Source organism: Anguilla anguilla, chromosome 6, assembly GCF_013347855.1.
Source record: "Anguilla anguilla isolate fAngAng1 chromosome 6, fAngAng1.pri, whole genome shotgun sequence".
NCBI lineage: Eukaryota > Metazoa > Chordata > Actinopteri > Anguilliformes > Anguillidae > Anguilla > Anguilla anguilla.
The window spans coordinates 59,863,215-60,004,184 of NC_049206.1; the positions used below are offsets into that span (position 1 = coordinate 59,863,215).

General features: G+C 47.6%; 8 protein-coding genes, 1 non-coding gene and 1 pseudogene across 15 annotated transcripts in view; 5 read left to right on the plus strand and 5 right to left on the minus strand.

The window, feature by feature from the left end:
- The window catches only part of LOC118230214, a 58,213-nt pseudogene extending 41,603 nt beyond the window's left edge, over positions 1–16,610 (minus strand).
- The window catches only part of LOC118229978 (zinc finger protein 771-like), a 74,683-nt gene extending 48,929 nt beyond the window's left edge, over positions 1–25,754 (plus strand). Inside the window, exons 3-7 of one of the 5 annotated variants that reach the window (XM_035422609.1) lie at positions 10,856–10,994; positions 16,076–16,151; positions 23,176–23,316; positions 23,424–23,558; positions 24,026–25,754. In XM_035422609.1, the coding sequence (XP_035278500.1) occupies positions 23,277–23,316; positions 23,424–23,558; positions 24,026–24,759 (909 nt within the window). In that variant the 5' untranslated portion in view covers positions 10,856–10,994; positions 16,076–16,151; positions 23,176–23,276 and the 3' untranslated portion in view covers positions 24,760–25,754. Of the gene's footprint in view, positions 1–10,855; positions 10,995–16,075; positions 16,152–22,411; positions 22,874–23,175; positions 23,317–23,423; positions 23,559–24,025 lie in introns of those variants that run through there. The other 4 variants (XM_035422608.1, XM_035422610.1, XM_035422607.1 and 1 more) reach the window with 4 other exon arrangements.
- A 4,882-nt stretch (positions 25,755–30,636) lies between these two features.
- opn8b (opsin 8, group member b) lies at positions 30,637–50,274 on the plus strand. Of its 2 annotated transcripts, none has more exons than XM_035422604.1 (4): positions 30,637–31,423; positions 43,674–43,967; positions 47,449–47,774; positions 49,604–50,274. In XM_035422604.1, exons 2-4 carry the CDS (start codon positions 43,676–43,678, stop codon positions 50,051–50,053), a joined length of 1,068 nt encoding a protein of 355 aa, XP_035278495.1. In that variant the 5' UTR covers positions 30,637–31,423; positions 43,674–43,675; the 3' UTR covers positions 50,054–50,274. The 2 variants fall into 2 exon arrangements, with proteins under 2 accessions (XP_035278495.1, XP_035278493.1); XM_035422602.1 differs by lacking the exon at positions 30,637–31,423 and adding an exon at positions 37,815–39,145.
- A 1,964-nt stretch (positions 50,275–52,238) lies between these two features.
- Positions 52,239–66,398, minus strand: mut (methylmalonyl CoA mutase). Its single transcript, XM_035422575.1, has 13 exons — positions 66,309–66,398; positions 65,208–65,651; positions 64,369–64,736; positions 63,649–63,806; positions 62,964–63,135; positions 62,476–62,724; positions 61,937–62,048; positions 60,055–60,170; positions 58,878–58,993; positions 57,959–58,090; positions 55,351–55,498; positions 54,976–55,143; positions 52,239–52,963 (listed from the first exon to the last, which is right to left on the minus strand). Exons 2-13 carry the CDS (start codon positions 65,605–65,607, stop codon positions 52,835–52,837), a joined length of 2,268 nt encoding a protein of 755 aa, XP_035278466.1. The 5' UTR covers positions 65,608–65,651; positions 66,309–66,398; the 3' UTR covers positions 52,239–52,834.
- Positions 66,399–68,048: 1,650 nt separating this feature from the next.
- trnal-uaa lies at positions 68,049–68,131 on the plus strand. Its single transcript has one exon. It is a non-coding gene; the product is annotated as a tRNA-Leu (tRNA).
- Positions 68,132–68,494: 363 nt separating this feature from the next.
- On the minus strand, positions 68,495–83,087 carry fkbp1b (FKBP prolyl isomerase 1B). The gene is made up of 4 exons (XM_035422616.1): positions 82,842–83,087; positions 77,749–77,796; positions 71,521–71,633; positions 68,495–70,921 (listed from the first exon to the last, which is right to left on the minus strand). Exons 1-4 carry the CDS (start codon positions 82,876–82,878, stop codon positions 70,793–70,795), a joined length of 327 nt encoding a protein of 108 aa, XP_035278507.1. The 5' UTR covers positions 82,879–83,087; the 3' UTR covers positions 68,495–70,792.
- Positions 83,088–85,262: 2,175 nt separating this feature from the next.
- On the plus strand, positions 85,263–90,175 carry wdcp (WD repeat and coiled coil containing). The gene is made up of 4 exons (XM_035422576.1): positions 85,263–85,615; positions 86,045–87,948; positions 88,815–88,935; positions 89,205–90,175. Exons 2-4 carry the CDS (start codon positions 86,101–86,103, stop codon positions 89,339–89,341), a joined length of 2,106 nt encoding a protein of 701 aa, XP_035278467.1. The 5' UTR covers positions 85,263–85,615; positions 86,045–86,100; the 3' UTR covers positions 89,342–90,175.
- A 582-nt stretch (positions 90,176–90,757) lies between these two features.
- Positions 90,758–109,382, minus strand: mfsd2b (major facilitator superfamily domain containing 2B). 2 transcript variants are annotated; one of them, XM_035422589.1, is made up of 16 exons: positions 108,789–109,382; positions 107,513–107,694; positions 106,801–106,959; positions 101,567–101,686; positions 100,686–100,810; positions 98,902–99,025; positions 96,553–96,631; positions 96,188–96,357; positions 95,246–95,336; positions 94,664–94,785; positions 93,496–93,579; positions 92,891–92,974; positions 92,359–92,468; positions 92,004–92,147; positions 91,565–91,741; positions 90,758–91,152 (listed from the first exon to the last, which is right to left on the minus strand). In XM_035422589.1, exons 3-16 carry the CDS (start codon positions 106,885–106,887, stop codon positions 91,098–91,100), a joined length of 1,572 nt encoding a protein of 523 aa, XP_035278480.1. In that variant the 5' UTR covers positions 106,888–106,959; positions 107,513–107,694; positions 108,789–109,382; the 3' UTR covers positions 90,758–91,097. The 2 variants fall into 2 exon arrangements, with proteins under 2 accessions (XP_035278480.1, XP_035278481.1); XM_035422590.1 differs by lacking the exon at positions 108,789–109,382 and adding an exon at positions 107,855–107,943.
- A 1,201-nt stretch (positions 109,383–110,583) lies between these two features.
- On the minus strand, positions 110,584–117,846 carry ubxn2a (UBX domain protein 2A). Its single transcript, XM_035422612.1, has 7 exons — positions 117,764–117,846; positions 115,738–115,800; positions 115,070–115,184; positions 114,448–114,557; positions 113,388–113,525; positions 112,581–112,739; positions 110,584–111,629 (listed from the first exon to the last, which is right to left on the minus strand). Exons 2-7 carry the CDS (start codon positions 115,779–115,781, stop codon positions 111,446–111,448), a joined length of 750 nt encoding a protein of 249 aa, XP_035278503.1. The 5' UTR covers positions 115,782–115,800; positions 117,764–117,846; the 3' UTR covers positions 110,584–111,445.
- Positions 117,847–121,065: 3,219 nt separating this feature from the next.
- atad2b (ATPase family AAA domain containing 2B) overlaps positions 121,066–140,970 on the plus strand; it is a 60,740-nt gene continuing 40,835 nt past the window's right edge. Inside the window, 20 exon segments of the mRNA XM_035422568.1 lie at positions 121,066–121,538; positions 124,242–124,399; positions 124,609–124,649; positions 125,382–125,529; positions 127,228–127,324; positions 127,827–127,953; positions 128,043–128,204; positions 128,570–128,645; positions 128,918–129,019; positions 129,384–129,495; positions 129,690–129,805; positions 131,227–131,245; positions 131,247–131,402; positions 131,760–131,848; positions 132,490–132,649; positions 133,013–133,103; positions 133,502–133,813; positions 134,371–134,515; positions 134,822–135,008; positions 135,740–135,925. Coding sequence (XP_035278459.1) covers positions 121,431–121,538; positions 124,242–124,399; positions 124,609–124,649; positions 125,382–125,529; positions 127,228–127,324; positions 127,827–127,953; positions 128,043–128,204; positions 128,570–128,645; positions 128,918–129,019; positions 129,384–129,495; positions 129,690–129,805; positions 131,227–131,245; positions 131,247–131,402; positions 131,760–131,848; positions 132,490–132,649; positions 133,013–133,103; positions 133,502–133,813; positions 134,371–134,515; positions 134,822–135,008; positions 135,740–135,925 — 2,592 coding nt within the window. The 5' untranslated portion in view covers positions 121,066–121,430.

A 140,970-nucleotide genomic window follows, 5' to 3' on the forward strand; every position in this document is an offset into this window, starting at 1 on the left:
CAGGAGAGCCAGTGACTATTTTACACCCTACAGGCCACACACAGTATTACAGGAGAGCCAGTGACTATTTTACACCCTTCAGGCCACACACAGTACTACAGGAGAGCCAGTGACTATTTTACACCCTACAGGCCACACACAGTATTACAGGAGATCCAGTGATTATTTTACACCCTACAGACCATTGAATTCTATGACTGAGTGTGTGAGGTTCTCTAATCAAATCAGAGATTCTCTAATCAAGTGTCAGATTCTCTCATTTAACATGTGAGATTCTCCAAAGTGAGTGAATATAAATGCACAATTAAATGTGTAAGACTGTCATGGTCTGCGGAAAAAATCTCATTTAAAAACCATCTAAAACTGAATGTGGAAGAAAGCGTATTGTGGTTGGATTAAAACAGGGCTTGGATCTTTGAAAGTTCTCCAGTGTAGATCTGAGAGGAACGGCAGTTAGGAACACACCACTGTCACATTTGGATGCACTTGTCCTGTCCCAGAGAAACTGTGTCTTAATCAACTTTAGCTGTAGTGTTGAAGGAAACAAACAGAAATAAAAAGGAAATTGTAAACCAGCTAATACAAAACGCGTGTGATAATCCTTTGAGCTGAAGAGGCCTAATTAAAGTGTGGTGTGTTCAGAGGGATGGGAGACAGCGTGTGTGTGTGTGTGTGTAACAGAGACTGTGTGTGTGTGTGTCTGTGTGTTTTAGAGGGACACTGTTCTCTTTAAACCTTCTGCATGTAGACAGAGATGCTGTAGCAGTGTTTGGATAGAAAGACTCACAAACAGGATTAAACTGTCAGTGTGTCATTCTATCCAAACGCTGCTCGACAAACATTTCCCCTTTTCTTTAATTTTATACACATTTTTAACCTTGGCCTGTTTCATCATGTGGATAACTAACCAGCGCGTGTGTGTGGACAGAACCCCTCGATACAGCCGAGTGAGTTCACGAGCCGCGATGAAGCTAAAAAAAGTAAACGCATTCGCGAGAGAACTGGGAGCGCTGTCGCGGCGTCCGGACGTTTCTCCTCAGCAGCTCAGCGGAGCGTCTTCAGCGCGAGGATTACAGCCTATAAAAACAGCGAGGGTCGGCTACGGTGAAAATGTTTTCACAGTTAGGCCTCTATCGTGTTTTTTATTTTATTTTTTTTTGGGGGGGGGGAAACCGCGCCACCTCTTCCGTCTGGTCCTGTCAGCGGGGCAGTAACTCAAAGCCCTCGCGGCGACGCGCTTGGCCTGTCGGCTAAACCCGCCCCCACACAACCGCCGCAAATTTACAGGTTATTCTTGGATTTCACCAGCAGTAGCTGTCCTGCAGAGAGGGGGGTGGGCGTGAGCCGGACGCCTCCCACTGCCAAGGTCAGGGAATGGGGAGACAGAGTGTGCGATTTGAAACCTTAAAACATGTCACTATTACTTGCGCTTATGGTTAAAAATAAAGACCCTGACCGCCGATGCCTTTACTGTAAAAATGCCCCGGGGATAATGCCCGTAAATGTTCCCGTGGGCGCTACAATGAGGCAAGGTTCAAGCCGCTATAATTCATATAACTCATTACCGCGCCATGAGACAGTCGGGAGCGGAGTCCTGCCGGTCCTGTGCGGTTACGCGCCACATGGCGCGCACATCTGTAAATACGCTAAAGCTACACGTTGGAGCCAGTGGCGCGCGGATTTTTATTAGTATGTTCCCATTTAATTTCCCTTCATAATTTATACATTCGTTTCACGGCGCGCGGTTGATTACATAGGATTGTTTCTCCAAGAATGAAAATGGCTGCATAGGCTAATTCATCGTTTTCAACGGCGTGGAGACATCTTGTCAGTTCTTTGATACAACTGGCGCGCAGAGCGGAGCCGCACGGCTCGAGCCTCCCTTGATCTTGTGGCGCGGGGAGGGAGGGTGCTCGCGCTCGTTCATGCTCCACTGTAATCAACCACTTTAAAGCGTTTTCTTTATTAGCAGATGTGTGATATTCCCAAAGGAGGGGGGGGGGGGACTGCATTTGAGGAATGACAGCGGACCACATATGAGAGCAATTTGTTTTTCTGTTCCTCTCGCGAAATATAAATAGTTAACGCCAGGGAGGAAGGGGGAGACATGAAAGACTGACAGAACTTAGTTCGCAGTCTAAATTAAAACATCCTCCAGAAGAATGCTTTACATATTTCCCCATTGCTCCCTTTGTAACATCCGCGTATTATAAACTTGTCGAGGCGAAATCTGGATCGGGGCCCCCCGCCGCTCGCAATTAAACGCCGGGAGCTCGTATTTATGTTACAGGCTAGTTTGGACCCTTCTCTCCGCCAGACTGCGAGGCGTTCGCGTTGTGTACTCAAGAATATACGCTCAACACGGGTCCAGGAGAATAAAATAAAATTTGTCGGCGAAACTCGCTATAATTAAAGTTGGTTATTTGAGTTGACGCGGGAGCTTGACACACAATTTTCCCCTTCAGAGTGTGTTTGCTCCGTCGCTGAATATTCCCATGGTAACATTTTTCAGTATATAAATCACACACCGTCCTTGTAAGTGCCTGCTCTTGGCGGAGTAGGAGAGTTTTCGCAAGATTACCATAACCTCTGCATTTTAACGCAGCTGTCAGCTTCTGACTAATTGATGTAACGACTGAATAATTAAAATCATAATAAACAAACCGCCTCTGTGTTTGCGCCTTACTGCGCTTGTTTATCTTGGTTCGGTCTTTTCCCGGTCTTTGGGGTACATTTAGTTATTTATAGCGTATGAGTCTATTAAAATGCACGAGGGGAAAAATAATAATAAATAAAGTGCGGACATGTTCGGACTTCCCCGGATGTTAGTTCTTCGGATTTTGGTTTTGTTATTTTTTGAAAGTGTTACTAATTAATTTATCAATTTAACTTTTCGTTATCGTTAAGGAGACATTCGATTTAATTATAGAAGTTTTTTTTTATTTTTTATATGCATTGCACAGTTTTGTGCAATTAATGGTGCCTACTGATACCCAGACTTCAAAGCTGAGCATGTGCATTCATAGGCTGCATATACAAACATATAAAAGTTGGTCTTTTACCGGACCTGTTTTTTTCAGTATTTTCGGACGATTTTTGCGTTGAAACTGTAAATAATGTCATATTTTCTGTAGTCTCTCATTTTAAATTAATTTACATAATTGGAATATTTCAGTATACTTCACTGTATTTTCCCAAAATCAGATAAAGTACAAAGCAGTGAAAACAGGAAAATGATTCGCTTGGTGGAGGAGGAAGTTATTTTTTTACCGGGCGTTATAGGGACAGGCATGGATTACTCAGATTAAACTGAAAATGTACTGTTGGTTGTGGAATTGCATTCATTTTAGGGGTGCATCGCTACCCCAGAACCCCAGTGTTTAAAAATGACCTGAGATGACCTCTTCTCCAGTGTTCTGGCTGTGTAATCTACGGGTCCCTCATCCAGCACACTGGCCCGTTTCTAAATAGAGACTCCAAACTCTGTGACATCAATGCAACCACTGTGTTCATCAAACAGGCCTATAAACGGGGTTCTGCTAACCTCACTGGAGAGGAATCTCACATCTCCCTCTCTCTTTCTCTCTCTCTCTCTCTCACTTCGTCTCTGTGTCTCTCTCCCACTTCCTCTCTCTCTCTCTCTCTCTCGCTCTCTCTCTCTTCCTCATGCTGTATATCAAATGGAGTTTGTAATTACCCCCATGTCACGTTCCTGCCCCCCCATCCTCCCAAAGCTCATATTAGAAAGGCACTAAAAAGCTGGCCCTCTTGCAAGCATGGTCTGCAGGAACTGAGAACAGGACTGAACCCCCCCCCCCCCCCCCCCACCCTCCATTTGCCCATCTGAGGAGTTTGAGTGATAATTCACAGCAGATTTTCCTCCCCCACCTCCCCTCCTTCCTGCCACCCCCACCCCCCTCCCCCTCCCTGACCAGGAAAACAGCAGCGATTCAGGATCATGACTCTATGAACACCCCCCCCCCCCCATCCTGAGCCCCAGAGAAATATAACATTTTCTTAGGCCCAAATGAGCCACCACTAGCATGCATGTGTTATTCTACTTGATAACCATACCTAAATATAGGTATACATTAGATATGTTTGTGTCCCATCAGCGATTCCCCGTGGTCTGCACTGTTGCCTCGCAAGAAGGAGGTTCTGGGTTCGAGTCCCGGCCGGCCCGGATCCTCTCTGCGTGGCACTTGTATGTTCTCCCCTGTGTTTTCGTGGGTTCCCTCCGGGCGCTGTGGTTTCCTCCTGCCAATGAAAATGAGCCTGGCTAACTCTGACACCTTTACAGAAATGTTATTAATGTGCATTGTCCCGGTCAAATAAACAAATACATTTAATTTAGGAAATTTCAGTTTTTCGTTCAAATCTATTATGTTTCTCAGGTTATCTACAGAGCAGTTGTGACATCATAACTATATTCGAGTAACAGCTCCATATCACTGTCTAATATACATCCACGTGCCATACAGGCCGTCAAAGCGTAGATCACACAGGATAGCTGCTGTTTTTGAAATGGCGGATATTAAAAACCGTCGGGATGACGCTGAGAAAAATCTCCCTTCAGCGCTGTCACGGAGTAATTCCGAAGTACGTTTAGACACGCAGCTGTGTCACATTTACCGGCGATTGGAAACTTCACAGCGCTTTAACAACCGAACCGCACGAACGAATCAGAATCTGTGCGTAATAAAACAATACCAGGTCAAAACCTAGTATATGGCTGGACCGGCCGACCAATGATGTAACTTCATAACTCTGCCGACCAATGGTGTAACTTCATCACTCAGTCACAAACATTCGCGTTTATAGGGCTGGCTCCGCTGCTGCGGTCCAGCCAAAAAAGTAACAAGTGAAGCGGTTGCGGCAGGCATATCAAACGAACCGTGGATGTCGCGTTAAAGGGACTGGCCCGTTAAAAGCAGCGGCCTTGCGTTTGATGATGGCGAAGTTGGCGCGCTGGGGGAGAGCACGTGGTTCCGTACAGCCCTCTCATTCATTCAGGAATTAATCCTAAAAGTGTAAAGTCTAATTAATTCAGGGATTACCCCCAAAATCTTACGTCTGATTTATTCAGATATTAATCCTGAATGGTCGTTTCAGGAACTCCCCTTTAAGAAGCGAATTCATTCAAGAGTTACCAGTTAAGGTTTAATGTCTAGATTCATGTAGGGATTTCGCCTAAGAGTCTTAATGTCTTATTCATACAGAGATTACCCCCGTACTCCCTGATTAATTTTTCAGTTACTGGACTGTGTGGATGTTGAAAGTAATTATATCTTCCTCTCCAGTCACGCGTGATCTGGAATGGCTCTGTCTTAATGGGTTTTGCTCGAGTGTAGAAAATCAGTCCCAAAGTTCTGCAGAGAGCAGATTATTTACGGATTTTTTTTGGATAGCCATCAAGCCAACATGCTTTTTCCATTGTGATATGTTTTCTTAGAGAATCCCCTGAGTTTGTGCAAAACTGCATTACAGTTTGAAATGAAGTACAATAAATCTTTAACAACTTTCAAATGGCAAGTATACATTTCTATTATTACTTCCTGAGAAAACCAGCATTTTGTTATATACCTGTACCTGTCTGTACCTGTACAATAAACAATTATTTCATTCTTTTTGTTAAAAAAACAGTCACAGGTTAATTTTATGCTGAATTCCATGAGTTGCAGCCTTTTGCTTTCATGTTTGGATCGTCTCCTTATTGCAATTACCTGTAATCCCACACCGTGCCGTGTGAAAAACTGCGCCTGGAATGCACCGGGAAACACACCTGGAATGCACCTGGGCTCCACGTGTGGAATTCACCTGGGCTCTACGTGTGGAATGCACCTGGGCTCCACGTGTGGAATGCACCTGGGCTCCACGTGTGGAATTCACCTGGGCTCTACGTGTGGAATGCACCTGGGCTCTACGTGTGGAATTCACCTGGGCTCTACGTGTGGAATTCACCTGGGCTCTACGTGTGGAATGCACCTGGGCTCTACGTGTGGAATTCACCTGGAATCTGTGTGAAATTCACCTACAGGAGAGGTTTGATGTTTTAAGCCCTTTATTGTGAGTGGAACTCTGTGAGATTCCGCCCGTTACCTCAATCACCTGCCTCACCTACCTTCACGTTCTGGCTCTGGAGTCACTCTTAAAAATCTGACCGGCTTCCTCACTGTTTCTCTCTCTCTCTCTCTGTCTCCAAGGAGACAGACAGATTTATGGATGCGACATTGAGCTGACAGTTCAGATCTTTTATCTGCTTTTTTTATTTTTTCATCTTGCCAAAGAGCTGGCTCCCGCACCTGCGTCTGGTTACTCATTTAGCTTCGGTTCGCCGAGCTGCGCCGAAAAGAGGTGCGTTATGGGAGGGGGGAAACAGGATGTGACATCATTTATGGGGGGGGAAACGCCTGTGACATTGCAGTTGAGTGTGTCCTTGAAGAGGAAACAGGGGCCAGTAAACCAGACTCTTATTTCGCAAAATGTAGTTGCTTAGCAGCTGCTTGTCTCCACGGTGATAGGAGCTTAGGATGAGTATGACAGCTGTGCCAGACCTGAGAACTGAACCCAAAACTCTATTTCCCCCTGAACCCCAAACGCCAGCTCCCCTGAACCCCAAACTCCCGTTCCCCTGAACCCCAAACTCCAGTTCCCCCCAAACCCCAAAATTCCAGTTCCCCCAAACCCCAAAATTCCAGTTCTATTGAACCCAAAACTCGAGTTATAATGCTGGCACAAGGGAGTCATAATGTGTTCACAGGGGAGTTATAACACATGCACAAGGGAGTTATAATGCAGGCACAGCGCTTCACAGCTCATGTGATATCATGGCCACACTGCTGCTCTGTGGGACTGTCACGGGCCTGAGTTACAGCTCGTAAAGGCCGTGGGGGGGGGGGGGGGGGGTCGATGGCCTTACGGGATCACCACTGATACCCATTCCAGATTTAGGGGGGGGGGGGGCTCCCACCCCCACACACTAACATTGCCCCCCTAGCTGTTATACTGCGTACGTATTTATTGCTGGGATAATCTGAATATGGAGCACGCCAGGACCACTGTTTCACCACTCATATTTACTGAAGGGTTGATCTGCTCACTGAACAAGCCAGGTGTTCAATTTCACATTATTTAACCACAAGCTTCCAACACGAGATGTGTATCCTTAGCAGTATCACTTGGTAATCGGAAAATAATTGTTTTCCCTCTAGGACTAGTACGTGTGTTAAGTACTGTGTGTGTGTGTGTGTGTGTGTGTGTGTGGTGTGTGGAGCAGTGCATATTCCATATAAGACTGAAGCTACATATTAATAGCTTATAAATTACATATTGTCATAGCGTCATTCAGTCCTACTTACTTTTTTAAAAATAAGGAAGTGCGTTTTACATTAAATTAAAACTACAGAAAATATGCAGTCAAAAAGTGGCCTCTCCTGTACTTGTTCACCCACATGTCTTTGTATTAGTGTATTAATTATTATTATTGCTGTTAAATTTCAGGTTGCCAACGGCCTTAATTTTGAAGGCTACAGTGTTTTATTAATAAAAATGCACTTTATTTATGAGGGTTTGGCATTCAGCTTGTCAGCTGATTTTTTTTTCTAAATGCTGGGCACCTCTGACCCTCAGAAACCCTTAAACCCTAAAGGAAATGCAACAGGACACGATGGCACGCGACATGCCTCTTCGACTTCTCATTTCCAAGTTAGTTTTTTTTTTTGGTTTGTTTTTTCCAACAGGGTTTCTCTTTCCTTGAATCTTCACAAGAAGAGAAAAAAAAAACGTTTTTGCCCAGGAAATTAGTAAAGCAAGCTTCCTGCAGCATTTTGAGTGCCTTTAAAATGCTGAGATGACATCTCTGATCTGTCCGAGGGCACTTTAAATTGTACATGACAGCCAATGAGATAAGAGCTTGATGTCAGCACTTTGCCGGTGGATTGGCCTGAGGGAAAACCGCATTTCGGCTTGAATGACTGCGAGACAGAAACCTCGGCCGTTCTGAAGTGCGTGCTGACCGGAGCCGAACCCTCCGACTGAGCTGGAGAGGATCCCACGTCACAGAACACCAACGGAATCGTAGCCCCGATACAAAGCTTTTAAGATACTTTAAAAAAAAAAAAAGAGAGATTCTGCCGATTATAGTGAGGAGGAGGAGGAGGTTGATGAAGGTAATTGAATCAAGCAGGCTCTCACGGACAGCAGATGGCAATCAGGCCGATTAGAGACCACAGAAGTCACGGGCTGTGTAAATATGTACTTTGTGAATCGCGTCTCCTGAATATCTGTGGCGTCCATCTTCTTTTATTCTCAGAAAGGGTCCGAAAAGGAGGAGAAGGGCGTGCCTCTTAAATTGTAGGAGAAGACTGCTTTTGTGCCAGAAATGTTTGTGTCCTATAACTTCTTTTTTTATGTGAAATGGGTGAAATGAGTTGTCAGAATGTACTCTCTCTGTGGTGGTGCAGTGGGGTGGGTAGCACTGTCACCCCACAGCAAGTAGGGTTTGAATCCCAGCCTGGGCCTTTCTGTGTGGAGTTCACATGTTTTCCCCGTGTCTGCGTGGGTGAATTGGAGATTCTAAATCGCCCATAGATGTGAGTGAATGGTGTGTGTGCCCTGCGATAGATTGGCGGCCTGTCCAGGGTGTATTCCTGTCTCTTGCCCAGTGCATGCTGGGATAGACCCCAGCACCCCCCGTGACCATGCCCAGGATAAGTGGGTATTGATAATGGATGGATGGATGAACACTCTCCATTTCTGTTCTAAAAATAGAATGCCATCGCTACATTGTAACTGGGTTTCTCGTGAGTATTGTAAATTCCGGAATGTAAGGAAGTTCAGCTCCCAGAAACTCAGATGCATGCAGACACCGTGCCTGTTTGCACTGCTGCTGTCTCAGTTTTTCTTTTAGGCAGGTTTTTTGTTGTTGTTGTTGGTGTGCTTAGCTTGTCACTGTGGACAGGTTTGCGATATTTGACACCTCTTGTAGGTGAAGTCTGGTGACAGAACTTGAATTTGGGTAAAAATTAAAAATAAAACAAGTACAGAGAGCACCTGAGTGTCCATCAGTGGGAAATGGGAAATGCACAGACAGGAAACAGGTCTAACATTTACATGAACTGACAGGAAACAGGTCTAAACTTTCACACATACAGACTGGAAACAGGTGTAACCTTTAACTTAGACTGACAGGAAACAGGTCTGGGAGGAAACAGGTCTAACAGGAAACGGGTCTAGTTACACACATACTGACAGGAAACAGGTTTAAGCTTTCACACATACTGACAGGAAACGAGTCTAACCTTTAACTCGGACTGACAGGAAACAGGTCTAACAGGAAACAGATCTGGCATTTACACACATACTGACTGGAAACAGGTTTAACCTTTCACACATACTGACTGGAAACAGGTTTAACCTCTCACACATACTGACTGGAAACGGCTATGACATTTACACACGTACTGACAGGAAACCGGTCTAACTTCAGCACCTGGGCGAAGAGAGGTGCGTTGTGGGAGCGCTGTCCGGGGGATGCCCCAGGTTTGGGGACCTCTGTCTGTGCGTGAGAGCACTTATCCCCAAATCGCCTCTTGCCCACCCCCCACCACCCCCGCCCCCACCTTACATTACCGGTGATCATTCCTGTGTTTACGTTATACCCCCCCCCCCCCCACGTCCCTCCAAACCTCGTATTTTTTAGGAAATCTCGGGTAGCTCACTTTTTACTCCCTGACATAGATACACAAACAGTTCTTAAGAGGCAGACAGGCGGGATCGGTCATATGATAAGAGTCCAGATTTCCTCTGGCCTTTGCACTCAGGAGTGGGGGGAGGGGCGGGGGCCCTAATTCTACACAGAGTACCCCTTTATCCCTCCCCCCCCCCCCCCAAACACACACACACCTCACCCCTGCTGGTCCCCATCCCATGCAGGGAGGGTGAATGTGTAAAAGCTGTGCATTTGGGGCAGGGGGCTGGGGGGAGGGTTCTAATGGAAATGCCCTGCATGAATGTACACCCTTTATGAATATATTTTTCATGCTGTAGTGATGGAAAATAGCCCCTAAAAGAAGATGTGAATGTTAGAGCTGCTCTATGCCCCTCTAAGGTAAATAAGATGGCTTAGGGAAGATGCTTTTTTTATTTTACAGGGAAAAGGTCTGTGGTCTGTGCTTCACTCTGTGTTGTGGTCTGTGCTGCAGTCTGAGCTGCGGTCTGTACTGTGGTTGTGATGTGTTCTGTTGTTGTGGTTGTGCTGTGGTCTGTGTCGTGGTCTGTGATGTGGTCTGTTATGTGGTCTGTGCTGTGGTCATGTTGTGGTCTGTGTTGTGGTCTGTTATGTGGTCTGTGCTGTGGTCTGTGTTGTGGTCGTGCTGTAGTCTGTGGTCGTGTTGTGGTCTGTGTTGTGGTCTGTGCTGTGGTCTGTGTTGTGGTCTGTGTTGTGGTCGTGCTGTGGTCTGTGGTTGTGTTGTGGTCGTGCTGTGGTCTGTAGTCTGTGTTGTGGTCTGTGTTGTGGTCGTGCTGTGGTCTGTGTTGTGGTCGTGTTGTGGTCTGTGTTGTGGTCGTGCTGTGGTCTGTGTTGTGGTCGTGCTGTGGTCTGTGTTGTGGTCGTGCTGTAGTCTGTGTTGTGGTCGTGCTGTGGTCTGTGGTCTGTGTTGTGGTTGTGTTGTGGTCTGTGTTGTGGTCGTGTTGTGGTCTGTGCTGAGCCCACGCATACTCACCCCCTCAGTACTCCCCTGGTGCACAGCCCGTGTAACAGAGCAGGAAAAAAAAGATCAAATTTTAGGAGCAAGCGGCTGGCGTAGGGCCAGCACAAACAGAACCCTAATGTACGTCTCCTTTTTACATTCATTAGGTCTAATAACTGCACAGTAAGGCTGAAGGGCCCATCACCTTAATGAAGAAAACTGCCTCATATGCAGAGGAGAAGGCCTGAAGCCTTAGTCACCGTTCCTCTTTTTATTCGGAAGGATCCAGGAAGCTAGAGCTTCACGGTAAGACCCTGACTATGTTTCTGTGCTCTGCGAATACATATATCCATTCCAATTAAACGTGGTGAAAACCCTGCCACTTCCTGTGAAACCCTGCCACTTCCTGTTTAGCGGAGCGAGCACTTCCCCGTTCTTCTGTCTCAGTGGAACGCGTTGGTGATGATTTGCACAGACGGGAAGGTGACCGTGTGTGAGGTTTGACATAAACGGCTCCACCTGGAACACACTTACATACGAACACCCGGTCCTGATCCTCCAATCACAGCTGCTGTTTTTAAACACCCAGGGGATCTGAGCAGTCTCATTGGTCCAAGTCTCAGTCACATGACATATGACAGCAATACAGAGGAGGTAAATAAATAAGTAGCCGCTGTGTGGGTGCTTGGAAAAAAATATTTTGATATACAGTAAATTTTTTAGTTAGTCTGTTTTGGAGCAGCCAGACTTTTCACAAGACACAGGGATTCTGTATGAACACCACACAAAAAAACACAACCAAAGCCCTCTATGAATGTGAAAGTATTTCACCTAAACACCAGCACCAAAGTCCAAACGTGTCACCTAAACACTGCACCTAAAACGGCACACACTTCCCCAAAAAACCCAAACACTGCACCTAATGCACCAAACACAACAGCTAATCTCCAAACAAACACTGCAGCAGAACAGCCTCTCTCTGTAGGGCCCGTGTGTCTGTGAAAGTCTGGGTCGGGGCGGTGCTCGCTGTGGGCCCCCCCCCCCCCCCCCCCCCCCGTGTTTTTTTGGGTTTCTCAGTGTGAGGGAATCCGAAGCTGAATTTCGGGTGTTCCCCATTAGGAAAGTTCCCCCGATGCCGAAGCGGTAAGGCCTAAGTGAGGCTTAGCTGGGAGTGACACTGAGACGTCTCTCCCCGTCCCTGCTGTAGAATTCACTCGCCATGGAAACAAGACCTTTCCAGGCAGACTGCAGGGGGATCTCTGCTTGAGGGGAGCTGGGAGCTATATAGCACCTCCCCCAATCCCCCAAACCCCCCCCCCCCCCCAGGCTCTAAGGGGAAGCAGTCCCCCAAACTACCACTCCAAATATTTCTGCACAAGTGGTCAAATCACAGCAGGATGGCAAGATGCTAGTTTCCCTAAACGCCACACCAAATGCAGTACCCTTAACGCCCTACGAATCACAGTACCCTTAACATTGTACCAAGCGCAGTGCCCCTAGAAGTGTTCAGAATGGAGTATCCTTAACATCATAGAAAACATGGTAGCCTTAACACTGTACCAAACGCAGTACGCATAACACAGTAGCCCTGTACACTGCACCAATAGCTGTGCCCATAACACTGTACAAAATGCAGTATCCTTAACATACTGTAGTGCCCTTAACACTGTATGAAACGCAGTACCCTTAACACCATAGCAAACACAGAACCTTTAACACAGTACCAGCTGGACAGCACTGCTCACTGCAGACCACACCAGGAGGGTCTTCAGCTCCTCAGCTAGTTTTCCTGCGGCTCCTTCTGAAGAAACGCAGCATAGGTGGAGCAGGCTGGGTCAACATCCCCCCCTGCTGGACATGAGATGTCATTACCTCTCGACCTCCCTGCATAAGACTCACTCACATGGGGAGTGGGGGGGGGGGGGGGTGGGGTTACAATTGCAGGTTGGATTTTTTTTAGTTGTAAAACAGTGACAAATAGGGGGCGGGGGTGGGGAGTCCTAGAATCCTGAGATGAAAACTGTCATATAAATCCTTTATTATTTCATTTAGTTTTCCTTCAGTCTTTAAAATCCCTTGAAATAAAAGAGTGTTGCTGTTGGACGGGGTAGCTGCTAGCTCAGTGCCACCCAGCTCAACCACAGGAGTCATCTCTCACTTCGGTCTCCGATTCTTTTAATCGCCCCCCCTCCCCCCCCCCCCCCAAAAAAAAACCCAGCCCGTGACTGACGGGTGCGCGGTGGGTTCCGGAACGTTCCGGGGGAATCCTCGGCATTCCCGCCGCCGGCGCGGTTGTGAACGCCGCTCCTAATTTCGCGGCGAAGCCGTAAAACGGCTCGTTTTTCCCCGCGTTTGGAAATAACGACCCGGGGCTCGGAGTAGAGTTTCCACACGAGCCGTCGCTGCCAGGCTGGGGGGCAGAAGCCCTCCCTCCTCACTCAGCTGCTGCAATATTTGGGTTCCAGGGAGCCGAGCAGCGCGGCAAACTCCATCTGTAAGAGGCCCCCAGGCCCGTCCTGGATAATCGGGTCAGGTTCTGAAGCGGGTCCTACGGCACGGTAGCGGTGCGTTCCGTCACCCTTCACGGTTCTGTTACCCTTCACGGTTCTGTTACCCTTCACGGTTCTGTTACCCTTCACAGCGATGTGTGATCGTCCTCTGACGTGAGAACCCAACGCATCGGACCCAAACTCTGCAGTCGCGGCGTCTTCTTTTATTGTTTCCCTGGATTTCAGTACAGGCAGTAATTGCTGACTTTGGGCCACAAGCCAGTTTGTGAACAGAACGGCTGCTCTCGGTTTGTTGCCAAGGAAGAGTTGTTTACGTTCCGAGTGCTTCTGATGGCGAGTGTGGAGCTGTGTCCGTAAAACACGCCGTGGTATCCGGTTCCCAGGGTGTTGATTGGCTCCCACCTGGTCTGGCATGGAATCCCGTCTGCACCAGCGCCAACTCTGGTTGGCCGCACAGGTCTGGTAGAACTAGTGGTCCTATCAGAACCTGTTCGCTCCGACGGTGCAGATACGTCCACACAGTTCTATGCAGCATTCGACCCCTCAAGAACATGAATATACATTTACTGAGTAATCACAGGGTAACGTGTGGTGGATGAATTAAAACTACGCTTGGGTGTTGCTGGGTGGCCCATCCTGTTAATGCACCGCTCTAGCGCGTGGATCAGCTCCACCATTTAATTATGGAAAAAAATCATTTAATGTGAAAAACATTGTTTTTCTCCACGTTTTTTTTTGACTGCTTGAGGAAAGTTGCTAGCACAACACACCCAGTTTCTAAAAAGGAGACTTTTATAATCCTGCAATGCGTGCCCCTAAAAGCAGCCTGGGTTTCTTTCTGTGGTTTTCACTTGCACAACTTGATTAGCTCTGCAGAAAAATGTTAAATAAACAGATTCGTCGCTTGGTCCTAACGAAATGAAACGGATGCATTCTGAGAATTCAGATAAAATAAAGCCAACTATTCTGATTTTTTTTTAAATGTTGGAAGGACAAAGAGAGCATTGTGAGGGTTGTAGTGGGTTTTCTTATGATTCATAAACAGATTCATAATCGTCATGAACCGTTACTGCAGACCTGTTATTGGCATGTTGCTTTCGCGTTTCTCTCTCCTCTTTGGACCCCTCGTCTGACCTCTGGCGGGGTGTCGGCCGGCTCGTGGAGCCCTGGCGTCGTTTGCGTTCCTGCTCTTTTCGTGTTATTGCTTCTCAAACATAAAAGGAAATCGGGTCCAATTCTGTGTCAACTGTCATAAAAAAATTTTTTTTTTTTTTTTTTTTTTTAAAAGCCGCAGTTCCATTGCTTTGGCAACACGGCAAATTCGCTATTCTCTTTCTCTGTTCTCCTCTCTTTGTACTCTCTCCTTTAAGTCTACCCTTTGATGTTTAAAAAAAAAAAAAAAAGTATAATTATTTATATTTTGTGCATAAAAGTTCATCCCCTGCTCTCTCTCTGTGTAGTCTCTTTTGAAACTTCTGAAGACTGGATCTTACACATTCTACCACAGTCAGTCAGGGTGTCATTTTTTGCATTTCATAACATGACACTTTTTCTTTCCCTAATACGTTTTAATTAATCTGCATATTTACATTTAAACACATAATTTACTTTACACAGAAAGCAGACCTGGCCCTTCCGTGTGATCCGGTGCGGGAACGAAGAATGAATGCAGTTGACTTTTTGATTTTAAAAATTCTTTATATGGTACAACCTGTAACTGCAGTCCACGTCACATTTCGTTTAGCTATGCTAACGTTCTTCAGCATGGGCCTCAGTGGCAGTGGCTGAGGAAACTGGACGGTGAGCTTTCAGATTAATTGCCCGAGTTCTGTCAAACGGGCGTGCGAAAAATATCACATTCCCAGCCATAGCAGAACTGTGACAGGAAAGTAATGTATAAATAGTCAAAAAACAAATATAGTTAAAGGAAAGAAATGCCCCTGCAGGCTGGCTCTGGGCTGATGTTACTGTCGCTAGCATGTCGCTTCACGCTTTAGCTTCGTTAAATCGCTGCTTCCTGCGTTTCGTATGAAAAGCTGTTGGGCCCAGTGTTCCTCGTGTCGACTCTGTGACCGGGTTCAGCTTTCACAGTAATGACCAAGCCTGGTCATTGGTGAACGTATTATGATTGTCAAGTGAACGTATTATGATTCCAGATCCTGATTGGCTGGGCTGAGTGAAAAAAACGTTCTCACTAAATGCATCAAAACCTGAAATTACACCACTGTGGATAAAAACCTCAGCAACTGTAGGGGGGTGCGGGATTGGGGAGGGGGGGGGGGCAAACTTTCTCTTAAACCACACTGTTACCCTCAGTGGTTTTCTATGAAGTGTTGCTGGAGATTTAAGTTACCACCCTCACCCAAAAAAACAAAATAATAAAGTCAACAAAAGCAAAATAAAATGAAACACTAAATGACTTTGTTTCTATAAAGGGTCTTTGTGGTTCCAGTTTTTTTTTTTTTAAACCAACCTCCATTAATATGTTAATTTGAGTCTTTTTCATGGCGTGCTTCTCATGTAGATTCTGTTTTGGGCAGTCTCAATGACACTTATGAGAACGCTGGAAACAGTGCCATTGTTGTGGCTTCCCTCTTGTATTCCACTGCAGACAGAGACATGGGGCCATAACTCTAATGGAATGACACCCATGCACAATGATCATATTCCAGAATAAACATCAAGATTTTTTTAAACACAAAATCATAAAACAGTATTCACTGTCGCCTGAACTGCTTTCTGTGTCACTGTCAATAACGGCGGCAAGTTTTGTATTCTTGTTGTGGATTTTTCTCCTCTGTCTGACCTCTGAGTTTCCTTCTGTTTCTAATGAAAGGGGTCTTCCCTATTGTTTCCTGTCACAACATCTTCAAACAGGGACAGCTCCCGCTGGATTGGGAGGGGCAGGCGGGGTTTCACATGCAGAGCCAAAGTCGGGTTACGAGTCGCTCGTGTGAGTTTTACTGAACTTCCCAGCATGCACTTCTCTCCCCCGTGTGACTGCTGGAAGTGTTCCCGGGCTGCCCGCCGCTGGGCGAGACGTAATTACATGACAGGACCGATTTTATAGCGGATTGGAATCAGTGGATGTGAGGTTTAATGGGAGCTTTTGCACCATTAAAAAAAAACAATTTTTATATTTATATATTACGGGTTTTCTCAGTTGTGAAAGACAGGAAAAAGACACCATGCCGACTCAGCGGCAAAATAACAGCTGTCTGGGCTCGACGTCGACCTTGTTTAAGTTTGATATAGACACACTACTGGGCTGGGGCTCGAGGTCGGGGGGGCAAGGGGGGCGGGGGGGGGGGGGGGGCACCTGGTTCCGCTTCGCAGTTGGCCCTCTGTAGATGGCGCTCTGTCCCGCGGTAATGACCCTGACCTTGACTGGATTGACCTTGACTGGATCCATGACTCCATTCCTCTCATACCTGCACCAGAGAGACTCATTTCACCCCATTTCTTAGGAATGACATTAAGCACAATCACAGCTTTAGTAGTAGTAGTAGTAGTAGTAGTAGTAGTAGTAGTAGTAGTAGTAGTAGTAGTAGTAGTAGTAGTAGTAGTAGTAGTAGTAGTAGTAGTAGTAGTAGTAGTAGTAGTAGTAGTAGTAGTAGTAGTAGTAGTAGTAGTAGTAGTAGTAGTAGTAGTAGTAGTAGTAGTAGTAGTAGTAGTAGTAGTAGTAGTAGTAGTAGTAGTAGTAGTAGTAGTACTTCTTGTTGGGAGTTGTAGAAAGGGCAATGCTGCTTCGTTTTTGCCGGGGGTTCGACGCTGGAACCGTTTTTCTCTTATTCTGAAATCTAAGCTCCCTGTGGTTCATCCCGTGCCATTTCCCCAGCAGCCAGTGGCTTTATTTATACGCGCCGCTGCGTACTGTTAGCAGTATGCTAACCGGGGAACATGGGGGGCTTTTACTGGCAAAGCTGCCACTTTATCCGCTCTCTTACCTCTGAACGGGGGTAAGATTATACCCCAAACGGGGCTGGTAAACTTCACAGCCAATTCCCTGGAAAAACCGTAAATAAATATTTGAAAATTGCAGCGTTTAGCCGTCAGTCACTCAACGGAGGACCAGCCACGAGCCGCATGGAACTCTGATAATATCTTTGCGTTCCCACTTTACTTTGACACGGGCGTCTATAATGTCAGGTCAGATTTAGATTTTTACGCCCGAATAATGGCAAACTGCTCATTTTCCTTTTGAACAGGAAGGCCTTTCACGCACTCTACATCTCCAGACTATATTGTGGTGGAGTGATATTGGTGTCATTACACAGTTATTCATAAGCTATAACATTTAGGATATTTCCAACCAATAAAATGGATGGAGCGATCTCCCCCACAGATCTTCACCAATCACTGTTTCACTGTGGACGAAGTAAAGCCTTCTGATTGGTTCATGAGTGCAATGAACCCATTTGTTTGGGATTTGTGAAGCCTAGCCGTTCAACCTCAATACACATTTGGTGAGGTGTATGTACCTGTACTACAGGTGTAATACAGGTAAGACTGTTGCAGGTATTGCTGAGACAGCTATGCTGCAGGTATTGTAGAGGCTGGTATGCTGTAGTTGTCTGAGTCATTTTATAGAGGGTTCCATAAAGAACTAGAAAGGGTTCCCCTACGGACACAAGCCAAAGAACCCTTTTTTTCCCTGAGAGGGTTCTCAGAAATACAGCATGACGGGAGGCGGTATTCCAGAGGTCACATGGCCCGGTGGGATTGTGGGTAATGGCGCAGTGGCGGTAAATGTAGCGGGGGGGGCACCATGGCGACTCCCGCTCGCAGCCCGCTCCAATCATAAACAGTCTCCCGTTTCGACGGTCCAGACAGGTGCACAGGTGTTAATTCAGCTCTTACAGAGCACACATGGTTCCAACTGGACGCACGTGTACTCCGTTAAGAGTCGAATTAACACCTGAACATTTCACTACGTGACATCTCACAAACAGGTTACGTTCGGCTGTGGTGAAAATGGAAACCTGTAATGACCTCTGGTTGGATGCTGGGAGGAGAACTTTTTTTAATGTTCTCCCCCCACTTCCACCTTCACCTCTGTGCTGGCCCTGCCCCCCCCCCCCCCCCCTCTTTTTCAATACCCCCCAAGCCTGAGGCCCTGCTTGGTTCCCCAGCTTCCTGGAACATTTATATAACGTGACTGGAACTTTAAGGCAAAGTGACAGTTTTTAACGGCTGATTTTGGAAAAAACCTCAGCAGTTTCCGCGTCCCGCCAAAGCGCCTTGCCGCGGGCCGCTTTCCAGAGCCTTCTCCCCTTTTATTGTGCGCGATGTGAGAGGAAACGTTTTTTTAGGCGAAATCACTGCCATCCAGAGTGCACATGCAGCGGTTTTTCTGTTCCCCACCCGAGCGGCTTTCATTATCATGATCCGAGACGCACGAGCGTTTATTCCGCGCTGCGTTTATTTACAACATGTGTGGATCTTTTGCCCTTTTTTTCTCATTCATTTCACTCTCTGAGGTAAAAAAAAAAAAAAAAAAACCATCGGGGTTCACGGAGTGTGGACCCTCGGTGTCTGAGAGTTCATGTCTTTTTTTAACCCATTGAAGGGTAGGTTTCTTGGAATTGTTGTGTTCTAGAACTCCACTGTTTTCAGTTGCCAGCAGCGATTGTGACATCAGCATTAGAATGTTCAGTTAAGAACACTGTAATCCCACATTTGTGATCTCACACCTAAGAGTTAAAGTTTGATTTGGTTGCATTAAAAAGAGAAAATCTGAGTGACCTCTGTGTGTTAGAGGTTCTTCCCACCCACCCCACTTGAGAGCTACAGTACAGTAATGCTAGGGCTACTGGCAGAGCCAGGCTGGGTTTGTCCAGTACAAATTCTCTGCTTTTTTACTGTAATTCCCCTGTCAAATTCTATGTTGTTTTGCTTGTTGATTTTGTGTGCACATGCAAATTGTTAGATTGCGGTTGATTTTAAATGTGATGTAAATGTAGTGAATTTTATTTTATTTGTTTTAATGTGCAGTAGTCAGTGTACTCACAGTCAAACTGAATTACCCGTAGTCAGACAAGTACAGAAATGCGTGCAGGAACTGAACAAACCATTTCTTTATCTATATACCCCCACCTCCTCCAAAGTAAATAATACTTTTTAAATACGTCCTGTTTTACCTTCCTTTCAGCCTTCTCCATAAAGCAATATTTTTTCTCTAACTTATTCTCTACCCTTATTTTGTACGTGCGTCAGCGCAAAAAAGAAAAGCAGGAAGTGCAATTAACTTGCGTCTAGCGCCGGCGCACAGTACCTCGACAAGCGGGGCCAATTTCATGGCAATTTGAGAAAATCAGCGGCGAGTAAGTAGCGGTAATGAGACCCTTAATGTTTTCGCGCGCGGAGGAGAGCCTCGCCGCGGTATTTTCCCCTCGGCATTCGATCCGCATAATATCGCGCAGGCTGTTTATACTGTTGGTCCCAAAACGGCGGCGCTTCGCGAGCCCCAGGAGACGGCAGGCACCAGGGCTTTTTTGGAATACTGCAGTTAAACGTTGTGTACGTAGCGCTCCAGTTACTTTTTTGGCATCCCTGGAGCGCAGAGGTTGGACATATTTAAAAGCTAATGGTAACAAGGGCCTGGTTACGGCTGACTGCATCGGAACGAGTCTGCCCGAGGAAGAGGCGAAGTGGTTGCATTATTTCCCTCGTCTCTGGCTGTTATTGTTTCCTTCTGTGCCGTTTGTCATATGGTGTCCCTTGGTGTTGCTCGTTACATTGTTTCTGTCGGGGTTGTTTGTTAAAGTGTTTTTTTTTCTCTCACTTTTTTGTTACATTGTTTCAGACAAGTTTGACAACGGCAGGAAATCATAGTTGGCATTGTTCAAGACTTCAAATTATACGCAGATCTCATTCTCCAGAAATTCACCGCAATCCTACATGACATCGCTCAAAAGCAGTCACCGCCAGACCAGGAACAGACTCCTCCAATTAAAAATTAAACAGATGATAATTAATTTGCTCCCTCTGCAATTTGTTTAACATATGGCTTTTGCTCACACATACAGTACGAACTGCTAAAATTATGCAGCTTGTTTATACAGCTGCTTTTCCGTGACCCTGCGTTTTTTTTATTTTAAACTAGCTATTATGAATTTTATGGAGATATGGAAGACGCCCCTCATCTTATGGCCGTGCTTGAGTTGTATTTGAGGGTAAATTATTGGACTGTTAAGACTAATTAATTGAATTAATTAATGTTATGTCTGATGTTTTCAGTGTTTTTGTGCAAGTTTAAATAATTAACTAACATGCTAACTAATATTCAGTAGGGCTGGAATTGGGGAACTGTAGTTACCCTGACAATAAAACAGCTCAGTTGGAGAGTACGTTTTGTTGGCTGGGCAGTGTGCACTGAGAAATGGCACGTGGCTGCCACCTAGTGGTTATTTCAGGATTGCAAGAGCAGGTTTCATAACTGGAGGTTAGATCCACATGGAAATCAAACACCCCAGACTTTAGCATGTGGGGGGGAACCCAGACTTATGTCCGTGCTTGCGCGTGCGGGCAAATGTTGCATTTTTACTCCGCGCTGAATACGTTCCCTGGTCCAAATCAAATATTGTTACCACTGACATACACTGAAACGGGAGGCTGAAACATCTATGCTGGAGCCAACCGCGCTGGCGCTAGTGAGCAACATCTCTCAACAAGACCAGGAAGCGAGCTTCAGAATCGCAGCCCGGTTCTGGCCGCTCAGTCCGTCTGAGGAAGTGGATCAGAGGGCGGCGTTGCCGACCGTAAACGTGGTTCTCTGCGGTCCCATAAGAACGGGCTGAAAGCAGCAGCCTGTCGGCCTGGACTGCCGCTGCTCTCTTGCCGCTCGGTGGCGTTGGTATCCGTGGTTACAGTGATGCGTTTGGCGGCCTCTGTTCAGGTGAGCAGCCCTGTGTTCTGCGGCTGTAATGAGGTCGTGGGGGTCATCCTAGAAATGTGCCACATTGTTGCAAACATTCTAAATCCTGCCCCCCCCCCCCAAAAAAAACCTTGTCACACAGAACCCGCAACCCCCCCCCTCCCCATGGCCACCCATTCTTGCTGTGTGTGAATAACATCCAAGTCGCCCACCCAGTCTTCTGAGCCAAGAATCATTAAACAAACACCTCCTTTCTTAGTCTTTTCCTTGATTAACTCAAACTTTGGCCATATGTGCCCCCCCCCCCGCCCCCATTCCCCCCCCCTCACACACACACACACACACACACAAAAGAAAACCTGGCAGTGAACCTGGGGCCGGTATTTTCAACAGCGCTAATACTTCAGAGCTGTTTTTACCCTCTTTAGTGGAAACTACATTTGCACATATATCTCTCTCTCCCGAGATTCTATATTTTCAGAGGAGGATGTTTCACACATAAAATAAATACTGAATCTGTACTTGGGAACAGTTGAGGCGTAAAATTAGTCAGAGGTCCGGAGTTTGGAGAAGGCACATTTCAGCACTGAAAAGCAGAGATTAAACATTGCAGGAACTTTTTTTTTTTTTTTTAAATGTTAAAACAGACTGCTTCAGCAGGTTTTTTTCCCCCACACCACCCACATTCACAAGGATTTCTCCAACACAGGAACTCACAGCAAACTCACCTGCACACTGGCAGAAACAGTATGAGGACTAACAGACCTCCACCCTGTCCATTCAATCCATCTGTTCAAATAACATCCTGCCGTTTACTGCACAGAGAAACATTATATTTCATAGATAATACCACACACACTACTATTTACTTATTTTCATAGTTTTTTCCTCTCACTTTGTATTTTCTTTCTCTTGAGTGCTGCACAGAGAGAAAAACTATTCACCAAGCCAAATTACTTGTATGCATAAAAACACACCTGGCCAATAATGTCTGCTTCTGATTCTGATGTCCACCATCATCAGAGAATACCTCCAACTGCAATGGAAATTCTGGTTTAAATTGTTTGTTTAGTTTAGCAAGGTATCAGATTATATACAGGATTGTAACTTTAGTAAGCATTCAGTAGAGACTGTCATTCAGAGACTTACGAGTAAGTGACAATAGCAACGATAGGAGTTAAGATTTCTAAGCAAACATAAAATGATAATGGGGGAATTTATCGGGCAGATATATAAAAGCTTTTTTTAAAGCTTCGGCCCCCCGCCCGTTCAAATGCCCAACCAAACGGCCTTTATCATTAACCGCGGCCATTACTTTTATTTTGACAAAGTAAAGTTCTGGTTAACCAAAAGAACTTCCGGTTTCCGTCGTGGCTGTTCACCTGGCAGGGTTGAAAACACAGTTAGTTCGGTTTATTAATATGTGCTTACAGACCACATGTAGACCTAGCTTATGCAGTGGCATGTGGGATGTTATGTTAGATGGGGTGTCCTTGTTTCAGCAACTCAGTTTCTTGCACATTTCGTTTAAAACCATTGTAACCAGCGTCGGCTAACTGGCTAATTATTTTGGCGTGACCAAGATATGCAACTAAGTTGGTTGACCTAATTGTTTATTAGAGAGCGTATTTGCAAGCGAAGGAGTTGGCAAATCAAGACAAATCAAAAAACCTCGCCCGACTTTTACCTAAGATACGGTCTGCGTGCGTTCAGAACGGTTCAGCTGTTTTGATGTCTTTGAAAGTCTTTGGCTACTAATAGCTGTTAGAGCACTCACGACCGCAACAGCCCAGCAAAAGGTACCCGTTTTTCATAAGAAAATAACTGCTGCCATAAAACGGACGGACGTAAGCGTGTATATGGACAGTTAAACTCGTTAAAAAATACAAAATCCAAGAGTATTATATTTTATTTCGGTGTTTATTTATAACTTATATTAATGATTAAACCGTGAAATGATTATTATTTTAGTTGCTTGGGGTCTTTATAGGGTGGATATACAGCAATTGTATGTTCAATATTTGGAGTTGTAATGTAGGTGTAAAAATCAATTTATGTTTATGTTACTGTGATACCCATGCTATTTTTCTGTTACCCTTAGGCCCTTAAAACACCTTGAACACCTTTCGAAAGGTTAAAAACAAAGCTGACCTAACACTGTCTGGGGCTCTGCCTGAAATAATATCACACCACTCTGAAGAAATGAGTGCTGAGCCTGAAGAAGCTGATTGGTTGATTGGTGGTGAGTTGTTTATTTACCCACAATGCCAATTTAATATCTCAGACGTTTCTTTTATAGCTGACCTGGTTTGTGTGTAGTTCAGCGATGTTCTTTTATCTGTCTTCCAGGGGATCGTTTTGTTATTCCAGTCACTATTATATTCGCTAGTGATGATGATGATGGTGAAGAGGCTGATGGCAATGAAGACAAAAACTTTCCCTCTATCAAAAAGGAAGGAAGAGGCCGACATACAAATACAAAAGGTATGGAGCGACTGCGCAGCTCGGCTGGGGGACTGCAGACTGCGCAGCTCAGCTGGGGGACTGCAGAGTGACTTCACAGCTCAGCCAGGGGGACTGCAGCGTGACTGCGCAGCTCAGCTGAGGGACTGCGGAGTGACTGCGCAGCTCAGCTGGGGGACTGCAGAGTGACTTCGCAGCTCAGCCAGGGGGACTGCAGAGTGACTGCGCAGCTCAGCTGAGGGACTGCGGAGTGACTGCGCAGCTCAGCTGGGGGACTGCAGCGTGACTGCGCAGCTCGGCTGGGGGACTGCAGCGTGACTGCGCAGCTCGGCTGGCGGTCTTTGCAGTAAATTTAGTGGTGGTTGGTAGCGCGCGCTTTGCTGCAGCTGTGAAGCGGGCCTGTGAATTTCAAACCGAGAGACAAAGAAACAGAAGAAGGGGGGGTTAAAAATAAATGGCAGCCATGTTCCCTCCCCCTCTGCACACAGAGACGCGTGGAAAGTCCAGCGAGGACACGCAGGACCCTGGTGATGGAGGCACCGGCGTTGCCAGGGCGACGCGTGAAGACGTCAAAGACCCTCGGCTGAGCGGCGGCGGCGACAAGTCGCGTGGGAAGACCTCGTCTCAGCCACCTCCCGGGTGTGGCCGGAGGCTGTATCCTAGCAACCGGTCAGGGTGCGCAGACGAGGGCGGCGGCCGCACCAAGCTCCACCCCTTCGCCAAAACCTCGCACGTGAAACCCGACAGCCGCTCCGTCAAATCGGACCCGGGCGTGACCAACAGGCGGGGGCGGGGGTGGGGGCGGGGCAGCCCCGCCCGAGGGGGGCAGGAGTTCACCTGCGAGGAGTGCGGCTACTCCACCAACAGCTCATACAACCTGGCCTGCCACGCCCGCACGCACACCGGGGAGCGGCCCTACGCCTGCGCCGGGTGCGGCCTCCACTTCCGAACCCGCAGCAGCCTCAACCGCCACGCCCAGGCGCAGGTCTGCCTGAGGCCAGCGGGGGGCGCCAGACGCCCCGCCCCCGGGCCCAAAGCCGAGCTGCGGGCGTTGGAGTGCGCGGACTGCGGCTACTCCACCCCGAACGCCTACAACCTGAAGGTGCACCGGCGTCTGCACTCGGACGAGCGGCCCTACAGGTGCGGCAGCTGCGACTCCACCTTCCGCACGCAGAGCCACCTGTACCGCCATGAGCGCTGCCACCGGCAGCAGGTGGGCTGACCCGCCCGGGCGTGGCGTCCTCGTACCTGCGCCGGCACGCCCTGCTGACCTGTGAGCAGGAGCAGAGCAGAGACGGCACCGCTGGCTGCTCCTGTTTTTACAGCTGCTCTGTGTGTTCCACAGCCACTCTTTGAGTTCTACAGCCACTCTGTGTTCTACAGCTGCTCTGTGTGTTCTACAGCCACTCTATGTGTTCCACAGCCACCCTGAGTGGTTGTAGAACACACAGAGTGGCAGTGGAACAATGTGGCAGTGGAACGCATAGAGCTGCTGTGGATCATATAGAGCAGCTGTGGATCATATAGAGCGGCTGTGGATCATATAGAGCAGCTGTGGATCATATAGAGCAGCTGTGGATCATATAGAGCGGCTGTGGATCATATAGAGCGGCTGTGGATCATATAGAGAGGCAGTGGATCATATAGAGAGGCAGTGGATCATATAGAGCAGCTGTGGATCATGTAGAGTGGCAGTGGAACACAAGCTGCAGTCCTGGAGGGCCACAGACTCTGCTTTTTGTTTTGTAAGGCTGCCAGTTTGAACCGTGGAAACAAGGCGTGCAGATTCATCAGCCAATCAACGACTTAAATTTAGAACTTAAGTCCCGGAACACTTCAAAAACCAGCGGACCCAGCTGGGCCTCCTGGATACGAGTTAAAATTATTTTATCAGTGCAATTTTTCGATTTTTTGAGTTTTCTCTAATGCTGTTACGAAAATGCTCCAGTAGCCTGAAATGAAAGTTTGCGTGAAGAGTGCAGTTCAGTCCCCTTCCCTTAATCTAGGATGTTGGCTCTTATAATTTTTTTGAAATGATCAAATCCTTCCACAAAGTCTGACAAGTGTTTCTGTTGTGTATGTGTGTGTTAAAATTGGAGCCCCTCTCCCAGTTCAGTATAGCACCTCCTTGGACCCAAAGGTCAATCTTAACACTCCTCTGTGAATTGAGTTAATGTGTGCAGGTATGACAGCCAATTAAAATGAAGAGAATGACCACCTGATGGCAGTGTGAACGTTTTACCAGCAATTGCTTTGCCAAGCGTACTTTAATGGATTTAATGTTGTGGCCAGCTGTTAAAATTTTCTGACTCATCCATTCACAGTGCTTCCATCATAATGGTAATGTAAATAATGTTATCATGAAAATTCATTGTCACATTAAGGATTATTTTCTTTAATATTGAAAGTTAATATTGTAAGTGTGCAGGGGTGAAGAAACATTGCTTTCTAATGGTTTCATCCACCAGGAATGTAAAAAAAATTCCCAGTTCGAAATTCCCGATATTCCTTATTTATTCCACACGCAGTATGCCTTGTTTACGGACGATGTCAGCAAGATCTCAGCATCCCCCGAGATCTCCGGCTTGTTAAATTATGGGTGTGAGCAGCGCAATCAGGTTGTCTCATGAATTCCTGTTTTCTGCGGAATTGTGCTGTTGTTAATTAGAGTTTCTTTCGGAAGTCGTGAAGACGTGCCAGATGCGACTTAATTTCCGCTACGCTTCACATAGGTCAGGTTGACAGCTGTCTTACACTTTTTTTCCGTGAGCGGTGGGGCCGATGTTTATGAATTAATTATTCGCACGGAAGCTAAATATAAAACTGTATCCGCGGTAATCGCCGTTATGCAATATGCATGATGTATGGTCGGTCTTGGGTATGTTTTACACACCTTTTCACAAAACGGCATGGATTCTGTCATCGATTTTATCCGGCACGCTTTTATTAGCCGCCTGTTACTCGGACGACCTAAATTAAACGCTTAAGGTTAGCCACAATTTGCGATAGATTTACTGTAAAAACTTCAATTTGTGTATAGTCCTGGACTGTAATTTATTTAATTGCGTTCAAGCCCTGTGTAACAGCTGCTATGTCCGATAAAGAAAATGAGTATCTCACACGTCTTCTCCATGCAATTAAGAAGTTTCATTTTATTTTTGGTTTGAAAGTCGCTAACGTGTTCCAGGCAGCACTCTGAAGGCGTGCCCCCAAAGCACGTTGGTCGATTTCAGATAAAAAGCTCTGTAATTACACGGAGAGAAGTGTGCGATTCAATTTTTTTTATCTGATGTAACAGACTGTTAATCAGCACTCTTTTTTCGGGGGTGTCCATGGGATCAATTGGAAAGCCAATTGTGAGCCAGGCACAGTCGCTCCAATCAGTGGCTGATCTCACTAACGCTCTTGGCTGTACAGGAGCAAATCCCTGCAGCGATGCTCCAAACATTTAGTATAAAGCCTTCCGAGGTGAGTGGAGGTTGTTATAGCAGCAAAGGGTAGACCCAATTCCATATTAATGGCCATGATTTTGGATGAGATGTCCGGTGTCTACATACTTCTGGCCATGTAGTGTAGTTTTAAAAGACAGAGGACAAGAAGTGGCTTCAAGGACTGTTTAAAAGCTGCTCTTAGTTTTCCAGACGTGGAGTTTAACCATCATGGAGGGACTCTGATATGGCGATAAGTAAAGTTTGGCAGTTTGGCGACAGGATTCGGTTGCTGCTGCCCCCTGCTGTTTGTGGTAATGAAGTGTAATACAGCAGTTGGGATACGAATTTGCCGACAGCGTCTGTCTGCCCTTCTGTCTTTACAGGTCAGATGGAATGTCTGCGTTCCCCGCCTTTTTTTCTTTCTTTAAAAAAAAAAAAAGAATAACTGACAAGCACTGATGTGCTTTGGACAAATGAATAATTTAATCTGTGTGGACCGTGGCCAGGGTTCGTGAGAGTTACATAAACGCCTGTCTGTTGACGGTGGGGGTGCAGGTCGTGGCATTCAGTTGCTTTCGTGAGCATCGAGCGTTACGACATCATTTTCGCGCAACGTCAGGCTACGTCCGAGAGCCAGTAGCTGGTTTCTGCACTTCTGGCGCTCAAAGTCTGCGACCTCTACCTTTGTTAAGAACGACTGGCCAATAGGCTATTCATCGCCATCGGCTGCTCGGTTTAATTACACGTAAAAATACTTAAAGTTCACAGGAAGCGGTGAAAGAGCTGAAGCGTATTCTTTTACTTGCAAAAACGGTTCCGCACTTTGGATGACCGCAACTCCCAGCATCCCTTTATTTTCTCGCTCAAAGGGCTTTAAGCGGAGTAGCACTGTGGTATTACCCCCCGTTGTCACGGCAGCCCGCTACCAGGCCTTTTGCTTTGCAGCCGGTCGGCGAGCTTCGCTAGCGAACTGGCGGCGCCAGGCCCGCTACGCTAGCCTCATGAAAGTGAAAAACGAAAATGACGAAAATGACCTAAGGGCTTTCAAATTAATTCCTATTCGCAATCTTCCCTCCGTTCTCATTCATGTACTGATGGACCCAACTTGAAGGCTCTGTTTATTTCACACTTTTTCTTGGTTTTATAATCCTTCTAATGGCTCGTACCTTTTCAATCAACCAATCAATCAATCAATCACTTTTAATGACCACGCGACCGAGGTCATTATTTATTTGCTTTCAGTACAGCATGGTGGGAAGCTCAATACAGCGGCGTCAGTAACATCAAACATAGACAGATAATACCTCACGGCCGCCATCTTCCATCTTCCAGAAAGAGAAAAATAAAAATAATAAAAAATCTCTTTTTAGCTCTTTCCTTGACACATTATTCATTGCCCCCTAGCAACCAGTGTTCCTTTGCATCTATTAAACATAAAAAAATTGACCAGAACCGCAGGCGTATTAAACAACTCATTTATTTTTACTCTTTTACTCTTCCCCCCCCCTCCTTTCAAAATGAATTCCTATTTAAAATGTGTTTGTTATCACAGTTCATTTAATGAACTGCAGGATAAGGTTGGCTGTTAATAGCAATAGCATGCAAATTAGCATGTGAGCAAGTAACTACATCGCATGGCGTCAACAAAAATAGACGGATGTAATAATACCTGCTTGACATTAGCGCTAGGATGCTATTATGCTAATGTTTCCCCCTTTGGTTGTGAAAACTGTTTACCAAGACATTGTGTGTTGTTTCACAAAAGGCTATCGGGTGCTTGTGATGTCACGGGGATGGCTCTGAAAGATGGGGGTGAGGGGGGGGCTGTTGCATGCTGAGAGGCTGGTGTGTAGTGTGTGGGGATGGGGAGGTGGGGGGGGGGGGATTTTAATTGTCACTTTTCAGCAGCCTGAGTGCCTCATTCATTGTTGCGTTACAGGGTCACATGACCCCCCCACCCCCCCATGGCTGAGCGTGTCACAAACATGCGTTTTACACGTTTCTCCGATTCCGTGGCTTAATAGGGTAAATACTCCCTCTGAACATGAAAAGCAGCCAATTAAGAAAAAATAAGAGCGTGCTAAAATTCTGGGATTGCAATTGTGGTTGGAGTTAAAACAAACATACACAGGAGGTCCCCCCAGGACTGAAAACCTGCATACACAGGGGGTCCCCCAGGGGTCATTCTGACATTATACATCCATCGATTTTGTCCTCTTCTGGTGTCCTGACATTTCAGACATTATTTTTTCCCTTCACTTCAGATCAGAGGTCTACCCACCCGCACACACACACCCCCCCAACCCCCCCCCCCCCCGCCACACACACACTACAGTTCTGCTGCACAGTTTCAACAGCGGCACCCAGCATCTCACAGTAGGTCTATGGGGGGGGGGGGGGTATTTTATGAAACAGGAGTACTGAGTCACATCACACTCTTTGGATGTGGAATCTGCCTTGTATTCCAGCTGTTAGGATGAAAGAAAGCCATTCCCAGTATGTTCGGACTTCAGAGTGATCCGAATCACACAGGTTGTCCAGGGAGAAGCAGCCACCGTAATCCCCAAGTGATACGTGACCTGTTCCTTCCTCTCAACAAACAAACGTCCTGCTGGCTCCTCCTTTGTGCCTGTAGGTTACCCGTCTCATTGCCATTTAAAGGATGGTTTTAACCCTTTCAGGTGTAATATATAAGAAATGGGATTAGAATGAACTTAACTGAACATTCTAATGCTGATGTAACAATCACTACTACTGCTAACTGAACATTCTAAGGCTGATGTCACAAGGCAATGCTGAAGGCAATGGAGTTCTAGAACACTGATTTAGAATTTGGAACAACATTTTAAAAAAACAACTCTTTAAAGGGTTAAACATCTTTAAAAGCTTTTAAATGCTATCTGTGTTTGCCCTTCACTGACAGTGTCTCACAATACTTCTGTTGTAGTAGAAAAAAACAAAGGTGGCAAATATTAGTTTAAAACAGGCAGTGTTTCTCTGGGTTATGATTTGTTTGATTTAGTACAAAGCATATAGAGTGTAGCACTGCAGTAAAATAATTTCCTTTTGACTCATTGTTACTTCTGTAATGGACCTGCTGTTTCAGTATTGTGCGCAACAAATGTTCCACAAATTACACGTATTATCGTATTACAGTACAAACAGCCTGCGCCGCAGTGTGCGCCTTATGATGTAAATATTTTGCGTTCGATGTTTTTCGAAACTCGTGCGCAACGCTTTTTCACTGATGAAGGCTGGGGATTGCTTACATTTTCCACTGACGTCTAACGTAAGCACTGCGACGCATCGCGGGTGGAAAAAAGGCCACTTCGCCAGTGACCGGCGTTCACGGAGTTATTGTAATTTCATCATTTTGCAAAGAGAGCGGGGAGGTTTCCTCAGTTCAGAGTGGACTCAGCGAACCGCCGCAGAGTAAATGTATCTCGCGAATGCGAATGCGATTGCTTTTGCCTGCGCAGGTTGAGCCTGGTGCACTACAGCACTCCTGCCTAATTACAGCTGTTCTCCAGATGCATCGGAGGGCGATAATTTGAGCGATCAGCAATCAGAGGAGTTGGCCTTCCACCACACAGGCAGAGTGCTACAAGTGGGTTACAGAGCAAAGGGGGGGGGGGGGGGGGAGTGGGGGTTGGGAGGTGAGAATCCAGTTGTTTGTAGTCGGAATCCAGTTTGTTAGTCTGAGCTTTCAGCTTGTGTGCTTTCCCATTGTTCGGGTTGTGACATGATGTCACCGTGTTGCGATATGACCTCACTGATTGTGACATGGTGTCATCAGGTTGTGACATCACCTTGCTGATTGTGACATGGTCTCATCAGGTTGTGATATGACCTCACTTGATTGTGACATGGTCTCATCATGTCGTGATATGACCTCTCTGATTGTGACATGGTGTTACCATGTTGGTACATCGGTCACGTCTCCCTGTCAACGTGTAAATTGCGCCAGGTTTGGAAGTAGGAAGTAATGAAAATGAACCGGGCGTAGGAAATGAATTAAATGATTGTAAATAATCCATGAGATGGTTGCTCGGCAACACACAAGGGCTTACACTGGGGAAACTGTGATGAGCTGTGCTGATATGTGTTGAGTTCTTTTTTTTTTAAAAAGCATATTGCTGAGGCCTCCTGACACTCTCTTCTTGGTTCATTGTTTGCGTCAGTCGCTCGCTTGCGTGGATTTAATGGGTTCTGGGTTAATGTGAATTTGGAAAGGACCAATCATGTTAATTCTCCAAAGGCAGGACAGTTGGGGAATTAAGATCTAATCTTTTTAATACACTTTTTCTTTTTTTTCCCCCTCTGCCGTTGAATCCTTCCCCGGCCTGAGCGTGGACTGAAAGCCCAGGCGGAAACGCGGCTCTTTCTCGCCGGTTCGTTCAGCCCACAGAATTCCCAGGGGGCCGCAGTGCCTGCGGGCTTATCGTGCAGGACAAGGTGTGTGGAGTGTGTTTAGCCAATCAACGACTTAAATCAGGGGTGCCCAGTCTTATAAATCTGAGCATTCAGACGCTTCTCCCGTTCAGGGGAAAGCCTGTTTTCTGCAGTAGCTAAAGGAGGTAAAAAGAGGCGCTAGTAAAATATGGGACACACCCAATAAACGTTGGAGGGAGGGGTGGAGACGGGGGCTGGAGATAGGGGGCGGGGCTAGGGTTGAGACTGGGAGTGGGGCTAGGACAGCAGTGTAGTATTATGGGTAAGGAACTGGTCTAGTAACCTAAAGGTTCGCAGGTTCGATTCCCAGGTAAGACACCTAGGGTTGAGACTGGGAGTGGGGCTAGGACAGCAGTGTAGTATTATGGGTAAGGAACTGGTCTAGTAACCTAAAGGTTCACAGGTTCGATTCCCAGGTAAGACACCGCCATTGTGCCCTTGAGCAAGGCACTTAACCTGCACTGCTTCAGTATATATATCCAGCAGTATAAATGGATACAATGTAAATGCTGTGTAAAATGTTGTGTAAGTTGCTCTGGATAAGAGCATCTGCTAAATGCATGTAATGTAATGTACTGGCTAGGGGGGGTGGTATTTGAATAAAAAAGGCAGCAGTGGGAGTGGCCTGTTGCTAGTGGCAACCTGCTAGGCGACGGGAATAGCTTCTGCTGCTTTATTGAAGGCGATGGCACAGGTGGCTGCACACCTGGGGAAGGCTTTTTAGGACCCCCCCGTGTGTATGCTGGCTTACCTCCAAACCCCCCCCCCCCGAGTTTAACAAGCACTTAATTGAACACTAATTGATGAAACACCTATTGAGGAATTATTCGCCCTCTTAAAAGGAATTGTGCCATAAGTAATTGTGCACGCTAAGAAGAATATGTGTGGCTATACTCATTCTGAGTGAGTGGCTCGACTTAAAATCTCAGATAAATTTGGCTCCTGCTTTGTGATTTCTTGCTGCAAGAAAAAGTTTTTTTCTTGTATATATATATACCTACACAGTTCACCTTTTCACAGACATGTGCTGCACATATAACATAATAAAAATTGAACTAAATTGATAAATCTAGATTAATCTAAGTGTATTATTGTTATAATTAGGTTGGTAATTGGTTTGGTGGTTAATGCTGCTTCTCCACGAGCTGGAGAGAAATGAAAAGGCTTGTGTGTGCCCTCGGAGAGGATCTATATCTATCTATATCTATATATATATACACATATGTATATATAATCATAAGGGCAGCATGAAGAGCAGAGGTAAAGAGGTGTTCATTGAAGGAAATGTGCTGGAGTATGATGGTTGTTGATGAGAGAAAGAAGATTAATTGCAAAGCCGACAGGCTGACAGGCCGTGGGAGGGAGTCCCATTTGCACGGGGAGGTGGGGGGGGGGGGGTGAGGGGAGGGGAGGGCGGGTGAGATCGGGAATGGGGGGGAGGAGAGAGAGAGAGCCAGCGCACGGAGATGTTGTCTCATGTACATGAATATTATGAATATTATAATTATACCTGAAGCAGCGCGGGGTCGGAGCTCTCAGGGAAAATTACCCGCGGCTCCCGGCTTCAGATCCCGCACGCCGCGGCCTCTGATTGGACGGGGAATTAAGGAGGCGCCGGTGCTCCGGGGAACGCCGGGAGCGTCGGGATCAGACAGAGCCGCGTCGGGATCAGACAGAGCCGCGTCGGGACAAGGTCGCTCTGTAATTGGAGAACCCGGCTGCGCGCAGACGGGCGATGTCGTGGGCCGCCGGGTCGTTTTGGGAGAGGGGCCGTCATTCGGCGGTCACATGACCCTTGTGGGGGTAATTTGTCGTCTGCATTTGACCCATCAGAGTTACTTAGGTCGAGGGCGAGGGCGAGGGCATGACATGCATGTCTTTCACACTGGGAGGGAGCCAGAGTACCCAGAGGAATCTCACGCAGGCCACAGAGGGGTACATGCCAACTCCACGCAGGCAGGGCTCGAACCCCGGTCGAGATTCAAACCCGGAACCTCCACCCTTCTGGGCGGCTGAAGAACCATTCCTAAAGAGGGAAATTATTTTTCTGCTACCTGGAATACTTTCCTGATACATAGGTACATCCATCCATCCATTCTCTAACCACTTAGTCCAGATCAAGGTCGTGGTGGCGAAGGTACATACCTGCCTTTTTTCTCACTACTGTTTGAGGTCTTTTGTCCCCATTCGGGGGGGGGTTTTTTTTTTACCTGGTGTTTGTTATTTCGGGGTTCAGGCCTGGTACAGCGTTTGCCCCTTCTGTTACTCTGCAAAGCGTCTCTCCGACAGTTTTCTATAAAAAATTTTTTTAAAAGTTATACAGATCAAATGGATTTGATTTGATCTGATATCTACGCAAGAACTTCCTGCTTGCCCAAGCAAGAACAGTTTCTATCATGGGATGCCGTTTAAAAAACACGTACGGCTCCGATTAGCGCCATAATTAAACTGGACTGCGTGTGCAACGGACACAGGAAGTGGAGCTGTCTGGAAATGAGCTGGGGATGTTGTTCATTCTCTATTTGAATGGTAAATTGTGGGTAATTAATATGGAATTAATGTAATGGGTGATGACTGTTTTTTGTTTTTTTCTACACTTCCCAAGAACTTTTTTTTCTGGACCAATCACAAAATTGTTTTCAGTTAATGCAACGAAACGTTGTTCAAAATATAAACAAAACAGAAAGCGTATGATCTTTTATCCATGCACAAAAAAAAGCAGTGTTTTTGTCAAGTCAAATCAAAGCAAACTTTAATTCTATAAGACATGGTGGTCAAGGTGACTCACTCCTACAAACACAAGGATTCAGAATCAAGAATGATAAACTAAAGGAGTTACTGTGACAGCGTGATGCTTGTCATTTTCATACTTTGCTTTGTGAACCGTGATTAGTTTTTTTTTAGCCATGGAAGTGGCAAATGAATTTCCCCGCAAGGAACAACATACCGCCACTTGACTTGATTTTCATTGCAGACTGAGCCACAGAAGCATGCATAGTCTATGGTAGCTTGCTTACGTTATGTAATCCCAGTGAATAGCAGCTGAATATAATGAATAAACATTTCCCTCCGGGCTCTCTCATGCTCTCGGTACACGGTCCCTTCCAAGCTCATGACACGCTCGACACGTGCGGCCGAGGTGAAATCTGCGAGCCGCCTGACAAACAAATGTGCTGCATGTCCCTACCGCTAGCCTGGAAATAATAGGCTTTTCATCAAAGCGGATTTTATGTGCTCCTTTGAATGCCAGATGTTTTGGTGATGTAAGTGCACTTATCAGAGGTGAAATCTTAATATCTTTGGTCAGATGTTTGAGATGTTTGTCTTTGGATTTATTTTTTTTTTTAAAAGCATTAAAATCGAAAGACAACATTACTTAAAATCTGTACAATGAAACATGAGTGAATTTTATTAGCAAAAAAAAAATGTACAGACAGCTTATAACTAAAGAGAAGTTAACATTATTCTCCACTAAATAAATGACACATATGGTCAATTGCAGAGCTATTCTATGGAGTTTAAATGTCACAGAACTGCATTATACTGTAACTGGAGCAGTTAATCCTTATTTCACAGATTCAGATAGCTTTTCCAGTTGTAGTGCAGTTTGGTGATCTCTGGGTTTGAATCTTTGGGGTTTAAAACTCCATAGGGAAGCATAGAGAACAGGTGCCGACAGGGTGACGTTAAACAGAGAGGGTGCTGTTCTACTTAAAGTGCTACTGGCACTCCTAATACTAACACTGGTCAACACAGGGTTAAAATGGAGATGGGGCTTCTGGGTGGCGCATCTCGTTAAGGCTCCAGGGTATGGATGGACCCCATGGTCTGGTATCTGGTTATGGCTCCAGTGTGTGGATGGGTCCCATGATCGGGTATCTGGTTAAGACTCCAGGGTATGGATGGACCCCATGGTCTGGTATCTGGTTCAGGCACTGTTCTTTTCCACAGACATTTTGCTGTTCTTCCATCCCGTGCTTTCCCGTGTCCTCCTGTCACTTTGAAAAAAAAAATGTGGTTGTGCAGTTCTGGGGATAACGAGGGAAGGATGTGGTTTTGGCGGGTACTAGGCGTCCCCAACAGCAGACCTCCAGAACCTTCAGAGCCACCCAGCGTCCTGGAACAGACAACGAACTTCGACTGCCTTCATATGCATAGTTATTAATAATAATAATAATAATAATAATAATAATAATAATAATAATAACAGAGCTGCGCAGTCACTGGTACAATTCTAGCCCGTTCTGCAACACGATTTCAGCTCTCTTTCGCCCAATCAGCGGTTATAGAGAAAGAAAACGGTCCAGTGCTTCTGATGCCCCCCCCACCCCCCCCCCCCCCACCCCCCCGAATGAATTGAACACGCAGCAGTAATAACTGAGAGGAATGCGGAATTACTATCAGACACAAGTCCTTTTATGATTAGTTTGCACTCCGCGGAACACGCACGCGTTACAGAGGACGGGTAAAAACGAAGTGTTGTGTGCGTTCTTTTGTAATTCAAATGCGTCTAACGCGTCAGCTTATTAAATAAACCATGTTTTCTTTTTTTGTTCAGACATTCTTTCCTGGAATTGTTGTTTTTCCGCGTTGGTATCGATTCCGGAGTGCCAACTGTGACCAGCAGTCCCCACATGGCGATGTGCAATTGCCACTTATGTCCACCCCCCCCAGTCTCCGCCCCTCCTCCTATCTCGAGTGTCCATCAGAAAAGGCTTGTTATCCCATCGCCATGGAGGTGAAAAGATCAGATGGAGGACCGGGTGGGAAGAATGAACTATGAATAACCAGAATTACGTTCTTCTGGAAGCTCCTCCTTCTCGTGTTTTCCAAGAGCGGGCGGACACGCGGCACCTGATGTCGCCGGGGTTACGGGGTGACCATGGTAACACACAGGTGCCTTTTAAGTTACTCCGAAAGGCTGGCGGTGAATGAAAGAAGGTGATCCGCACAATGTCGCTTTTCTTTCTTCCTTCTTCTCATCCCGTCTTTTGTGTTGCAGAATGAGTGTCCCCCACCCCCTTCCTTTTTCACGCTTCTTCCGCCGCTTTTTGAAACGCTCAGTCAGCCTTTTTTTCGCCGTTCATCATCACCGGCCCCCGGAGAACGCAGACGAACGCGCGCGTGCGTGCGTTCCTCTGAAGCACGGCGCGTCCCCGTCACCGCAGCTGCACGCGATGACACCGCCGTTCGGGCGCTGGACGCTCGCAGACATGAGTCCGCAGAACACACTTTGTGTCCGGCTCGGCAGCTGGACTTCTGGTGCCCAATCGGCCAGCGGGGGATTCTTCAGGCGTCCAGTCGGCTAATGGGGATTGCCTAGGCGTATGATATATGTAATCAAATGTGAATATATCATGCTATCAATCACATTTAGCAAGAGTGGCTTACGATGTATGCAAAACATAAGTGCATTCATAATGTTTACATAAGCAATAGTGCCAGACCTGGTTAACAAAATTCCCAGACCACTGCGTATGGGTCCAACCAATGCAAATTAATAAGCAAGAACCAAAATCTAGTTCCTGATTACATGCAGATTACATCTACAGGACATCCTAAGTGGGTCTTTAGTCTCAATCTGAAGATGGACAGCAAGTCTGCTGTCTGGATCGTTGTAAGAGAATATAGTGAGATAAAATCAAATCACAATTAATTTATATAGCACCTTTAATGCAAGATTGTAATACAACGTGCTTCACGTCACATATAGTAAAGATAAAAAGATCCATAAAAGACACCGAAAACAGTAAAAAGACAATAAAAATAAAAAGAATAAAATCATAAGTAATAAGAATTCTCGAAGTGATTAATAAAACAGGCCACGGCCAACAGGCCACGATTTGTTCCAGATTCGATGTAAATTCACACACAAATCGCAAAGAGATCATGAGATCACGAGAAACTGCAACGATATGATAAGCGCCTAAATTGTGTCTTAATCGAAAGCTAAATTCATTCAGGCAAGTGCGCGTTGCTGATACAGAACTACAAAACGCTCTGTGATTGGGGTTAATTCATCAAACTGACCGTATAACCCTCCGGGTTTGCTTGAGAACGACAGCGCGTAACCAAACTGCTTTAGATGTGCAGTCTGTTTTGTGTAAAAATCAATCACCTTCGGTCAACGCCTCCGGCATGACGTCAGTCAGATATTATAAATTTCGCTTAGAAGAGATGCGTTCGGATGGTGTCAGCCTGAAAGGTGATGGGCGACGGTGGCCACGGAGTAATCCCACAGTCTGCCGCGACGTCTCCGCACCGTACCTGTCAGTGTGGATAACTCGCAGACGTTTCACCGATTCTCATATTACGCAGGTCGCCAGGTCGGCTGCAAGACAGTGTCCGGAACTGTGCACGGACGTTTCGCGCGCAGTCTTTAGCCAAGGGCGCAAAAAAAGAGGAGCATGTCTCGTGAAGCGGCTGGAATTTACACCCAAAGCGGACCAGCAGTTAAAGCGCAAGACCGCGTGCACCAGAAGCGTTTTTCTACACGCTCTCCTCTAGGGGATTCTTGTGAGCTGCTCAGAAACCGCCTTTAGAGACATGGTTAACAATCCGTGCGCATTCTATTGTTGCTAATTAAGTTTTCCTTAACAGCACAGTCATCACATCACAGTTAACATTAATGTAGTGTTAATTCGTATTATTGTTTACGTTGCATTTGCTGCTAGCAGTTCTAAAACAGCTTTAAGTAGACTGCTTTAGAAAGTGTGCTTTCTCGGTAACTTTAACGAACGAACTGTTTCTCTTGACAGTGGCTTATTTGCTGCAGCTTAATGTTTTTTTCGGGGTTAAGTAACTCGTTCATTGTGATAGGTAACGTTTTATTTTAGCTTTGATTTCCCTGAGAAGACAGTGCAAAGAGGTGGAGGTCTCGTCTCGTTAGCCGTATTAATTAAATAGGCTGCATCGTGCAACCGCGGCACTTTCATCCGAAGCCTTTTCTTTTTTTAGGGTGTTCTTGTAAACGGTGTTTGGTACTAATGCTCCCGGTGCTTCTCCACTTCTACAAGTAGGCTAGCTCTGCCTGGTCCGTCTTTCTCGAAAGATTCTCGCGTAACGTGTTTACTTTGCATTTTTTAAAGGTTGCGTTGTGATTTATGATTCTTTCGTAAAGCACAGATAACCTATAAAATAGTATTCCTTAATTTAGGCTATGTTTTTGAATAGCTGCCTAAACATTTACTAAACACATATTTTCATTTATGTTGGTGTTAGTTCAGTGACACACACAATGTTCATTTGGAAAGACGTATTTCAATAGCACATCGGGTATTTATCATCGCTGTCGTACCGCTTTTTTATGTGCACGTGTAGCCTGCTAATAAACATCAAGGACAATAAAGGCACGCGTATAATAGGTTTCTCATGAAATATATAGTCCACGACTGTGCTTCTGTGGTGACATGGAACGAATATGACCGTCACCATTGCGCGTCCACTGTGCATTTCTGTGCAATCAGCGCGCCAAGCGGGGATAAATTAGACTTGACGCTGGAAGTACCACGGCTTGACAGCTGTCATCCACGAGCACGGGTGGCCGACAGGAAGCGGGCTCCACGCCGCTCCCGCCAAGCGTTCGCTGCGCTTCTGGTGTAATTCCAGGTGTAAGTGTCTCACAGAACCGCGAGCAGAATATACCTTGCCCAATGGATGACCGCTATTCCTCAAAATTGTCCCCTGTCGTGGACTACGGAGCCGGTGCCTTCCTCCTGGTCGTGGGTAAGCATGTGCTTTTCTGATTAATTGTGCTTAAACCAGTGTTTCTCAACCCTGGTCCTGGGGACCCACTGCCCTACATGTTTTAGATGTTTCCATGCTCCAACACTCCTGATTCAAATGAATGTGTCGTCATCAAGCTCTGCAGAAGCCTGATAACGACCCATTCATTTGAATCAGGTGTGTTGGAGCAGAGAGACATCTAAAACATGCAGGGCAGTGGGTCCCCAGGACACTGGCTTAAAAAACCGTAATCAGTTTATAATAACATTTCAAATCTGCAGTCCATTTATTGTTTAATTTTGGTAAACACACATTGATATGTATTGCCCCTGAGATCCAGCAGAAAAAAGTTTGTTAAAAATTTTTTTTTGACATAGTACAAGTGTCTTGGATGACTAAACATGCTGCGTGAAAATATTAATTTAATTTTCTCTTTTTTATTGAATATCCCTTGTCGTGTACGTTTCAGCATAGCAGAATATGTGGTTCTTATGGCATGATTAGTACCCGAGTCTCGTGGCCGCTACAGGGGACTACGGTGGCGCATAAGGAAAATCGCACTTCAAAAACAAAAGCGCATACATAAAAGGGAAAAGCGCTCCAAATCAAAGAGAAGACGCCAATGGACGATTGCGCTTCAAAAACGAAAGCACTAACAGAAAGGAAACACCCTCCAAATAAAAAAATAAAAAAATAATAATTCAAATGGGCGTTCTCTGGTCTCTTCCCGCTGCCCAACCAAAAGCAGTCGTGACGTGTTCTTTCATTGTGCGACTCCCCCTAATTGGCGTGGAGAGCTTCCGTCGTATGAACTGATTTTGCGGCGATTCTGCTCTTCGCGTCGTTTTTTTGATTTGGAGGGCGTTTCCCTTATGTTTTTTTGAAACACAATCGTCCTTGTGGGCCACTGTCGGGGACAGATGTGTATGTACTTGTACTGTAATCTGCAAAAGTCGAAGACCACCCTTTACATTTATTCTGTTTCCAGTCAAATCAATTGCCATTCCGTGCAATTGTTTTTCAGTGTCAGATAATTTTCACCCCAATGGGGAGTTTATTTATTTATTTTTTATTTTTATTTATTTATTTATTTTTTTTACCTCGTGTGCTTGCTTTGGGGGCTCAGGCCTGGTCTTTGATCTTTTTCTTTGATCTTTGTGACAGTTTTCCGTACAAATACATGGAATTGAAAATTGACCATCGCAATGGCAATACTTAAAAGATTTTATCTTTGAGAGATGGGAAAAATCAAGCTCCACTCTTGCTTCAGATATGAAGAAATCCACATGCATTTCTGTCAGCTTTTCCGCTGTGAGAAGGCAGACTCATCACTGTGGGTCTGAAACGATGTGTAGCTGTCAAAAGAAACGAGAGTGAAGAAAGCTTGTACCCGTCTACACCGAAACTGGACACCTGAGATGTGGAGTAAGGTCTCACGCGCCGATGAGTTTAAATCTTATATTTCCTGAAGTAAGAGAAGGCATTTATGTATGCGGTCGAAGCGATGGCAGTCTCTCGTAACCATGTCTACAAGGTACGGTGGAAGATCAGAGCAAGTCTGGGGGGTTTGCATAGCAACACCTGGAGTCTGAGATTTGAGTTAGAAATCTTAACACACTGTATCATGCAATATACCCTCTGGGCAACGTTCGACTGGGAGCAGATTCATTCTGCGGCAAGATAATGACCTTGGGCACGTTGCTGAGATGATTGCGCTGCTGGTGGTCTCAGGACCTCATCTTCGCTGAACGGGCCTGGGGTTTACTTGGATTGGATCGAGAGAAGAAGAAAATGCGACCGCCTTCCAATACAGCGCTTGTGGAGGTCTTCACAAAAGGCACAGAAATGTATTCCTGCAGATTTCCTTGAGAAACCCAGCTCAACAAAAGAATTAAAGAAGTAGCAAAGGTGAAGGGTAGACACACTGAATTGTGAAAGATTTGATGTTGCACATGGCCGTGGAGGTTTTTGTATCATTTTTCTGATGAATATACTGTATGTTTGCTGCATTATTTTCTGACACTGAAAAAAATAAATAACTTGAACTTAATGATTGTTTTCACTGGAGAGTGAAAGGATGGATGGGCTCTGATTTTTCCACAGTACCGTATATACATACTTAGAGATATATCAGCAGGGGGTTGGGGGTGCAGGGGTGTGTGCACATTGGCTGCAGCTGAGTCATGGATGTAAAACATTTGATTGATTCAATCTTATTTTAAGTATTTACAACTATATAAATTATTCTGTTTATGAAAATGGATTCATCATTTCCAATCGTGAAATAAGTGTGTGTGAGTGTGTGTACGTTTGCGTATGTTTGTGTGTGCGTACGCCAGGTTATTTAAACCCAGACACAATCAAAATTTTCATCTGTAAGGGCTTGTTTGTGTCTAGTAGGGGCTTACTGATAATAGCTTTTTGTGTGTGTGTGTGTGTGTGTGTGTCCCATAATCCAGCTGATCGTACTCAGCATATGAATATGCTTTCATGCAGAAGGTTGTGCGCATCTCTTATAATTATATTTGAGTGGCCATAAGTCGTATTAGCATTGAATCCAAGTATTTCATCTCATTCATTTCAGAGGTTAATTTATTTATGTTTTTATTTAATGTATTTGCTTGCGTCAGTAAGTAGTACAAGTCACGTCTATTCATCCTGAGTTATAATGCACTTTCATAACGTAGTTAAGTTGTGTCACACACGCTAGAGGTCATAGGTCACTGTGTGTGTGTGTGTGGGAGGGTTGGGGGGTGGTGTGTGGGAGGTGGCTACACATTGCATCTCGGGAGTGTATTTTTTAAAACTTGCGTTTATTAGTGCCTAACAGTTTTAAGCATTCAACAGAATAATGTGAGACATTAAGTACAAACAGAAGACCAGTTTTCTTTGTTTGAAGAACTCAAAGAAGCATGTAGTGAAGTGTGCTCTGGAATTGTGCTGGTTCAGTATGTGTGAGGTACGAATGCACTGTTTATTCTAGTGTTTTCATAGCACATATGAGTATTGTTGCACATCTTTATTGGCTGATTTATTAAAGAATGTTAGCATGCTTTATTTGCACCCGGCCTCTTTGAAACCGCTAAAGGTTGTGATTATCCTCTGAGTGGCCACCAGTGGGGGCATGTTTGGGGCCTTGATATCTCAATGTGTTTGTCTCTCTCTGAATAGGGTGGACGAAAGTGGACTGAGGTTAAATTATGTTGACGATGTTTTTTCCGATTATGCAAATCTGTAGGGTATCAGTTTTTTAGCGGGTGCCTTTATCAGCCGCTGTTGCGCAACAGTGTGGAGTAACGGTTCGGAATGCGGGGGATGCGGGTTCGATTCCCAGTTGGGACACTGCTGTCATGCCCTTCAGCAAAAGCACACAATCTGCGTGGCTTTGGTATAGATTCAGCTCTATGAAACGATTTGCAAAAAATGTATACGCTGTGTAACTCGCTCTGAATAACAGCCTCAGCTAAATGGTGAACTGGGTGTTCATGCTTTTCAAAACCAAGCCTGTGTGAACGGCTTTTAGCTCCAGCCGTGCACACACTGATACATATCTAAAGGCCCCAGACACACGTAGGCATGCATGGTGATATAAAGACCGCGGACAAACAGCGGCCAACGGTTACCTGCGCATCAGAGCTTTTTACAAGCGCACAGAGCCAGGTCTGGGATTTTTGAGGTCCTGAACAAGAATGAACAGGGGGGGGGGGGGGTGGGCGGTGGGGGGTAGTGGCAGAAGCAATCACAAACTGGGCGGGAGAGGGTTATAAGCAATCATGAATCTGGGCACCAGAGGTCAGTTGTATCAAAAAAAAAAAACACAAAAAAATAAAACGATTTGCATCCTGTGAATGCTGCACAATTGAAATTGCTTTCAAAAACGAAACCAAAAAAAACAAAAAAAAATCACTTGGAAGCTGAATTGTGTGGTGCGTGGATAGTTAGCCCTAAATGGCCACGTAGAGTGGTCATTGCGAGCAGCCGTTCCTGCAGGAACACAAGGGGATGAGAACATTCGATGATGAAAATAGCTGCACATCAGATCATTATTTTGCTTTTTTTTATTTTGCCAGGAAACTCACATCACTTCTCGATTGTCAGTGCCAATTTGTGTCCATTTAGCTCTATTTGTCCACTTACACAGCCGGTGTTCTGCTAACCGAACTCTGCATGACGTATGCTCTGCACTTCTGTGTAAATGCTACTCCTGGTTTACTCACAGTGTGGTTACTCTGGGTTTGTGCAGTGTAAATGCTACTCCTGGTTTACTCACAGCGTGGTTACTCTGGGTTTGTGCAGTGTAAATGCTACTCCTGGTTTACTCACAGTGTGGTTACTCTGGGTTTGTGCAGTGTAAATGCTACTCCTGGTTTACTCACGGTGTGGTTACTCTGGGTTTGTGCAGTGTAAATGCTACTCCTGGTTTACTCACAGTGTGGTTACTCTGGGTTTGTGCCGTGTAAATGCTACTCCTGGTTTACTCCCAGTGTAATGACTGCTCCTGGCGTGTCTCCCCCCCCCCCCCGCTCAGCCATGTTGACGTTGGTGGGGAACGTGCTGGTCCTCATCACGGCATTTAAGAGGCGGAGATACATGAAGCCCCCGGAGCTGCTGAGCGTGAACCTGGCGGTGACGGACCTGGGCGCGGCGCTCACCATGTACCCCCTGGCCATCGCCTCATCCTGGAGCCACCGCTGGGTGGGGGGGCACCCCGCCTGCCTGTACTACGGCCTGATGGGATTCCTCTTCGGCGTCGCCAGCATCGCCACCCTCGCCGTCATGGCCGTGGTGCGGTTCATCGTGTCCCTGAGTGTGCAGTCTCCCAGTGAGTGAACACTTCCTTAATGCCTACCAATGAACGAGCACTTCCTTATTCCCTACCAATGAGTGAGCACTTCCTTATTCTCTACCAATGAGTGAACACTTCCTTATTCTCTACCAATGAGTGAACACTTCCTTATTCTCTACCAATGAGTGAACACTTCCTTATTCCCTACCAATGAGTGAGCACTTCCTTATTTCCTACAAGTGAGTGAGCACTTCCTTATTCTCTACCAATGAGTGAACACTTGGGAGCTCTAAGTGTGCAAAGGGGGCCACAAGTGAGCTTCCCCCATTAAGCCCCCCAGGCATGTGTGCAGTCCCGCTGCTAGTTGCCAGGTTACTGCCGGTGGAAGGAAGGCGAGATGGTCTGCGATTAAAGAGGCGGCGCGGAAGGCTTGCACTCAGGTGAACTGTGTGTTATCCTTTCTGATAGACCTGCAGAACAGGGGTGAAATTATCCTGACCCCCACCAAGCCATACTCCTCCCTCCCCCTTCCCCATTCCCCCCAGGTCTCCCAAACTTACAAGAATGTTCACTGCCGTCCTTGAGCCTGACACAGTAAGCGTTGTCATCAACTGGAAAAAAAAAATTGTGTTCTCGGTCCAATTCAATCAAGTAAGCGGCCCCTGATCTTTTCTGCTCCAGTGCTTCACTGGTGGTGCGGGGCAGGGGGGGGGCAGTGGAAATAGGTGGGGGGGGTTGGGGGGCAATGGAAATAAGTGGTGGGGTGGGGAAGGGGGGGGGGGCGGCTTTGTGGAGCTATTTCGGAGTACCAATGCCAACGCGCTGTCAAGAAAGCCCGGAAGGTTCCTGAAGGCAAAACGGCGAGACCGTATTTATGTTTCTCCAAACTGGCGCTCGAACCCGAGCCCCAGCGCCCGGGCGTTTCTGAGGCGTGAGCCAAAGGTAACATCCGAATAATAATCTGCAGGTGTCAGCTGCTCTGGACCTCAATCAATGGAACATGGGTGGGGGGTGGGGTGGGGGGGGGTGTGGGGGGGGGGCGAGGGAGCAGCTGCGTTTGATGTCCTGGCGATGCGTATGAAAGCCCCTCCCCCCGTCTGTACCCCTGCTCCGAGCCACGATGCGTGCAAGGTAGAAGGTTTTCATAGTTGTATTGAGGTACTTTGAACGTTTCCACCACCTCCCACCATTTTGAGCTTCAATGTATCAAAACTAGAATAGCCAGTCAAATGTAACAATATAGAGCATTTTATGGAGCAATGTGGAGCATATCAAAATTTTGGCAAAGGTCCAAGGAATCTGCCATCTGGAGATCAGATATGTGTTTGACCGGGCAAAAATAGACTTTGAAAGCCCTGTCCACTGTAGTGGACACTGTGCATGAAAGTGTTAAATAATGAAAGGGGTTTGAAGCTTGCAGGGGTGGGGGTGTCACGTGGGGGGTCACACAGGGGGAAGAAGGGGGCATCCCTAAGTGGGGGGGGGGGGGGGTTCATCTCTTCCACCCTGTAGGTCCATCTCTTCCCTTAATTTGGGATGGCTCAGACAAGGTGAACATAATATCATTTAATTTAATTTGTGCATTAGCATACGCAAATTAATTGCAGCTTGTTTGCTGGTTATTCCAACAAAGTTAATTTTTATTTCCTTTGTTAGATATTTCTGTCTGGAAATCATGAAAAGCATTTAAATGCGTGCAGCCAGTCTTTGGTCCTTTTCTTACTATTTTCTTACTCTTTTGTTTTCTCACTTAATTAATTCTAACAATGTGAATTTCCCCCTGTGAGATTCATAAAGATACACTGCAATTAAATATTCTGGTGGTGGACTGCTGCAAGAAATACCCTGAAATGCAGGTGTCAAACCAAATGCATGATGGGATATTTAATAATTAATTAGGGCAAAATTAAATTAAAGTTTGTCCGGTGATTAGTGGCATGTATGAGCTGTGTGAACACACATAAAATATTAAGTGTTGATTTGTGAGTGCCGTTGGTGTTTAGCGTGTTTCTGTGTGTGGTTTTGGTGTTTAGCGTGTTTCTGTGTGTGGTTTTGGTGTTTAGCGTGTTTCTGTGTGTGGTTTTGGTGTTTAGCGTGTTTCTGTGTGTGGTTTTGGTGTTTAGCTTGTCGTTGCTTAGCGTGTTTCTGTGTGTGGCGTTGGTGCTTAGCATGTTTCTGTGTGTGGTTTTGGTGTTTAGCTTGTTGGTGCTTAGCGTGTTTCTGTGTGTGGTTTTGGTGTTTAGCGTGTTTCTGTGTGTGGTTTTGGTGTTTAGCGTGTTTCTGTGTGTGGTTTTGGTGTTTAGCGTGTTTCTGTGTGTGGTTTTGGTGTTTAGCGTGTTTCTGTGTTGTTTTGGTGTTTAGCTTGTCGTTGCTTAGCGTGTTTCTGTGTGTGGCGTTGGTGCTTAGCATGTTTCTGTGTGTGGTTTTGGTGTTTAGCTTGTTGGTGCTTAGCGTGTTTCTGTGTGTGGTTTTGGTGTTTAGCATGTTGGTGCTTAGCGTGTTTCTGTGTGTGGTTTTGGTGTTTAGCTTGTCGTTGCTTAGCGTGTTTCTGTGTGTGGCGTTGGTGCTTAGCATGTTTCTGTGTGTGGTTTTGGTGTTTAGCTTGTTGGTGCTTAGCGTGTTTCTGTGTGTGGTTTTGGTGTTTAGCGTGTTTCTGTGTGTGGTTTTGGTGTTTAGCGTGTTTCTGTGTGTGGTTTTGGTGTTTAGCATGTTTCTGTGTGTGGTTTTGGTGTTTAGCGTGTTTCTGTGTGTGGTTTTGGTGTTTAGCTTGTCGTTGCTTAGCGTTTTTCTGTGTGTGGCGTTGGTGCTTAGCATGTTTCTGTGTGTGGTTTTGGTGTTTAGCTTGTTGGTGCTTAGCGTGTTTCTGTGTGTGGTTTTGGTGTTTAGCGTGTTTCTGTGTGTGGTTTTGGTGTTTAGCGTGTTTCTGTGTGTGGTTTTGGTGTTTAGCGTGTTTCTGTGTGTGGTTTTGGTGTTTAGCTTGTCGTTGCTTAGCGTGTTTCTGTGTGTGGCGTTGGTGCTTAGCATGTTTCTGTGTGTGGTTTTGGTGTTTAGCTTGTTGGTGCTTAGCGTGTTTCTGTGTGTGGTTTTGGTGTTTAGCATGTTGGTGCTTAGCGTGTTTCTGTGTGTGGTTTTGGTGTTTAGCTTGTCGTTGCTTAGCGTGTTTCTGTGTGTGGCGTTGGTGCTTAGCATGTTTCTGTGTGTGGTTTTGGTGTTTAGCTTGTTGGTGCTTAGCGTGTTTCTGTGTGTGGTTTTGGTGTTTAGCATGTTGGTGCTTAGCGTGTTTCTGTGTGTGGTTTTGGTGTTTAGCTTGTCGGTGCTTAGCGTGTTTCTGTGTGTGGTTTTGGTGTTTAGCGTGTTTCTGTGTGTGGTTTTGGTGTTTAGCTTGTTGGTGCTTAGCGTGTTTCTGTGTGTGGTTTTGGTGTTTAGCGTGTTTCTGTGTGTGGCGTTGGTGTTTAGCTTGTCGGTGTTTAGGGTGTTTCTGTGTCAGCGTTTAACGTGTCTCCACATTTCTCCACAGAAGAGAAGATCAGCAAGAGGAGCGTGCACGTGCTGGTGGCGTGCACGTGGCTGTACGGGCTGCTGTGGGCGCTGCTGCCCCTGCTGGGGTGGGGGCGGTACGGGCCGGAGCCCTTCGGGACGTCCTGCACGCTGGCCTGGGGCGACCTGGGGCGGCACGGCCCCTCCTTCGTCTTCGCCGTGTTCTCCCTGGTCTTGGTCCTCCCCGCCGCCGTCATCATCGCCTGCTACTTCGGCCTGGCGCTGAAGTTGCGGCTGGCCTACAGGTCCGTCAACAACAGCGGCCGCATCCCCAACGTCGTCCGGACCCAGCGCAAACTGGTGCTCGTGAGTGTCCCGCCGGCGTGCTCGCTCACGTGTGCTCACGCTAAAAGGGTACCGGTTAGGGTTAGGCACAGGGTTAGGGTTAGGGTTAGGGTTAGGGTTAGGGTTGGTTTTAGGGTTAGGGTTAGGGTTAGGGTTGGTTTTAGGGTTAGGGTTAGGGTTAGGGTTAGGGTTAGGGTTAGGGTTGGTTTTAGGGTTAGGGTTAGGGTTAGGGTTAGGGTTAGGGTTAGGGTTGGTTTTAGGGTTAGGGTTAGGGTTAGGGTTAGGGTTAGGGTTGGTTAGGGTTAGGGTTAGGGTTGGTTAGGGTTAGGGTTAGGGTTGGTTAGGGTTAGGGTTAGGGTTAGGGTTGGTTAGGGTTAGGGTTAGGGTTGGTTAGGGTTAGGGTTAGGGTTTAGGGTTTAGGGTTAGGGTTAGGGTTAGGGTTGGTTAGGGTTAGGGTTAGGGTTGGTTAGGGTTAGGGTTAGGGTTGGTTAGGGTTAGGGTTAGGGTTGGTTAGGGTTAGGGTTGGTTAGGGTTAGGGTTAGGGTTAGGGTTGGTTAGGGTTAGGGTTAGGGTTAGGGTTGGTTAGGGTTGGTTAGGGTTAGGGTTAGGGTTGGTTAGGGTTAGGGTTAGGGTTGGTTAGGGTTAGGGTTAGGGTTAGGTTTGGTTAGGGTTAGGGTTAGGGTTGGTTAGGGTTAGGGTTAGGGTTGGTTAGGGTTAGGGTTAGGGTTAGGGTTGGTTAGGGTTAGGGTTAGGGTTAGGGTTAGGGTTGGTTAGGGTTAGGGTTAGGGTTAGGGTTAGGGTTGGTTAGGGTTAGGGTTAGGGTTAGGGTTGGGGTTAGGGTTAGGGTTGGTTAGGGTTAGGGTTAGGGTTAGGGTTAGGGTTGCCAAAGGAGGCTTTCTTCAAAAGCTAAAATATTTTAGCTTTTTTTTTCAGCTTTTGGACATAAGCCTATAGCTATAGCTTTCTAGTGAAAACATTTTTTAATCATAAATTTCCTCAAACACATTTATACTAATTTATTTCACCATGGTTGTTATAGAAACGTGCCTATCCATGTAAATTAAAAAATAAAATTTTTACATTGTTTGCATTTTGTTCAGCTTATGACATAAGCCTATAGCCTTATGTATTTTGCAATTTTTCCAGTGAAAACATTTTTTAATCATAAATTTCCTCAAACACATTCATATTAATTTATTTTGCCATTGTTGCAATAGAAACATGATTGCCTATCCATGTCAATTAAAAAATTACATTTCTAAAATTTTTTGCATTTTATTCAACTTTTGGGCATAGCCTAAGCCAATTTCCAGTGAAAACATTTTTTCATTATAAATTTCCTCAAACACATTTATATTTATTTATATCACCATGGTCGTTATAGAAACATGATTTCTTATCCATGTAAATTAAAAAATAAAATTTTTACATTTTTTGCATTTTGTTCAGCTTATGACATAAGCCTTATTTATTTTGTAATTTTTCCAGTGAAAACATTTTTTCATCATAAATTTCCTCAAACACGTTTATATTCATTTATTTCGCCGTGGTTGTTATAGAAACACGATTTCCTATCCATGTAAATTAAAAAATTTAATTTTTCGGGTGTCTCATGGTGTAGCCTGTAGAGCACTGTCCACATGCTCATTACGAGCCGCAACGTTGGTGGTTCGAGTCCCGACTGTGCGACCCTTTGTCACACGTCTCTCCTTCTTTCTTCCCCTGTTCGTCTCTCCTTCTCTCTTTCCCTGTTCTTCCTGTCTCTCCACACTGTTCTGTCCAGTAAAACTGAAAAAGCCCCCCCCCAAAAAAAATTTTTTAAAATGACATTTTAAAAATGTTTCTGTCAGATCGCGGTGCTGGTGAGCGCGGGGTTTGTCGGCAGCTGGACACCGTACTCGGCGGTGAGCCTGTGGTCGGCGTTCCACCCCGGCGACGCCCTCCCCGCCGTGGTGGCGCTGCTGCCCTGCCTCTTCGCCAAGTCGTCCACTGTCTTCAATCCGCTGGTGTACTACCTGTTCAGCAACACCTTCCGGACCGAGGTGCGCAGCCTGTTGTGGGCGTGCCGGCAGGCCGACGCGCTGGCGGACCGGGACGGCGAATACGGCGCCGACGACCACCACCGCCCCTACGCCACGCGCGACCGGGGCGTCGCCCCGCGCGACCAGAACGGGGGGGGGCGCCTCCTGCCCCCCTGCGGCGACACCGAGGAGAGCAGAGCGGACTTTTCCAGCCTGGCGCCGGCCGCCATCGCCCAGTCGGCACGCCGCCCGGAAGGACCCGGAAACAGGAAACTGTGACGTCACTGACAGACAGACCTGGTCCCCCCCAACCCCCCCCCCCCCCCGTTTCATCAACTCTCTTCCTGGATTTTAGGGTGGGGGCAGAGCAGGGACGGGGTCAGGACAGAGAGACAGGAAGAGAGGACGGTCCTCACAAGAACTCTCCTTGTCTGCTCATCACACGGGGACCCTTCAAGGGTGCAGCACCAAATCTGGGCTTCTGTGCAAATACAGTCCGCCCCCCCACCACCCCCCCAACCCCAGTACAGCATCCTGCAGTTACCTCTCCAGCTAATATTGTCTTGTGGCAGTCCAGTTCTGAAAAGAAAAACTGACTTGATTGCTGACATCAATTTAACAAGATCAGCCTTTATTTCCTTTTTAGTGTTCTACTAGATGTTTTAGATATTTAAGTTATCGTATCTGTGACTGCATGCATTGCTCTTTGTGGTCTGTACTGCAGTCACTGTGGTTTTTACAAGATGCATTGTCCCATCTCCCCTTCTGTCCTGATACTTATGATAAGTGTGAAGGCTGTATTCCTGTACACTCCACATGTGTCTGTGCCTCCAAATACACGGTGTATAAAAGTGTGTGTTGTGAGTGTTTTTGCGTTTTATGTCACATGGGTTTGTATCAGAGTTATTCAATCAGGGGGTAAGAGACTGTGGGTCTGAGTTAAGGCTTGACAGACAGTTAAAATCAGGGTGGGACAGACTTCTAGAGACAGTTTAACACAGACATTGACACAAAATTAGCAAAGTAATGGAGCTGCTTAGTTCTTGGCTTGGCTCCAGGACATGACGATGTCACAGTCTCCATTGTGGTGATCCACCACTAGTTTCAGCCTACAATGGAAAATTGGAAGTAATTCCGTTTGTCTTCGTGCAACATCAGCCTAGTAATAACATATCACAACATTTTTCTTTTATAAAGCAAATTTGTTGACATCAGACAAGATAAGTTGCCTTTGTTCCACAAAGTGACAAAAGAACACGTGTGCACACGCACACATACAAGCACATGCATACAAACCATCATACCTCCTCCTAGTTAGCTTCCTCGGTTAGATTATTCTGTAGATGATGTCCTGTATTTTTGTATGTTTAATAAATTATATTATTAAACCTGGTGTCTGTTTTGATGTGAAATGGTAAATGGACTGCATTTATATAGCGCTTTTATCTAAAGTGCTTTAAAATTGATGCCTCTCATTCGCCAGAGCAGTTGGGGGTTAGGGGTCTTGCTCAAGGACACTTCGACGTGCCCAGGGCGGGGTTTGAACCGGCAACCCTCCGACTGCCAGACAATCGGTCTTACCTCCTAAGCTATGTCACCCCCATGACATAGTCTAGTGAAACATGAAAGCAGAGTCTAGTTGACCTCCACCCCATCCTACCTTCGGGATCAACTGGAAAGCCAACTGTGAGCCAGGCCTAATCGCCCAATCAATGCCTGACCTCACTAAAGCTCTTCTGGCTGAATGGAAGCAAATCCCTGCAGCAGTGCTCCAAACAACTAGCATAAAGCCTTCCCAGAAGAGTGGAGGTTGAAGAAGGATGGATCAACTCCATATTAATCCCCATAGTTTCGGATGAGATGATGGATGTCAGGTGTCCACATACTTTTGGCCATGTAGAGTATGTTCCCCACATCACAGGACGCCAGGGAAAAGTCTCGGTGCGCTAATGAGCAAAATGTAGAAGTCTGCGGCGTGGCGCGGGGCACCACCGGGGGAAATAAATAAAGGATTAAAACGGATTGTTTCTGAAAGGCCCGGTGTTACCACAACGGCCGAGCGAGCGAGCGAGCAGGTCAACAAAACGAGACGTCGACTGCAGCTGGCCTCTTTAACGTAAAAAAAAAAAAGAACCCCCCCGACCTTTATCCAGGGGTCGCCCGCTGCGTCACGGTGACGCTTCCGCGACCCGCCACCGGCTCAAGGGTTCAGGGCCGGTCGAGCGTTTCTCCCGCTCAGCTTTCAAAACAAGGAGGTCTTCAAACTAGGCCCGCTCAGACGGGAAGACAGGATGTTTTTTTAAATCCCGGTTTAAATGGGACGCTCCACTCCACGGCCTAGAAAACACACGGCTTTTAAAGCCGAAAAGATTTGGCCACAAAACCCCAAATCGGTCATTTCACTGACACAGAACACCGCGTGTGGAAAAACACAATCTGGAAAATAAAACAGCAGAATTACTGGTAAGTCTTAAACACACCGGTAATTTATTCACTAGCTTCTTGAAGAAAGAAAAAGCCAATCTTAGAACATTATTTTATTGATGGTAAACCCTGGCCCCCTCTAGACAGTAGAACTGAAGGACACAATTTAGGTTTCATGTGATGTGACCGCATTTGCTTTGTACCGTCTGTAACAGCCATACGATGGCCTCATCCCAATCTGTCCCACCATCTCAGAACAGACCCCCCCCCAATAAAGTTCTTTTAATCAACTATTTATAAACCAACCAAAACCAAAAAAGATTCGACAGCTTGAAATACATTTCACTCAACTCAAGTAGATTTACATTTCAACCAGATGTTACATTAAAAATTTTTTTTTAAATTTTATTTAAATAAATCAACAGGCACTATTGATAGGCCTATTTCCTACGTATGAAACTTGGAGAAATCATAATATGCAGCATCATTAGTGAAGTGCTGTAGGCCTGGATTCTGTGATGTGTGATCCTTTTTGCAACAGGTGAGAGGCGAAACTCGATGCTTTTAAAATGGTCGCCGTCTCTGACACTGTGAAATCGCCGCGGTCTCAGATCGATCTGTAAAATGGCCGCCCTCTCAGATGGTCTGTTGGTTCTTCTCCAGGCTCCTCTCGATGTTGTCGATCACCTCGACGGCCGCCTGGGGGATGCGGGTCCCGGGGCCGAAGATGCAGCAGACCCCCTCTTCATACAGGAACTCGTAATCCTGAAACGCACCCAGAGGACACACACGTCCGTCACGCACACGCACACACACACACACGAGCTATCGCCATGGGGGACTGGGCACTGCTCGATGACCCCCCGAGCCCCAAATCACACAGAGCTACCCGCGCGCCCCCTTGCCATTTGCCCCGTGGACCAATCAGAGCAGCTCTGCTCCCCGAAGCCGAACGGGATTAGCCCGGGAGCCGGAGCGACGGAGCGGAAAGGCCCGGAACATTGGGCCAGGAGGTGGCGCGCCCGCGGAACTCTCCCACGCCGCGGTCGCTGTGCCGCTTCACCGTGCCGGACCTCTGCGTTCGCGGTCCACCGGAGAGGAGAGGAGAGGAGAGGAGAGGAGAGGAGAGGAGAGGAGAGGAGAGGAGAGGAGAGGAGAGGAGAGGAGAGGAGAGGAGAGGAGAGGAGAGGAGAGGAGAGGAGAGGAGAGGAGAGGAGAGGAGAGGAGAGGAGAGGAGAGGAGAGGAGAGGAGAGGAGAGGAGAGGAGAGGAGAGGAGAGGAGAGGAGAGGAGAGGAGAGGAGAGGAGAGGAGAGGAGAGGAGAGGAGAGGAGAGGAGAGGACCGCCTGGGGCTGAGCCGGGGGGGGGGAGCTGCTGTGTGACTCAGAAACCCTTCAGAAGTTCTTCCATCACACCTCACTCAATAAAGTGGTTGATGTGCAATGGCATCCCATAGTAACCCTTTGGATATTAATATAAGAACTCTCTCACAATAAAATCGAATGTTTTATTTATTAAATCAAATGTCTATTCTAATCCTGTTCTCGCAAAATCTCGATTAAAATGAGACCACTGGAGATTTAGCTCTCATTAACACAGGGTTGCTTAGAAACACTAATGGAAAATCTTCACATTCCTTTTCAAACGTAAATAAACCCGACACTCTTACCCAATTAGTCTAAAACTGATGCTAAATTCAGCAGAAGCTGGAATGGCAATCAGGCCCAATTAAGAGCTGATGGAACCTTACACCTGGAGGGTGAGAACCAGACACCTGGTCACCTGATCGCCGTGAGTCACCCCTGGAGCTAAGGAAGGTCACTGGCCCCCCCACCCCCTCACCATGCCAACAGCCAGCAGTACACCAATCAGAGCAGCCCAACCCAGCCCACTGAGGACCACTTTCTGTTAGCAACAAGACTGAACTGTCAGAGTCACCCACAATGGTAATAATATTAATACTACTGTGTATGCTGCTGCTACTATTATTACTACTAGTTGTCATGCAGGTTCACTGAAGCACATTACCTAAGGCGTGTTACCTCGGCTGATTAAAGAGCGTTACCTGGGCTGATTAAAGCTCGTTACCTGGGCTGATTAAAGCTCGTTACCTGGGCTGATTAAAGCTTGTTACCTGGGCTGATTAAAGAGCGTTACCTGGGCTGATTAAAGAGCGTTACCTGGGCTGATTAAAGAGCGTTACCTGGGCTGATTAAAGCTCGTTAGCTGGGCTGATTAAAGCGCGTTACCTGGGCTGATTAAAGCTCGTTACCTGGGCTGATTAAAGAGCGTTACCTGGGCTGATTAAAGCTTGTTACCTGGGCTGATTAAAGCTTGTTACCTGGGCTGATTAAAGCTCGTTACCTGGGCTGATTAAAGAGCGTTACCTGGGCTGATTAAAGAACGTTACCTGGGCTGATTAAAGAGCGTTACCTGGGCTGATTAAAGCTTGTTACCTGGGCTGATTAAAGCTTGTTACCTGGGCTGATTAAAGCTCGTTACCTGGGCTGATTAAAGAGCGTTACCTGGGCTGATTAAAGCGCGTTACCTGGGCTGATTAAAGCTCGTTACCTGGGCTGATTAAAGCGCGTTACCTCGGCTGATTAAAGCGCGTTACCTGGGCTGATTAAAGCTTGTTACCTGGGCTGATTAAAGCGTGTTACCTGGGCTGATTAAAGCTTGTTACCTGGGCTGATTAAAGCTCGTTACCTGGGCTGATTAAAGCTTGTTACCTGGGCTGATTAAAGAGCGTTACCTGGGCTGATTAAAGCGTGTTACCTGGGGAGGGATGACTCCCCCGCAGATGACCAGGATGTCGGGCCGGTTGAGGTTGCGGAGCTCCTTGATGAGCTCGGGGACGAGGGTCTTGTGTCCGGCGGCGAGGGTGCTGATCCCCACACAGTGCACATCAGCATCTACAGCCTGCTGCGCCACCTCCAGGGGAGTCTGTGCATTACACACAGAGTTACACACAGTTACACACACACACAGTTACACACAGAGTTACACACACACACACACACAGTTACACACAGAGTTACACACACACACAGTTACACACAGAGTTACACACACACACACACAGTTACACACAGAGTTACACACACACACACACACACACACACAGTTATACACACACTCACACACACACACCTGGAAAAGGGGGCCAATGTCCACGTCGAACCCCAGGTCAGCGAAGCCCGTGGCAATGACTTTGGCGCCCCTGTCGTGCCCGTCCTGTCCCATCTTGGCCACTAGGAGGCGAGGGTTTCTGCCCTCCTGCTTCTTAAACTCCACGACTCTAGGAGAGACAGCAGCATGTAGTGAGTATTTAATGGACACACCACTGGCTTTAACACCCTGCACATTACATCACATTAAATTGATTTTATGCTAATGCTGATTAGCCTTTATTTCACCACCTACTGACCAAGCACGCTACGCTAACAGGGTCCGCAGCTGAACATGCTAACTTAGAGGACACGTACAGTTCCAGGACACGTATAGTTTTACCTGTAATACATATGCGATCTCTCAGTATTTCATTTCAAACTGAAGGAAAACCACTTTGTTTTTGTATTTTCGCCAAGATAATTGCATTTGTGGCACTTTTACTTCTAGCTTTATGAATAATGAATTTAATCTCATCTAAATTCATATTTTTAAATGGTATGACTGTCTTGCCTCATTTAAGCCGTTTGGTTCCAAGTCTCTGCAATGCTCACATCTGGAGAGTTAAAGCCTAAAATAGAACACCCACTAAATGGACGAGGATTGGCCAGACGTGGCATCTGCGCGAAGGGGTTAAACACAGGGAGAAAGGCAGCGCACTTTCTCTCCCTTCAGCTCATCCATTTATTCATTCACCAGAAATGGCGGCGGCTGCCTGATTTAGCCGCAGAAATCTCCCCTCCCGAATGAGCGCACAATGCTATGCTAATCGCACAGTAATGAGCCACTCGCCTCCCCATATGCACCCTATCAAACCAAGCGGCAGAACGAAGCAGAGCTTTCACCAGGCATTCTTTATTCGTTTTAGGAAAGCAGAGTGGAGAAGCTCATGTGTAGCTTTCATCACTTCTAACCCTGGCGGAGTAAACCTCAGCCCCAGAGCCTCAGCCGTGCTCTCCAGCTTTCAGCCTCAGCTGTGCTCTCCAGTCTTCATCCTCAGCTGTGCTCTACAGCCTTTCAGCCTCAGCTGTGCTCTCCAGTCTGCATCCTCAGCTGTGCTCTCCAGTCTTCAGCCTCAGCCGTGCTCTCCAGCTTTAAGCCTCAGCCGTGCTCTCCAGCTTTCAGCCTCAGCTGTGCTCTCCAGTCTTCATCCTCAGCTGTGCTTTCCAGTCTTCAGCCTCAGCCGTGCTCTCCAGCTTTAAGCCTCAGCTGTGCTCTCCAGCTTTCAGCCTCAGTTGTGCTCTCTGGCTTTCAGCCTCAGCTGTGCTCTCCAGTCTTCAGCCTCAGCTGTGCTAAACAGCCTTCAGCCTCAGCCATGCTCCACTGCTTCAGCCTCAGCTGTGCTCCACTGCTTGAGCCGCAGCCGTGCTCTCCAGCTTTCAGCCTCAGCTGTGCTCTCCAGTCTTCAGCATCAGCTGAGCTCTACAGCCTTTCAGCCTCAGCTGTGCTCCCCAGTCTGCATCCTTAGCTGTGCTCTCCAGTCTTCAGCCTCAGCTGTGCTAAACAACCTTCAGCCTCAGCTGTGCTCTCCAGCTTTCAGCCTCAGCTGTGCTCTCCAGCCTTCAGCCTCAGCTGTGCTAAACAGTCTTCAGCCTCAGCTGTGCTCTCCAGTCTTCAGCCCCAGCTAAGCTCTACAGCCTTTCAGCCTCAGCTCTGCTCTCCAGTCTGCAGCCTCAGCTGTGCTCTCCAGTCTTCAGCCTCAGCTGTGCTCTACAGCAGTCAAATCATTTAACTTCTACACTGGCTCTTCTAGTACTAAGAGCTTCAGCATGCATGAAACATTTTGGGACACACAAAACCAGTAACAAGACCAATTTTTTTTCGTTCTGCAGCAGTCATTGGTGATGTTATTGGTTTTAAGTGCACTAAAAGGTTTTCCGCACGGTAAAGGTCTAAGGTCTTAGTAAATCGGGCCCGGAGTTATATACCATCGGTAACCATGACAACTTGCAGAAAAAATAAGAACCAGCTGGACGGGTGAAGAGCTTGATCATTGGATGGTCTCAGTCAAGACGACCCAATAACCATATCCCCTTCTGATTTCCCCGGTTTTGGCATCAAACCTGGGACCCACTTCCCCCTTCACACACAGGGGTGTAACCAGGACCTCAAAAATACAGAGGTCAAGAGACTGGGCCAGGGTGAGGTTCCTTTTAGTTTTAGGTTTTCCTTTGCATTCAGATGTAAACGCTGTACATGTGGCTCTAGATCAGGCTTAAATTTGACAAAATATTAAGGAATGTTCACTTCCCCATCGTAAATGAGTCGCAACTGATGTTGTCCCTTAAGAATTAAATCACATAGAGGCTTTGGAAATGGACAATGACCTCAGTGAACCTCAATGGCGGCTACGTCCCTGTTCACACCTGACCTGATTCTGGGGAGATAACTGTGATTACAGCTTAATCGCACCTCACCACTTCCATTTACCAGCTGTCAATCAACCCCCCACATCCTCCCACACAAGAGGAACGAAAAGACCAGGACGAAGGAGAGGGGAGAAGACCAAAGGATGGAGAAGATGGGAGAGAGAAGCGGGGGAGGACGGACGGAGAGGCGGCCATGTTGTGCCTGCGGTGTCCCGGCTCACCTGTTGAGGGCGCTGGTGATCTCCTGGTGCTCCCCGAACTCGCTGCGGTACGCCCCGCTGACCATGCGCGTGCTGGCCTTGTGCTCGCCAAACACCGCCTTCATGGCGTCGGTGATCTCGCCAACGGAACACCTGCAGCCAGGGGAACGCCGACCGCTCAGTCCGGCCACACCCCACCACACCACCCCTTACCACACATTATCACACCACACCCCACCACCCATGACTATACCTCACCACACACCACACCTGACCACACATTATCACACCACACCCCACCACCCATGACTATACCTCACCACACACCACACCTCACCACACATTATCAGATCAAACCAGACCTCACCACCCCTTACCACACCTCATCACACCCCACCACACCACCCCTTACCACACATTATCACACCACACCACACCACACCACCCATGACTATACCTCACCACACACCACACCTCACCACCCCTTACCACACCTCATCACACCCCACCACACCACCCCTTACCACACATTATCACACCACACCCCACCACCCATGACTATACCTCACCACACACCACACCTCACCACCCCTTACCACACCTCATCACACCCCACCACACCACCCCTTACCACACATTATCACACCACCCCACACCACACCACCCTTTACCACACCTCATCACACCACACCACACCACCCATGACTATACCTCACCACACAACACACCTCACCACCCCTTACCACACCTCATCACACCCCACCACACCTCACCACACATTATCACACCACACCACAACCAAACCACACTACACCACACCAAACTGCATCACGCCACACCAAACCACACCCCTCACCACACACCACACCACACCCCCCACCTCATCACACCACACCACACCAAACCACGGCACACCAAACCACCCCTTACCACACCTCACCTGGCCCGAGCCGCCTCCACCGCCAGCGCTAGCAGGTTGCCATGGCGAGTGCGAGCGCATTCCTCGATGGCCGAGAGACACTTCTTCGCCGCCTCGCTGTCTCGAGTCTCTCTCACCTGAGAAACAGAGAAACACAGGTCTCTCTCACCTGAGGAACAGAGAAACACAGGTCTCTCTCACCTGAGGAACAGAGAAACACAGGTCTCTCTCACCTGAGAAACAGAGAAACACAGGTCTCTCTCACCTGAGAAACAGAGAAACACAGGTCTCTCTCACCTGAGAAACAGAGAAACACAGGTCTCTCTCACCTGAGAAACAGAGAAACAGAGGTCTCTCTCACCTGAGAAACAGAGAAACACAGGTCTCTCTCACCTGAGAAACAGAGAAACAGAGGTCTCTCTCACCTGAGAAACAGAGAAACACAGGTCTCTCTCTCTTTTCGCAGGGTGCAGCATTAAAGCAGCACAGCTGACAGAGGTAAAAACGTTCCTGACCCATTCTTTACCAGAGGAACAGCACATGTTCCAGCAGGACTAACCCTAACCCTAACATTCTCTTGGGGGTTGGTACACGTGCACATACTAGGATGAGGAAATTAAAAATCAAAAGGAGTAAATCATTTGCCATTTCCCTCAGGGCCCAGCGTTCCTTAGAAACACTCAGGGCATCACAGACACTCAGGCCATCACAGAAACTCAGGGCCTCACAGACACTCAGGCAATCACAGACACTCAGGGCATCACAGACACTCAGGCAATCACAGACACTCAGGGCATCACAGACACTCAGGGCATCACAGACACTCAGGCTAATCACAGACACTCAGGGCGTCACAGACACTCAGGGCGTCACAGACACTCAGGCCATCACAGACACTCAGGCAATCACAGACACTCAGGGCATCACAGACACTCAGGCTAATCACAGACACTCAGGGCATCACAGACACTCAGGCCATCACAGACACTCAGGCTAATCACAGACACTCAGGGCGTCACAGACACTCAGGGCATCACAGACACTCAGGCCATCACAGACACTCAGGCAATCACAGACACTCAGGCTAATCACAGACACTCAGGCTAATCACAGACACTCAGGGCATCACAGACACTCAGGGCGTCACAGACACTTAGGGCATCACAGACACTCAGGGCATCAAACAGAGGATGCTCACCCTTTTCAGTTTCTCGATCTGCTTGTTGCGAACCGCGGTGTTGTCGATCGCCAGGACGTCCACGGACTCCTCCTTCTCCAGCCGATATTTGTTTACCCCTACAATGACCTCTGACCCTGGAAGCACAAAACACCGGCAATGCTAAGAGTCCTTCGAGCAACTGCGAGCATGAGAGCGGCTGCGACATGAACAGGAAAAGCACCGGCCGAATAAAAATTGTAATTAACATTCAGGGGATTGAGTTGAATACTCTGAAAAATGAACCACTTAAATTACAAAGACAAGTGAACAGGCATGAGAATAGAAACGTGGAATAAGGACGGCGCAAATTAGTGCTTGTGAAAGAAAAAGGCTGCTCTCTTCTGTGATCAAGTCAGCCTGCACCTCATCCTACAGAGCACTACTCAACCCTGTAATCACGGTTAGCGCTAATCAGCCTGCACATCATCCTACAGAAGGCTGCTCCCTCTTGTAATCAGAGTTAGTGCAAATTGGCCACCACTACATGCTACAGAGCACTGCTCCAACCCATAAACAGAGATAGCGCTAATTAGCCTGGACTACATGCTACAGAAGGCGGCTCCCGTGTGTAATCACACTTAGCGCTAATTAGCCTAGCACGCACTGCAGACGGCCATTTTCCTTTCCTGTCCCATGACAAGCCGTTACACAACAGGGCCCTTTCGGAGCTCGGAGCCAGGCGGAGCGTGAACGGCAGTACGCCGTGCGTGACTGGCGGACTTCCTCCCTCCCGCCATCGCTAATCCGCCAGCAGCGGCGGTGGCAACACGCGGGGGAAGGAGGGGAACCGCGGCACCAGCTGACCCCCGTCTGGAGATTAATGACAAAACGAGGCGGGGGGGGTGGGGGGGTCCAGGAGAGCTGCTTTGATTGGGCCTCTGCCCGGCTGGAGCGGGGGGGGGGGGACGGACGGACGGCGGGAGGGCATGGGGAAGCCAGCGAGCGGCGCAGTGGTGCGTGGTGAACCACAGGGGGGAGGGAGGGGTGTCTGCTGGCGGGGGGGGGGGGGGGGGGGGCATCTGCACAGAAAGATCAAACTCACTTGAGCGGTGCCCAACTCCACACCACACCGGCCCACTGAGCTAGGGCGCCCCCTGCTGGGCCCAGAGGGCCACTGCAGTGCTACATGCAGCAGAATCCCATCACAGTGCCAGAAATGACTCTGGACCTGAGCTACAGCAGGACTCATTCACACAGCGGCGAAGCCACAAAGCATTCAGCTGCGTGGGTCAAATCAATCTAAAAACGATTTTTCTCTTTTTGATGGGCCCAAAACCAGCGCACCAGATTTCCCCCGACAGCAAACAGACCTCAGCATCCCCTGAACCATGAAAATGCAGTTTATTGCAGGAACGACGTCGATAGGCTCCGGGCTTTCGAGTCAGAGAGGCACGCTGGACTTCCCTTACATAAGACTTAATTGCATAAATCTACATTTTAATTCAGTTTACATTAAAAAACGTGCTGACTGAACGACCTGAGCCCTGAATTATTTCAAACCTTAACCATCCACCTGGAGAGAGTGCCTGTCTCCAGCTAGTCTGTCTGTGTGTGTGTGTGTGTGTGTGTGTGCACGCACCTTTACACGTGTACAAGAGCTGTAAGTCTAGCCCAAACTTTACATCTCTATAAGGGAACTTTAAGCTAACTCTAACATTAATTTAGACCCGTGCAAATGTTAAGCCAGACTAAACAGAGAAGGATTAAGGTGTCGCTGTGCAGGGCTGCTGAAAGGAGGCGGAGACTTGAAGAGGTCCCGCCCACACACGTACACATAGAGGAGGTGGAGGCGGAGCCGTGAAGAGGCCCCGCCCACACACGTACACGTAGAGGAGGTGGAGGCGGAGCCAGAGGCGGGTACCTGAGTCGATGCGGGCCTGTCGGCGGGCGGCGCACTCCTCGATGCGGAGTTTGGGGATCCCCTCGGCAACGGCCCGCGCCATGCCCCCCATCGCCTCGATCTCGCTGATGAACTGCGCGGGATGGACAGACAGAGCATCAGACCCCGCACCCCCCCCCCCCCCAGCTCAGTCTCCTGAAGGTCCATCCCCCGAAATTTAAGTGCCTGTAAAACGCTGCAGGCTACAGACCGAGTGCTGCAGGGCCCGAATACGAGCATGGACCCCCTTCAGGGCAGGTGTGTGGGGCAGTTTACCTCAGGCCAGGTGTGCGAGGCAGTTCACCTGAGGACAGGTGTGTGGGGCAGTTTACCTCAGGCCAGGTGTGTGAGGCAGTTCACCTGAGGACAGGTGTGTGGGGCAGTTTACCTCAGGCCAGGTGTATGGGGCAGTTTACTTGAGGGCAGGTGTGGGGCAGGTGTGTGGGGCAGTTTACCTCAGGCCAGGTGTATGGGGCAGTTTACCTGAGGACAGGTGTGGGGCCGAGGGCAGGTGTGCTTACCTCGAGGGCAGCGTTGTGCACGTCGGTGGTGAGGGACTCCATCATGTGGGACCCCCCCCAGGGGTCAGCCACCTTGGGGATGCCGGACTCCTCCTGGATGATGATCTGCGTGTTGCGGGCGATGCGGGCGCTCTTGATGGTGGGCAGGCCCAGCGCCTCGTCGAAGGAGTTGGTGTGCAGCGACTGCGTTCCCCCGAACACGGCGGCCATCGCCTCGATCACCGTGCGGATCACGTTGTTGTACGGGTCCTACGGCCGAGGAGACCACCAATCAGAGCTTCTCTCTGCTCCAACAACTTAGGGATAAACATCTATAAAAACACACTTTATCCACAGGCATGCACGCACTCACACACACACACATACACACACACACACACACACTCACTCACTTGCACACACACACGCACACACTCACACACACATACGCACACGTGCACAAACACACACACACACACACACACACACACACACTCTCACACACACACCTGCTCGGTGAGGGACCAGCCCGAGGTCTGGCAGTGTGTCCTGAGCAGCAGGGATTTGGAGTTTTTGGGCTGAAACTTCTCCTTGATCAGAGTGGCCCAGAGTTTCCTGGCGGCCCGCAGCTTGGCGATCTCCATGTAGAAGTTCATCCCGATGCCCCAGAAGAAGGACAGCCTGAACGCACAGCAAAAAACCACAGCCTGAACGCCTCCCCTCCCAGTCAGCCTGAACGCCTCCCCTCCCAGTCAGCCTGAACGCCTCCCCTCCCAGTCAGCCTGAACGCCTCCCCTCCCAGTCAGCCTGAACACCTCCCCTCCCAGTCAGCCTGAACACCTCCCCTCCCAGTCAGCCTGAACGCCTCCCCTCCCAGTCAGACTCGGATTTCGGAGCAACTGAGGGGAGCTCACCCCTTTTCTGTAAACGTAACTTATTACTCCTGTGTTACAGCAGGAAAAACCTTCCCACAATCCACCGCGTCCATTTCACTCCCGACAATTTCCACGGCAACAAGCCACATTAACGAATGACCGTGAAGAGTGCGGGGAACCCGCCTGAATCTGCGTATTTTCTCCCCACGCTCTGGGGAACGGCAGCTCCAGTAACAACGCCGCGCGTTCAGACAGACGACGCTGACGCCCAGCCCCGCCCCGCCCCGCCCCTCACACACCTGCGCGCGGGCCGGGTTACCTGGGGGCGAACTCGTCGATGGACAGCCCCGCCTTCAGGCCGGTGCGGCAGTACTCCAGGCCGTTGGCGATGGTGTAGGCCAGCTCCAGGATGGCGTCGGCGCCAGCCTCCTGCAGGTGGTACCCGCTGATGGAGATGGAGTTAAACTTGGGCATGTGCTGGAGAAGGACACAGGTGTTACCCCAAAACCAGCTCCCCGAGCTCACAAGCTCACAAGCAACAATGCCAAAATATCACATTCTTACAAACGTCCCATTTCACATCCCATTTATATTTCTAGATTTCATAAAGACGTACTTTCGACTTTCAAATAATAAACTGACTTACACATCTTTGCAATTCTTGGAATTCTTAAATCTGTATAGTCAGGTATATTGTATTTAATATTGAGACAGGTCAGATAAAAATCCATGAGATAATAATGACATCACAGTTTCAAAATGCTTCCAGTTACTAGTGTGTTCAATAGCCGGTGTACTGTAGTCTGTAGTGGGTGCTGGATAAATGTGTGCAGAATTAACAGTTTTATCAGGGTGGGGGTCGCCAGGCAGGTGGAGGTAAAAGCTTTAAGAGAACATTGCTGCAGACAGGTGGAGGTAAAGGCTTTAAGAGAACACTGCTGCAGACAGGTGGAGGTAAAGGCTTTAAGAGAACACTGCTGCAGACAGGTGGAGGTAAAGGCTTTAAGAGAACACTGCTGCAGACAGGTGGAGGCGGTACCTTGGAGGTGTAGGCGAAGATGTCGGCGATGGCGTGCATGGAGGGCTCTGGCGGGAAGATGTAGGTGTTCCGCACCATGAACTCCTTCAGGATGTCGTTCTGGATGGTGCCCGTCAGCTTCTCCAGGGGAACGCCCTGCTCCTGCCCCGTCACGATGAACATGGCCAAGATGGGGATGACCGCCCCGTTCATCGTCATGGAGACGGACATCTTCTCCAGCGGGATGCCGTCGAACAGCAGCCTGGTGTCCTCCACCGTGTCGATGGCCACGCCTGCCATGCCCACGTCGCCGTGCACCCTGGGGTTGTCCGAGTCGTAGCCGCGGTGCGTGGGCAGGTCGAAGGCCACTGACAGGCCCTGCTGCCCAGCTGCGGAACAGAACACCCGCCGTTACCGCCGCTCGCTATGAGGAACTCCTGCCGTTACCCTCGCTCGCTATGAGGAACACCTGCCGTTACCACTAGGTAGTCACTCGTTAAGACAAACACCTGCAGGGACAGTTGCTCGTTATAAGAAACACACCATAGTCACAGTCACTCATTCTGAGAAATACCTGTAGTTACAGTCACTCATTATGGGGACAACCAAAAAACAACTGTCGCTCATGATGACAGCAACGTACAATGGCCAGAGCTGCTTGCTAGAATTATATAATAATATAGTTATAAACATTATTACCATTGGGTCGCACATCAGACACAGTTTACCAGTCTAAGACACGTAAAAATAAGGGCACAACGAATGAAAACATTCCCCTTACTGTGGATGAGGACCCCCCAGGGACCCCCAAATCGACCCCAGTTTTATGAACCCACGCGATGACCCACAGTGAGATATACCTTTGATATTGTCCTTGTAAAACTTGTTGCTCTCCTCCACGGTGCTGAAGCCGGCATACTGTCTGATGGTCCACGGTCTGTAGGTGTACATGGTGGGATATGGGCCGCGCGTGAAAGGGAAAACGCCCGGCAGTTCATCGGCCACCGCCTCGGAGTCGCTGCGCGTGTAGACGGGCTTGATCGATATACCCTCGGGGGTGCGCCAGATCAGGTCTTCGGGGTTTTTCCCTTTCAGCTGTTTCTTGGCCAAGTCGGCCCATTTGGGGTGCAGCTCTTTCGGTCGCGAAGGTGGTGCCGTCCCGAACCGACGTACATGCCCGTCCGACACAGGTGAAGCACCAGCCGGTCTCAGCAGCTGCTTGGCAGCCAGGGCCGCGTAGGCACTCCGTGCTGTCAGCATGGCGAACTGGCGTCGTGCAACTCCGCTCACCTTGACATGGACAACTGTAAATAGTGGAAAACGCAGTGCAGGTAATTCGGCAAGCTTGCCAAGTTGGACACACACTTTCAATTTGGGAAAGGAAAAAAAACAGACAGTGAGGTACAACTATGTGTGAAAGAAAGCATGCAATCTAACTATTTGGCAATGACATATATCATATTTTAAACCGAAGTGCATGCAAAGCACGCGAATACTTATGGGAAAATTGAAGCAAAATTTTAGAGACACGGTTAAGTTCAGATACGCTGGCTAACATTTTATACATGGCACAATTAGCATTGTACCTGTACTTGGTCGGCTTGGTAAATATTTACTTCTTGCGCTTAGGTGAACGTTAGCTAACTCAGGTGGCTGACCAGATTAGCCAAATGACCAAATGGACTTCATGAGAAATGCTAAGACATCGGTGTAAATATATAACAAAAATAGCCGCTGGTTAAGTCAATGTTTCAAAAAGGGAAAGTCGTGGACTAAAACAATTGTTAGCGCTAGGCACAGCACTGATTCTGTAGCAAGCGAACATAAACTCATAACAAACTATCGACGACTTTCAATAGTTTTTCTGGCATGTGGGTCTATTAATAACTTATGTGGTCTGATAAAAATTAGTTGTCTATTGAATTAAGACGCTAAGATAAGAAAAAAGTCTCTATCCTGACCTTGCGTTTGTTTGCTCCCGTATACAGTTGTGGAGGAGTAGGTGTAAACCCAACTACCAATCGCATACGAACACACCTGCTGTTCACCAATCACAGACGAGATAACGGAATTTTTGAACCTTGACCTCTGAACTAGGAGGAACAGGAAATGTTCGATTTAGTGTTTATTTTTGTGTTATTGGTGCCATATCTCGATGGTGCCACCTCGTTCAGGAGGGATTTATATGAAACTCAGGTATTGTTAGCTAGATACGTTGAATATGTACACATCGTCTGTAAAGGCTGACTGTATAACACAACACACAGTGTGCCGTACAACAGAGTATGACCATTGTCACAACCACTCTACTAGCATTAGCCGCGTATGTAACGTTCTAGCTTCGCCACCAGATGGAGGTGTGGCCTAGTTTGAATTGCAGAAAAACCGTCACATGTATATTTCAAATGCGTTTTCATTCTTCTTGTCAAGCCATATTGAGTGGAAACCTTTTTGCCCCTGGAAACTGAATAAAAAGTGTTTATCTGTATGTACACACACCAAGCACGACACATCATGCACAGATGGTAAACGGACTGCATTTATATAGTGCTTTTATCCAAAGCTCTTTACAATTGATGCCTCGCATTCACCAGAGAAATTAGGGGTTAGGTGTCTTGCTCAGGGACACTTCGACATGCCCGGGGTGGGGGATTGAACCGGCAACCCTCCAATTGCCAGACAAGCGCTCTTACCTCCTGAGCTATGTCGCCCCATAGACGATGTATACATGCCTGTATACAAACATGCAAGCATATATACATGTACTGTATGTGCACCGGTTAACACCCAGATTAATACAGGTTAATGCTACAAAATTCTATTTTTTTATAATGTGCATTTTGTTCTTGAGCCTTACCAGTGATTTGCATCTTATGGTGAACCACTTCAGGTTAAGCTGGTGTAGTCTTTGGTATTCTTTGGTCATTCAGCAGTGAGGTCTTCCTTGGCCTACCAGGCTGTTTGCTACTGCTGAACTCGCCACGGTAGTCTTGCTTCCTACCCACAAATAAATCAGTTGCTTTTGACACACCAAATCTTTTGGCTGCATCTCTTATTTGTTCTGATGTTCAGCCTCACTGTGGCCCGCTTTCCTCTGGCATTGACACTGTTTTGGTCCTCATGTTGAGAGACAACAGCCAACACACTCCAAATGCAAATTCCAAACCTAAAATCAACTCTAGACCTTTTGTTAGCTTTCTTTTTTATTAACTGATGTAGTTGGGCAAGCAACAGCTGAGCAGGCAATTGTCCAATTACTTTTGCTCCACTAAAATGAAGGGACTACATATATAAAGGGATGTAATTCCTACATGGATCACCTAACATGGATATAAATACTCTCAAATGAAAGCACTTTTTTTTCAAATGCTAGAGTACTGAGCCAAGCCAGCAAAAGTGGTGACAGTGTCCAAATACTTATAGACTGCATTGTATACAGCAAGCATTCATCCATGGTAGCCGTTAAATAAAATGCTCAGCACCAAGGTTACTCCTGCCAGACAAGCCTAGACTGCCATCTTGTGGATTAGCAGATTGTAACAGGCAAGGGGAAAACAAAAAGGTAAAAGCATGCATAGTATATAAGTAGAGAGCCTGCTTATGTCCCAAATCTGTGGCGGTCTTTGCGTAGAGCATGTAAAAGGCTTTAGTGTGCACTAATTACAAGTCATTCCGGATAAGACTGTCAGCATCCTGTGTGTACCAGGATGGCCGAGTGGTTAAGGCGTTGGACTTAAGATCCAATGGACGTATGTCCGCGTGGGTTCGAACCCCACTCCTGGTAATCTCTTTGTAAAAAGTTGTGTAAGTCACTCTTGATAAGAGCGTCTGCTAAATGCTGTTAATGTTATGTAAGCTACATGCCTCAAATGTAAAAAAAATAAAAGACACTGACCAGTTGTGCTGGATATTGCAGTTAATTGAAAGTCTGGTCATTGTCGAAAACTGGCTGCTCAATGACTTTGAGCGAAATAAAAAGTGTCAATCTAAAAACAAACCTGTTCCTGCATGTTAAAAAAAAGGTCTGGTTTGCCACATTTGTGCAATTGTATATATGCTGTATTTTGCACAAGTGGGTTAACACAAACTTTTTTTAACACTTCTTCCTGCTCCAAGACATGCATTTAAAAAATCCACCATACACCAGTTTTAATGTTAAAGTCATTCCTCATAAATCATTTATTTATTTTCATACAATGTTTGTGAATACAGCTGTGGCATGCCTTTGGTGACAACTGTAAAAGTGCAGGCCAGGAGATCTCCACTGCCAGTAAAAGCTGACTGAGGAGAAGATTATTGTTCAGCCACATCCAGGTTTCCCATGGTGCACCAGTTTTACCCAGCATTCCTGGCGCCGCCTCCAAACAGGACCACATAGAGAACCGAACAGATTTACAGCTGTCAGTGAGCGCTGTCGGTAAAAAGTCATTTCATCCTTGAGTCATTGATCAGAAAATTAGAGGCTACAAGTCAGAGCAGTGCTTGGACATTGGAAAGCCGCAGTGCATGATGGGATATGGGTAACAGACACTAAATTGCAGAGGTAATGAGCCAGAGGGAAAATAAAACAGGACACAAATGTATTATTTTATGTATCAAACCAAGACATATATTAATATGATCACTCTTTGGAGTCTTCTTTTCTTTATGTTTTGCTTTTCAGCGATGAGTTTCAGAACACCTTCCTTTGGAAAAGGCTCGTGACACTTTCTGAGAGTACAGTTTTGTAAACACAGGTGACGCGCCAGGTGAGATCGCTCAAACTTCAAACGGATTAAAATTCTTAGGACGAAAGTGGTCGTGCTAATGTAAAACGTGCAGAATTTCTGTCTCATCCTCAACTCTACATGTTTATTAATGAGAGAAAACAATTATTGTGCTTCATTCTCCATATTCATTACAAAAATACTTAGACATTTCTGGGATTTTAAGTGGGTAGCTTCCAGTGAAGCACACTGTGAACATTCTAGAATAAACCCAATGGAATAACCCAAAAATGGAGCTGTTTATGATGCACCACGCCTTGCACAAGGCAAAATGGCCACCTAAGACGAGTGTGTGATTTTTGACTGGGTAATGGCTAGTTCGGCATGATGAATTAATGTATAGTGCACGCCGTTTTTCTGTGCAGCATTACACATGCTAGCGTGTTAATGTTGCATTGTATAAAGTGAAGTACTACGTGCTTCCAACTGTGAGAATTTTAAAAAGTCACATAGGAAAAAAAAAAACTGGAAAAGCACATCTTTCATTGGCTCACTTTTTTTTTACCTGTGTAACCCTGTAGGGGGCGGAGCCACACACACCTGAGAAAGGGCTGCAGGTAAAGCCCACAGCACAGAGACACTGATCAGTGTCGCCAAACCTGCCAATTTATGTTGCCAGAACTAGAATCCAAGACCTGTCTACACATAGTACTTTGCCTCCATTACTAGGATTTACTACCCAAGTAAGCAAAAGAAAATAATTTTTAAAATCTAACGTGCATTTCATTTATGCAATAACCAGAGCGCCCAAAAATCCAAAATGGAGCATGCAGAACATGACTAATTTTCCCTGCAGTCCAAACCCCCAGAAACATCTGTAAGTAACAGTAAGCAACTTCTGCAGGGTTAGGGGGCGGGGTGGGGGGGGGACTAGTTTAATTAAATATTTTTTAGTGCAGAAAAGTTGGGAACACTGGTTGCCGTTTTCAGCAGGAGAGTTCAGCAGAACAGGCTTCTCTCCACACGGCACCCTTTCAAAGGTCAAAGGGCACGGACCACACACACGCGCGCCCAACTTTTTCAAATTAAGAGCGGAGGACTGCGCGAGGCGGGCTCTGGGCTGAGGCGCCCGTCAGCATGCAGGGAGACTGCGCCGCACCTCGCCGCCAGCGGTAAGAGAGAGAGAAACGTGCGAAACGTGCGAAACGCGGCTAACACTCAGCACAGCTCGGCTCACCGGGAAAAAAAGCACCAATGCAGACAGGGGTTCTTAATGCCCATTCAAACAGAGAATACTGTACACAAGTCCTACTTGCACTCACAACAGCCTGGCAGCAGCCTACACCTCAGTAAATACTCATATTTATATATATATATATACATATATATATATTATACATATATATATATATATATATATATATATAGGGATCCAGCTATTTTGCTGTGATTTTGCAGATTCAATAAAAATGTACAACTTAAAAATGAAAAGCAACAAAGATCAAACATTTTTTGTGTAAGATATAAACATGGTAAATAGGAAGCCATATGGTGGTATCAGTATGTAAAAAGGCGTCTAACTGGCACAGTTGGCAGCAAAGCAGAGGATTGGTTAAGAAAGAGGTTTAAGATGCTGAAATCATTCGGGGGCGTGGACAGAGGGTGGGGTCAGGGGCGGAGTCAGGCAGGGAGGGGCCGGGGGCGGGGCAGGGATGGCCACTCCCCCTCTCTGGGAGTCTTCACTCGAGTTTCAGGAGCTCCACGTCGAATATGAGGGTGGCGTTGGGCGGGATGACCCCGGGGTGACCTGTGGCCCCATAAGCCATGTCTGGTGTGCAGGTGATCTTAGCCCTCTGTCCCAGGCTCATCTGGGGACACATACACACACGCGTGTACGAGCACACACACACAAAAACACAAATGGGCACCTTTAGCCTGTTTTTGGAACAATAAACAGATTCGCTGACTCTGTGCTTTTCACTCAGCTTCATACCTCAAACCACAGAAGCACCTGCAGTATTTAAACCACAGAGAACATTTTACCCACAATCCCACATTAAACTGGGCAGACCTGCACAGAGAACATCTTACCCACAATCCCACATTAAACTGGCCCAAACTACATAGAGAACATCTTACCCACAATCCCACATTAAACTGGGCAAACCTGCACAGAGAACATCTTACCCACAGCCCCACATTAAACAGGGCTAACCTGAATAGAGAATCAGGGTTTGTAGTGCAAGGCTAATACAAAAACCTGCACCCACGCTGGCCCTTTCTGGATAAGACCGGACACCCATGCATTAATGTATCTATGGTTTTTTCCTAGATCATAAATTCTTAAAATAACAACAGCCATGCAGACCTGAACCTGAACCCAAACGCGTTCCCTGCCGTCGAGGCCCAGACAGGTAGCACACCCCAGCCCCCCCCCCCCCCCCCCCCCCCCCCCGCCCCCCCTTACCTGTGTGACTCCTTCCTCCCAGCCTTTGATCACTTCCTGTCGGCCCATCTTGAATTTGAAGGGCTTGTTTCTGTCTCTCGACGAATCAAATTTCTTCCCGTTCTGCAACATGCCTGGCGAAGGAAAAATAAAATTCCTTCCATTTCAACACCAGCAAACATTTTTTTGTCATGGTTACAAGAAACCTTCCCGTCGGTCTGCTTTAGAAACACAACAGAACACAATAAAAAGGGGAGAGGCATTACTGTTACCGTTTCATCTGTAAGATTAAAAACAAACCAGCAGGCAGGAGTGAATTTCCTTTATTTAAACTCTGAGGCACATTGAAAGCAGGAGTACTCTTTTACAAGTGCGCCAAATGTGCACATTAAATACAACAAAATTAAAAAGGAAAATAAAAGAATACGTATAAAATAAAATAAAAGTTTCCACGGCACCTGATTAAAGAATTAAGGAGTTGTGATATGAGGGGGGGGCAGTTTGAATTAGAATGAGTTTCCCAAAAAAGATGTGGAATCCCTATAATAAAAAGAAAATCCTAATAAATCTACCCACGGTAATATACAACGCAGAGTAAATATAATATCATCATATTTAATCATATTCCAAGAGAAGAAGCAGGACCGCAGAAAACAAGATACGATATTAAATAATCAAAGTACGCTATTAAAGATTCCAGTACAGCATTAAGCAAGCCAGGGATGATATTAAATATTCCAGGTAGGATATTAAATTCTGCTGTCTTCCAAACACTTCAGCACCACGGACAGCTCATGCTGAATCTACAGGCCGCACAGCTGAGGCTGAATCTACAGGTAGCACAGCTCAGGCTGAATCTACAGGTAGCACAGCTCAGGCTGAATCTACAGGCAGCACAGCTGAGGCAGAATCTACAGGCAGCACAGCTCAGGCTGAATCTACAGGTAGCACAGCTGAGGCAGAATCTACAGGCAGCACAGCTGAGCCTGAATCTACAGGCAGCACAGCTGAGGCAGAATCTACAGGTAGCACAGCTCAGGCTGAATCTACAGGTAGCACAGCTGAGGCAGAATCTACAGGCAGCACAGCTGAGCCTGAATCTACAGGCAGCACAGCTAAGGTTGAATCTATAGGTAGCACAGCTAAGGCTGAATATACAGGCAGCACAGCTCAGGATGATTTACTTAAAATCCCTGAAACTAAGAAAACAAATGTACCGTTGTCTGTTCACAGAGTGAAAACTGTCCAGTAGCCCACAGTGAAAGCCAGAAGACTACATATTTTCTGAGATGCAATACATCTCGAATCAAACACTGGTGTCAGAGGTTTTTGGAATTAATCTTTTAAAATTTGTTTCAGGGATTTTTCGGTTTTCTAGAGTCGTACTCGATGCTCCCCCAGAGACAGGAAGGCCATTCGAAAGCGAGCTCACATCCTCGTGAACCACCAGCGTGTGAGAAGTGGTCCGGGAGCCCAAACCATCGCCTGGTTCTGTGGGTATGTGGGTCAGCCGTCGCCTAGAGTACTGCTGTCAGAGCAGAAATCCCTAATTGGACCAGAATGTTAAAAAAAATAAAATAAATAAATAAATAAAAACGGAACTGAACTGGCTTAGGAAACCTGGCACGGAATAGCCTGCATGTACCCCGCTGAGGCGCTACAGCTGAAAGAGCGGGACTTTACATAAGAGCCTTTTTGGGATCTGTGTTTTTCAGACGGTTAAATCCGGGCCAGTAACGTCCACGCTCTGACCCAAAGACATTCCGGAGGCCGTAAGCAGGAGGTTTTAATAAATTCCAGGCCAGGATTTGAGTTTTTTTTTTTTCTGGTACTGGAACAAGAATTAGGCCACAGCTCAGCACTACCTACTTATCCACATTCAAACACTTCGCTGTTTGTTATTCTTCAAACTTTTAATTTTAGGCAAGATTAAAAAAAGGGTTGGGGAAGAGCAGACTAGAGCCACAACTCCATCAATTATTTTTGCTTTATTTACTCTATGAATAATTCTCTGAACAATCAAATGCTCTATAAATCATTCAGCCTTTTGACACAATTTATTGTCACAATGAAGGAGCTGAGCAACCGTTCCAGTCTCCCAACCAATTTCTTAAGATTTTCGGGGGGGTCTGGAGACCCAGTGGAGGTTTGAAGGGGGAGTCGGTGAAGTGGCAAGAGAAATTAAGGAGGGGGGGGGGGGTGAAGATGATGGTGTAAAATTGATTAAACTAAGCTCCTGAAAGCACAGTGCAATGAGAGACTGCAAAACCAGCATCCTGTGCTCAGGAGCATCGATCCCACACCATCGATCAGACACGTACCTTCACTGTGTTTTATTTCCTGTACTCGGGTTATGAAGAATCCTTTCTCCTATGAAATATGATTCCTTAAGAAGGCTTTTATACACACAGTAGGGCCAGTCATACTGTAAAAAAATTTTAAAACCCCGCAAAGAGGAAAAACTAAATTACAAAAACAAAAGTTAAAAACTGCTATGCTACGTAAATCTACTCCTGTGCGCTTCTACAATGTGCTTTTATTGTTTTTTTACACATTTCTTCTCCCTCTCCACATGACTGAAAGTCTATACTTTCTGGACTGGAAATGCTGTCAGCCAGATCGGGTACTAAATGTCCATAGTAATCAAGTGAACACGGTTACACTTCACCCACACTGTAAACCACTCTAAACAAGGGTTTCGGCTACATGAAAATAATGTAATGTAACAGTGTAATGTAACACAGTAATGTAACAACATAATGTAACATCACGCAAGGCAATGTAATGTAGTGCAATGTAACGTAACATGATGTAAGGTGACAATATAATGGAACATGATGTAATGCAACGTAATGCAGTAAAACGTAACGTAACAATCTAATGTAAGGTAACGGAACAGTGTAGTGCAACACTGTAACACTGCAGTCCTCCCACTGTGCTCTCACAGTTCGAACCCTCTCAGTGAAACTGACTCTATCTGAAGCTGCCAGCAGAAGCTGCTATTTTTACAGCAGTTTACTGTATCCGGCCCGGAGGGTGAACCTGACCCCACCAGACTCCCGTGAAACGCGATAACGCACGCAGGCCGGGTCCGTCTATATCCCGCCCAAAAATACAGTACAGCACCGGCCTTTTTAACAACAGATTCAGCAATATTATTACAAAATTAATATCAAAGCCTGTTCTACTCCCCCCCCCCTCCCCGCCAGATTTAAATATTTAATGTTTACTCATTTTTATTGATTTATGTATCCTTTATGTAATCATTCATGAACAAGCCGAGCATTCGTTTATTTTTTTTAAAGGAGAGTAGCTAATGACGCTGGTATATTTACAGCCTTTCAGTCAGGAAAGTGTAACTACACCACAACACAGACTTCCTTTCAGTAAAACAGCAACAGCTAACGGCTTGCTAATTAATTAACCCACATTAAAATACACACGGATTAAAACTGCTGGCAGCATTTTTTTAAAAACAAAAACTAAGCAGATTTACACCGGCTTTTGCTATGACATTTTACACCACTTTATTAACACAGAGCAAATCCTCCACAGCGTCTCGTACGCCCTGTAGTAATTTAAAGGGGGTTAAATAAAGGCCAGTAATGACATGGAGGTGTTGGGCTGAGCACATGAAGGGGGGGGGGGGGGGGAGGCGAACACACCCCCTTAAATGCCAGACAGGGGCTCTGCTCCTTTTTAGAACTGACATCATCAGCGAGAGCCGAGGGGATCGGTTGTCACGGCGCCCGTGACTCTCGCCCCCCAACAATGGCCGCCGCTGTCTGAGATCCCCGCCGCTCTGGAGCTCGGGGGGGTCACTTCCATCAGCAGCGCGGGCTAACAAAAGGGCTGATCCTTCGCCATCGGCCGCCACGCTGGCATTTATGGCAGCGAGATCAGCCGGGAGAAATTTTAATTGAGCCGTGTGGCTTTCCCCTGCTGCTAAAACAGGATCTGCCCCACTGAAGCAAGCCAAGGCTAATCCATCTGCTCTCTGCTCGGAGCAGGTGTCCATCAAACGAGGGGAAAGCATTTGCGTGTGCAGCCAGCTAGGGTTTACCCTAACAAGGGTCAACTACGGTTACTTATTTGTGTTAATTTATGGACTAAATAATGGCCTGTTAAGGTTGGTTTGCTCGTATTGTGGGTCCAAGTGCAGGACAAACTAAGCTGTTATATAGATTATATAATAAAACAGTTTGAATTGTCAATAGGATGCTTTTTGCTCCACATAAGAGAAACCCCAAGGAAAGACCAATTATCAGTGTTGACAGGTCTAAATAGCGGTCAATCAAGGCTATTCGTGTGGTGATTGTTTTAAATTTCTGGCCAGACCCTGCAGTACCCCTTCTCCCCTCACTGTGAAGCACAATCAGCAGGCTGGCATACGTCTGACATCTTTAACCCCGGTAATGCACAGGATCACGTGTGTGATTAGAACGTTCTAAACCGAACATTCCAATGCTGATGTCACAATCGCCACCACTGGCGACCGAAAGGAACGGAGTTCTAGAACACTCGGCTTAGAACGTTAAGAAAGAAAAAAAAACATTCCAAATAAAGCCTGCTCATCAGAGGGTTAACTGAGTCTTCCTCCGGGGAGAGAGGGAATTAGAGGCGCACCTGCTGTGGGAAAGTGGCGGGGGGCCAAGGGGGCCGGATTCTGTGTTAGCGCTCCGCTAACAGGGTCAGCGCCGCTGCAGCCCAGACCTTAATATAGAGCCCTCTCACGCTGCTGCAGCACGGAGCTAGCTGCTTAATATAGGCAACCCCACACCCCACCACCCCAACGGGACAGACCCTGCCCCACCCCACCCACCCCAGCCTGCATCAGCACACGTCCCGGGAGTGAGAGATGACCCTCCTCTGACCGAGGTGGGGGGGGGGGGGGTGGTGACTACGGTGTGAAGTAAAATGAAACCCAGGCATAAATCAAAGTGCCGTGGGGTCGATTCAGCAGTTCAGCATGTGTGCCTCTCTCACTTTCACTCTGAATCTCTCTCTCTCTCCGTCTCTCTCTCTCTCTCTCTGAATCTCTCTCTGTCTCTCTCTCTCTCTCTGACTCTCTCTCTCCGTCTCTCTCTCTCTGACTCTCTCTCTCTCTCTGTCTCTCTCTCTCTGACTCTCTCTCTCCGTCTCTCTCTCTCTCTCTCTCCCTGTCTCAGCCCAGCATGTGTGCCTCTCTCACTTTCACTCTGAATCTCTCTCCGTCTCTCTCTCTCTGACTCTCTCTCTCCGTCTCTCTCTCTCTCTCTCTGAATCTCTCTCCCTGTCTCAGCCCAGCATGTGTCCCTCTCTCACTCTGGAGAGGGAGAGAGAAAGAGGGAGGGAGTGAGAGAGAAAGGGGAGAAAGAGGGAGGGAGAGAAAGGGAGGGAGGTGAGGGGGACTGAAGAGCTGGATCAGTCTGACTGACACGGCGGGGGTGCGACACAGCAGGACGTCCCGCACAGAGACCTGTCCCACTCACACTCACTCTACCTGGCCACGCCCGGATACACCTGTACGTCACCTGGGTCCTGGGTTACGCATCACACAGAAAACAAGCAAGTGTGCCACCGTCGCCCCAGGCCTGGCGGGGGGGGGGTCAGGCCCAGAGCTCTGTGAAGCTGCTTTGTGATGATGCCCTTTGTAAAGCGCTACACACTGAACTTCCTGTACACATTTCCTGCACACTCAGACACGGCGGAATCCAGACGCCTCCACTTCCTGTCCGCCGCGGCCAGCCTCTGAGGAAACGACAGCGGCCCCGCCCATCGCCTCGTTTCCACGGAAACCGAAAGCGATAATCTCTGTTTATTTACCCAGCAGACGTCCGGATCCCCACCCCAACATTCCGTGCCCAGGACAGAACAAAAAAAAAAAAAAAAAACTGAAAAAACAAGATCGAGGAGAGAGAAAAAAAAAAGAAAAAGGTAGGGAAGGCGCAGCGGACGTTTCCAGAACGTTCCGCTAACGCAAGCAGAAATTCTGCTGGAGCCCACACCTCTGAGCACTGCAGCTGTGAAACTCGCAGCATTAATCCCTAATGCACTTACCCAGAATTACCTCTGCGGTTAGGACAGGCCGCTCCCAAAAACCCCACATACAGCAGTGTGAGAACGCGCTGCAGAGGGAAGCTTACCTCAGTCTGAGCGGCTTCCCTTACGGTTAACCCCCCCACCCCCTCGCCCCCGCCGCTCACCCGCCCCCTCACCCCCACCAGAAAAAGAAGAGATTGGGCACAGGACATGAATCACTGGTCTTACCTGTGTAATGCACCACACACGTCTGTCCTTTCTTTGGAAATGTCCTCCCTGTTTTAAGGAGAACGGTCACAGTCAGCAACAAATACTGTTCCGTACGGACATCCTGTATCCTGTAATGTATCCTGTTACACACGTGCATGTACGTTACTCAGGTTACATACATTTAGCATTGCTACTGACGCCATTACATTACATTACATTACAGGCATTTAGCAGACGCTCTTATCCAGAGCGACGTACAACAAGTGCCATGCCAAAGAAGCACTGCTTCTACATACAGCAGGCTTTGCCTCTTCGGGGGGGGGGGGGGGGGGGGGAGTGATTTAAGCAAACCAAGGATTTGAACCCGTGAACCTACTGGTTACTTGGCTTCCTGATGACATCTCATTAGCGACAACATCATTTTACTCTCTGTTAGCACTGCACCGTATGACACAACTAGTACAGACCTACCATTACTGCAGTGAGAGGGAGAAAGAAAGAGAGAGAGACAGCGAGAGGGTGAGAGAAAGAAAGACTGAGGGAAAGGAAATGAGAGAGAGGGAAAAGCAGGAAAGGAGAGACAGAAAGACTGGGGAGAAGAGAGGGAGAAAGAGAGACCAGGGGAAGAAACTAACCCTACTGGCCACAGGGGCGGGTGCATCCCAAAATTCACCTGCCAATTTCGCCCTTTTTCCACACGACAAGATATTTAGAACAGAACAGGACCTCCAAGTGACGGGTGGTCACCTGCCTGGTAGTGGCTGGTAGATCAGACAAACGGACCAGCCACAGGTGATATGTACCAGCGTTTGGCTGGGGGCTGGTGTTCACCCCCCCCAGGCTGTGACTCAGATGTGTCAGCACCAGCGTCCTGTGGCCCAAACCTTTTTTCAGCGCCTGTGCATATCAATCAGCTTAACAGCATCTGCTAAATGCGCACATGTAAATGTAAATGGGTAAATATAAATGCAAATGTAACTTTCTAAATGTAAATGTATAAGTGTGAATATAGCCGCCTAAACATAAATGTAAATGTAACTGCTTGAACGTAAAGGCGTTGTGTAAATGCGTATATATGTAAATGTTTATATATGTAAATGCGTATATATGTAAATGTATATATTTATAAATGCACATATATGTAAATGCGTGTATATGTAAATGTCTGATTGCGAATGCAGTGCGATTTGGACTATTCTGCGAACTTGTTTCGTTAAACAGGAAGACTCTGCGGAAACGGCTCCCATAAAATCACACCAACACCTCCCATCTACACCCCCCGCCTCCGAATCTCCGTCTTATCACATTCTCACGTGGGCAGGATTCTTTTGGGGGGGGGGGGCAGAGAATTTAATCCTGAATTAATCAATATGTGTGTGTGGGAGAGAGGGAGAGAGAGGGAGAGAGAGAGAGAGAGAGAGAATAACTCCCCAGCAAGACGCCATTATTCAGTAAGTTATATCACTTGCAGCATTCTGAGCAGGAGTTCCACACAGCAGCACCAGAAGGCCAGAAAGCACAGCAGTCAGGCCGTGTCTCGAACGAAACACACTTTTACTCATATCCTGTGCTGCATGTGACGCCTAATACTGAATACAGACAAGAGACAAACAAAAAAGGTTGTTAACTTTTTAATATTCTCTCGAGTTACAAGGCAAGATGACCATCACCCTTTCGACAGTCGCTGTAGCTAGCTAGCTACAGCAGGGTACCAGTGGATTAGAGTGGGTAGGGAACAGGGCTTGTAAGGCTGGGGGTGTAAGGGTGCTGTTTCAGTACCCTGGAGCGAGGCACTTAACCTGGTTTGCCTAAGTAAATATCCAGCTGTATAAATGGATCATACGCTAAATGTAAAGCTGTGCAAGATGCCCAAAGTGTAGCCTGGAAGTAGCGCAGCGGCCCAAAATACAAATTCAGCGCCACGTTCAGACAAACGTTGTACCGCGGCAACGCTCCTGAAAAGAGCTCGACTCGAACTGTGACACAAATTCAGTGTGTGTGTGTGGTGTGTATATGTGCGTGTGTATCTGTGTGTGTGTGTGTGTGTGGTGTGTATATGTGCGTGTGTATCTGTGTGTGTGTGGTGTGTATATGTGCGTGTGTATCTGTGTGTGTGTGTGGTGTGTATATGTGCGTGTGTATCTGTGTGTGTGTGGTGTGTATATGTGCGTGTGTATCTGTGTGTGTATATGTGCGTGTGTATCTGTGTGTGTGTGTGTGTGTGGTGTGTATATGTGCGTGTGTATCTGTGTGTGTGTGTGGTGTGTATATGTGCGTGTGTATCTGTGTGTGTGTGTGTGTGTGGTGTGTATATGTGCGTGTGTATCTGTGTGTGTGTGTGTGGGACGGGGTGGGGGATGTACCAGGAATGAGAACGTGAGTCAGAGAGAGGAATGCCATGGGGGAGGGGAGGGGGGGGGGGGGGCTCCAGACCCCCCTGGTGTAAAAGGAAATAAAAATAAAAAGCACTTTCACTGGGCCAGCGTGGCCTATTCAAACCCACACCCTGTTTTCCTGCACCTGTCAATCTCAACACGTCATTTTTATAATTACACATTCGGACTGTAACAACAAACGATAATAATAATAATAATTGTGACAGCTGCCTCTCTCTCGGTGAGTCAACCTTTAAACAGAACACATTTGATTGCTAAATAACATTAATCCCGTATACACGGTCCTATGTGACGATCCCGTTAGCCTGCTCCTGGCTCTGCCAGGGATATTCAGTTCCGTTCCTGCAATACGGCTCACAGCTCATTTAAGCGGCCGGATGAGACAGTTTGCCAAACGTAAAGCAATGCACTGGCCAGAGAACACCGCGTTGTTACCAGAATTTTCTTCATGGGGTGGCCGGGGGGGGTCACAGAGACAGTAGGGGGGCTTAGGACACTATGGGCAACAGTTTATATTAGCCAATGATAATGCGCTATTTTTGGTGGAAATATAGAGTGGCCAATCAAATTCCAGAGGTGGCCAGTGCCACACAGGCCACCCCATTGGAGACACCCCTGTGTAAAATAATTCAGATGATTTTTAAAATGTTTTACTCCAGTGGAGTACACATGGTCCTAACTGGACTCAAACTCGTCAGAGTTGATTGAACACTTAACATTAGTGTTCTGCAGCTGGAGTCAGAGTGGCCACAGGGTGGTGTGTACTGGATCTTAGCGTCAGAGAGTACATGGTCTACTCATTTTCCTAACAGTAGCGACAGAAACAGCAGTAATGAGGACCCTGCACCTCTACACACCTCTCAGGTGCACGAATCGAGCTCATCTGGTCTATGTCCTGTTTACCTGGGCCCGTTCAAAAAGTCTAAGCTGTGCAAACTGGGCGCATTGTAGACTACTCTTGCGCTTGGCACGCCAACGCAAATCTCGTGAATCCCACGTGGCTCCGATATAATTAGGCCACTCAAATGTGACCCGCTTAAAAAAATGCTTCCCCTCGAAAAAAGATTAGAAGTTTGAGAGTCTGGCCGTAAAAACTACGCGAAGAGAAGGCGAAACGATTTGTGGCTTCCTGCTTATCCGAACAATTATGGTAAAAAATATAGTCATAATTTTAAAAAAACGGCGCAAGCAGGCTTGGTGACAGGCCAGGTAATGCGTGGGCGTTTCATAGCCAAACGGGGTCAGTTTTCCGTTCCGTTCTGGACACAGAAGACAGTGAACAACCGCGCAGTCATTAGCAAAGACAAAAGAATTAACAGTTTGGAGGCACTGCCCGAGAGAACACTGTCTTCGAAGAGAAGTCTACGCATGCAGTGTGGTAACCTGTGTACACTAATCAATTTAATATAAATATTTGTGGCGGGGATTAAATACAATCACCAACTGGTGCCAAATAAACGTGAAGCACTCTCTGACAGCTACGCTGTTAAAACGGGAGAAATTGCTTTAGTAGCTATAATCATTGCCTTGGCAATTAGTTACAAGCCCAAAACCAACACGTTACACCAGGTAATTACCACTTGGCACGAAACTTCTAGAAACCCAGGCAGAAGCAAGCGGTTAAACACCACAAACTCCAAAATCGCCTTGATTCTGCATTTGGAGCGGGTCAACAGCGCAAAACGTGCAAGATTCTGCTCGTTTGAAGTAGACTAATGTAACTACCGACAAACTTAGATAGCCAACATTAAAGTTCGTGGATATAACGGAGTTGCTAAATGAATACAACGGCTCTGAATCAGACTCCTGTATCAAACTTCGCATGCAGTTTTTTTTTTAGATTTAGCGCACACGGCGTGCTCGCCAGCCAGCCACAGATTTAAACAGCGAGCAACTGTAACAAACACATGCTAATGTAGGCTAGCAATAAAACCGTGTCCAAACCACCCAGCTCACACATTTAAACACCGGCTATGAATCACCAGACAGGGATACGGTTTTGGAAATGTAAAATAATCTTAAACTAATACACATAAAACTCGTCTAATTATAACTAAAGAGAATACATCCATGTTGTTAGCTAGACTAACAAGCAATGTTCGCCACGTAACCCCGAGTTGGCTGCTAGCTTGACTAACGCTTCTGCTGGTACTAGGTCTAAATTACGCTCCACGTACGCAAGGCATCTGGTAAACTGACTAGCATAATTACTGGACATGCACAAAACCGATACCAATGGCTATTAGTTGAGGTAAACTGGGCAACATGCTAACAGCCAAGTTCCTGAAAAGCAACAAAACGTCTGTTTGATGCATTACCATTAGGTCTAGCAACTTAATCGCAGTGCCGCTTCGTAGCTAGCTGATAGTATGGATAGCTAGGTAGCATAGTGACAACTACTCCAAACTAGCCAGCGCTAGATTGACATGCTTGTTTGCAGTCTGCAGCCTGCAGAAGTAGCATATCTGAACGGACTATTACATTTAAGTTAATATGCTAGTAATGTAGGAGACAAATAATTCCCCGGCTTTAGTCTAGCTCAGTTGTTAGAAAGCAATTGAACCATTCGTCAGATAGATCCAGTAAGGCAGTTGTAAGCGAGATAGCTAAGAAACCTCGATATCCAGTCAAATATCCAAGTTTATCGAGCAGTGCCTGTGAAATCTGGATAACGAACAACCTGCTAGTTAATTCAACACTAGCGTTACACCTTACCGTCTCCGGGAGATATGGTCTCAACCTCCACACCCATTAGTACTTGAAGTAACGGTATCTAGCTAGCTAGTTGATTTTTTGCCGAAAATGGGACAGAATGGGCTAGATCGCAACTGTATCTAGCTTGATAACACTAATGTACTATATGCTGGAAAATTAGCCTGCTACAGCCAACCCTCTCTCTCCACTACTGACGGAGCCAGCTACTGCTAGCCCCCCTCCCCTCGACTACTGACAGTATTGTACTCTAGAGCCAAGATCGGCTCAGTTACATTACGCGAAGACTATCTCCCTCCCCAATTCCGTCCTCAGCTTACTGCTCCGCTTTCCAACTGTAGTCCGCCAGTCATACTTACAGCTGCTAAATTGTAACTCGCACCTGGCCAAACTTGCATTGTGTTAAATTTTAATAAACCACCTAATTCGAACAAAAAATAGGTGGCAGGGGGGTTACACGTATCCGTCACATTATACTACACTGCAAGGAAACGCTATTCTGTTTGTTTTCTCAACCTTTTATGCAAAACATCGAGATTTTTGGTGAAAACGTATATACGTTCTCAGGACACGGACTGAAGTAATGCGTCAACGATGCATCTCGTTAAGACTGTGCGTATCTCTGCTATAAAGCTCACTTCTGCGAAGTCTATCTACATCGTCAAAAACCTTATGGATTACTGTAAATGACGGGTGTTTAAGCCTATCGGAGTGAATCTGAATTTGTTAGTGGTTTGAGATATTTTACTCCTATCTCAACCCTATAAAACAAAATCAGTGCGGTTGGCAAATGGTGATACCACTATCCGCGTTTCTGCGCGTTCTTATTTTGGAACGGTTCCTTCCCCGCCCAACTCAGTGGCAGGAGTCAGGTGATTGGCTGAAAGGGAAACCCAATCCAGGTTATCATTACAGCAAAAACGTCCCACGCTATTGCGCATTACATTTGACGCAAATAAACTTTTTTTTTTAAATTAAAAAAAAAAAAAAAAAATCTAAATATACATTCCGTTTCTGTCCCTTACTAATTTTTAAGTATCTTTTTGCCTTACACAGTTAATTCCTCAAAGGAGTACAAGTCCATTAAAATATTACAGGCTGGCATCTGATAAGTATTGATTAGCTCTAAGTACCGTCTGAGCTGCAAGACTGCATTCGATCTCAGCAGCTCAGGAAGAAGGCCAGACACCCAAATTATATTACAGGACTTTGATCATATATTAATTTTATTAAAACTTTCTGTGAAATTCAAGCGTTTCACAGCTTTTTTCCCCCCCAGTCTTTTCAGATATTTTACACGCGTGGTACTATGGGCCTGCTAAGACAGAACATTGACGAAATACTGAGTGGGTGTGAAGGGGGGCTCCATATTTTGTTGTAGGTTGTTGATTGACACTAGAGGAACATATTATTTCAGTGGTCATAGATTTTAAAATGGAATTTAAAATTGAGGCTAAAAGTATGGTAATAAATAATAATAATAATAATAATAATAATAATAAAGATGTATTGGATATAATGGTGATGTATCCCTGTAGTCACCCCTCAGCTCCTGCGGTTCGACCAGCTCTGGCCTGTCTGTCGCATTTCAGAGGGGCAGCCGTCTGATTGGCCGGCCGCAGGGGGAATGTGGACCCCAGGCGCTGAAGGTTCTACGGGCGACATGCGACAGGTGACGGGCAACAGGGAGCTTTTGGTTGTCGGCCATCTTGGCGAAGTGCTGTGCTTGGAGCGCTCAGTGCTTTTTTCCCTCTGATGTTCAGACTGGCTAGTTCAGTCTCATACAGTGCAGACCTGCGTGGTACCAATGGGCAGTCGCCATGGCAGCAGTGCGCAAGGTGGTTGGAAGGCACTCTGATTGGTCAGCCGCCATTCGCACCTGCGACTCCTCTCAGAGTAATCTCCAGCCCTTCTGTGGCTCTCGCTGTCTGCACTGGCTCTGTCAAATCACAAGCACCAGTGCAGGCCTGCCCGTCTGATACGGTATATGCTGTATTTGCCAAGTACATTAAGAGCTACACTTTCAGAAGAAAGGGTTCCAAAAGGCTCATCTGTGTCTCCCATAGAGGAGCCCTTATCTAGCTCAAGCGTTCTATGCTGGGCAAAATGGCTCAATCTAGGAGGTTTCTCACTTTTCACACCTACAATAGAGGGTTCCATATTGGAGTAAAAAGGGTTCCCATATGAAGACAAACCAAATAACCCTTACAGAACTATTTTTTTCTAAGAGTCTATGTATGTGAAGAATATAATCTGTTTTTTCTTTCCATGTGATGCCAGTTTTGTGATAAACTGTTACGTTCGCTGTGTTTGTCCGCCCTCTAGTGTTCATACACGAAATTAACTTTATTTTTTTATTTTTTTTAAATAAAAAAACTACAATGTCCCACAATGGCCAAAGGTAATACTTCCGTTTTCCGGCCCGACGCTAACTTTCACCCCCGGGAAAATGCATTCGAAACGAGGGACGCTTTGAAACAGTACACGATACTGCGTGAGAAAGTTTATCCGACAGGTGTAGGGTACTACAAGTAGTTAATTAAATGCCGAGGTATATACAGCGCTTTAATGGATTCGGTAGCTTTACTACAGTCAAATTCTGTAAACTAACATTTATCTCGACAGTTTAATACCGGTTTTGCTAGCTAGGCTAGCTAATTCTGAATAATGGGTATGCCTTTGCCCATCTAGCAAGTGGGTATTTCGGCAACTCGAGTTTATAGCATAACGCACGTATTACATATCAGTTAAACAGATGTCGTGCATGTGATGAACAGGTAACGTTAGCGGACTGCATTTAGTCGTATTATGTAATAATCCGATTCTGAATTAGAGAAGAGTGATTTCAGTAAATTATTGAGCTATTTTGTCTATTTTAAACGTATCCCTGAAAGAAAAACATTTCTTTCCGCTGCCACGTCTCTTGAGGTTAATATTTAGCGGTGGATCCCACCTATAAATATCCGCAAAGAACGTTTAAAATTATTAATCGGGTCATTCAAGCCTAATCAGATTGCACTTGAGTTTGGCCTTGTTTCAGCACTCACTTGCCCATAGGATTAAGTAGCCAAGATACAAGGAGAAAAGAAGCTTTACTTTATTCTTAGAGCGCGATGGCTGTCGGTGCACTCTTCACAACCAAGGAGACAGCCGCTCGCGCTGACGATGTTTTCTGTGATCTGCACGTGTGTGGTTTAATTGCGCAGATTAACGCGAGTTGAAGGCGATGTTCCCCGCGCCGCGTGGCTCTCTTTGGTGAAGTATGGATCTGGGTAAAGTGAAGCTGCCGAGGACGGGATTGAACACGCTGCAGCAGGCGATTCACCCCGTGCACGGCATCGCCTGGACGGACGGCAAGCAGGTGTGCCTCACGTCTTTCCAGTGCGCCGACGGCGCGGAGCCCCAGTTCGGCGACACCAACGTCATCGGGCAGTTCGAGCACGTGCTGGGCTTGCGCTGGGGCCCGCTGTGCTGCGCGGATTCCCCGGCGCTGCTCGCCCTGCAGCACAAGAAGCGCGTGACGGTGTGGCAGCTGCAGCTGAGCACGGCGGAGCAGAGCAAGCTGCTGTGCACGCAGACGTGCGAGCTGGGCGAGCCGTTCCCGCTGCTGGCGCAGGGCTGCGTCTGGCACCCCAGGGCCGACGCGCTGGCCCTGCTGACGCGCCGCGACGCGTCCGTGCTCTGGTCCGTGCGCGGCGACGCCCAGCGCGTCCGCGCAGAGATCCGCGGCGGCGGCCTGGTCCACTGCGCCTGCTGGACGGGGGACGGCGCGCGGCTGGTGGTCGCCGTGGGAACCGCGCTGCACTGCTACGCGTGGAACGACGCGGAGCGGACGCTGGCCCCCTGCGGCCTCTGCCCCGTGTTCGACGTGGGCGGCTACGTGTGCGCGCTGGAGTCCGTGGGCGAGGCGCAGGTCGCCGCGGCGACCGAGCTGCCGCTGGACAGGCTCTGCGGGCTGAACGCGGGCGTGGCGTTCGACGTGCCGTCCCGCCGGCCCGTGACGCTGACGGTGGAGGAGGACCCCGCATCGGATTCGCGACGGCGCTCCGCGGACTCGGACCGGTCCCTGCTGTCCAGTCTCCGGGCGTCCTCGCCCTCCGGGCTGGTGGACCTGACACAGGTCCTGGGCCGACACCGGCGGTCCGACCCGAGCCCGCTGCTCCACCTGCGGCGCCGCGACACGCTAACGGGCTCCGGCCAGGACTCCTCCCACCTGGTCGTGGTGACCTTCGACCGCAAGGCCACCACCTCCCGGAGGCTGGCCGTGCCCGGCATCCTGGTGCCCGACATCATCGCCCTGGACCCCAGCGGCCGCGCCGTCGCCGTGGCGTCCAACACCTGCAGCGTGGTGCTGGTGTACGCCGTCTCCGCGGCGACCATGCCCAAGCTGCAGCAGATCCAGCTGCAGAAGAACGAGAGGCCGAAGGGCATGCGTTTCCTTGGCGACCGCCGGCTCCTCCTCATGGTGGGGCAGCAGAAGGCCAGTGACTCCGCCTTCCTGCCCTCCTCCAGCACCGACAAGTACGTGGTCCGCCTGCTCGCCAGGGACCTGGAGTACGACGACGAGGCGTCCGGCCAGCTGCCTGCGCAAAATCCGCACTACCCCAGCTTCAGCTTCCCTGGGGCCCGGAGGGGCTCGGAGAACGTCTCCAGGGGGGAGCGTTTCGGGGGGATTACGGAGCTGGTGCTGCCGAGCGGGGCGCTGGCGCCCCCCCTAGGAGGGAGGAGGAGGCTGATAGAGGAGGTGCAGAGCGAGGAGGAGCCCAGCCCCACCGTCAGCCTGACCGACTTCTCCGACTGCGTCGCCTCCAGCACCTCCTCCATCGCCGTGGAAACCTTGTCCGCGGAGCCCGGCGGGGGCGTGGCCGGCCTGCTGGTGGGCGGGCGTGGCCCAGGGAGCCGGGAGTCCAGCCGGTGCGCTTCCCCGCGGTTCGCGCCCGCAGACCGTCCCGCAGAGCAACACACCCTGGACACGGAGCGGATGTTTGCCCGCTTCGCAGAGATGCAGCAGCGCATATCCAAAATCCAAGACTACGTCCTGAACGGGAGGAGGGCCTCCAGCTGCTACCCGTCCCGCGCAGAGGCCCCCTACGTCATCGTCTCCTGCCAGGTATCCGTCTGTCTTACAAGCCCTTAACCATTGAAGTTGTAAAATCGCAAATGTGTGATTAGAAAGTCCTTAACTGAACATTCTAGTGCTGATGGAACAATCTCTACTGGTAATTCACCAAGTTCTAGAACACTGACTATGAACTTGGAAAAATTCTTCAAAGGTTCAGAAACACCCTCACCATGACCAAGCCTGAGAAAGTCCAGGTGTGCTGTTTTCCCGACTGATCTGTCGTATGTTGTCACAGAATGTTTGTGACACCTCATAATCTGCTGAAATAGTTCTCTTGAGGAAATGGTACAAAATATTAATTAAATTAACGGCAAACTTATCGCTGTGTAAACGGCTTGATCAATAGCCATCTGATCAGAAAGCCAGTAGTGAGATTTAAATCTGTAGATTAAACATGATGCTGGTGGTGTCTGAAAGTATAGGCATATCCAAACAGTCTGTATTTTTAAAGTGATGTGTGTGTAGTTTTAAATGTAATGGTTGGTGGGCTCGGAGAGACGATGGTTAGCATTTTTTTTCCTGGGGTTTACTGAAGTGATGATGCCAGCAGCTGTCGGATTATTTTGACACCGCTGACCTCGTTCTCTGGTCCTGGGGGGGTAGGGGGGACTGACCTCTGTTTCGTGCACGCAAACCGCGGTTGCTAACAGCAACCGATCTCGTGTGGTGTGCATTCCGTTGCCTTGGCAGACATTTGTACCTGTCTTTGCTGTAACTTAATACCTGTGCTAAAACATAAAGTTGGTTCATCTCTCTCTTCCCCCCCCCTCCCCTGTCTCTCTCCCTTTCTACCCCCTGCTCCCCCTCTCTCTCTCTCCCTTCCTCCCCCCCTCCCCTCCCCTCCCCTCCCGCAGAAGCAGGTGTCTGAGACTGTGTTCATAGAGGACAGGAGGCCTGTGCTGCTCTGTGAGGGTAAACTGTGCCTGCGTGTGCTGCAGGACCTCTTCAACATGCAGGTGCTGGAGATGCTACATGGTGAGTCACACGCTACACGCCACATGCTACACGCCACGCGTGTCTGTCGGTGTGTCTGTCGGTGTGTCTGTAGATGTGTTGCTGTAGGTGCGTGTCTGTCGTGTTGGGGGCTGGACACCTGAACGCACAGGTCACCTTCAGCTCCACAAAAAAGAAGTTACAGAAACTTTTTGAGGGTGATCTGGTGACTTTTCTGCTCTGTAGAGGGCATATAGAGTTTCTTAGAATTTTCCCAGATTTGATCCGGTGTGTTCCGGCATTTTCCCCAGGCTCGCTGTGGGTCGTCCTGGTGCCCGACGCGGACGGGTTTGTGCCGCTGACGTTCGAACCGAAGGAGGAGCTCACGGTGCGGAACGGCAAGCGGAAATTACCCAGGTCCCCCGGCGACGGTGACACCCCGTCCTGATTGGGTGTGGAGCAGAGCCCTGTAGAGCCACAGAGTTCTGCTGCTTTTTTATTATTTTCACCTGAAAATCAGCAACGGATTCAGACCCAGGAAACCAGGTGGGCTGAATTACCTGTAATCTGCTGCTGTAATCACTCCATTAAGTGCTGAGTAGCAGTGAAAACCAGTAGATGCCACAGACCATCAGGACAAAGTGATGTTGCTGTTACTGCTCCCCCTGCTGGCTGCTCAGTGAACTGAAGACAGAACGTCCAGCCTGTGACCTGTGATGGGACTTTCTCACTTCATCCCGGGGATTCAGGTTCTTCTTCCTCTGATGAAGTGCAGATCATCCTCATCCTCTCTCTTTCTGTCAGTTTTTTTTTTTAATAAGATCCGAATGGGAACAGAGGGGTGTTTGTGTACCTGAGTATTGTTCTAGAATAAAACTAGAGTTTCATTCAGTGTTTTTTTATTTTGGCAGGGCCAAGTCATGTGCCTTACACTGTATTTCATAACATCATAACACCAGGATTAATGAAGCTAATGTAGCCCATTATGTTTTTATTAAAAACCCACACTGAGGGAAAACTCTGTTCAGTATAATCATATTCAATAAGCATTTAGATTTTTTTTTTCAGTAAGCATTTTAGACATTTATTTAATATTAACATATTTCTTTTGGCGTTGCAGTTGAAGCACTCCCACTATTTTTCTCAGGTTATTTTCCTCCGTAGTTACTGGCACGTGTCCCTCTGTGACCATGGTTACGACTGCACTTGTACATCACGCTCATGTGGAAGACCGCTCTGTCTCTTCTGATATTTATTTATTGAAATAAACTTTAAACACCGCTGTGCTCTTTTGTTACTTTTTTCGGGTTAAGTGGCCACTGTTCGGTACTTAGTTTTGTTGCGCGTTTTGTGCGAAAACCCATCTTGGCAGCAGAAGACGCGCGACCGGATTGGCTGTCTGAGAAGATGCCCTTCTGCTCATGAGGGGATGATCCAGTTTGATTTAGGGGATGACATCATCTAATTCCTGTTCTTAGATTGATCCAGTCTTTTCCCCTGTAATCCCATTCACTCTCTGGGACCGTTAACAATTTGTGTGGCCGTTACGCTAACAAACTCCAAGGGCGCGAGCCAGAATGGAATCGCGTGCGTCTTCAAAACAAAGACGGAAAGCGGCGTAATGAACGATAGCGAGCAGAATCCGGAGTTGGGCCGGTCTCCTCTCGGTGGCGACCACAGATGCTCTGAACTTTTGAAAAAGAACGAAGAAGCTCGTTTTTCGCTAACAGTCCTTAAACATTAGGTTCTAGCCAACAGTATTTTGGTCATGGCGTCGGTTTGGCTTGAATTGCCACCACAAACTGAAGCCCCGCCTACACAAGATTATGACTTGTCGGAAATAACTGCTCATTGGTTCACGACAAAGGGCACCTCCTCCATTTTATTGAGCAACAACGTCACACCACAGTAAAGTGTCTTCAATCAATACTCAATAATGATCCCAGTTATGGGATGGAAAAAAATAGTGAAATAGTTATTAAACATTAATTTATATAAATAATTTATATATATATATATGATAGCAATACAGTACAGGTTCAAGTAAAAATATAGAAACTTCAATGTTCATATTAAAACATACAAATAATTCTTTCCCAGTGTAATATACACTAATAGTAGATCATTTTCCCAGGCAGTGGAATATAAAGTGTCCCAGGTAGAGTCTGGTTTCGGGGGGTCCCAGGTGGGGGGGGGGGTTTGTGTCACACATCACCCCTCAGGTCCTCTGCTTCACTTCCTGTGCCGAGACCCTGTTCCCTGTGAAGGGCACAATGATAATTGCATGTCAAAACAAGGGTGGGCAATTCCAGACCTGGAAGGTCGATGTGTACGCAGGGATTTGTTTCCGCCAATTACCAGTGGCTAAATGAGCTAACTGGGTGTACACACTGACACTGTCTCACTGGTTCACTCGAAGATTAGATCACAGTTCATTTAGGGACACAAGAACAGTCTTTGGCTGTCATTCATGCGCTTACCAAGAAATGCAGCTAAAATATCAGGTGGCGTAAACGTTACAGCTAATTAAGTACAGTAATTAAGGCCAGAGGTTGCCATGGGAACCAGAAACATTTTTTTAATGAAAAATAAAAGCTTGCTGTTGTTTAGTCAGGCTTATTCCTTGTACCCCTGGCTGCCATGGCAACGGCATTACCTGAGCGGGTCGTACCTGAGCTGGTCCAGAGAGAGCTTGTTCTTCTGACGCACCTCCTCTGTGATTGGGTAGAAGAGGAGGATGGCCAGACCAATCAGGATGAAGGCTACGGGAGCTGCACCCATCAGCAATTTGAGGGTGTAGACCACGGGTTCGGGCTGTTGGCAGTGCCTTGTTTTGTACCCAGCGAACCTGCAACCAAACCGACCAATCAGGTGCTGCGCCCTTCATATCCCAGCATGCACCGCTGTACATCCACACACCACACTCCTGGGCAGGCAGTTGTCTGAGAACTCTGATAAGTGCATGTATTCACAGCTGGTGTGATGTGGTGCATTTAACATATGCTAGCATATGCTCATAAGAGGAGTGAGATTATGGCTCATGGCGAGCATTCAGAGCTGGTCTGATGTTTACGGCTGAGGCGCAGGTTCTCTAAAGGGACGGCACTCACTGCAGAGAGAGCATGGAGACGCCCAGCGATATCCCCGAAGCGAACTTGGTGAAGAAGACGTAGAAGGAGTAGAAGATGGCCTCGTGCCCCCGAGAGTCGGGGTTCGCCCGCCTGAAATCGTCCACCACGTCCGGGAGCATCGACCTGCGACCACACGACACGTCCCGCGGGTTAGCAACGACACAAACGTTTCCCCCAAAATCTGTGTCCTGCCGAGCTTCTCATCGGGATGTTAGATTAAAGGAGTAAAGAAACTGGAAGCTCTGTTCTGTGACCCCAGCTCCCCTGAACTCTTCCCAGCACCCCAGACTTTGACCTTTCAGCCCTGGTCTTCCCACCAATGGCGGTCACTCACCATGGCAACAGCATCGAGGCGGCTATGCTCAGTCCGGACGCCACGGCAACCACGTACGCCACCACGAGGTTGGGAAAGCAGACCAGCAAGATGGTGAAGGGCACCATCCACTGAAAGACATTCACAAAAACAAAACATGATAAATGTGAACACGGGAGTCAAAACCAGGATTGGTTTGATCATGACTTGATTAATGGAAATATCAAGCTGTAGAAATGCATTGTGTGAAAATGCTAATTGTATAATTTCAGTTTAAATGAGCACCTACTGAATGCACAGTTTAAAACCAAGCAGTCATTATTCGCCGACGGCGATGAAAAATGTCACCACAAGGTGGCGCTAGATGAGAGAAAACTGGATGCCGAATGTATGCACAGGATGAATGGGGGTCAGGAATATGGAGCCTTTTTACACCTATGAGTTAGACTTCAGTAGATTTCAGGGTTGAAGGGAAAAGGCACAACGCAGGGTCTGCGGTCCGTGGCTGCAGTCTGAGGGGGGGACGTGGGGGGGGGGGGTGGAGACCGCTTACCGTGATGCCGCAGTACGCCGCCGTCTTCTTGCCGAACCGCCCCAGGAACCACTGCCACAGCGGAATGCTCACCGCCGCCGATATCTGCGCCAAGACCAAATTTCAGGGTTTTTTTTTTGTTTTTTTTTGTTTTAATTGTTTTTATTTTTAGTTTTGTGCAGACTGCAAGAACAGCACTAAATTCTCCGCAAGGGAACTTTTCCCATTTACGATTTTCCCACTTAAGTCACCATGGAGTATGGATTTACTGGAGCCTACAGGCTAACAGCTACGTGAAACTCAAATTATGTGTGATTATGAAATTATGCGTGGTCATTTGATGTGAAGTATGCAATGACTGACTATCGGTTATCTTACCCTATAAAGCAAATACTCATACTTCCTATTGCTACTGTTAAGGCTGCCTTAATGTCTGAGATCATGGCTAATCGCACATTTCACAGTATATAGGGTACAGTTGAAGTTGGCTAAACATACATGATTAGATATCATGTTAATTTACAGGAAAACAAATGTTACATTTTTCTTGAAGGTACTCTTGAAATGAAACTTAAATAATAGGTTTTTTTGTAATACAAAATAACTGTAAAAAACCCAGCACTCACCAGTATGATCAGCACCATGTAATGGAAGTGGTCTCGCAGGTCAACCGCGTACGTACAGAAGAGCACGAAGTTACTCTGCACCAGCTGCGAACACGAAGGATCAGCCAATCACAATCACCGCTCAACATTACCCACAACCCCCCGGGTACACGGATGAATTTGACAGACCGCCGCACTCAGGAATGAGCATAATAAACACTGATCAACACTGATCAGTTTGCCGCCAAAAGACAAACATTTCCTTCATTATAGTATACAGCAGCAAGGCGGCCATTTTGGCATTGGCACTAATGGCTTGACTGAGAGAGTGTGTCTCGCTATTTAATTGTAATTATTAAATAGCAAGTGTGCTATTTAATAAAGAACATATAGCAAAGAAAAAACTTGTCTTTTGAGTGCTGAACACACACAAGCTCGTCACCCCACACTTCCAAAACTTGGCCGTGTTTGGCGAACGGGGGCCTGGCAGAAAATATAAGATGGGACGCCTGCGACCGTCGACTCATTCTTTAGGGAAGTAAAGATGCAGGATGTGGTTTTGCTCGGCCCGTGAAAAAGGCGCGGAGGAGCCTCCGAAATCTGGCCGACCCGACGAGGTTCCCCCACGGGGGCGTGGGGCGGGGTGGCGGGCGGGGGCGGGGAGGGGTGGCGGAGAGACCGTGCGGTGCGGTGCGTCGCTGGGCGGGGAGGGGTGGGCCAGTCTCACAGAGAAACCATGTGGCGTATCACAGGCCAAAGCCCCAGACGTAAGCACACATTTATACTCTCTCTCTCCCCTCTGAGCTCCAGCTAACTTTGAAAAGACTGAGATGTCAACTGAACTTGGGTCTGAACTCAGGGCCACTTAACCCAACCCAAGTGTCTGCCGATCCAGACTGTTAGGAAGGGCGCTTGTTTTGTGGTGAACAGAATGAGACTACAGTCTGAGACTACTGCTGCTCATTTGAGCTACTTAAGTGAGTAATAAAGATGCTTATTCACAGGTATACATTGACAGTGGAGCCATTAACATTTAATTAAGGGACTTCAGTAATGAATCTTATTTGAGTGGGGGTGAGTGTGGGGATGAGTGGGCGGGGCGGGGGGTGTGAGAGTGGGGATAAGCAGGGTGAGTGTGGGGTTGAGTTGGGGGGGGGGGTGTGAGAGTAGGGGGGGGTTAAGCGGTTACCTGGATAGCCACTCCGATGAAGAGGAAGGCGGCGGTCAGCGTGAGGTAGGGCCAGTGCCGCATCACCAGGAGGAACCCCTTGTGGAACGGGATAGGCTTCCCTGTGCTGCGTGCGTACGGGTCTGCCAATAGCAATACACATTACATCGTCACCAGCCAATCATGTGGGTCCAAACATCCCTTACATCATCATCAGCCAATCATGTGGGTCCAAACATCTACTACATCATCATCAGCCAATCATGTGGGTCCAAACATCTGCTACATCACCATTAGCCAATCACGTGGGTCCAAACATCCATTACATAATTATCATCCAATCATGTTAGCCTCTGTGAAGATGAGTGTGATGGGGTGGGTCCTAACAAATAACATTATAGGCCTGATTTACTAAAACCTTTAGCATGTGCAAAACCATTTAGCTCACGCAAAACCAATAAAATGACCAATGATTGGTCATGGCATTTGTTTTCCACCAATCATTGGTTGTGTTATTAGTTTTGCGTGCGCTAAAGGTCATAGTATATCAGGCCCCATACACTGAGAATTTTCCTCAACATTTCAACCCAGCCTGAGACTCACCATCTTTCTCTTTGACCCCCAGGAACATCACGAGGGTGCAAAGCAGGAAGATGCCTCCTATCACTCCCGCAGCTATCATATACATCTCCTTCTGTAGGGGAGAGAGGAGAGACACTTTCACTGCGTTGCTTTTCACTGATGAGAAGGAGAGAACTGACATGTATGCGTATAATCAGAATCTCAAAATGTATTTCTCTTTCAGCTTCAAATGATTCATTTCTCGTTTTTTGAGGGTCAACTTTGTTCGGGAAAAAGTGACTTTTTAAAAACACAGCGCGCATGCATTTGCAATCTTTTCCGAGACTTCAGTAGTATCCCCTCCCCCCTCCCCACTCTCCACCCCCCCAAAAAAAACAAAACAGGCAGCTAACCCAATCGCCACTCAGCGTAGACACTGCAGATATGTTTATTATTTCTACATTGACCACACCACTGAGTGGTTTATTATTTCAGACTGAACGTGAAACTACTCTCAGTTTCCATAAATCACGGAAGGGCGGGGTGTGTGCGTGTGTGTGTCCCGGGGTGATAAGCAGCCGCTCCACAGAGGCGGTGTGGAATGCTGGCCGGGACAGGGCTTGCAGACAGGCCACAGGACTTTGCCGATTCGCCCGGTTAAAATGCACAAACAGGGCTTACTAAGGTCAGCCTCCTCTCCATCTCCAAACAGCCGACGCCCAGAGTCAGCCGCTCGGGAATAACCTCCTAAGACCTGGGTCTTCATCTGAAGTCTCTGGTCTCGGTCTTAAGAACCATATAACCTTACTATGCTCAAATATACAATAATGAATTTATGAAATATGGAAATAAACAAAATATACTTAAATGGGGAAAATTTATCTTTAAAATATAATACACGGCTCAGCTTAGCAGCTCTTGGTTTAGGGGTCTGAAGGGGTCCAGTTATGACAAGCAGCTATGACTGCTTATTGGACCACTTACCGCATGAGAGAGGAAGTCGGTTACGGGGGTGATGTGGGCGGAGCCATTGTTCTCCAGGGGCGTGGCTGTCAGGTTGTGGGCGGAGCAGTGATTCCGCGTGTGGGCGCTGGCCACGATCTGGCCCTGTACCGCGGCCCCCACCAGCGTCCCCAAAACCTCCATCGTCATCCCTGCAGGCACAGCATGTTAGAGACTACAGCCACAGTAGCCTAAGTGTTGGGGTTAGCATTAGCACAGGTACCTACTGTAGCCCCACAGACAGCAGTAGCCTAAATGATGGTGTTAGCATTAGCGCAGGTACCTACTGTAGGCCTACAGACAGCAGTAGCCTAAATGATGGTGTTAGCATTAGCACAGGTACTTACTGTAGGCTGTGGCAGAGTCTCGCTCCTTCTGATTGGCGCTCAGGAACATGGTGAGGGCGGAGTATGGCACATGAAAACACTGTGGGGGGGGGGGGGGGGTGCGTGAAGGGGGGGACACAGGCGATGCGGTCAGAGACATAAGAATCCCAAAAATTACAGGCCTCCACTTTAAACCCCCAGAAGGGACCCTTCTGTTAAATTCGGGGCCTTGGTGACCCCGTTTCACTGGTTTATTGGCTCCTTTAAATAATCCCCAGCGTTTCCCAGGGACCTGCTTATTTGTGTTTGCCAGGCACTGGGCCATCCTGCCAACCAGGACCACAAATCACCTCTCGCTTTATGCAAACAGAACCACTGTACTCCTCTGAGCTAAGTCACTTCTGGTCATACACGTAGGTTTGTGGGTAGACACAGCAAAATGTCCAGTGTTGATTCAACTCTAACAGTGTTAATTCAACTCTTGGTAGATAACACTGGGTCCCACATTTCAGAGTGGGACACAATCCAAATGTTATCTGTTAAGAGTTGAATGAACACTGTCAGAGTTGACTTAACACCGGACATTTTACTGTGCAGGGCAACACGCCACCTCCCATCTTTTCATATGAATTAATAATTTAAAAAAAATTCTAAATACTATCATTAGGGCAGCTTCGGTGAACATACATTAAAACTGATGGCGTACCAACGATAAATATAACTGCATTCGTAAATGTTGTAGTACCGTATAATATTAGCTAAAACTTTTTTTTCCGGTAAGATTTAAATTATGCATTTATCCGATTTAGATTCGTGATAGTTTTCCCTTGCGTCGCCCAGGATAGTAGGCCTTCTTGGTGTTTCTTAATTCGCTCGTAATCCTGGCATCTCCTCCCTTTGTAATTTGCGCGAGAGTGGAGTCAGCATTGCGGCTAACCGAACGACCGAAAGACGACCAAAAATAAACCTGTTTATGAAAGGCCTTTCCAGCGTTCTCCCTGCCTTGCTTTGTGCCATAATGCAACAGGCATGTCATTTGCGGATAATTGTTGGACCGTTATTTACGGAACCAGGCCGGGTCGGAATGGCTAAATGACTCAACAATATTGGAGGAAAAACTTTTTAATCAGTTTTCTCGACCAGGAAAGTGTGCGATTGTTTTTGTATGTTAAATGTTCACATTTTTCGTGGAATCCTGTTGTTTTTTGATCAGTCCAAATGGATGTAGCGGGGCAGCAGCGCCAGCAGTTGTTTGAAGCCTCGCGCAAAACAATAAGCAAAAAAAGCTAAAAGCGGAAACCGGCATTTACACGCTGCTGAGGTTCCCCGCCCCACAAACCGCGCGCATTTATCAAGCAGTTAGGATGCCATGTCATTACAGCGCACCGCACTGCGGGCTGCGCGTCCCCGCTACTATAAAACACATGTTCAAGAGAAGAGCATCGGGGTTAGAATCGGGGTGGACCTTAGTAACGCAAAAAACACAGTAAACCGCAAAGAAAATACTGTATGATGCTGAAGGTATGTTCTGATCTTACTGTTCAGCGAACTCTGTATTGATGACTACTGTACCGACATACGTACATGCAGCAACTGTGAGTTTTCCACAGTCAGCGAGGGCTGTTGTGAGCACAGTTTCTTTTTCACAGGGTTGCCAACTTCCTCACTTTTGGTGTGAGACACACACTTTCATGCTCGGTATCACGCTCTCCCTAATTAAGCTGCTCCCCGATAAAACAAAGTATGTTTCAGCTCACAGGACAAGGTACACAGTAAATTGTTCAGTGTTGAATCAGCTCTTAGGATCATATGTGCTCTGTTCGCGTTGACTTAACACTGGACATTTTACTGTGTAAGAATGGTTTGCGAACATTATACAGAGACTGTTGATTGGCTGCTTATGTTTGACAGCACCACTTGACCCTGGTTCGCAATGTCAATCTCCGCTGAGCGAGAGTGCGTTTGGGTCAGTGTGAAGAGTCACAAAATCAGCACCTCCAGCCCAGACACACTCAATCAATGTGGAGAGTCCTGGCACTCTTTTGACTCCACCACCCCCTACACTCCCATTGTTGAAGAAAGTTACACAATCATTCTCAGGCAGGTGCTTTCATGCAGTAAGTGCATACCAAAGGCCGATAAGGAACAATACGCATTCTGTAGCAGTTATCCATAGCCATAAACAGTCCAGTACACACAGTAAGCACAGGCTAGGTCAGAAAGTTATTGTAAATCAAACTAGAATGACGACAAGCTGCAACATCAAGATAACGACACAGGTGTAGTATAAGTGCTGGATGGAGATACAAGAATAACATGAAAGTGATAGAGGAACAAGATAGAAGATCCTAGATCACTAGATATGCTTACCGCGATGAGGGTTTGATACAGGCAGTAGAAACTCAGGTACCAGACAAACTTCCCGCTTGAGAAGGGCGGGACGTACCAGAGGTAAAAATAGGAGATCACCACAAACGGAGTGCACCCCACCATCCTGCAGGAGAGCCAGAGGGGAGAGAACTCATAACCACCAGGTTACATCCACAACAGGTACTCTTACCTATAGCAGGGGATCTGAACTCATAACCACCTGTTTATATCCACAAAAGGTACTATTACCTATAGCAGGGATCTGAACTCATAACCACCTGTTTATATCCACAAAAGGTACTATTACCTATAGCAGGGATCTGAACTCATAACCACCTGTTTATATCCACAACAGGTACTATCTATTCATTATTACTCAACCCGCAATTGATAAATTAATGTGCTTGACTGACACCATTCGTGGGTCTGAAATGGTTGCAGATTTTTTAGGAGAAAACAATTACACACCCTACAGCTTTCCACAACCAGGACCCCAGACACGCACACACACACACACACACACACACACCCTGACTCATGCAGTTATTTCGCGTGTAAAGTGCACAGAGCTGCCTGTTCTGGCACCCTCCATGTCTCTGTGCAGAGCCAGCACAGGGGCGCCGGGCCTTGTGTTCCCATGGCGATTGTTTGACAGACAAAGGGCTGTCCGTGCGCATGCCGCAGTAAAGCATGCTGGGTCATGGGTCTCGCGGAGAGACACGGGGGGGGTGGGGGGGGGGGGTTAGGGGGGTGGGGGCATTCTGAATGGGTCCGTTAGAACATTCTGTAAGATGGCTTGCAGGACCAGCAGTGGAAAGATCCACTCTGCCAAAACAGTGTCCATTCGAATGGGGAACAAAGGGGTCTAAAGTCCGCCTCTCCCCACTCCCCGCTCTACACATCAAGTGCTTCTAGAATCAGATTTGGTCATTCACTGTGAGACTCAGTCAGCAGCCTTTTATAACAAAAAACACACACAAACCACACTGTAATCCCTCAGTCTCTCTTTTTCTCTAAACAAGCAAGTTAAAGGCAGAAAAACAGACACGGTACGGTGTGCGGCACTCGTGAAGAAAAAACGCATGCAGTTTCTGTTCTGTCCTGTAGGTGGCCACAGATGCAGAAACAGGGGATTGCATCCCATCAATCAACTATCAGTTATATGAGGTCTAAGTACGTGTGTGTGGGTGCATGTTTGCATGTGTGTATCTGAGTGTGTGTATGTGTTTGTTTGTTTGTGTGTGTGTGTGTGGGCATGTTTGTGTGTGTATCTGACTGTGTGTGGGTTTGTTTGTTTGTGTGTGTGGTATGCGTGTGGGTGGGGTATGTGATAATGAACAGGATGTGGTGCTGAGCTTCTGGCTCAGTCGAGCAGGAAGGTCCCCATAAATCAGAGCCTGGACTTCACACAAACAGTCACTTCCTGTCTGTGACTGTGATGTCACACCCTCAGCTATGCAGTGGACCATTATGGCCGTTGGGAGACTTCCTGTGAGACTGCAATCCTGCGTTGGCTCGTCAACCGAATGGCATCATTCTCACGATGATGATAACAGCTTGTTAATGCGACTAATTACAGGTGATACTTACCCCATAGGCATCGCCATAATAGAGCGCGCTCAGTACACGTCTTTGATTTAGAGCATGCATGCTGCCATGTATCTCAGGATTCAGACTGATGTGTGTGTGTGTGTGTGTGTGTGCGTGTGTGCGTGCGTGCGTGTGTGTGTGCGTGTGTGCGTGTGTGTGTGTGTGTGTGTGTGTGTGTGGTGGTCCCAGCTCACCAGGGCATGAGCCGACCGATCCGGGTCCACTTGCTCTTGGTGATGAAGAATCCCACCAGTGGGTCCATGGCCGCACCCCAGGCTTTTCCCACGAACAGCACCACAGAGGCGTGGAAAGGGTTAATCTGGGGAGGAAAGGTGTGTGTTAGCGTTAGCATTAGCACTGTGGTGGTTTAGACAGAGTTAATCTGGGGAGGAGAGGTGTGCGTTAGCGTGAGCACTAGCGCTCACAGACTTGTTTCATGCATTATAAACCTGCCCATCAGTTATTAATGCAGCTGAGATTATAATTAAGCAGGTCAGAGTATATTTAGCCTGCACTGCCTCAGGGCAAGGAGACTTTTGTTCTCAAAAAGATTTCATCTTTCTTCCTTTCTTCCACTTTGATGAAGCCGCAAAAAAACTTCTATTACAGTTATTACACTGTGATATCTATTCAGCTAATGCCTTCACAGCGGCACCTGCTCAGGAGACCCTTTCACCTTGAAGCCTCTACGTGCTGCAGGCCCAAGAACCTGTCTGGCATCACAGAGGTTTAACTTCACTGCGTTACTGAGCGTCCGTTCAATTGAATAAGGCCAAGCCGACATGAAAGAGAACCGCTTGGCACTCATTCTTCAAAATAATAATGGGCTCTCTGAAACATCCTTCCATACACACTGCGCCAAAAATGTACGCACAGATGAATGCAGAGGAGACTGCGGTTGTTTTTGCCAAATGTATGATTGAACTTATAGGCTGCCGTTAAAACAGAAACCACAGGAATGCCCAGTGAAATGGGAGCTTGCATTCCACGCTCGTATTCCCACGAGCGAGAGTGCCGCCTCAGGTGTGTGTGTGTGTGTGTGTGTGTGTGTGTACGTGTGTATGTGCGCTCTCACCTGTGCCACATCCAGCAGGTAGATCTGCAGGAAGAAGGCCGTGGCACTTCCTGCTATCTGACTGGGGGCTCCACCAATGGCGAAGCAGATTTTACTGCAAATGGTCAGCCGCTCTTCTGTCTGAAAACACAGAGACAAGCCCCGCCCACAATTAATAAGCCCGCATCCACACAATAGGATATACATAATAACATGGCATTTGATGTCTTATTCGGAGTGCCCTGCAATATAGGAGAAACACACGTGTATTTAGCTGATTAATATGAGTGAAAGTGCCAGATCTGAGTCAGCATATATATACAGCAGACGCAACATCACTAACGCACCAGCGCATGGTCAGTGATGACCAAGAACCAAAATGCAAATACAATATCTGAATACAAACAGACAGACAAAACTGGAAGGACTGGAGATTATTATTTCATCCTGTCTGAGAGGGAGACATGGCTGGTTCAGTTTAGAGTGCCCCTCTAACCCCCCATCTCCACCCCCCACCCTAGCCCCAGAGATTTGGCTGCTGCAGATGTGAAATCTGATAGACCGGCAGTTTGGATGTTTAGTCTGAGGTTATCTCAAAGACACTGCACACAGGAGAGAGACCAGCCTGGCAGAGCCCCCCCCCCCCTTTAAGATTTGTAACAGACAGCCCCACCCACAGCTAAAAATGACCTCTCCATCAGTTTTGGCATAGTTAGGCTTCTATAACAGACCATGAGGCCCATCCACACACTGCAACATTACCTTACATTACACCATTACTTTCAGGCTTATCCAGAGAGACTGACATTATCATAATGGATACTGTGGGGCCAAACACTGCTATAACAGTGCCTTAACGGGACAAACCACCCAGCACTCCTCCAGGTTTGATTTATACATGACAGCCACAAGACTGTCCTTTGAAATCACCCTGTAATTAAATCCCAAATGTATTTTCTTTTGTTTGCTTATTTTTATGTTCGCTTGTAAATTCTTTCACGGTTTATGGCTGGTCAGAATTATAAATGTCAGGAGCAAAAGCCGGACCAGCGCACACACTGGTCAGCGTTGGAATCTGTGCACGTTCCAGCTAACCGCACACTTCCTGTTTACTGACAGAGGACTGGTTCCTCATTCTTCAGGTGCAGGAGTGCCAGGCCAGTCATGCTACAGTCAGCTACAGTTAGCACTGGCACAGTCCTGATTCAGTACCACCCATGCACTGGAGCAGAGCCTTAACAGATACCAGACTGTGGGGCTCACCCATGCACTGGAACAGAGCCTTAACAGATACCAGACCATGGGGCCCATCCACACACTGGAACAGAGCCTTAACAGATGCCAGACCATGGGGCCCATCCACACACTGGAACAGAGCCTTAACAGATGCCAGACCATGGGGCCCATCCACATACTGGAACAGGGCCTTAACAGATGCCAGACCATGGGGCTCATCCACATACTGGAACAGAGCCTTAACAGATACCAGACCGTGGGGCCCATCCACACACTGGAATAGAGCCTTAACAGATACCAGACCATGGGGCCCATCCACACACTGGAACAGAGCCTTAACAGGATGAGCCACCCAGGAGCCCAACCGTTGTAAGTTTCTTTACATAATTCAATGGAAATGACACAATACACAAGGTATGCCACCCAAGGGAGTCAGCTACAATAGGTAATTAAACAATGATAATTCATAATCATAATTACAGAAAGAAATGCTAAATATGCATGTGAACTAGGCCACACGCTTTCATCAACGTGTATATTTGCTTTTCCCATGACAATAAGAGGAATGACATAACACTGAATTAACTGAATGAATAATGAATGGATAATTATGTAAACATTTCTGCAATGCACAATTAACATATATGCAATACATATGCCTTATTATGTGTACATATTGATGTATACATACATACAGAGCCACCTAGTTCATTTTTGTTTATCTGTACATTTTTTTCACTATACAAACTGAATAAAACGTCCACCGCCTGTCATGTCTCTGGCAGAGGAATTCAAACAGAAGTCACATGATTTCTACATTCACATGATAACCATGGCTAGCATCGCTCCCAAAAATATTCAATATTTAATGTTTAATGTTTAAACCTCTTGTCATAGCTCTGGAAATAAACTGTCAATCAAAACGTAATTAACACATTTTTATGTGTTTATTCCTCTGCCTGTTCAGCATAAATGACATTTTTTATTTACCATCGGTGCACAAACAGCTCAGCTAAAGCCAATGTGAGCTGACGTCTGTCACACATTCATAAGCTTTTCATAAAGGGTGAGCATCCTCTTTAGAACAGATCTGCAGAACAGTGAATTGTCATTTAGTGACTCCTTTAAAATTCCCAGATTGCTTTATTTGTGATTAAGTGATGTGGGCTAAATCAGGGTGCTGCCTACCTACACCCTGAGCTGGCCGGACGAGGATGCCCCCCACCACCTAACACCCCCCCTTACTGAGTCTGATTCCCTCCAAGATTTCTTATACATCCTACACATCTTCCTGGGAGTTTTTCTTTGACACTGTCACCTCTGGCTTGCTCTATGGGGGGTTTTGACCAGGATAAACTGCAAAGCATGTTGTGCCAAATCCTTTGTCAAATGCGCTATATAAATGAAATGTGATTGACTGATTGATTGATTGATTAATTCATTCTTTGATTAATTGTTACTGCAGTCGTCTGAAAGGCCGTGGAAGAGGACGCTGGAGTGTGAAATTGGGACAAGCAGCACCGATAATAAACTTGAGGCCTGCGTGAAAAAAATTCTTTTATTGCGTTTTGAATTTAATCTTTTTCACTGCACTGGAAATTGATTCACATTTTTCTGATAACGCCTCACCTGAAGGCATCATATTTGCAAAGAGGGGCAAGATTCTGTTGCTGAAACAGGTCTTGAATATGCTGTCCATCACAGTGGCCAATTCTCAGTTTATTTTAACTGCTGTAACATATAGATTGAACACCCCCACCCACCCTCCCCAAACCCCTCGGACACTTGACAACCTGCCAAAGTGCAATGCTCATTTCTGGCCACCAGGGGTCTCTGTCGCAACCATACTGATTTGTGCTGACAGGTTATTCATTAGCAGAGTTTTTCACACCCACCAGCTACACAAATCCTGGCTCCAGGTTTCAGGGCCCCTTGTCTTCCACCTGAAGCTGATAATTTGCTCATCAGTTCTTATGCCACCTTTTTGGTGTCATTATTTCTAAGTCACACCATCAAAATAATATATTTTTTAAAAACTACAAACAAGGGAAGAACAAGGGTTTCCCTGGTGCCCTGCCTCTTACAGTGAGGCATCTGGAGAATCTGTGTTTTCTGAAATATCTGCCCAAGGCTTTTCTGTCAAAGCATTTAGCCAGCGCCTGATTTGGCGAGAGCTTTGATTCGCAGCAATGCTTGTGTCTGGTGTTGCACAGAACTTCCAGAGAAAGCCCAATCTTCATTGCGCTCTGATGAGTCACAGTTTATGTGGTCTGTTTATGTAAGCGCTAGAGCAAAGGTTATCAGTTGGTTAAGACATTTTAAAAATTTTTATTGTTCGCAAAGTTTATAACGGTAAGTCAACAGGAAGCGATGGTGTCTGAATGACAAGTCCCAGAACTGGGTGGCAGTGGGCTGCTCTGTTGCCCCCCTCATCACCATGGTAACCTGCTTTAACTGTGCAAGCATATAAATGCTCCCCAGAGACCCTGGCCCAACAAAAGAGAGGTTCCACCCTAATATTGTCTACCACAAAAATGTACATATAGATAAATTCATTAACATTTTGGACTTAAAATGAACTTCAAACACCAAAATTTAAAGTTGTTTAACAAATAAACAAACTTCTCAAGTTCATATGAATCAAAGTGTACAGAAATTTTCAATTATCGTTCCAACTGATAAATAAACCAAGAACAGCTGTTTCTGCCACTTACAGTTCTTCTTATTTTATTTTTCTTATGACAAAGATTTTCGTATTCTTATTTCCAGTTGAATTTTTCTAGGGTAAGGCATGAAAAGTGCTGTACAAATACAGTGATTATTATTATTGTTATTATTATTATTATTATTATTATTATTATATTATTATTATATGTGAACTGGCTTCATGTCACACAAAGTTGAGAGATTCACTCTGGAGCTACTGCTGAATAAGTACCTTTAATGTGAAAACATCTTTTCTCTCCCTGTGATAAATCCAACATTAAAAGCAAAATTTAAAAGCCCTTCAAATTCAGTTATTGGCATAATCAGCAGGCTGGGAAAAGCAGAATATAAACATCCCTATTAAATCAAGTGTCAGCTATTTATGGCTTAAATCTGTCATTAGTGGTTGGACACGTGATCCAGCTTTAAAGTTTAAAGTGTGTAACTTTCAGAACACATCAGGAACACGATGACTCATAGTTATTCTACAGGACTATTTACAAAGTTGCTTTTTTCAAACCTTCAACCCGTTTTCAGCCACAAGAGGTTAACATTTTGTACTGTACAAACTCGACTAAAGTAATTTATGTGATGCTGAAAAGAAGGATATTTCTTAATCCAATCTTATAGTACTCCTTTCAAAAAATAAAACAAATAGTCAAAATTTAATACCAGCCACAAACAGAATGCTAGTGTGTAGTTAAACCATCTTTCACTGATGTAAAAATTGCATGTGCACATCATTTTAACACGATTAACTATTAATATAAACATTAACTGTGTACTAATGGAAGTGGATTTCCGACACATTCTTTGAAGTTTCCTGTACAACAGTGTAAGGCACTATATTATTTAGAGTCATACGGAACACCGAGAGGCCAGGCAAAGACAGGTCTCTGAACCATTTCCATCTCACAGCGTGTGCTGTTGCAGAGGTAAAAGCTACAGGTCAGAACATACCAGTGTCACAGATGAACAATTTAGCCGTAATGAAGAAAGCGCACTAAACACACTGAGTTACAGCTGCTCTTAATCTCTCTGTCCTTCTCCTGTCTGTCAATCAAATGTGACAGCGACTCTGAATTTGATCGAAGCTCCGGCCAATAAAACAACTCCTCTCTCTCTCTCTCTCTCTCTCTCTCTCTCTCTCTCTCTCTCTCTCACACACACACAAACTGAAACTCTAATTCAAATCCAAGTTACTTTAACGCCGTTAAAATACACCCCTAGGTATAGCAGGCAGTGGCAGTAAGCAGGTGATCGGCAGGTGATCGGCAGGTGATCGGCAGGTGATCGGCGATTCCGTTTCCTACCTGCTGGAGCGGCTTGCTGAAGTGCGGCTCTGCCGGGTTGAGCAGCTGGTCCGAGGAGCCGCACGCTAGCTTCTCTCTCTTCGCCATCGCTGTCACAGTGAGCTCTCGTCTGCCGAATGCGCTGCTGTCATTCACATAAACCTCAAACGCCCTGGACACCTGCCAAAATGGGAGGGCGAAGTCAGACACACACACATACTCCTCTGTCACTGTGCGGAGTCTCCCTCCCTCTCTTTCTCTCTCCCGCTCTCGCCCTCCCTCCCCCTCCCTCTCTCTCTCTCTGTCCACTCATACATACATGGGCACACCTCACAGGTAGGATGCAGTCCGCAAAAAAAAAACAGAAAGAATTCCAGCCCAAAGATGACTAACGAAGTGGTGGAGAGGGTGATGTCAGTTGTCCTTCAGGATGTGAGTGCAAAAAATATATATATTTTGGTCCCAGTTTCCAGAGAAAAATAAATGTTTGCATACGCGATTCCAAAGGTAAAATTACTTTCCTTAGCCCTGCTTCTAAAGAAAATTCCCCTCCCACACACGTGCACACACACACACACACACACACACACACACACTGCATACACACAAACACTCACACACACTGCATACACACATACACACACTGCATACATGCACACAAACAATACATGTTTATTTTACAAGCATCAGATTATTAAAACAAATGCCAGCCGAGATAAAAAAAAATCCTGACCTGCGTGCTGGATGACAGGATCGACTCTGGAGGTCAGACAGTCCGCTTGTGAGGGAGCATTTCGCGGCGATTCCAGAAGAGGCAGCCAGTGGTACCGCAGTGGCTGACGGCGCAGTTCCAGTGGAGCGCGCCTAAAAGAGTGTGAATCGGCGCGCCCTCTGGTGTAGAATTACCGCACTACACTGCAACAAACGAAAAATTGTCGGAAAGGGATCAGTACTTGTGGCGAAACATTCGAACCGCTTTTCATTCCGGCAGGGTTCAGTTGAATAGTTTAAACACTTCCGGCTAATATAATCGATCGTCAAAAGCCATTCCCCTCAATTTAGCACACCTTTGTACCTTTCTGTCTTTCTTTCTTTGCCGTGCCCATGATCAGTCGGATTAAAGTAAGAGCGCGTGACGCGCCCCATTTGGAATTCGCAGAATGAAGTTAGGTGTGATTCTCGGCGGCTGGTTTCAGAGGCGTGGAGGAAATCAATTCTTAGAACCACATATATGTCTGGTGACTGTAGCATTAAGTGTCTGTATAACTGTGGGAACCCCGACGCCGCATAGCATAGCTGTCAAAGCGGTTTCACTGTAGTTTAAATGGTAGCAGCATAGGCTACATACCAAGCTAGGGGATTTTTTTCATTGTTGTGGTGATGTATTTTTCAAAGAATATTGTAGTTGTGTTAGTGCGATTTTGGATCCATATTTATGTAATACGTCTCTCTTATGGTTGGAATTATGAATATTATTATTATTATTATTATTATTATTATTATTATTACTGCATATAAAATGCATCAATTATTGTTGTAGTTATTTTGCAGTTTTATATAAAGCATAATCTCAGATATATTCCATCATATGCACATGTAGGCCTATTTAACTATTTGAGGGAATCAAATTCAGCTTGCGCTAAATTACGTAATATCATCAAAGTCGACCTTAAGATAGCTTTCCGCGCGGCGTGCCTTTGCATAGTTTAGTGAACGAACCTCGCGAAAGCCGTGGGTGGTGTTCAGACACTTTCATCATCGGTAAACAATAAAAACACATCAATCAGCCATCTGACTACAGACCCCGCCGCATGCGAATCAATTTATTTAAACCTGATTGCAGATACCAAGAGTGGCTCGAGGCCCCAAAGTCATTTAGCCTACCCGTTTCCGTTTGATTTTGGAGTTCTTTTTTAAATTGCAGTCTAATTTGCGAGCATCCTCAAATAGGACAGAGTTTTTTTTAAAAAGAAAAAAAAAGCTCTTCTCATTCTAAGAAGAAGACGCACCTGTGTATAGGCTACCTGTTCTTCACAGCTGAAACCCACGAGCTCTTCTCTCTGAGGGAACTTATTAGAACCAGAACCAGAGGCGCTGCACGTGCTGGATAAGAAAAAGAAGCGATCCCAACACGCGACGGTGCAGACCAACTTCTTCCTTTGACATTCCAGGCATTCAGTCAAAAACGGCAGCCCCAGTGGCCGGCAAGGGAGCGTAGATCAATATTGTTGGGGTACGTCCTCAAGCGCCCCGTTCAGATAAAGGGCAAAAAGCCACATAAAATAGATAAGGCGCGCAAAAAAAAAGACTGCCGGTAAAGATGTAACAATGTCGCATTCACAAAGGAATTATGGGGATTTCAGGAATGTGCAATTCCTTTCGTGCTTGCGCCTTATTAAAAATTTACTCAAGGAAATGGGGTCCCGTGCACAGAGACATTTCCGTTGGGCGAAAAAAATCCATCAAGGTGAGCGAATGATGAAGACAAGGGCATTCCTGCGCAGTCTCCAGTCTCGAGGTCAGCGCGAGGGAGGTGGCCTCCATACTTTCAATTCCACGCGTATTCCGACCGCTGCGTCCCGTCCCTCCGCCGCTTGAACTGGCAACGTCCACGCGATATCGAGCTCTCCGCGCTCGCCCCCCCCCCCCCCCCCCCCCCCCAGGCCAGTACTCAGCCCGACACAGCAGCATGTTTTCTCCCCACCGGCGTTAAATATTGAAGATGCACTAAAGTGACATTCGTTTCCAGCAGTGAGATGGGAGAAGTTCACGAACGCGAAAGGCACGCATTTTCTGTTGGTTAAAAAAAAAAAAGAAAAGAAAATCATCAAAATAAAATAAAATACCAGTCATTTTTATTTAGGCTCCTTTTACCGTAGGCTATGTATAACCGTCTGTTTGTATTCCCTCTAATAGGTCAGGTCAGTATTTTATCAAAGCGGATGTTGACTTGTATTAGCCTACTTTAGAAATTATAATTCTATTTGAAGTACAACTGGAAGAAAAATATATAAAGCACCGTTTTAGCAGTTCATGCTGAATTATAAATTATAGTTATGCAATAGCATAATATATGCACAATATAATGTTAATTAGTTTTAAATATTTTTATGTGTTTGGCCTAGGCCTACTCATTCATGTGGAGCATATGTTTCTTGATCACTGCGGTAGTACAGGCCTATTACAGGGTCCTCCTCACAGTCCGACCGAGAACAGAATTTATTGACCTGACAGCCCGCAGTATTTCATAACTGAACATGTTTGTTTTGAGACGACAGCGACTCTGCCCCGCGGTGCAGGGACCGTGTTCCGCGGCGCGTGTCCGGGTCGTAAACGCATCTCCATTCGTTGATTAATATGCTCTTGGAATGGACGCGAGCCGTTTCCAAGCCGCTTCACGCGCCCAACGGACCTGTCACGTGGGACTCCGGGTCAGTTGGCGGAAAGAGCCTCACGCTTTTTATCGTGCAGGGTTAAGGCCTCAATACCACACAAATCGAAAACCAGCTCTTTTGGGAATGATACCCCAGAGCCATCCCAAGATAATACTTGTACCAATTTTACAGTGCCCTCTTTCGGGATTAACCTTTCGGCTTTTCTTTAACACTGGATTCAGGAATAAGGGCCTGTTCTCTGGGGGAAACACAGAAGTCTGGTCATGACTAACTGGTGGCAGTAAGAACTTTCACCAACTGCGCCACTTCAAAACTACCGCTTTTATTTCTATAAAGTATTCAGCGTTTCCCTTCCCGTGAAAAGGCTTTAAAATTCAAACCTGCAGCAATAAGACACTTCAAAACCAGATAAATCTGAAAATGTGAGGGTGTTTTTTTTATTAGGGTGCGGTTTGGTATTGAGGGTGGAGCTTATTTTGGAGAGACTTATTGTTGCGGGAGTTGCTTATGGATGAGAGTGACAGCTCTTTGCTAAGGGTGTGACTTCATTGTCGAGGGTGTGACTTTATTGTTGAGGGTTGGGTCTCTAATCTTTCACAGACACAGTCTGTCTCTCCACATAGTTACTGCAACTCACACATATTGCTCTGATGCTTTTTTAAAAAGAAAGAACTCATTCACTCTCTTCTACACTCACATACCCTCCTGTACAATTAAACCATCTGCAGGGTTTTCATGTAACCTTGGTAACCCACACCATGTGAGGGGGCGGGACTTAACCCTACATTTCAGATTATATTCCCCTCTGCTTCATCCATCAACACAATTTTTTATTATGTTTTAAAATCATTACTGTTCATGTGGATATCATTACACCACTCCTTAGAGTTGATGGACAAAAACAGAAATCAGAAATTAACAGACAGTTTTTCCCGGGGGGGGGGGTTAAAAATATAAAAAAAACATTTTCCCCAGATTGTGTGGTGACTGCAGTAGTGTTGTTACAGAAGTCTCTACACAGGAGGGGGTCCCATATCCAGCCCCCCGTCTGCAGGAATGGGGCAGTGGGTGTACAAGGAGGGGGTGGGGGGGGATGGGCGGGTGTCAGGGTGTCCCCCAGTCAGCAATGTCCAGAATGGTGCCGGATATAGGGGGTTTCCGAAGCGCAATGGAGAGGGTGCTGGATGTTGGGGTGTCCCAGGAGCATTCGAGGGGTGCGGGGGGGGGGGGGGGGGGGGGGGGGGGGGGGGATGTTGGGGTGCCTGCCCCAGTCAGGAGTGTCCGAAGGGGGGCTGGCTGTTGAGGGGGCGCTGCACGATGACGGCATTGGACAGGTCGGCCTCCGCCAGGCTCAGGTCCTGCTCCCGCAGCTCCCGCAAGGGCAGCGAGGTGGTCAGCACGAACGGGAGGCCCGTGCGCTCGGACTGCTCCACAAAGTCCTGCACGTCACTGATCCTGCGAAACAGAGCGTGTCACTGATCCCGTCAAACACACAGAGCAGCACGTCACTGATCCCATCAAACACACAGAGCAGCACGTCACTGATCCTGCGAAACAGAGCATGTCACTGATCCCGTCAAACACACAGAGCAGCACGTCACTGATCCCATCAAACACACAGAGCAGCATGTCACTGATCCCATCAAACACACAGAGCAGCATGTCACTGATCCCGTCAAACACTCAGAGAACAGCATGTCACTGATCCCATCAAACACACAGAACAGCACGTCACTGATCCTGCGAAACAGAGAGCAGCATGTCACTGATCCCATCAAACACACAGAGCAGCACGTCACTGATCCTCACACACAGAACAGCACGTCACTGATCCCGTCAAACACTCAGAGAACAGCATGTCACTGATCCTCACTCAGAGAACAGCACGTCACTGATCCTCACACACAGAACAGCACGTCACTGATCCTCACACACAGAACAGCACGTCACTGATCCTGCGAAACAGAGAGCAGCATGTCACTGATCCCATCAAACACTCAGAGAACAGCATGCCACTGATCCTCACACACACAAAACAAATCAAACTGAAAAACAAACAGAAACAGTCGTCAGAACTCCCTCCTCTCACATCCCAGTTGTGATGGAATTAAACTTTCAGACCGTTTGCATTCTCATCTGCACTGTCAGCGTAACCCAGTACATTAGCCTACTGTCATTACTCTCGCAAATGACTCCGTGATGTTTCACATTTCAGCTTCATGTTTCACAGTATTCATCTTCGAATAAAACGCTTGTCTTTGCTCGGTCAACACACACAACAGCAGCAACAACAACAACAACAACAACAACAACAACAACAACAACAACAACAACAACAACAACAACAACAACAACAACAACAACAACAACAACAACAACAACAATAAATAATGATAATTCCTTCACCTGTGAGAGAGGTTAAACCTCTGCACCAGTCTTCGCCCGTCCGCCAGCCAGATCTGAAGGCTGGTGATTGGCTGGGTGTCGTTGAGCTCCACCAATGGGATGGGAGGGTCTCTGTCCTCGTGCAGGGAGGGGGACCGGGCCACGACACGTGGAGCAACACTGCGGGGGGGGGGGGGGGGTCACAAACACACGTAAGGGTGGGCAGAGCAGGGCCGGGCATTTTTAGGAGGGAGCGTTTACAGGAAGTGTCTCCACCTCCGTCAGCGGACACAGACAGGAAGTGAGGTGTGCTATTCCTTCCTGCAGTTTTCCACACGCTGACGGACTCTGTGCCACACCACACACAAGCCACACCCGGAGCCCCAACTCGCCAATAACTGGTTCATTTTCATTTGAATTCGTAACTCAAATTCAAATGAAAATGCAAACTCAGCACACACAGGGAACGAAACACAAACTCACACTCAAACTCAAACTCAGCACACACAGGGAACGAAACACAAACTCAAACTCAAACGCAAACTCAGCACACACAGGGAACGAAACACAAACTCAAACTCAAACGCAAACTCAGCACACACAGGGAACGAAACACAAACTCACACTCAAACTCAAACTCAGCACACACAGGGAACGAAACACAAACTCAAACTCAAACCCAAACTCAGCACACACACGGAACGAAACACAAAGTCAAACTCAAACGAAAACTCTGCACATACAGGGAACGAAACACAAACTGAAACTCAAACGCAAACTCAGGACACACTGGGGACGACACTCAAACTGAAACCAAAAGCCAGCGACCTGCCCAGCCGGTACCCCCGGCCCGTGAACGGGTGGAAGCTCTTCTTGCGCGGGACGTACGGCTCCTCCTTCATGTCCTGCATGATCACCTCCAGCTCGCCCTCCTCCGAGCGCAGCTCCAGCTCCTCCGGCAGCTCCCTGTGGGACCAGGTGCACATTACAGGTGTTTTGGGGTGACATCACAAGGCCAGGTGCACATTACAGGTGTTTTGGGGTGACATCACAAGGCCAGGTGCACATTACAGGTGTTTTGGGGTGACAACACAAGGCCAGGTGCACATTACAGGTGTTTTGGGGTGACATCACAAGGCCAGGTGCACATTACAGGTGTTTTGGGGTGACATCACAAGGCCAGGTGCACATTACAGGTGTTTTGGGGTGACATCACAAGGCCAGGTGCACATTACAGGTGTTTTGGAATGACCCAGGAGTAAGACCAGGTACAGACATTTTGGGGTGACACAGGCACAAGACCAGGTACAGATATTTTGGGGTGACACAGGCACAAGACCAGGTACAGATATTTTGGGGTGACACAGGCACAAGACCAGGTACAGATATTTTGGGGTGACACAGGCACAAGACCAGGTACAGATATTTTGGGGTGAGACAAGTGTGTGACCAGGTATCATAGATTGTATAAGAATAGGGTACAGACATTTTCAGACGCCGTCTCTAATGTAAAATTGGACACTGGGGTTCGTCTTATAAGACCTCAATAAAACTTTCTATTACATTCTATTCAGTACGTTCGTTCTGTAACACAACTCACATCATTTAGTTATCATATCAGAGTACACACCTTTTAATGCAGATTTCTATAAATAACTAACCATGACATAGCACAACATAACCGCAGTAAAGCTGGAGGTTTGTTAGAAGTACCCTCTCCATTTCTGTGACAAAACGTGATTCTATTTGTGACAAATTTACGAACAAACCGCCGGCATGTTCCGAGCACAGGGGCGGGCGTGCGTCTGCCCACGCAAAACGAACAAAAAGAACTTTGCAGAAAGCCAGTCATGTGACCGATCACATGACCGCCCGCGTGATGACTGACCCTCGTTTTATGGCCTCCAGGAACTGCTGGTTCTCGTCCTGGGAGTAGCAGCGGAACTCCTCGTCGTTCACCGTGAAGCCCTCCTTCCACAGCCTCACCACGATCTCCACCTGCGAGCCACAGTTTCGCTCCGCGTCAGAGACCACGGTTTCGCTCCGCGTCAGAGACCACGGTTTCGCTCCGCGTCAGAGACCACGGTTTCGCTCCGCGTCAGAGACCACAGTCTCGTTCCGCATCACAGACCACAGGCCAAGGCATATAAAAGAGCCCCAAAAATCAGGGACACCTTAGATCAGTGATAACCAAACCCTGTTCCTGGAGATCTACCGTCCTGTAGGTTCTCACTCCAACTCTAACAATGCACACCTCATTCAACAGCTAGAGCAGGGCCGCCCAACCCTGCTCCTGGAGATCTACCGTCCTGTAGGTTTTCACTCCAACCCTCCACTTTGCTTTTGAAAATGTTGGATTAAAATATAATAAGATTCAGCTCAATTAAATAGTTAAGAGCAGACGTTGGCACAAAATCCTGAAACGGAGCAGCTCTTGTTGTGCACCCCGACTCAAAGCTGGTATTTAGGGACAGGCCGCCCGTGATTGGCTGAAGGACGGGGTGGGCTACCTTGGAGTCCGCCGATGGTACCCTGCCGATCCTCCCCACCTCGTCCAGCAGGTCCTCCACCGAAAAACTGCGCCTCATGGGCGCCTCCTCCTCGGCGCTCTCCGCCCCTTCGCCCCTGAGCGTGAAAAAGCACCCGAAAAAAACTGAGTTTAACACAGGGGTCCACAGCGACCGGATGAAAACAAGCACCTGAATGAGGGTCAGATGGGAGGCATAGTGAGCACAGTCAGCTACAGCCCTGGGCCTTAGTGTGGTGATGAACCCACCCCCCACTGAATCAAACTGAATTCCTGATTCCAGTTTAGGGGTGGGGGGGTGGGGGGGCCACATGAAGCGATTCACTACTGGACCCTAAAACCCTTTGAAGAGTAGTTTTTTTCTTTGGGGAATGACTTTTCAATATTCTAAGCCAGTGTTCTAGAACTCTGTTGCTTTCGTTTACCAGCAGTGATTGTGACATCAGCATTGGAATGTTCACTTAAGAATGCTTTAATCGCATATTTGTGATCACACACCTTAAAGGGTTAAAGCCCAGCTGGGTAATGTGATTACTTCACTCTACATGCATGTATTTCTTTATGTACAGTACGGGCCAATGGCATTAGTAATTAATAACTAGTGTAATTTCCCATAAGCAGAGCTGAGGAATTTTCTTTGCACAAACTCACCAGTCTGCATCTCCGCCACTGTCTCTACTGTCAGTTTCTTTCATGGTAAGTGTCTGTTCCCATCTGCAGAGACACACACACACGTTACACCCAAACTCTGTGTACACACACACACACACGCATCACACCCAAACTCTGTGCACACACACTCCTTACACCCAAATTCTGTTCACACACACACACGCATCACACCCAAACTCTGCACATACACGTATCACACCAAAATTCTGCATGCACAAACTGCACTCACACACACCGTACACCCAAACTCTGTGGAGATACACACACACATATGTATCACACTGAAACTCTGCACACACACACACACACACACCATACACCCAAACTCTGTGGAGATTCACACACACATACGTATCACACTGAAACTCTGCACACACACACACACACCATACACCCAAACTCTGTGGAGATACACACACACATACGTATCACACTGAAACTCCGCACACACACACACACCGTACATCCAAACTCTGTGGAGATACACACACACATACGTATCACACTGAAACTCTGCACACACACACACCGTACACCCAAACTCTGTGGAGACACACACACACATCACACCGAAACTCTGCACACACACACACACACCGTACACCCAAACTCTGTGGAGATACCCACACACATACGTATCACACTGAAACTCTGCACACACACACACACACCGTACACCCAAACTCTGTGGAGACACACACACACACACATATCACACCGAAACTCTGCACACACACACACACATCCAAACTCAGCAATGCACATGCAAGCATGTCAGCCTCAGTCAGGGATGTTATTGAGTACTGAAAAACTGTTCACTTTCTTTAAAGTATTTGGATGTCTCAGATTAACTCGAGGGGGTAGGTGGGGGCCGGCTAACTGTCAAAGCCAGGCCTACAAATCAAGACACCATCGCAACTCAAAATCCAGCCTTTGCACATAGGCAGGGCGCTGGCAACCAAATGCCTCGAATTTCTACTTTTGAATTTGCGATGCAAAGACAACAAAAGACGCATTAAACGGAATGAAAAACATTCAGCTTCTTGTCACAAGAGATTAACTCCAGACATTCTCCCTGTTACACCGGCGGCCCTGGCACCTTCAACCACATCCTGTGTGCCGTTGAAGGTCAGGCGGGAAAGACGAGACAAGACGAGACAAAGCGAGCAGATAACGGCTTTCTGGGAGGGATGAACGAAGACAAATTCCCACACGTCGTACTAAACCAAGTCGCAGTTTGAGACGCTTAAATGAAGCGCCGAGATACGTAGCCATCTCTCCCTGAAGCAGTGCGCAGCCGTTCCGCTTGAAAAATTGTGCCCAGCAAAACAATTACCTGCTGACACCTCACTCTTAAGACTAGAGATTCATTTTTAACTAAATATAACTTTGTTTTCGATGTCATAGCCTATATCTACATTTTATTGTTCGAACAAAAAAGGATCTTGTCATTTCTAATGGTAAATCTAAAATGCTCCTTAGCTCACAGACAAGATGATTCAATAGCCTATACTCAGTTTTGACAAATATACCCAGCTTATACAGGCAAACGTTGTCTGCGTTTGTAGTCAATGCAAACGTGCTCATAATTTAAGCGACTGTCATCATCGTGATGTAAAAAGAAACGTGACATGGCAATATACGATTCCAAATTGGCAATCACACAACTCTAAATTGATCCGACTGTAGCCACACCGTACCAAGCAAATGCAAACGAGAAATACGTCCACGGAAAATTAACTGATGTAAAACATTTTGTTTTAAAATTTTAGACCCAGAAACTAAAAATAAATCGCAAACACGCTCTAAAAAATCTGGCTTTCAAATAGCATGGACAGCCATAAACTGTAAATGCGACAGAATTATGTAAGGAAGCGTGTTGGCGCCCAACATGATAGCATCTCAAGTCACTTCTACGACTTCACGAACGTTTTCATGAAAGCGTTTCAGTTCGTGATCACGTTCGACATTACACACTAATAAAAATAACGGAGCTTTATTCTACCAGTTTCTGTCTCCCACACACGGATGTCATCCGGCCTAGGTAAGCGTCCTCGCAGTTGTGGCGTTCCTTTGCTCTACTCACCAATCAAATCGCCGCTTCGCATTGACGTAGCGCCGTCTGTGGTCCAAAACTGCCGTAATGTTACGATGAGCTCGACTTCTTTTTAAAGTTTGAGCGTCCCCTCCCGGTCGAATGTAACTCAACAGATATTCCATCCATTGTGGTTCAGAAAATTGGCTTGTTTTGATTTTTGCTATCATAATATCCAAAAACAAACGCCTTATTGTTGCAACGTTAATGATGTTACTTGTTGCCGGTTGTAGCTCTATTTCTGAGCAAACAGCATACTTTTGCAAAAAAAAAAGAAAAAAAGATTTGTATATTTAATAGAAAATAATCATGAGACTATTATAAAAGTTTTTTTTTTTTAATCTGAAATTGGTCCAATTTAATGCTTTGAGTACTGTTAGCCAATATCTTAAAAAAATACAAACTGCTTAGCGCTAGCCAGTTTCCAAACATGGCAGTAGCAAAGACCCTGTTCATCAGGGGGAAACAGAACAGATGGTCGGATCAGCTGCAATAGCGAGCTGGCGTAATGCGAAAAGACACAGTCAGCGGGACAGCGGGTTCTTCACGAACAAAGTAAACGAATTCCGTGAAAAAATCTTAGCTACTTAAACTGAAATATAGTTTAGCTGAACGATACATAGTCAAACAACAACAGTAACAAAATAGTTAAAATTTAGAGCAGCGCAACGACCAGTCAAGGATGAACCCCAAAAAAGTAAATTTACAAAAATCAAAATACTTCTATTAAAAACAACGTCTGGACTATTATTAAAACTATTATCCCATTGTCCATTAAATAACATTTAGCTCAAACTTTGCGGTTAAGAAGTTTTTACGCACGCACCCATTAAGGGTTAAATTAGCCACGCAGGCACAGAATAAGGAGATTTACATTAATCTAAACGCCACACAGCGGGAGGCCCAAGGCACTAAATATGCATGAGCGCTTGTAGCAGGGCTGCTGCTTAGTGTTGCATGGCAACAGGGTCTTCTGGAGTAGTTAGTAGCAGATCCACTATTAGCGGGACGCGATTGTTGCAACATAATTGAACGGTTCACAAATTGGCTTTTATATTGTTAGCTGACAAAGCAAACTATTTAGACAAATAAATAAACAAATAAATCAATTCATACAAACGAATCCAGGTCCAAGACATTTTTTATTTTAAATGCAAGTAAATTTTGATTATTACATTATTGACATACACCCAGTGACCAGTGTATTAGGTACAGCTATATAGTAAATTGGTGAGACCTTCTTTTGCCACTGGAACAGCTTGAATTCTTAGCAGCATGGATTCGACAAGACGCTATAAACGTTTCTCAGGGACTTTGGTAAATGTTGGCTCCACAGCGTCACATAATTATTGTAGATTTTTGGCCACGTATTTATGCTGCGAGCCTCCCGTTCCACCTCCAAGGTGCTGGATTGGATTGAGATCTGGAGTCCATACAGGCCATTGGAGTAATCGGAAGTCACTGTCTTGTTTATGGAACCAGTTTGAGATGATGCGTGCTTTGTGGCATGGCGCGTTATCCTGCTGGAAGTATCCATTTGAAAAAAAAGGCAAGTCTGTGGCCGTAAACAGATGCCCATTGTCAGAAACAATGCCTGTGTATGCCGTGGCATTTAAATGATGCTTCATTAAGGGGCCCGACGTGTGCCAAGAAAACGTTCCCCACACCGTTACACAACCACCACCAGCAGCCTGCATCTCTGGCACGAGACTGGGTAGATTCATGCTGTTTATACCATCTGCGTGTCGCAGAGATTTGTCCGACGAAGCGACACTTTCCAACCTTCAATCATCCAGTTCTGATGATCATGTGCCAATGGTAGCTTTGTCTTCCTGTTCTTAGCTGACAGGAGTGGAACCCGGTACCTCGTGTGCTTGCTATTTTGGTGTTCAGGCCTGGCATTTGCTCTTTTCCTTCTTTAAAAAAAAAAAAAGATCATAATTTTGCAGGTCACCCCATCCTGCATTTCCAGGTGTGGGTTGGTATTCTGAAATACGTACCATACTGACCTTGAGCACTCATATTTTTCAAACCTGCTCTCAAATGAGTTGGATCTCATGAAACATAGTGCATGCGCACAGCAGTACTGGAAAACTTCCACACCATTTCAGTGAACAGCCATAAATAGCGTTTTATATGTTCCGTATAATGTGCAACTTTTTTGTACCAATGGCTCTCGCTGGTTTAAAGCACGAAAACAAAAATTCCCCCCTTACTGCACTCTCTTCTATAATTTCAATATTTATTTAGAAAAAGTAGCATTTACATTTTTTACAGTCGTTTTTGTAAAACATAAAAACACAAACACAAAATTAACAAAAAGTTTCCAGCTGTACAGAAATGTAATCATTAGGTAAAGATGATTGTTTTAAATAGACTCAAATTATTGGAGAATACAGAAAAAAAATGGAAACGTGCCAATATGCTAGTTTACACAAATATTTATGCAATAAAGTTATAATAAATAGTTAAAGTAAACAGAAGCATTAATAAATGCCATTAACGAATACAACATTGAAAACAGAATACACCTCGAAAACAACCTCAAATAAAAGTTTTTCCCCGCCACACATCTCAACTTGTGATCGTTTGAATTAAACAAATCTCCGAATACCCATTAATTGTGGAGTTTTTTTTTCGCGCCTCAACTCTGAACACGAGTCAAATCACGGCGCCCAATAAAACGGATTCATTAATAACTTCCCCCACCCCGTTTTACTCAGCAGCTCTGCTCCCGAGGGCGAACCAAAACAAACGCGGAGAGGCACGCACGTGGCTACGCTTTCGCTCCGAATGCAAAAGATCCCATCTGTCAAAAGGACCACTTGTCATCTGTCCCATACGCACGGGAGAATTAGTTGTATAATAGCCTATATATTCGTAAAAACCAATCCTAGACATCTTATTAAACGGCTAACGTTACAGCGTACAAAAACAAGCCTTTCTGTTGATTTTTATAACGTATATTTTTAAGTCAAAGAGAGACCTAACGTGATGCAACTGCGGCTCGAGTCTATTCATGCATCAACAGCTCGCTAGATGCGCATTCCCACCAGCAGTGATAAACGAGCTATTTCTTTGAAACGTTAATCAACAACAACAACGCAACCACCACTTTATAAACTGCAAACGCTGGAATTTAATTACAAATTACATGTCGGTTCTATCCAGTTTGGTTTCTAGGTACGATTGACTATTCCAAATGAAATAGTGCTAGAAAAACAGACACTCCAAAGGATTTGATGTCCAGTTCAGCAAGCGAGCCTTGGTATACATTTAGTTCCGTTTTACATTTGGCTATTTACAACGTTGATATATAATTTTTTAAATCATACGCCAGTTTCACTTTTGCAAGATCGGAGTGTTTTTGCTACCGAGGAGTCGCGTGCGGCCGGGGGGAATCACCGCTCGTGCTTAAAGCGGAAGTGCTCAGCGCTGGAGTGTGTCCGCTGACAGACAGCAGAGGGAGAGAGAGCAAGAGAGAGAGAAAGAGAAATGGCGCCTCAGTACTCCACTCACTGAGACAGTGTAACAAGCGGATAGACATAACTGACAAGAGCCGCGACGTGGAAAAATCATGGTGAACACCCGAAAAAGCTCCCAGCACGAGAGCTGCGGCCTCTTCATCTCGTCCAGGACAAGATCTTCCGCCAAGAACAACCCCAGCTCAGACGAACAGCACCATGTAAGAACACCGGGCTTCTCTCAAGCGCTGCTAGCTAGCAGTCTTGTTTGGCCTGCATATTGCCTCTTGCCAGCGCGTCTTTTGTTGTACAGCTAGCGAGTGTGTGCCGGTAGTGTTTGCAACTGTCCGCTGAATTCGCCGTGAGTGAGGCGGCGTGCCCGGGCGCAATTGTCACTGCCCGTCCGGCGATGTGTCGCGCTAGTCTGTCTATTTCACAATAGCTTGTCTTGTGTTCAGCGCTGTCCCCCAAGTTCTCTTTGTGTGAAATAAAAAGCTAGCAAAGCTAGGCGGCTAGCCCGGCAGATTGTTCGCCTCAGTGCCTGACCGGCTCGAGTGTGGATCAATGGCCGGTGGTTTTGTCACTCACAGCACGGCTAGTGACGAGCACTAGGCGGACGCAGATATGCCTTGAGTAGTTTGTTTATGGCAAGTTCTTGCCGTGGTGTCCGTGTAGCCTGCTATCTATAAATAAACGGAACCAATGTTGGGGTGGGGGAAGGGAAAGATGGATAGTGAGGGAAATGCCCCGCCTGGCGGTTAGAAACGGACAGTGTCGTTAATTTTGGGAAAAGTTGAACTCGGTAAACTTTTCTTTGGGTCTAGAAAAACGTGAAAACATGCAGTTTAATGCAGGTTACGAGAAAGGTCAACCGTGTTTTGCTCGATGCGCAACGTTAAGTTTAGGGTATTCGAACTTGAAGGCATGTTTCATTGTTATGGCATGGTCTACAAATAAACACGTTTAAGCATATGTATGACGTAACATATTTTTTATTAGTTGCAGTTGTTAAAGTGCTCACATTGTGGTCATTTTCAATGGCAAACACAATGGGTTGTTGTCCCCTTTAACCGTGAGTGGGCGGTCTCTACGTCTCAGACAACGTTGGCAGTAGTGTTGTTTTCTCTAGTCTTTGTTGCAATAAAATGTAGAAGGGAGGGGGGGAGCTCGAACGATTTCGCCATATCGTTGTAATCAAATGTTCCCTCGGCAATATAAACCCAACGCCAGGGCATGACAGTCGTAAGCGGCTCAATAACAATACTACATGAGTGATATCTACAGGTTTCGAGCGCCTCAAACTTTATCGAGCTGTTCTTTTGTTTGCCTCGTTCTATATGGTGATTTAGGGGGCTGCATTGACCTCAGACGGTCCCGTTTACTAACAGTCTTAATTTATCCTTTCTTGGCCATTGTTAAATGCGTCTTGTTTTGCTAAATCGACGTCCGTGAAATGGACATCGAGACGGTCAAAGAAACGCGTCTGAACGACAAATGTTCTTTTTCGCAAGGTGGGCTCGCGCGCGCTGCCACGGCTGCGCTCGAGGTCTCCGGAGAAAATACGCTCCGTTTAAGTATTCCTCGTGCAGCAGCACGCTCCGGTGTCTTTTTAAAAGAGAGCCGGTCGATTAAGCTTTTTGAAGTCTTGTTCTTGACAACTCGGCATGTTCAGTTGAGCAAGCGGGTTTGTAGCATGGGACGCTGCCGCATTTTAAAGAATGTTTGTCTGAACAGGTCGGAATAAAAATCAAAATCTGCTCGATGTACCTGGCGTACCCCCCTTTATCGACTTTGTGAATCGTTTGAACTTGCATGAAGGCAAGATCTTCGGTTGAATTCTCAGAAAGACCTCATGTTCAGCGTGATATAGATTATTCATCCTGTGAACAGCTTTGACATCTGCTTTCAATTTGTAGGTAACGCGCTGTAGCGAACGGGCATATCGGAGCGTGTAACTTCGCCAGGTCGGACGTGGAATGCTGAAAGAGTTTCCACCCAGAAGCTTAGCTTTTGGCTCTGCCACCTCGCGGGTTTGAGCTCAGAGAGAGAGGGGAGGGCAGCGGTGCCACCTATAGCTGAAGTTGTACCATTATGCCCAAATAGAACTGCTTCCCATTGCTTATCTGAAAAGCGACGCCTAGTTGTTTTTACTAAAGTACTTAAACAATTATTTTGCCATTTGGATGGGCGGCATGGTGGCACCCAATAGTGCTAAGCTCTGCAAGAAGGAGGCTCAAGTCCAGGCGTTTGCATGTTCTCCCTGCATTCGTGTGGGTTTCCTCCAGGTACTCCGGTTTCCTCCCACACCAGTAGGTACTGGCACTCCTGACATTGCCCTTGACCAAGGCACAGACCTCGGAACTGGGGCTGGTCCCTGGGCGCTGCACTGTGGCTGCCCACTGGTTCTAAGTAGCTAGGATCTAGGTCTAAAGTGGATGACAAATTACCCCACAGGGTTCAATAAAGTGCATCTTATCAAACCCATCTGCTCAATGTTTTTTTTTTTTTTTTTGCTACTTGGCATGCATATTAGTTATCTGCCCAATGAAAGGTCGGGACTTCTCGTGAGAAAACTCTGGAATTGTTCATGAAAGTAGCCTGCAGTTGAAGGAATGGGGAATGGGAGTCTGTGGTCTGGTTGGTCGCATTTTTCACCAATCAGATCCTAGTGTACAGACCCATTGCAGACATCATTATCCAGGGGCTGCTGGGTGTCTCGTCCCGTTAAGGCGCTGCTGTACAACACACAGGTCTGAAACACACAATCGTCCTTCCTCAATTAAAGGAAACTCATTTTCTCTAAAAAGTAATCACATGCGTATGTGTATAGATATATATAAATATTTCTTTTTGCACTGCACATGTGGGAGTGAAGTATCTCCAGACAGGCTGTGAACGGTTTTCCTATCTGGCGCCACCTACAGAAGGACCCAGGAAGTGATGTCAGCTCCAGCAGCGCCCGGCTGTCGCCCCCCTCGAAACGCACCCGCCGGCACACCACGCCCAGCTCCAGCGACACCTCGCCCAGCCCTCAGGTCAAAGGTCAAAGGGTCACGTGGAATATCCCCGCACACCACACCAGGTGAGGGGGGGGGGGAGGGGGGGAGGGGGGAGGGGGGGGGGGAGGGGGGAGGGGCCTCAGGGGTCAAGGGGTCAGTGTTTATTGTGGTCTGTACTTACAGACACATACAGTGTAAATTGTGGTCTGTACATACAGACACATACAGTGTAGCTTGTGGTCTGTACATTGTGTGTATATTGTTGATCGCTAACTTTACCGCTTGGTTGCAGGTTATCCACTGAGGCCCTGCAGAATGGACACGGAAGCCTCTGTAAGTTTTAAAATTTATTGTTTTTTAAATTAAAGTTGAACTTCATTTTCCTCTCACTGTGTCAGTTGACTAAAATCTTGAATAACTACTTTATTGTTCCTGGAAAAAAACTTTATTGTTGACAGTACTCCTCAACATTTATTAGGCACTTTGCATTTATGAGGCCACCTGTCACCTCATGAAATTGCTGCAGTAATCATCAAGTGCAGAAATCATCACCCATGATTTCACTTGTTTGGAGACGGTTGGAAGGGAAGTTGGAATGTAAGGGGGTCTGGTAACCTGTTAGAATGTCGCAGTAATTCATGCTCAGTAAAACTTTATTAACAGCGTTACTCTTGCAGAATCAAATGTGTCGTAGGTTATTACCCCCTCATGAATGATATTACGGACTGTGTAAGAGTCCAGGGTTTCCTGCTTCAGAGAGTGCACCAGGCAACAGTCAGTGCTGTGCTGTATCTGTTGCATATGTATGTGTATCGTTGATTGTTGATTGGGTTTGGTGCTGATTGGTTGATTGTTATTTGGGTTTAGTGCTGATTGGTTGATTGTTATTTGGGCTTGGTGTTAATTTGGTCTGATGCTGATTGTTTGATTGTTCATGGGGGTTGGAGCTGATTAGTTGATTGTTGATGGGGTTGATGCTGATTGGTTGATTGTTGATGGGGTTTGGTGTTGATTGGTTGATTGTTGATTGGGTTTGATGCTGATTGGTTGATTGGTTTATGTCAGCTCGTAAGGGCCAGCGGAAGGAGGACGCCGCAGATGGAGAGCACGCCCGGATGAACGGGCACGTCGAGCTGAAGCGAAGCTGCCGTTCCAGAAAGAGCCGGTTCGAGCACCTCAACCAGAGCCGGCTGTTTGACCAGCTAGTGAACAGGTAAGCACACCTGTCATTACCTGAGACTGTACAGGTAAGCATAATCAGACCCTTAAAACACACCTTATTATCTGACCCTGAACAGGTAAGCACACACCTTACTATCATACCCTGAACAGGTAAGCACAACCTGCCCGTTATAACACGCGTTATTACCAGACCCTGAACAGGTGAACACAACCTGCTCGTTAAAATAAGTATATCATCCTCGGATTTTAAGTACACTACATTCAGAGAAAATTTTGCCTACTTTTACAACTTTCTCATCCAGTGTACTCAGCAAGTACACTCAATAGTAAGCAAGTGCGCTGATCCGGTCACGTCCCTGAATTCCCACTGGCCCTGCCGTCATGTTTCCCAGTGCATTATGGGCAGAGGCTGCTCCGTTGCCATGGTGAGCGGATGGCCGCGGGCTGCTGGCTCGCTCCCGCGCGCGTTGCGCCGTCACGTGGGCGGGAGCCCGCCGCGGCGTCCGCTCGGAGGGAACAGATGGCGGACAGATTTGCGATCTGCAGGAGCTGGAGACACGGTGCGAGCGGATTGGACGAGGGACTGGGAAACACCGCTGCCTGTCCGTGGGTTGCCGCGGGGTTGTGTTACGGCTGCACACGGCCACCGTAAACCTAGCGAAGCTGACACCTGGTTTGTGGGGAGATAAAATGTTTATTTTAAAAAAAATAAATAAATAAATTGTTACAAAAAACAAAAAGGCCTAGGAGCACAGCCAAACTGCTAGAGATGTGTGCTCCCCAGGAGGGGTAAAGCAAAATTGGGAAATTGGGGAGAGCAAGAGCGAGAGAGTCAGGAACTTCAGATGAGGTCCTTATACAGGAAAAGCATCACTTCGGATCTCCTTACTTGGGCCTCCCACAGGTGTGCTATGTTCCCCAAAAACAGACGGGTTGGCCCATACAGTTATACACAACCAGCGCCCCCTTTTGTGGCAGAGAGACATAGCAGGTTGTAAAGGGTACTGCACCCTTTACGTGTTGAACGTTGTCTGTGTGTACAGACTGAGGTTGAACTGCGGTTTAGTGCTGATGCTGTAAAGGCTGTGCCTCACCTGAGAATCAAACCTGCAGCCTCGTTTTCACCTACGCAGGAGCATAAAATTAATCTGCATTGAACTGAACTTTCAGGAAATTCATGTTCAGTTAAAACCCACAGGCAGTACAAACCCTGTGTGCGTGTGTGTGTGTGTGTGTGTTGCAGTTTGAATAACCTGGTCTGTGTGTGTGTGTGTGTGTTGCGGTTTGAATAACCCGGTCTGGGTGTGTGTGTGTGTGTGTGTGTTGCAGTTTGAATAACCTGGTCTGTGTGTGTGTGTGTGTGTGTGTGTGTGTGTGTGTGTTGCAGTTTGAATAACCTGGTCTGTGTGTGTGTGTGTGTGTTGCAGTTTGAATAACCCGGTCTGTGTGTGTGTGTGTGTGTGTGTGTGTTGCAGTTTGAATAACCTGGTCTGTGTGTGTGTGTGTGTGTGTTGCAGTTTGAATAACCTGGTCTGTGTGTGTGTGTGTGTGTGTTGCAGTTTGAATAACCTGGTCTGTGTGTGTGTGTGTTGCAGTTTGAATAACCTGGTCTGTGTGTGTGTGTGTGTGTTGCAGTTTGAATAACCCGTGCTGTGTGTATGTGTGTGTGTGTGTGTGTTGCAGTTTGAATAACCTGGTCTGTGTGTGTGTGTGTGTGTGTGTGTTGCAGTACGGCAGAGGCGGTCCTGCAGGAGATGGATAACATCAGCAGCATCCGACAGAACCGGGAGGTGGAGCGTCTGCGCATGTGGACCGACACCGAGCTCGTGAGTCCCCCCCCCCCCCCCACTCCCCCAGGGTTGTCCAGGGGCTGTGTGAGAGTGCTGCAATGGCTGTGTAATGGTTGTGTGAGGGTGCTGTAATGGTTGTGTATTGGCTTTGTAATGGTTGTGTAATGGTTTTGCGCAAGTGGTGTAATGGTTTTGAGCAAGTGGTGTAATGGTTGTGTGAGGGTGCTGTAATGGTTGTGTATTGGCTGTGTAATGGATGTGTAATGGTTGCGTAATGGCTGTGTAATGGTTGTGTACTGGATGTGTATTGGCTGTGTAATGGCTGTGTAATGGCGGTTGTGTATTGGCTGTGTAATGGCTGTGTAATGGCGGTTGTGTAATGGATGTGTAATGGTTGCGTATTGGCTGTGTAATGGATGTGTAATGGTTGTGTAATGGATGTGTAATGGTTGCGTATTGGCTGTGTAATGGATGTGTAATGGTTGTGTAATGAATGTGTAATGGCTGTGTAATGGCGGTTGTGTAATGGCGGTCGCAGGAGAACATGGACATGTACTCACGGGTGAAGAGGAGGCGGAAGTCTCTGAGGCGGAACGCGTACGGCATGCAGACGCACCACAAGGTGATGAGCAAAGGAGAGGGCGAGGAAGAGGAGGGCACCGAAGGTATCCGGCTACCCCCCCCCCCCACTCCACCCCAGCAGGAGTTAGTGAATGGCTGTGGTAATGTGCTCCTAATTCCTGCTCTGTCTCAGAGTCTCATGAGGAGGAGGAAGAGGATGATGACGATGAAGTGGAGGATGATGAAGACGATGAAGACGAAGGAGACGAGGCGGAGGAAGTGGGGGAGGAGAACGACCGGCCGTACAACCTGCGGCAGCGCAAGACTGTGCAGCGATATGAAGCTCCACCCATAGGTACGCCCCTGCAGAGGCCACGCCCCCTCACCTACCTGTACAGGCCTCACCCTCACACCTGTACGTGTCATGCCCCCTCACCTACCTGTACAGACCACACCTGTACATGTCATGCCCCCTCACCTACCTGTACAGACCACACCTGTACATGTCATGTCCCCTCACCTACCTGTACAGACCACACCCCCACACCTGTACATGTCATGCCCCCTCACCTACCTGTACAGACCACACGCTCACACCTGTACCAGCCACACCCTCACACGTGTACATGCCACGCCCTCACACCTACCTGTACAGACCACGCCCTCGCACCTGTACACGCCAGCGCGTGCGTCTCTGACTCTGCCCTCTCCTGCTTGCAGAGCCTGTGAGCAGGAAGCAGAGCAAGAACTCGCTGTTTGACACACACCGGTCCCCTGCCCGGAGGAGCCACATCAGGTCAGCTCCCTCGTGTGTGTGAGTGTGTGTGCATGTGTGTGTGTGTGTGTGTATGTGCATGTGCATGTGTGTGTGTGTCAGTGTGTGAGTGTGTGTGTGTGTGTGAGTGTGTGTGCCTGTGTGTGTGTGTATATGTGTGTATATGTGTGTGTGTGTGTGTGTGTGATCCCCTGTGTATGTTTTTGCGTGTGTATATGTGTTTGCGTGTGTGTGATCCCCTGTGTATGTATATGTGTGTGTGTGTGACCCCCTGTCTGTTTGATGTCCTGCAGGGTAAAGAAGCACGCCATCCACAGCAGCGACACGACGTCTTCCTCTGACGAGGAGCGGTTTGAGCGAAGGAAAAGCAAGAGCATGACCCGCGCGCGAAACCGGTAGGCTGTTAGATCCAGACCCGCTTCGCGTGTTACCTGTGTGCCATGGGGTGTTACCTGTGTGTATTCAGGTGTCTCACCTGTGTGTTTCATTGCACAGGTGTCTCACCTGTGTGTTCAGGTGTGTTAGCTGTGTGTGTTCAGGTGTGTTACCTGTGTATTTAGTTGCTCAGGTGTCTCACCTGTGTGTGCTCAGGTATGTTACCTGTGTTGCACCTGTGTGTGCTCAGGTATGTTACCTGTGTCGCACCTGTGTGTGCTCAGGTATGTTACCTGTGTCTCACCTGTGTGCTCAGGTATGTTACCTGTGTCTCACCTGTGTGTGCTCAGGTATGTTACCTGTGTCTCACCTGTGTGTGCTCAGGTGCTTACCCATGAACCTGCGGCCGGAGGACCTGGCGAGTGGGGTGCTTCGGGACCGTGTGAAAGTGGGGGCCAGTTTGGCAGACGTGGACCCCATGAACCTGGACACCTCTGTGAGTTCCCCAAAAACTCATGTCCCGTTAGTATCCTGTTCAAAGCTGTGAGCTGCATGTATGAGCGTTCAGACTGTGTCCTAGCAGCTGCAGAAGATGCTGCGTGAATGGGATTCAGTGACGTGTTCGGTTGTGTTATTTGGTGAGATATGGTGCATTTTGGCGTTGGTGTGACCCCCATCTCTCTGTCCCAGGTGCGGTTCGACAGCGTTGGGGGGCTGGGTACACACATCCAGGCCCTGAAGGAGATGGTGGTCTTTCCCCTCCTGTACCCAGAAGTCTTTGAGAAGTTTAAAATACAGCCACCAAGGTGAGGCGCTAGAGAGCACGTAACACACACGACTGTCTGTGGAGAGTGTATGTAACACGCGTGTTCTCTGTAGGGGCTGTATGTAACACGCCTGTTTCTCTGTAGACAGTGTATGTAACATGCGTGTTCTCTGTAGAGGCTGTATGTAACATGCGTGTTTCTCTGTAGAGGCTGTAAGTAACATGCGTGTTCTCTGTAGAGGCTGTATGTAACATGCGTGTTCTCTGTAGAGGCTGTATGTAACACGCGTGTTCTGTAGGGGCTGTATGTAACATGCGTGTTCTCTGTAGAGGCTGTATGTAACATGCGTGTTCTCTGTAGGGGCTGTATGTAACATGCGTGTTTCTCTGTAGAGGCTGTATGTAACATGCGTGTTTCTCTGTAGAGAGTGTATGTAACACGCCTGTTCTCTGTAGAGAGTGTATGTAACACGCGTGTTCTCTGTAGAGGCTGTATGTAACATGCGTGTTCTCTGTAGGGGCTGTATGTAACATGCGTGTTTCTCTGTAGAGGCTGTATGTAACATGCGTGTTTCTCTGTAGAGAGTGTATGTAACACGCCTGTTCTCTGTAGAGAGTGTATGTAACATGCGTGTTTCTCTGTAGGGGCTGTATGTAACATGCGTGTTTCTCTGTAGGGGCTGTATGTAACATGCGTGTTCTCTGTAGAGAGTGTATGTAACATGCGTGTTTCTCTGTAGGGGCTGTATGTAACATGCGTGTTTCTCTGTAGGGGCTGTATGTAACATGCGTGTTCTCTGTAGAGAGTGTATGTAACATGCGTGTTCTCTGTAGAGAGTGTATGTAACACGCGTGTTCTCTGTAGAGGCTGTATGTAACATGCGTGTTCTCTGTAGAGAGTGTATGTAACATGCGTGTTCTCTGTAGAGAGTGTATGTAACATGCGTGTTTCTCTGTAGAAGCTGTATGTAACACGCGTGTTCTCTGTAGAGGCTGTATGTAACATGCGTGTTCTCTGTAGAGAGTGTATGTAACATGCGTGTTCTCTGTAGAGAGTGTATGTAACACGCGTGTTCTCTGTAGAGGCTGTATGTAACATGCGTGTTCTCTGTAGAGAGTGTATGTAACATGCGTGTTCTCTGTAGAGAGTGTATGTAACATGCGTGTTTCTCTGTAGAAGCTGTATGTAACACGCCTGTTTCTCTGTTGGGGCTGTATGTAACATGCCTGTTTCTCTGTAGAGAGTGTATGTAACATGCCTGTTTCTCTGTAGAGGCTGTATGTAACATGCGTGTTCTCTGTAGAGGCTGTATGTAACATGCCTGTTTCTCTGTAGAGGCTGTATGTAACACGCGTGTTCTCTGTAGAGAGTGTATGTAACACGCGTGTTCTCTGTAGAGAGTGTATGTAACATGCCTGTTTCTCTGTAGAGGCTGTATGTAACACGCGTGTTCTCTGTAGAGGCTGCCTGTTCTACGGCCCCCCCCGGCACAGGGAAGACGCTGGTTGCGCGAGCGCTGGCTAACGAGTGTAGCCAGGGCGACCGCAAGGTGTCCTTCTTCATGCGGAAGGGCGCCGACTGTCTCAGCAAGTGGGTCGGCGAATCGGAGCGGCAGCTCCGCCTCCTCTTTGATCAGGTGAGCTCGCCGTGACGGGGAGCACGACTGTACAGGTGCATCATGGGAGTGACCCGGTCTCCATTAGCCCCACCTTCCCCTGTCACGCTGTCACAGGCCTGTTCATTCGGCATGAATCGGCTGTTCGCAGTCAGTATGAAAGTATAAGGAAACATAGAGGTGTGTGTAGGTGTGTACAGGTGTGTGCAGGTGTAATCACAGGTGTGTACAGGTGTGTGTGCAGGTGTAATCACAGGTGTGTACAGGTGTGTGCAGGCATAATCACAGGTGTGTACAGGTGTGTGCAGGTGTGTACGGGTGTAAGTACAGGTGTGTACAGGTGTGTGCAGGTGTAATCACAGGTGTGCTTCTCTGCAGGCGTACCTGATGAGGCCGTCCATCATCTTCTTCGATGAGATTGACGGCCTGGCGCCCGTTCGGTCCAGCAGGCAGGATCAGATTCACAGGTAACCCACTGAAATGAAATGAAAGGACCCCCCCATTCTCTCTGCTGCCTCATCCGATCCCGGGTGTTTGTAAACCGCTCGTGTGGCGTGTGGCTACGCACGCTAACCGCTGCAGAACTCCCCACCCTCACTCACGGTTCAGTAAGGCTCCAGCAGTCTCCCTCCACAGAAGCGTAACCGCGGCTCCCCCTGCTGGTGGCCGAGGGGATGGCAGCTGTGTGCCGATAGCGTGCTGTAGTGGCGTGTGGTAGAGAGCACTGCGGGAGGAGATCTTTTATTAATGAGTCTGAAGCCTGTTGCTGTTTCCCTGGGATTCACTGGAGTAATGTTGACAAGTGGCCCTTAGATACGGACAAACTGAAAAAAATTAGTGCTGTTTTTGAGTTATTGAAGCTGCTGTGAAATTAAACGGTCTAAAATTGTTTATTAGTTTTATCAGAAGTTATCCTTTTAAATCCTGAGCTGCGCAGTCACTCTGCAGTCCCCCAGCTGAGCTGCGCAGTCACTCTGCAGTCCCCCAGCTGAGCTGCTCAGTCACACTGCAGTCCCCCAGCTGAGCTGCGCAGTCACCCTGCAGTCTGCGCTGACAGTCTGTTTATGAGTCTGTCTGTCTGACTCTCTGTCCGTGTGTCCCTCCCCAGCTCTATAGTCTCCACGCTGCTGGCTCTGATGGACGGGCTGGACAGCAGGGGGGAGATCGTGGTCATCGGTGCTACAAACAGAATCGACTCGATCGACCCCGCCCTCAGGAGACCCGGCCGATTCGACAGGGAGTTTCTCTTCAACCTGCCGGACAAGAAGGTGAGCCCCCCCCCTGGAACTCACCTGAGACCCCCCCCCCCATCTCACCTGAGCCCCTCCCATTTCATCTGAACCTCCCATCTCACCTGAGCCCCCCGCATCTCACCTGAGCCCCTCCCATTTCATCTGAACCTCCCATTTCACCTGAGCCCCCCCCCCAGTCTCACCTGAGCCCCCCCCCAGTCTCACCTGAGCCCCCCCCCAGTCTCACCTGAGCCCCCCCCCGTCCCACCGGAGCCCCTCCCATTTCATCTGAACCTCCCATCTCACCTGAGCCCCCCCATCTCAGCTGAGCTGCCAGTCTCAACTACAGACCAGGTGACCCCCCCTCCTCTCTAACGGTGTCTCTCTGCCCCCCCCCAGGCCAGAAAGCACATTCTGCAGATCCACACGCGCGAGTGGAACCCCCGCCTGGCCGAGCCCTTTTTGGGGGAGCTGGCGGAGAAATGCGTCGGTGAGAATTTGGGGGACCCCACACACACACACACACATTCTGTCCTTTTGACGTTTCAGCCTTAACCTTGATCTTAAACTGGAATGGAATGTAATGCAGGGCGACTTAGCAAACGGGGAGGAGTATTTACTGTTCGACACTAGTGTCTGTTACGGTGGCATGGGCATTAGTTCATTAGAAGGGTCATACATTTCAGCTCAAGGTTCAGCTGCTGTTGGGTGTCTCTTAATTGATTAATTAGGTGATTGATTAATTAGTTAATTAGAAAGGTGTCATTTCTCTTTAGGCAGTACTGTTGGATGTTTGTTTATGAATGTATTTTCTAACGATGCTGCGGTCTGCGCCCGCCCCCCGCCCCCCGCCCCCCGCCCCGCCCCCGCCCCCGCGCGGTCGCCTAGGTTACTGCGGCGCCGATATCAAAGCACTTTGCACGGAGGCGGCGCTGGTGGCGCTGCGGCGGCGCTACCCGCAGATCTACGGAAGCAGCCGGAAGCTGCGTCTGGACGTGGAGTCCATCGTGCTGCGGCCGCAGGACTTCCAGCACGCCATGCGGCGCGTGCTGCCCGCCTCGCAGCGCGCCCTGCTGCCCCCCGGCCACGCCCTGGCGCCCCAGGTGCGCCCCCTGCTGGAGCGCATGCTGGCGCAGGTGCAGGTCCGCCTGCTCAGAGTCTTCCCCCACGCAGAGCTCTCGCACGCCGACGCCCGGGACGGTACGCACCGCCACGCCGCGCGGCTCCCTCTCTCTCTCTCTATCGCTCTCCCGCTCTCTCTATCGCTCTCTCTCTCTCTCTCTATCTCTCCCTCTCTCTCTCTCTATCGCTCTCTCTCTCTCTCTCTCTCTCTCTCTCTCACTCTGTCTCTCTCTCTCACTCTCTCTCTCTCTCTCTCTCTCTATCTCTCTCTCCCTCTCTCTCTCTCTCTCTCTCTATCTCTCCCTCTCTCTCTCTCTATCGCTCTCTCTCTCTCTCACTCTGTCTCTCTCTCTGTCTCTCTCTCTCACTCTCTCTCTCTCTCTTTCTCACTCTCTTGCTCTTCCTATGTCTCTCTCTCTCTCTCTAATAGGGCAGTCCTTAATGAAAGTTCATTATGTATTTATATATTACATACATAAAATGTAGCTCATTTATATGCTGCTTTTGTCTGAACGCAGGGAAATAGATGTATTGAGCGGTAGCCATTAACGTTTGTGCTGAAAGGGTAATACTGTACTGAACTGAGAGGTTAACGTTGTATGAACGTTTTCAGAATGTTTGTGTGGTTGTTTCAGATGGAGACAATCAGCTTTTGGAGGACTTGCTGTACAGTGACGATGAGGATAGCTCCGCCCCCTCCATCTACGATCACATCCAATCAGGGTCCCCCAAGAAACACGCCACCGACACTGCAAGCAAGCCCTTCCTGCATTTCACACTGTGAGTGTTACTCAAACAACACTGACACTGCATTTCACACTGTGAGTGTTACTCAAACAACACTGATGCTGAGAGAAAGGATCAGTCAGGGTCCAAACTCTGTGTCTCCAAATCCAAATATGTACCTCTGCTGCCACCCTGTGGGGGATTTGGGAATGACAGGCCATATTTCAGGGAAAACCAATTTGACTGCAATTTCTGCAGGTAGAATTTTCAGTGTCGCTGGTCGGTGTGCTCAGGGTTTAAGAGCGTAATGCAGGGCGTAACCGGGTGTAACCGGGCGTAACCGGGCGTGTCCCCCCGCAGCTCGGCGTGCCGGCAGCCCTCCTCGTTCCGGCCGCGGCTGCTGTTGGCGGGCGAGCCGGGCTCGGGGCAGAGCTCTCACCTGGCCCCCGCCGTGCTGCATCACCTGGAGAAGTTCTGTGTGCACCGCCTGGACCTGCCCACCCTCTGCTCCACCTGCACCAGGACCCCCGAGGAGTCCTGCGCACAGGTACACACACACACACACACACACACATACACACACACACACACACACACACACACACACACACACACACACACACACACACACACACACACACACACACCGCCTGGACCTGCCCACCCTCTGCTCCACCTGCACCAGGACCCCCGAGGAGTCCTGCGCACAGGTACACACACACACACACACACACACACACACACACACACTCACACACACACACACATACATACACACACACACACACACACACACACACACACACATACACACACACACACACACACACACACAGACTGGACCTGCCCACCCTCTGCTCCACCTGCACCAGGACCCCCGAGGAGTCCTGCGCACAGGTACACACACACACACACACACACACACATACACACACACACACACACACACACACACACACACACACACACACATACACACACACACACACACACACACACACACACATACACACACTTATGCACACACATACACTCACACATGCACACACACAGGTACGTGTACACACACGCACAGGTACGCTCTCTCATACGCACAGGTGTGTTTGTAATGTGTCAGGTATAAACAGGTGTAACGTGTGTAACAGGTGTCTGTAATGTGTCAGGTATAAACAGGTGTAACAGGTGTCTGTAATGTGTCAGGTATAAACAGGTGTAACAGGTGTCTGTAATGTGACAGGTATGAGCAGGTGTAACAGGCGCACTCTCTCTCTCTCTCAGGTGTTCCGGGAGGCCCGGCGGACCGTGCCCAGCGTGGTGTACCTGCCGCACATCAGCGAGTGGTGGGAGGCGGTCAGCGACACGCTCAGGAGCACCTTCCTCACCTTACTGCAGGACCTGCCCTCCTTCACCCCCATCCTCATCCTCGCCACCTCCGAGACCCCCTACCTGCAGCTGCCCGAGGAGGTGAGCCCTCTGCTCCCCCACCTGTACTGCTGCCAGGCTGCGCTGTGATTGGTTTAGCAGCTGCCAGGCTGCGCTGTGATTGGTTTAGCAGCCGCTGGCTGTGCTGTGATTGGTTTAGCAGCTGCAGGCTGTGCTGTGATTGGTTTAGCAGCTGCAGGCTGTGCTGCGATTGGTTTATCATTTAGGTTAGCACATCTGGGCAGCCAGGTGTCACTGAGATTATCTCAGCATGTCTCTCTCACTGTGGAAAGGCTGTGTGTGTGTCTGTGTGTGTGTGTGTGTGTGCGCACCTCTGCTCTCTAGCAAGTCCCCCACCCCACCCCTCTCTCCATATCCTTGTTCTCTCTCTCTCTCGCTCGCTCTCACACATGCACACACACATTTTCTACACTCTCATTCCCCCCCCAGAATAGGGCGGTGCCTTAACAGGGTCTGTCACCGGAACCCCCCCTCCGCCCCCCCCAGGACGGCAGTAATTACTCTGTGGAGCTCTGGTGTCAGGCTTTACCCCGGGACACCCGATCAAACGCTCCCGCGCCTGTCCTACCCATGATGCATTGCAGGGGGCTGCTGGCTGCTGCTGAGCCCGTTGATCAATGGCCTGCTGGGGGGGGGGGGGGGGGAGTCGGGGGAGGTGGGGGCTACCGGAGGTGTCTGTTCATTAACATTTAACACACACACACACACACACACACCCACACACACCCACACATACACTCTCTCTCTCTCTCTCTCTCACACACGCACACGTCTGACACTTTCCCACCCTGTCTCTCTGAGAGGGTTGTGGGGGGATGGGGGGGGGGTGGTGGTGGTGGGGGTGATGGGGGAGGGGCTGGTGGTGGTGGGGGGGTGGTGGTGGTGGTGGGGGTGATGGGGGAGGGGCTGGTGGTGGTGGGGGGGGGCTGCTGCTGCTGTGGTGTTTTCTCATGCTGAGTAATTATGGATGAACTCCCGCTGTTCTCACAGTCAGACACACACACTCTGATGGAGGGAGTTTTAGCGGGGGGGGGGAGTTTGAGGGGAGATAAGGGGAGGGAGAAATTAATTAAGAGATGGTGAGAGGGTCAGATAGAGAAAGGGAGGGATGGAGACAGGAGGATATGGTTTTGACCGGATTCAAGGAAGGCCTGTTTGATTAGAGCCCGTGTTTGTAGGGGCAGGTGGGTGTTTGTACGGGTAGGTGGGTGTTTGTAGGGTCAGTTGGACGTTTGGGAGAGCAGGTGGGTCCTTTTTGGGGGCAGGTGGGATGTGAGAATGAGGAACAGGAAGTCCCCTCCCCCGTGCCCCCCCCCCTCCCCCCAGGGTTCGGGGGGGAGTGTGAACGCCATCGCTGATGAAGCCGTTTGCGTGTGTGTGAGCGCACGGGCAGGTTTAAAACGCTTGCCGTGAGCACGGAGCTCCAGATTTAAAACGCTTCTCCGGAGAGAGACTTGGTTTTATTTCCACAGATGATTTATAACCAGTTTAAAAACACTACAAGTGCCCCTGCCTGCGAAGGTTCAGCAGCTTATGTTGAGCTTAGCCTTTAGCATGTCTTTTTATTGTGTGTCGGGCGTGTTTGTGTGTAACTGGTTTATGTGCACTGTGTGTGTGTGTGTGTGTGTGTTTGTGTTTGTGTGTGTTTGTGTGTGTGTGTGTGTGTTTGTGTTTGTTTATGAGGTGCTGTAGACCACAGGAGGAGCTTTCCTCTGTCTGTGCGTGTGTGTGTGTCTGTGTGTGTGTGTGTGTGTGTGTGTGTGTGTGTGTGTGTGTGTGTGTGTGTGTTTGTGTTTGTTTATGAGGTGCTGTAGACCACAGGAGGAGCTTTCCTCTGTCTGTGCGTGTGTGTGTGTCTGTGTGTGTGTGTGTGTGTGTGTGTGTGTGTGTGTGTGTGTGATGTCGTGTAGCCTGAGATGGGGGTGGACACTGAGGAAGGAGGTGGAGATTTGTGGCCGCTCTCGACCAATCGGATGCCGGGAAAAATGAAACTGTGGCTGCTCTCGGCCAATGGCACGCACCGGCTGGATAGCCTCGTTACTCATTCAGCGCGGCGCTCTCTGGCGGGCAGGAAGTCTCTCAGCAGGAAGTTCTTTTCAGAAGCTTGGTTCATCATCGCCGTCTCGTCTCCTGTTTAATTAGGGAGTGCAGAAACGAGCTGCATTACTTACATCTTTAAGATGTCCTTCAGAATGGGACGAGCCCACGCTGCGCTGATTTGGGCTAAAGGGGGGGGGCGGGTGCTTTGCAATCAGTAGTTTAGAGCAGCACTGTGGATATGGGGTTCTGATTGGTTGAGAGAGATGGCGGGTTTCGCAGATGGGTGGGGGGGGAGAGATGGCGGGTTTTTCTGACGGGTGGGGGAGGGATGATGGTGTTGTCAGACTGGTCGGGGGGGGGTAGTTGTGCTGCATGCTGAAAGGCAGCTGTTATGTTGTGGGATCAGACCTCCGCGATGAACCCTCTGTGTGCCCCCCCCCAACCCCCCCCCCGCGGAACGCCACCGGCACGCTTACGGCGAGGGCCCTCTGCTACCGCCCGTCACGTTGCCATGACAGCTGTCACTCACCCTGTAGCTGCCCGGTACCGACCCCGGCCAGAGAGCCAAGGGAAGGAAGACGAGGTGGGGGGGGGGTGACCTCAGTCTCCCTGTCAGACAGTTTCAGCATGGGGGCTGTGTGAGTCCGTGTGATTGGCTGCGTCCCAAACGCAGCAGAGATCCGCCCCAGTGCCCCGCAGACAGGAAAAACAATCTCCCATCAGCCCCCACGGCGCTCTACGTTCCGTTCTACTCCAGCGCTCTCCCATCAGCCCTCGCGGCTCACTCGCCCCGTTCTACTCCACCGCTCTCTCTCTCCTGTGTTTCTCAACTTCACCTTTCAGCGTCTGAACCTCCGAAAACACAAAGCCCCTTCCGTCCCGCCCGGCACTACGCTGACGTTTCCCTTTCTCTGAAACTTTTTTTAAACGCGTCTGCCGCATCGAACCCGTCGCCCCCTACTGGGCAGGGAGAGCACACCTTTATTTGTTTCTCTCTCAGGAACTTCACCTTTTAACGCGCCTACCACATCAAACTTTTTCAGGGTGCTTCTTTTCAGAAACTTCACCTTTAAGCACGTCTGCAATGTCATTCTCGCACTCGCAATAACAGCCAGATTTCTTTAAAACTTCAGCCGTGGAGTTAAAGGAAATGGGGACGGATGGCTGTGCTCATAAAGAGCGAGAGATTATTCCTCATTTCACACCGGCTTCCTGCACTAAACAAACCCTGTTAGAACTTCAGTCTGTCAGACACCTTTCAAAAGCATAGTTCACTTTCCTGGGATTTTCGTGTTGTTTTTCCTTCAGTTTCATGTTTTTTTAATGGGTCCAGACAGTTTTTGTGTGGGATGTAGGACGATTTAGATTAGGAGTTCCTGTCAGCTTTATAGTGGCTGGTATTGAAACACTTGGGGGTTTATGGATCTGAAGCAAGCAAACACACTTCAGCTGACTCCAGAGCAGCACAGAGGCCGTACATGTGTATATCACCCGATTACTCCTCAGAAAATGATGTTTAATCGTGTTTTCTTGTTGATTTACTTCCTTGGTTGCTCTCCAGTAGGATTGGTTGCTCTCCTGGTTTGATGGAGTTGCTCTCCTGGTTTGATGGAGTTGCTCTCCAGTTGGACTGGTTGCTCTCCTGGTTTGATGGAGTTGCTCTCCAGTAGGATTGGTTGCTCTCCTGGTTTGATGGAGTTGCTCTCCAGTAGGACTGGTTGCTCTCCTGGTTTGATGGAGCAGAACTTACTGGATGAACGGGGATAACTGTTCCACCCCCACCCCTACGAGACTGTATGTGTTCATCTTCCTGTCTGACTGAAGCTGGGCCTTTGGTTCTGGAAGGGAAGGCTGCGGGTACACTGATACCCCTGCCAAAAACCGCTAGCCCCCCCCCCCCCGAGTCCTGAACCACATCACGCACACGTCCTCACCTGTGTGAGCTCACACCTGGACTCCCGCTGCACACAGATGTGTCCCCAGGTCCGCTTTGAGCTCACTTCTGTGGAAACGACTCTCTTCATGTCTGTCTGCTGTAGTCTGAGGAAAGGGACTGCTTTTCAGCCCCAGTCCACATTAAGAGAGATGGCACCGCATGAAAGCCGTTTTTTTAAGCTTGTTTTTCTCACCGTTTAAAAAAAAAAAAAAAAAAAACTATATTTTTTATTTTTCCATTTTCATCTTGATAAATTGATTTTGCTTGTTAATTAGTGGCTTTTTGTTCTGTGTTTCTGACAACATAAAAGCCTTTTTTATTGACTGAAGTAAACCCACACACACACACACACACACACTCTCTTTCTCTCACGCACACACAGACAGACAGCACGCTGAGGCAGGTAGATTGCTGGTGCAGCAGGTGTTCCTCCGTAGGAGAACCAGAGGAAGAAAGTGGTTGCGAAGTGGGGAGCAAAACAGCCCCGAAAACAAAACGCTGCGTCCTCCTGGCGTGCGATGCGTCCGTGTGAGCGCTGTGTGAGCGTTGCCTGAGCGTTGCCTGAGCGCTGTGTGAGCGCTGTGTGAGCGCCGTGTGAGCGCCGTGTGAGCGCCGTGTGAGCGCCGTGTGAGCGCCGTGTGAGCGCTGTGTGAGCGCTGTGTGAGCGCTGTGTGAGCGTTGCCTGAGCGTTGCCTGAGCGTTGCCTGAGCGTTGCCTGAGCGCTGTGTGAGCGTTGTGTGAGCGTTGAGTGAGCGCTGTGTGAGCGTTGTGTGAGCGTTGTGTGAGCGCTGTGCGAGCGTTGTGCGAGCGCTGTGCGAGCGCTGTGTGAGCGCTGTGTGAGCGTTGTGTGAGCGCTGTGTGCACGCGTGATCTCCGGAATGTTCTACCTGGCTGCAGGTCCCCGAACCTCCGGAACATCCTACCTGGTGTTCCAGGGGGTCCGTGGGGGGTGGGGATGGGGGCGGGGGTAATGGGGGTCACTCTGAAACGGTGTTTGTAGCAGGGGGGGTCGGGGGCATTGGGAGTGAGCGCTGCTGTCTGGTGTGTGTTTGGGTAATGACATCTTTTACTTTGAGCCGTTCGGGGCGTC

Coding starts and splice junctions, on each gene's coding strand:
- opn8b (XM_035422602.1), top strand. CDS start 39,073: ATGGATGACCGCTATTCCTCAAAATTGTCCCCTGTCGTGGACTACGGA. Junction 39,146..43,673: donor TGCCTTCCTCCTGGTCGTGG/GTAAGCATGTGC, acceptor CCCCCCGCTCAG/CCATGTTGACGTTGGTGGGG. Junction 47,775..49,603: donor CCCAGCGCAAACTGGTGCTC/GTGAGTGTCCCG, acceptor TGTTTCTGTCAG/ATCGCGGTGCTGGTGAGCGC.
- mut (XM_035422575.1), bottom strand. CDS start 65,607: ATGCTGACAGCACGGAGTGCCTACGCGGCCCTGGCTGCCAAGCAGCTG. Junction 55,499..57,958: donor ATCACCAGCGCCCTCAACAG/GTGAGCCGGGAC, acceptor TGTCTCTCCTAG/AGTCGTGGAGTTTAAGAAGC. Junction 52,964..54,975: donor GGGGAGTCATCCCTCCCCAG/GTAACACGCTTT, acceptor GGTGCGTTTCAG/GATTACGAGTTCCTGTATGA.
- fkbp1b (XM_035422616.1), bottom strand. CDS start 82,878: ATGGGTGTGGAGGTTGAGACCATATCTCCCGGAGACG. Junction 77,797..82,841: donor GACCATATCTCCCGGAGACG/GTAAGGTGTAAC, acceptor TCCTTAAAACAG/GGAGGACATTTCCAAAGAAA. Junction 71,634..77,748: donor GTGTGTGGTGCATTACACAG/GTAAGACCAGTG, acceptor TTCCTTCGCCAG/GCATGTTGCAGAACGGGAAG.
- wdcp (XM_035422576.1), top strand. CDS start 86,101: ATGGATCTGGGTAAAGTGAAGCTGCCGAGGACGGGATTGAACACGCTG. Junction 87,949..88,814: donor ACGTCATCGTCTCCTGCCAG/GTATCCGTCTGT, acceptor CCCCTCCCGCAG/AAGCAGGTGTCTGAGACTGT. Junction 88,936..89,204: donor GGTGCTGGAGATGCTACATG/GTGAGTCACACG, acceptor CATTTTCCCCAG/GCTCGCTGTGGGTCGTCCTG.
- mfsd2b (XM_035422589.1), bottom strand. CDS start 106,887: ATGGCGAAGAGAGAGAAGCTAGCGTGCGGCTCCTCGGACCAGCTGCTC. Junction 100,811..101,566: donor ACCTGCTGGATGTGGCACAG/GTGAGAGCGCAC, acceptor TTTCCTCCCCAG/ATTAACCCTTTCCACGCCTC. Junction 94,786..95,245: donor GGGGGTCAAAGAGAAAGATG/GTGAGTCTCAGG, acceptor TGCTATTGGCAG/ACCCGTACGCACGCAGCACA.
- ubxn2a (XM_035422612.1), bottom strand. CDS start 115,781: ATGAAAGAAACTGACAGTAGAGACAGTGGCGGAGATGCAGACTG. Junction 115,185..115,737: donor AGTGGCGGAGATGCAGACTG/GTGAGTTTGTGC, acceptor TTTCACGCTCAG/GGGCGAAGGGGCGGAGAGCG. Junction 113,526..114,447: donor CTGGAGGCCATAAAACGAGG/GTCAGTCATCAC, acceptor CTGGTCCCACAG/GGAGCTGCCGGAGGAGCTGG.